Below are 144,179 nucleotides of genomic sequence, written 5' to 3' on the forward strand. Positions count from 1 at the left end.
GCCCCTCCACACCTGTGAGATATGGGAACTCAGGTGGAGAAAAAACACCCCGACCGATACAAATCTAATGGGAAAGAATCTGGAGATAAAATGTGGCCAGTATTTTATTAAACTCTTGACACCATGAATAGTAAAAGCATGTGGCGCTCTTCTTCTGCAGCTTCCTGGCTGAGTGTGTGAGCCTGAAAGAGAGGAAGACCACCGGCTTTCATTACCGGGGGAAACTAACCAGTCAGCGAAAGAGAGACAACGCTCCCCGGACAAAAGAAAGAAGAATCCTAGGCTCGTATCAGAAACACGAGAGGCTGCATAACGTATCCAGACTTATCTCTGCACAGCCGGCTGAAACCGAGGTGAAATGTGTCTGAGTAATCAGGCGGTTTGAGTGTTCACAGTAAAACAGAAGAAGAAGAAGCAGCTGGTGTTTATAGATTCCTCTCAGATCAGCAGGTACACGTTCAGTCTGGAGCATCGATCATAAACAGTGTTTGCAACCAACGGTCAGAACACCAGCTGCTGTTTACACTGAAAACTGCTGTTAAAGCTGCTCTGTGGTGCTCAGCAGAAACTCGGAATACAACGGCTCCATCACACCTCAATAATGTGTTAAAATAATGTTTAATAAGGCAGAGCCTTCACTTATCAGGCCCCTCTCTGTGGAACCAGCTGCCAGTTTGGGAGGCAGAGCCTTCACTTATCAGGCCCCTCTCTGTGGAACCAGCTGCCAGTTTGGGAGGCAGAGCCTTCAGTTATCAGGCCCCTCTCTGTGGAACCAGCTGCCAGTTTGGGAGGCAAAGCCTTCAGTTATCAGGCCCCTCTCTGTGGAACCAGCTGCCAGTTTGGGAGGCAGAGCCTTCAGTTATCAGGCCCCTCTCTGTGAAACCAGCTGCCAGTTTGGGAGGCAAAGCCTTCAGTTATCAGGCCCCCAGTTTGGGAGGCAGAGCCTTCAGTTATCAGGCCCCTCTCTATGGAACCAGCTGCCAGTTTGGGAGGCAGAGCCTTCAGTTATCAGGCCCCTCTCTGTGGAACCAGCTGCCAGTTTGGGAGGCAGAGCCTTCAGTTATCAGGCCCCTCTCTGTGGAACCAGCTGCCAGTTTGGGAGGCAGAGCCTTCAGTTATCAGGCCCCTCTCTGTGGGACCAGCTGCCAGTTTGGGAGGCAGAGCCTTCAGTTATCAGGCCCCTCTCTCTGTGGGACCAGCTGCCAGTTTGGGAGGCAGAGCCTTCAGTTATCAGGCCCCTCTCTCTGTGGAACCAGCTGCCAGTTTGGGAGGCAGAGCCTTCAGTTATCAGGCCCCTCTCTGTGGAACCAGCTGCCACTTTGGGAGGCAGAGCCTTCAGTTATCAGGCCCCTCTCTGTGGAACCAGCTGCCAGTTTGGGAGGCAGAGCCTTCAGTTATCAGGCCCCTCTCTGTGGAACCAGCTGCCAGTTTGGGAGGCAGAGCCTTCAGTTATCAGGCCCCTCTCTGTGGAACCAGCTGCCACTTTGGGAGGCAGAGCCTTCAGTTATCAGGCCCCTCTCTGTGGAACCAGCTGCCAGTTTGGGAGGCAGATCCTTCAGTTATCAGGCCCCTCTCTGTGGAACCAGCTGCCAGTTTGGGAGGCAGAGCCTTCAGTTATCAGGCCCCTCTCTGGGGAACCAGCTGCCAGTTTGGGAGGCAGAGCCTTCAGTTATCAGGCCCCTCTCTGTGGAACCAGCTGCCAGTTTGGGAGGCAGAGCCTTCAGTTATCAGGCCCCTCTCTGTGGAACCAGCTGCCAGTTTGGGAGGCAGAGCCTTCAGTTATCAGGCCCCTCTCTGTGGAACCAGCTGCCAGTTTGGGAGGCAGAGCCTTGGAAGCATTGGTCTGAGAATTATGGGCGTACTCTACCCAAGCCAGCTTAGAACTCCAGTAAGGTAGAGCTTCCTCTAGCTCTTGATTGAGGCGCTCAGTCTGGCCATTAGTCTGGGGATGGTAACCAGAGGAGAGACTGATATTAGCCCCGAGAGCCCCACAAAAAGCCTTCCATACGTGAGAGGTAAACGGAGGGCCTCGGTCAGAGACTATATCCAAAGGAATACCATGTTAGCAATTTCTATGGCAGTGGGTAACTCTTCCAGTGCGACAAAATGGGCAGCTTTGGAGAAGCGGTCAACTATCGTGAGGATTTCGGTGTCACCTTGAGAAGGAGGGAGGCCAGTGATGAAATCCAGTGCCATGTGGGACCAGGGTCTCCCAGGTAAAAGCAAAGGCTGGAAGAAGCATGCTGGACTGGGCTGGGGTTTGAGTGGTGGTCGGGCTAATGCAGACGGAGAGAGAATTAAGGAAACAATTAAAAAACAGACAGATGTCGGATGTAGCAGCCAACTGGTGTTACCACAGTGGGTGAACGGACGAACTGGCGAGGAGAGGAGATCCGAACCAGGCTTTATTGCAGCAGGAGAGGTGGCTTTATTGGAAATGAGAACCAGGTGAGGTATAGAGATTGCAGGCCCAGCTCCAGACTCCCGGGGACACACCAGACAACAAGGAAGTGGGAAGACGGCCTAGCACCCTGACACAATGACTTGGGCTGTGTTCCAAACCGCATACTTCTCCTACTACTCATACTTACTTTCTGAGTTAGTAAGCGAGTTTGAGTAAGCGAGAAGTTCCCGGATGCATACTAGATTCTCCTAAATGTTGGGTATGCATCATGAGGTTACTACTCATACTCAAACTACCCAAGATGCAACGTAACGTGACGTCGCTGATCGTCATTTCCTGTCAAAACGGCAGTTTCAAGCTAGCTACAACGAGGGTAGGTTCACTTCCTGTTTTCAAAACAAAAGCACCAATTGTATGGTAATGGCTTTCCCTATGATAAAAGGCAACGGGTATTTTATTTTGTGAAAATAACCGGAAGTGCGTTGCTCACTGCGGCTAGCTTTAGTAGCGCCGAATTCGTGGGAACAAAATTGTAAACAGCCGGTATTTTGTCAGGTTTTCAACACGTTGGGGATCTAAACGACTACTTTCTCTCCTGAAAATGTTTCAAATGTTGCTAAAGTTTACAGAGTTTAGAGCTTAAGCGAAATCAGCTTCAGGCCGGCTGATTTCGGCTCGGGCAGGAGCGAAATGCATTGTGGGTAAACGCTCTGCATACTGTCTGATCGATGAGTATGTAGTAGGCGGTTTCGAACACAGTCCTGGAGAACATTTTACCTTTGGAGGGAAGAATGGACTGACCTTTTACAGGACAGATATCCACAGAGAGGTGGAAGCTGAAGGTTCCTGCAGACCTAAACCTCATCAAAAACCCGAGGACAGCCTCAGCAGAGCAGGTTCTAACGCTGACCCGGTTCTGAACCGGTTCTACAACCAGCACTGGAGGAGCAGCAGGATCTCTGAGTCTCTCCCAGGTTTCCAAACTTCTCACTGGATCTCTGAGATTAATCCCAGACACTCTGCAGATAAAAGGTAAGATCAGCTGTTTGATTCTAGTTTAACACCACCCAAGACAGGGCCAGACTAACACTTCGCTGTACCCTGGGCAACAATATTCAAGGGCCCCAGGATCACCATAATCTGGTAAAATACAGAACTATGTCCTCTTATCAAGGCCACTCACTCACATGTGATGTTATGAAAACAAAACACAGCATCAGTACAATCTGGCAAAATTGACCCACTACATACAGAGGGAAGGTTAAAAACAGTCTCAGTGCAACATAAACATTTGGAAATGTTGTCTTGAGTCCACGTCTCTCAAGAGCTGGCAGCAGCTGTACAGGTGAAGAACCATGGAAGAACAACACCCTCCGCTCCAGATCTCCAAGCCTTCTTCACCTAGAAATTCTGACACTCACACCGACCAGATCTAACTGAAACCTGAGCTGCAGAACACCTCTCGGAAACCTTTTCTGACCCATGAAACAAGCTTCCGGCTCCTCGGTAATCCTCTGAATATGTTGGACAAATCTCAGGAATACACGTTTCTGGGTATTTGCACAGCGAGATGTTAATGGTCACGCTTAAAAGTGGGTTTCTAACAGCGTCCTCCCCGGTGATCGGCCTGCCACAGTGTGAAAAGTTCAGGGCTGCTGAGGGAAATAATGTCCTGTGGCTGTTGGCCAACATATTAACTGACCTTTTCAAGTTCACGGCCCAGCCACTTTGGCTGTTTTCCTGCAGGAAGCACAAACTCAGCAGACGGCAGGAGGGAATGAAGAAGAAGAAGGCTGAGCAGGAGAACTCATTAACAGAATTGATGCAGTCTGGATGCAGCCTGCACCGACGCCAATACTCCTCTGAGGCTGATTTCTTTGTTAGAAGCAGAGCGAGTTATCAGCAGCAGCCCACCATCGATTCTGCTCACAGACACACTCATATTAATTATCATACACTCACTCCTAAAGAGGAAAAAACTCTTCAATGAATCCCAATTAAATTAGTCAGTGAGTCAATTAAAGTGATGTTCATTCCAACAGGGACGGCGTGTTTCCTGAATCCTGACAACAGAGAAGGTGAGAGCAGAGTCAACATGACCCGCGGGCAGAATTACTGTTCCGAGGAACACGCAGAGGAACTGAGATGTGAAATAAGACTGAATAAAAGTCTGTTTTCACCCTTTTATTAACAGAAACAACATGTTTTCTACGCTGCACCATCAGCCCAGTTTTCACTCTTCATAAAACAAACCTGATTATTTCCTCTCCTTCTTCTCTCAGAATTCACATTTCCAGAATGTTTCAGGACTTTTCAGAAGAAGTTTCCTTCCTCTCCCTCATCTCAGCTCTGAACCGTGAACGTGTGAAGAAAACACGTGTCTGAAGCATCCATTATATCACTGATGTTATAATAACTGAAGACAGAGAGAAACACAACCAGCAGGCGGATTCATTTGGTCAGATTAGCACGCATCATGCTCTAATTTACAGAGAAGCTTTGGAGAAAGTTCAATAAGGGAGATCTTCCCTCACTCTTGGGCTTTTCCCTCCTTTCCCACGCTGTCAAACCTTCCACATTAATTCAAATCAAAATCAAATCAAGTTTATTTGTAGCACATTTCCCGTACAGAACAATTCAAAGTGCTTTACATAAAATAAAAGCATTGCAGCAGGGTGTGGAAGAAGCATTAAAAATACATAAAAGAACATAAAGAGAAGCAAATAAAATTGTTTAAATGATTAAAAACAAGCAACAGTCCAGATAAGTTCAAAGATAGCGTGCAGATTTCATGCATAGACGCATGAGAACAGAAATGTTTTTAACCTGGATTTAAAAAAGTCTCCATTTGGTGAAAGTTTAATCTCCACTGGCAGTTTGTTCCACTTGTTTGCAGCATAACAGCTAAATGCTGCTTCTCCATGTTTAGTCTGGACTCTGGACTGGACCAGCTGACCTGAGTCCTTGGATCTAAGAGCTCTGCTGGCTTTATATTCTCTGAACAGATCACAGATTGTAAACCATCAGCAGGCTTTTAAAATCTATCCTGTGACTGATTAATTATGACATCCCCACTGGTCCAATGGTCTTCCTGCTTCCTTTCTCACCAGGTAATCAGACTCTTTCTTGTTCTTTTTAAATCTAAAGGAAATGACCTCCTGTTCTCCTCTCCTGAGCTTCCTTAACCTCATGAAAAAGGAAAGATGGTCAGACTGACACTGAAACTGCTAATGTTCGTGCTTTAGATGATCTATTACAATCTTATCACATCGTCACATGAAAATCAATTTACATCAGAAGTTATGTGGAATGTTCCGTGTAAAACAGCCACGACAAAGCAAGTGAAGGCAAACCAGACATTTCCAAGTCGAGCTGAAGACGTGACTGATCAGGACCTCGAGTGAGCTGTGAAACCACATCCTCCAACTTATTTAAAATGTGCTGAAAGGTTTTGGATTCAGTTACATTAATGTGATTAATGTGTGTTGGTTTGCAGGAATAACGGGAGAAAATAACTAGTTCTGGGCGAGTTAACTCGTTAATTATTTAACGCCGATAAATATTTTAACACGCGTTACCGCAGGTTTTATTATTTATTTTATTTTGTAAAAGTCTGTCGGTCACAGGCTTTTATTTTGTAAAAGTCTGTTGCTTACAGGCTTTTATTTGGTAAAAGTCTGTTGCTCACAGGCTTTTATTTTGTAAAAGTCTGTTGCTTACAGGCTTTTATTTTGTAAAAGTCTGTCGGTCACAGGCTTTTATTTTGTAAAAGTCTGTTGCTCACAGGCTTTTATTTTGTAAAAGTCTGTTGCTCACAGGCTTTTATTTTGTAAAAGTCTGTTGCTCACAGGCTTTTATTTTGTAAAAGTCTGTCGGTCACAGGCTTTTATTTTGTAAAAGTCTGTTGCTCACAGGCTTTTATTTTGTAAAAGTCTGCTGCTGTCTGCTGTGGAACAGGAAAAGAAAGTAATCGGCGGATCCACCAAACATGGAGAAGGGTACGGAACTTTTACTCGGCCATTTTCATGTTAAAGTTCTTCCAGACGGCGGAGTCGACAGAACCAAAGTCATCTGTAAACACTGCCAAGTTGAATTGTCTTCTCAGCGTAGTAGTTCCAGTCTAAAATATCACTTAAAGGCAAAACACACAACTGATAGCAGCAAGTCATTCAAGGAAACAGACAGTGGAGCGAGGCTTCTACATAAAAACTACAGAAAGATGCTGATGTTAAAAGTGTGTTTGCACAACAAATGTTATGGCACTTTCATTCATATGGCAGCACATTTAAAATAAAGCTAAATGCTAAAAGCTATACGCTACTTTTGGATTCATTTTTGGATTTTGCGTACAAATGCGATTAATCGCGATTAATCAGGGAAATCATGTGATTAATCAGATTAAACATTTTAATCGTTGCCCAGCCCTACTTTTAAGATTTTTGGTGTCTTTTTATGATGTTCAACAACGTGCCAAAAGGTTAGGGTTCGGGCTTAACTGCAGGGCAGGGCGTCATTTCCTCAGGATGTAGCACAAAGTTACACACAAAAGGAAAACATACCGTTTGTAATAACGCGTCAGAAGGCTTGGCGTGCAGTGACGGCGCCGGGCCGTGTAGGCTCCGCCCCTCTGACTGTCGCTGCTCTGCAGCAGCACAAACACAGCCGACATGTGGACTCAGATCATCTGTTCATCCTGTGAGTTTCACTCTCTCAGTCCACAGAATCCAGAGCAAACATGAAGAAGAATGACTTCTGGTCACCTTCTGACAAATAAAGCTCAGAGCTTCGCTTTATTACTGACATCACGGTGTTATTCCACCAAATCCCTTTACTTTTATTACAGCTCGGGTCGTCTTTGGAGCAGAATTAATGGCTTCACATTTCACATTTCTCACATCTCTCATGATCTTTTAGTCAATTTTTCCTCTGTTGAAAGAAATCTTGGTGAATAAAACCGCTGAAGGAAGGTTATTGATCTACGATCCATAGAGAGGGTTTCACTGTACGGGCCCGGCCTGCGGTGACGGAGGGACGGGTGGAGCTGCTGCTATAACTCTCTAAAGAGATTTAAAAACTCACACAAAGACTCGTCTGCAGCTCGAGGGCGAATATAGATAATTTCTTAACAGTTTTACTCCCTTTTGTAGCACCCCAATCAGGCTGGAACGCTGTGAGGAATAAAGATAATGAAACTCAGTGATTCTCACATGAACTTTGACCTCCATTTCACTGCAGACTGTTTGAATCCAGGAATCCGGCCTCATTCATCCGGGTTTACGTCCATTTTTACATGTTAGGCCTGCAACACCTTCCAAAAACAGCGGGAAAATAAAGCTGTCACCACATTGAGGTGTTATTTTTAGGGCCGGGCAACGATTAACATGTTTAATCTAATTAATCACAAGATTTCCCTGATTAATCATGATTAATCGTATTTGTACGCAGTAGTGTTGCGCGGGTAAGGTTTTTTTAACACCCGCCCCAACCCGACCCGCAAAAAATGACCCGCAAAAGAAAAAGCCAGGGCCTGTAGAGAGGGTTAATTTAACACGAACCTAAACGAGAAGGATTTGCGCTAGACTCGCATTATTGTGAAACTTCAACGGTAGGCTACATCAAACAACAACAAAGAAAGCAAAATTCAATTTTACACCATTCTTTATTGAAGAACTGTTATGAACGACTCAGCGCAGCGCAGTTTTCTCTAAAACAAAAGTGGAGCAGCCACTAACAAGTAGCCTACTCAATGTGCACCTGTCCAAACCGTGCGCCTATATTTACCAGCCCCTGTGCCACCTGCATAAAGCCCTTCCCAGAGACAATGTCAAATCTTGGCTGAACATCAGCTGAGTTACTGAGTTATCCCGAATAGCTTCGTAGAAGCGCTAACGGACACTGGCAGTATCTCCAAAATTACCACACTAAAATCACATGCCATGACACCAAACTTCTACAGTAGTACAAATATGGTCTGTACTCACCAAACGATGCATTTGGAAGTTTGTACATAGTCCAGGAGTTTATTATTATCAACACAAGCCTGATAGCTTTTCTGCTGCTAAAGCTGCATCGACGTCACTTCCTTGATCTGGGAGCTTCAAAGTAAGATGAGGGTTGATCTGCTACTGTAGACAACAAAGCAAGGCTGCTCAATTTCTCCATTGATGAAATAAATTCACAACTCTACAACATAAAAATTCATTAAAAAACATGTAGAATATAGCATATACTTTGTTGTCTACAGTAATAGATCAGCCCTCATCTTACTTTGAAGCTCCCAGATCAAGGAAGTGACGTTGACGCAGCTTTAGCAGCAGAGAAGCTATTAGGAACTTCTGCAACTCAAAATTGTGATTTCATCCTATATTTCCAAACTTCCGGGTTGCGGGTTTTGACTATTTTGACCCGCCCCGCCCGCACCCGCAATACTTAGAAAAAACTGCTACCCAACCCACCCGCGCGCGGGTACCCGCGGGTCAATGGGTGACCCGCGCATCACTAGTACGCAGAATCCAAAAATGAATCCATAAGTAGTGTATAGCTTTTAGCATTTAGCTTTATTTTAAATGTGCTGCCACATGAATGAAAGTGCCATAACATTTGTTGTGCAAACACACTTTTAACATCAGCATCTTTCTGTAGTTTTTATGTAGAAGCCTCGCTCCACTGTCTGTTTCCAGGGAGCTTCCAGGGACTGATGGATGAATTATGCAGCAACAACTGGATAAATCAGGAAACCTCTGAAGTTCAAGTCCAGAAAACAGCATGTCAGAGTGAAAAACAGGGATAGCCCACAGAGGCAGAAAAACATGAGTTAGTGTTCAAAAGGACGGATGGACGTGAGGAATGATCAAAGCTGGAACAGGAAGGGGACGTGTTAGTGGTGGCAGAGTAACAGATGAAAATGTCTCCTGGCTCCAGGCGGCTTCCAGCAGCTTCCAGCAGCCACAGTGTCACATTACTCCTCGTGCACTTTCCCAGCTGCTGCAGGCCGAATGTTGTGAGTCTGTCAGCGGCTGCCTCAGCAGTCAATCTGTTTCAGAAACCCCGAAGCTCACCGAGTACAAGGCCGAGCGCTCACCAGCTCCATCAGTCCACCGTGTTGTTGATGTGCTCACAAGTCAAGGCTGCTGCTCAGCTACAGACCCAAGGCCCACACTGGAAAAAATCTAAGTCTTACCAAGTATATTTGTCTCATTTCTAGTCCAAATATCTCATTACACTTAATATAAGACACAACTGCCTAACAAGCACCATTTCAGCCAGATATAGGGACTTGTTTGAAGACAATACATCTGGAATATCTTGTTAAGTGAAAAAGTCTTGAAAACAAATGGTTTTGAGTCGGATTTCATATGAAACAAGCTTTTTTTTTTTATTTGAAGAGGTTTTTAAGCTAATTTCATGATCACTTTTATCTCAAAAGTCCTAAATATCACATCTTATTTCAAGAAATCTGGACAAGCCGATTTTCACTAGTTCCATTGGCAGATTTATTTGCTTATTTCAAGCAAAAACGTCTTTAATTTGCTGTTTTTTAACTTATTTTTGGAGGGGCATTTTTTCCAGTGCACTGAGGCTTTAACAGCAGCCTTCTCAGGTAAAAGGTTGGAGACATTTCACCTTCAGAGGTGGCTGAGCACCGGGCCGGCCTCATGCAACACCAGGCACCAAAATACGATGGCTCCATGATGCAAAGCTGCATTTCACCCATATTTATATCAACACAAAACAGGAGCCACTGCATGGATACTGCAACAAATGCACATGTGAATTAAGCGAGATGGAACAGTAAACAGGCCGTTCCTGGCCTGTAACTTAGATCATAATCTAACAGCCTATGGTGACAAATGGTTATGACCTCTACATATGGAATTAAACTGACTAAATTATTATGAATATTTACAAAAAGCACAGTTCAGTAAAAAACCAGTAAAACCCCCAGTGTCACCAGTGTGTGTCCAGTGTGTGTCCAGTGTGTCACCAGTGTGTGTCCAGTGTGTCACCAGTGTGTGTCCAGTGTGTCACCAGTGTGTCACCAGTGTGTCACCAGTGTGTCACCAGTGTGTGTCCAGTGTGTCACCAGTGTGTCACCAGTGTGTGTCCAGTGTGTCACCAGTGTGTGTCCAGTGTGTCACCAGTGTGTCACCAGTGTGTCACCAGTGTGTCACCAGTGTGTGTCCAGTGTGTCACCAGTGTGTGTCCAGTGTGTCACCAGTGTGTCACCAGTGTGTCACCAGTGTGTCACCAGTGTGTGTCCAGTGTGTCACCAGTGTGTCACCAGTGTGTCACCAGTGTGTGTCCAGTGTGTCACCAGTGTGTCCTGTGTGTCACCAGTGTGTCACCAGTGTGTCACCAGTGTGTGTCCAGTGTGTCACCAGTGTGTCACCAGTGTGTCCTGTGTGTCACCAGTGTGTCACCAGTGTGTCCTGTGTGTCACCAGTGTGTCACCAGTGTGTGTCCAGTGTGTGTCCAGTGTGTGTCCAGTGTGTCACCAGTGTGTCACCAGTGTGTCACCAGTGTGTGTCCAGTGTGTCACCAGTGTGTGTCCAGTGTGTCACCAGTGTGTCACCAGTGTGTGTCCAGTGTGCCACCAGTGTGTGTCCAGTGTGTCACCAGTGTGTCACCAGTGTGTCACCAGTGTGTGTCCAGTGTGTCACCAGTGTGTCACCAGTGTGTCACCAGTGTGTCCTGTGTGTCACCAGTGTGTCACCAGTGTGTCACCAGTGTGTCACCAGTGTGTCACCAGTGTGTGTCCAGTGTGTCACCAGTGTGTCACCAGTGTGTCACCAGTGTGTCACCAGTGTGTGTCCAGTGTGTGTCCAGTGTGTCACCAGTGTGTGTCCAGTGTGTCACCAGTGTGTCACCAGTGTGTCACCAGTGTGTGTCCAGCGGTGATCAATAAATTCCACCGTTTTTACGGTTTAATTTACTCAGTTTTAAGACCTGATGACGACCAGAAGATTTTTCTCAGTTGCTTTGATATCTAAAACCTCAGAACTTAAAGTGGGTGTACTTTCTTCACACGTCTATAGACTTTGTTCTGTAATGTGAAACCATTAACAGCCTCAGAGTAGTTAATAAGGAAATGTAAAAGTTCCTGCAAAGTGCTTGTTTCTGCATTATCCTGCCTTTCTTCTGAATGTACTGATGTCAGGTCAATATACTGTCAGCTAACACGGTTACCTGCAGCTCTCTCCACTCAGAGCAGCATTTTCCTTCAGCAAAAGATGCTGTGATGTTGAATTTCAGAGGGTTCAGTTACATGTTAAACACACCTTTATCTCTGCATAACATCCATTATCATGTCTGACATGATCCTGTAAAACAGGGCAGCGAAGCTGAAAGGGTCTCAGGGTCGTCCCTCACAAGAAATAAGTAAATAAAAATCTAATTTGGATTTGCTGACCCACCGACCTCTTGGATTCAGTGAGAAACAGACACCCGCAGCAGTCTGGATAAAATAGATTGAGGGTGTTATTAAAAACCTGAAATACATGAAGAACAGTCAATAAGTGGATGGATCAGGGACAGGAATGAATAAAGGGAGGAAAAGCTGCTTTATGTTCACTGGCTGTGTTCCAAACCGCATACTTCTCCTACTTCTCCTATACTCCTACTAACTTTAACTTTTTTTAAGTTCCCGGATGCATACTAGATTCTCTGAAATGTTGGGTATGCATCATGAGGTTACTACTCATACTCAAACTACCCAAGATGCAACGTAACATGACGTCGCTGATCGTCATTTCCTGCCAAAACGGCAGTTTCAAGCTAGCTACAACGAGGGTAGGTTCACTTCCTGTTTTCAAAACAAAAGCACCAATTGTATGGTAATGGCTTTCCCTGTGATAAAAGGCAACAGGTATTTTATTTTGTGAAAATAACCGGAAGTGCGTTGCTCACTGCGGCTAGCTTTAGTTAGCTTGGTGCCAGCCGAACTTAGCCCCGCCCATAAAAGTTTTGGTCGGGAAGTTGGGTCTGGCTCTGCTCAGTTGGGAAATATCTATGCTCGACATCGCGACAGTCGACCCAATCAGATTGCCAGGGCGGGCTTTATACGATGATGGACAGATGATCAACAGGGACATTATCGACTACGTCACTAAAGAGCGCTTGGTTTGACTTCGTTTGAAACAAACATGGCTGCCGCTGGAGAGCTAGGGTGTGTAGATTCTGCCATCGAGTCTGTTCTACAGGATCTCCACATTGCATTCATTTTGAAAGACGAACAGAGGAACGCGATAAAGGCTTTTATCGATAGAAAAGATGTTTTTGCCGTCCTTCCTACAACAAGTGTGTGTTGCTTAATCTACGTCACATACTACGTTGCTCTGATTGGTTGTAGGTCTATCCAATTGAGCGAAGAGGCATTTTTTCTCCTGGTTCGGTTAAACACGCCCCATACTCAAATCTCTATCCAGCGGTATCAGACTCACATTCTGACTAGAATCGTGAGTATGACATAGTCAGGCTAAGCTTTAGTAGCGCCGAATTCGTGGGAACAAAATTGTAAACAGCCGGTATTTTGTCAGGTTTTCAACACGTTGGGGATCTAAACGACTACTTTCTCACCTGAAAATGTTTCAAATGTTGCTAAAGTTTACAGAGTTTAGAGCTTAAGAGAAATCAGCTTCAGGCCGGCTGATTTCAGCTCGGGCAGGAGCGAAGTGCATTGTGGGTAAATGCTCTGCATACTGTCTGATCGATCAGTATGTAGTATGTAGTATGTAGTATGCAGTATGTAGTATGCAGTATGTAGTATGTAGTATGCAGTATGTAGTATGCAGTATGCAGTATGTAGTATGCAGTATGCAGTATGTAGTATGCAGTATGTAGTATGTAGTATGCAGTATGTAGTATGCAGTATATAGTATGTAGTATGTAGTATGCAGTATGCAGTATGTAGTATGCAGTATGTAGTATGCAGTATGCAAGTATGCAGTATGTAGTATGCAGTATGTAGTATGCAGTATGCAGTATGTAGTATGTAGTATGCAGTATGCAGCATGTAGTATGCAGTATGTAGTATGCAAGTATGTAGTATGCAGTATGTAGTATGCAGTATGTAGTATGCAGTATGTAGTATGCAGTATGTAGTATGCAGTATGCAGTATGCAAGTATGCAGTATGTAGTATGTAGTATGCAGTATGTAGTATGCAGTATGTAGTATGCAGTATGTAGTATGCAGTATGTAGTATGCAGTATGCAGTATGTAGTATGCAGTATGTAGTATGCAGTATGCAGTATGTAGTATGTAGTATGTAGTATGCAGTATGTAGTATGTAGTATGCGGTTTCAAACACAGCCCTTGTTGTTTATATGAGAGCATTTTGGGATGTGGGTTAAAGAGTTAAAAGAAGTTAAACCTCAGGGTCTGTAAACAGCGTGTCTTGTATGATCGTCATGTCACTCAGTGATAAATAATCCCGGCTTTAATAGCTGATAATTTGACCTAAACCATAGCATGACTGATGGGGCACATTTGATCCATCTGTTTCCATCGCTCAGGCACATGTGATGTCAGACATTTATTATCATCCGAGCACGTCAAAGACGAGCACCCTCACTTCGATGTGGACGATTGCCTCTCAGATTGCACCGCAGCTGTTTCTGTGATGGTGTGGAGTGGAGTGATGGAGGACTCAGGCACAGGCAGAGGCCCGTACAGCCCAAAATACAAAGTTTACCCAGCGGCTGAGTGGAGGCAGTCAGAAAAAGTGCATGAACTCCAGGAAAAAGGTGCAACGGTGTACGGCTCAGACCAAGGGCGGACTGGCCATCGGGAGTACCGGAAAAAAAAAATAGAGAGTTTTAATGTAGTTGGGCTGGCCTTTAATGTGATAACCAATGTTAACAGTTCCTCTAGTGCATACGTGTCAAACTCAAGGCCCGCGGGCCAAATGTGGCCTGCCACGTCATTTCATGCGAGAGCTTAAAAGGTCTGATTGTCTAAAAATAAATAAGTCAAATACATGCAGTGACCAAAAACTACATTTCCCACAATGCATGCCGATTATGTCACGCGCGAAGTGACGGCATGTCGCCACTGGACTGCAATGTTTCCAAATCGATGCGATTTTCCCAACAAGTGGAATTGAGAAATACAAATAATGATCCGAAAATGTCCAGGAAGAGAGAAACTGATGCAGATGCTCTTCCATCTGCATCAATTTTTCTTTTTCAAGAAAGATCGGAAGGCGAATACATGTTTGTGCTTCAAGGAGAAAAAACGGTACGTCTTTTGTGTTGTGAGGCGGTGGCGGTTGTCAAAGAGTACGATCTACGTCCGCATTCTGAGACCAAACTCAGTTGAGTTTGCCAACATTAGGCATCAAGAAAAACGACAAACTGCCCAAAAATTAAAAGGCAAACTGCGATCGCAGCAGAATGTGTTCGCGAAAGCCACAACCGGAAACAATTCAGCAGTAAAAGCTAGCTTTGTTTGATATTTCTTTTTTAATCACTGTCTTTTTATTAAGTTTTTTTCCTTTTATGCATACAGTTTATAAATACAAAGTGTTTATCTGGCACAGACATAAAATAATATACAAAATAAATAATTAATCCCTACAAAGTAATCCCATTTAGCCCACCCAGGTCACTGCCCAATAGGTCCACGTACTACATTCTTATCCCAGACAGAAACAGAGCACACTTTAATAAAATACATTGATCTAGAAGATTATTGTATATTTTGAAATGAGTTAAGAAAGGGCCCCCATATTTTTTAAAATTTACCAGTTGAGTGTTGAAGAGAGCATCTAATTCTTTCCAATTTCAAACAGGACATGAGGTCACATAACCACTGCTTGTGAGTTGGAGGGACAGCACCCTTCCACCTGGTCAGAACTGTACGCCTCGCTAACAATGAGCAGAATGCCAGTGCCTGTCTTTTAGAGGCTGGTAAAGGCGACCCCTCATAACTGAGGCCAAAAAGAGCCAAAAGAGGGCCAGGTGTTACTAAGAGTCCGGCCAACCCGGACATCGTACGGAAAACATCTGTCCAGAACTGACCAAGAGCGGGGCAGGACCAGTACATATGAACCAATGTGGCTATGGCAGTTTTGCATTTGTCACAGTATGGGGTGATTTCTGGATAGAAACAAGATCATTTGCTTTTGGAGAGATGGGCTCTATGTACTATTTTAAACTGAATGAGACAATGGCGCGCACACAGAGATGATGTATTCACCAGTTTAAGTATAGAGGCCCATGTCTCATCCAGTATAGTCATATGCAGGTCTTCTTCCCATGAAGTTTTGAGTTTATGTGAGGAGGTCTCCTTCATGGTCAGCATTTTATTATAAAGCCACGAAACCATCCCTTTACGAGTCGGGTTCAATAATAGGATAGTTTCCAACAATGTACACTCTGATAGGGAAACTGAGCCTGAAAAGTGAGACCGAATAAAGTTTCTGGCTTGCAAATATCTAAAAAAATGTGATTTAGGTAAACCATATTTGTTGCTAAGTTCCTCAAAGGATGCCAAATTCTTCCCTATGAAAAGGTCCTTAAAATGAATAAGCCCCCTCCGGTGCCACTCTAGGAACACCCCATCCTGAACAGATGGTTTAAAAAAATGGTTAAGTGCGATTGGACTTAAGAGGGAAAAATCATGGAGTTCAAAGTGTTTCCTAAACTGGCCCCATATTTTCAGCGAGTGTTTCACCACAGGGTTTGAAATAAGGTTAAGTGTAGTAAGTGAAAGTGGGGAACAGAGCACTGCCGGGATGGATATATTGCTGCCGCTGCGCAGCTCCATATCCACCCAGTCGGGGCAGCCGTCCAGGTTATGGTAGAAATACCAATACACTACACATCTAAGGTTGGCGGCCCAGTAATAAGACCGGAAGTTGGGGAATGCAAACCCCCCCTGATGTTTAGGTTTTTGAAGTTGTAATTTATTAAGCCTTGGGCGTTTACCCTGCCAAATGAAGGATGAAAAAATGGAGTCCAGCTCATTAAAAAAAGTGTTAGGAATAAAAATAGGCAATCCCTGAAAGAGGTATAAAAATTTGGGTAGTATATTCATCTTAATTGAATTGATACGTCCCACAAGGGACATGGAAAGGGGCGTCCACTTTTTGAGGGATCCCTTCACTTGGTTCAACAGTTGAATCAGATTCTCTTTGAAGAGGTTTTTATGTTTTTTTGTCACTGTAATACCCAGGTATGTGAATATTTGTCTTTCAATTCTGAACGGTAAATTAGCTAAATCTGACACATCAACTTTATTACCTATGGGGAAAAGCTCACTTTTGGTAAGGTTCAGCTTATACCCAGAAACCTGACCAAATTGGCTAAGTATATCGAGAGCAAAAGGCAGTGAGGTTGATGGTTTGGAAATAAAAAGTAAAAGGTCATCTGCATAAAGCGACACCTTATGTTCCATGCCATTCCTCCAACTGCCGGATATTTCCTCACTGGTTTTAAGTGCAATGGCGAGGGGCTCTATGGCCAGATCAAAAAGCAGGGGGCTAAGAGGACAGCCCTGACGGGTGCCTCTTTGTAATTTAAATGGTTTTGAGGTCTGAAAATTGGTACGAACTGTGGCGGACGGTTGCTGGTATAATAGTTTAATCCATGAAATGAATTTTTCTCCAAAGCCAAATCTACTAAGGACCGCAAAAAGATAATCAAACTCAACCCGGTCAAAGGCTTTTTCAGCGTCCAAAGAGACAACACACTCATCCGAATCTGTGGCGCTGGAATAAACAATATTGAGCAGCCTTCTAATATTAAAATATGAATACCGACCTTTAATGAAACCGGTTTGGTCTTTTGAAATGACTGATGGTAGAACAGTTTCGAGTCTACGGGCAAGAATTTTGGCTAAAATTTTGGCATCTGTGTTTAGGAGAGAAATAGGTCTATATGAAGTGCATTCCTCTGGATCTTTGCCCTTTTTTGCAATAAGTGTGATACAAGCTTCGTAAAATGACTGAGGGAGGGATCCGTGTTTAAAACAATCGGTAAGGGTAGAGCTGAGCTGCACAGAGAGCAATTCTGAAAATTGTTTGAAGAATTCTGAGGGGAGACCTTCCGGACCCGGGCATTTGCCAGATTGCATTGAGGCTATTGCTAGGGAGATTTCTGACTGAATATATATTTCAAGTTATGAACAAAGTAAATGTCATAACTTGTGTTTGATGTTATTTTTCTTTATTCTCCTGGATAGTTTGATGGTTGATTGATGGAGTTGATGTGGGTTTCATAACCTGACAAATTAAAAGGATTTATATATATATATATATATATATATATATATATATATATATATGTATATATATATGTAATATTTGTAACTTGAATAAGTAATAAAGAGTTATTTAACATTAAAGGAGTAGTACTTTTATTTTACATTGCATTCAGTTACATTTGTTACATCTGGCCCTTTGAGGACAACAATTATGCTGATGTGGCCCTCGGTGAAAATGAGTTTGACACCCCTGCTCTAGTGTCTGGCTCATCAACATTGGAGGGCCCAGGGTATAGGCCCCTCCTCCTCTTCATCTGTCAGTTCATCAATCAATCAGCAGCGCAAAAATTGAGAGAAAATGACAAATATATTTTCTGCTGGTGCATCATCCTCAGCAGCGCCTGCTGGAGGAGAACGTGACCGGGAGGAGGATGCTGGTCAGTTAGGTGGCTGTAATGTGATGACATTATTTTCTAGCTTGCTAACTTTTAGCACAACGCATTTAGGATAGTTTGGCTGTAAAAACGTCATTATCGTGCGTGGACGAGGCCCAGGCGTGAAACATAGATATCAAACAACATGATGTAGGAGAATGTTCAATACATTTAAAGGCATGGTTGGTAATGCTGGAGAGCTAGCAAGATTTGAAAGTAGCAGCTATGCTAAGCGGGATGGATCAGTGCTCCACGGAAAGCCACGCCCCCACAAACTTGAATGCGCATCTGACGGTGGTACTCATGTCTCATTTACATATTTCATGAAAATAAAAACAATAATTACCAGTCCAACAGGTTTTCTGTCCTTTGGATCGGTCCAAAGGTCAGCTTTTTGTCTTCACACTATTAGGGCAACTATTCCAGACTATTCTAAGTAACTATGAAAACTATTATATATTAATTCTAATCAAGTTATGTGTCATTATCTCTTCAATAATGTTTACATGCATATTTTTTTTGTCTCCCACAATCAACATGTTTGCTCCACCTTCCATCATCCACCTCCAGTATTCGCCACCATCCTCTGCCGCCCTCACCGCCCCCTGAGTGGGCCAGTCGGGGAGTAAATTCCCGGGCCACTTTTTTGCCCCAGTCTGCCCCTGGACTCAGACTGGAGACAACTGGAGACGTAAGAAGCACAAAGAGGAGTGTGTGCATGGGAGGGATGCCCAACTGAACACAGCTGTGAGGTAACAGGTGGGACGCTCCACTTGTTCCGCTCCACAAAGCAGTGACTCAGTCATCTGGTTGAGCTGTTCACAAGTTCAATCAGAACTCCTAATTCTGAATTCTGGACGCAGTTTGTGGGGCGTTATGCTCATTAACTGTCGGCATATTAAAGGTTCTCATGCAGTTCCAGCTGCAGCCTGTTGGTGAAGTCAGTGCAACTAAAGGATGAGATTTATGACCAACAGCAGCTGTCCATCACCACAGATCATTCAGCATAAATATATATATAGCACGTCACTCAGAGTTATGATGAGACCATCTGAACATGGCGCTCATCAATCTGACAGAAACAGAAACCTTGATAGTTTTGGCCAACACTTGACTGAATACAGACTTCTTGTCCACATGAATAATTTATACCCCGAAGGAAAACCATTACCCAGTTGTGTTTACATGCAAACATCATCCTGACTCCGACCTGTTTAAACAGTGTTTCTGATCAGCTGAACATAAATAAGGAGCAAACAGGAACTGCATTAAGCTGTGTGCAGAATTCTGATCCCAATCACATCATGTCAGCTTCCAAACAGCTTTATCAGAGTATTACAGAGTTTTCAGAGACTCTGTAAACACAGAGGTTCTGCTGACCCGTTGGGTCTGAAAGAACATGTTGAATTTAAGAAAACCTGAGTTCATGTGTGTTATGTTAAAGTAGAAATGTTTTCTATTACTTTTTCTAGGGTCAGCTGGGATCAGTTTGATCTGGATTGTTTTATAATGAACTAAATACTGTTATAATGCATTCCCAACTTTCCCAACGTTCCAAACGTTCCCGACATTCCCAACATTCACCAACGTTCCCAACGTTCAGCAACGTTCAACGTTCCCAACATTCACCAACGTTCCCCACATTCACCAACGTTCCCAACATTCACCAACGTTCCCAACATTCACCAACGTTCAACGTTCCCAACGTTCCCAACGATCAGCAACGTTCAACGTTCCCAACATTCACCAACGTTCCCAACATTCACCAACGTTCCCAACATTCACCAACTTTCAACGTTCCCAACATTCACCAACGTTCACCAACGTTCAACGTTCCCAACATTTACCAACGTTCCCAATGTTCCCAACATTCCTAACGTTCACAACATTCACCAACATTCCCAACGTTCCTAACATTCACCAATGTTCCCAACATTCACCAACATTCACAAACATTCCCAACATTCCTAACGTTCCCAACATTCACCGACGTTCCCAACGTTCCCAACATTCACAAACGTTCCCAACATTCCTAACGTTCCCAACATTCACCAATGTTCCCAACGTTCAGCAACGTTCCCAACATTCACCAACGTTCCCAACATTCCTAATGTTCCCAACATTCACCAACGTTCCCAAAGTTCCCAACATTCCTAACGTTCACAACATTCACAAACGTTCCCAACGTTCCCAACGGTCAGTTTAAAGTCCGTCTGGAAGGCTCTTTGCTGATTTCAGATTAAATGACAGCAACGTTAACAAACGTTAAACAAATGGAAATTATAGACAGTTCTGCTGATACTTTTGATGACTTTTGCTTTGGTTGTTTCCTCAAAGAGCAGCACTGACGGGGTCTCCGGGTGAGGTGATGATTCACATACTGCGGGGGTCTTTAACCTGTAACTGCATCACACTGCGGGGGTCTTTAACCTGTAACTGCATCATACTGCGGGGGTCTTTAACCTGTAACTGCATCACACTGCGGGGGTCTTTAACCTGTAACTACACACTGCGGGGGTCTTTAACCTTTAACTACACACTGCAGGGGTCTTTAACCTGTAACTATATCACACTGCGGGGGTCTTTAACCTGTAACTACACACTGCGGGGGTCTTTAACCTTTAACTACACACTGCAGGGGTCTTTAACCTGTAACTGCATCACACTGCGGGGGTCTTTAACCTGTAACTGCATCACACTGCGGGGGTCTTTAACCTGTAACTGCATCACACTGCGAGGGTCTTTAACGTGTAACTGCATCACACTGCGGGGGTCTTTAACCTGTAACTGCATCACACTGCGGGGGTCTTTAACCTGTAACTGCATCATACTGCGGGGGTCTTTAACCTGTAACTGCATCACACTGCGGGGGTCTTTAACCTGTAACTGCATCACACTGTGGGGGTCTTTAACCTGTAACTGCATCACACTGCGGGGGTCTTTAACCTGTAACTGCATCACACTGCAGGGGTCTTTAACCTGTAACTGCATCATACTGCGGGGGTCTTTAACCTGTAACTGCATCACACTGCGGGGGTCTTTAACCTGTAACTACACACTGCGGGGGTCTTTAACCTTTAACTACACACTGCAGGGGTCTTTAACCTGTAACTGCATCACACTGCGGGGGTCTTTAACCTGTAACTATATCACACTGCGGGGGTCTTTAACCTGTAACTACACACTGCGGGGGTCTTTAACCTTTAACTACACACTGCAGGGGTCTTTAACCTGTAACTGCATCACACTGCGGGGGTCTTTAACCTGTAACTGCATCACACTGCGGGGGTCTTTAACCTATGCATCATACTGCGGGGGTCTTTAAACTGTAACTACATCACACTGCGGGGGTCTTTAACAGGTAACTGCATCACACTGCGGGGGTCTTTAACCTGTAACTGCATCACACTGCGGGGGTCTTTAAACTGTAACTGCATCATACTGCGGGGGTCTTTAACCTGTAACTATATCATACTGTGGGGGTCTTTAACCTGTAACTGCATCATACTGCGGGGTCTTTAAACTGTAACTGCATCACACTGCGGGGGTCTTTAACCTGTAACTACATCATACTGCGGGGTCTTTAACCTGTAACTACATCATACTGCGGGGTCTTTAACCTGTAACTACAACATACTGCGGGGTCTTTAACCTGTAACTACAACATACTGCGGGGGTCTTTAACCTGTAACCTCATCATACTGCGGGGGTCTTTAACCTGTAACTACATCATACTGCGGGGTCTTTAACCTGTAACTACAACATACTGCGGGGGTCTTTAACCTGTAACTGCATCATACTGTGGGGGTCTTTAACCTGTAACTGCATCATACTGCGGGGGTCCTTAACCTGTAACTGCATCACACTGCGGGGGTCTTTAACCTGTAACTGCATCACACTCCAGGGGTCTTTAACCTGTAACTGCATCATACTGCGGGGGTCTTTAACCTGTAACTGCATCATACTGCGGGGGTCTTTAACCTGTAACTATATCATACTGTGGGGGTCTTTAACCTGTAACTGCATCATACTGCGGGGGTCTTTAAACTGTAACTGCATCACACTGCGGGGGTCTTTAACCTGTAACTGCATCATACTGCGGGGGTCTTTAACCTGTAACTACATCATACTGCGGGGTCTTTAACCTGTAACTACAACATACTGCGGGGGTCTTTAACCTGTAACTGCATCATACTGCGGGGGTCTTTAACCTGTAACTACATCATACTGCGGGGTCTTTAACCTGTAACTACAACATACAGCGGGGTCTTTAACCTGTAACTGCATCATACTGCGGGGGTCTTTAACCTGTAACTGCATCATACTGCGGGGGTCTTTAACCTGTAACTACATCATACTGCGGGGGTCTTTAACCTGTAACTGCATCACACTGCGGGGGTCTTTAACCTGTAACTATATCATACTGTGGGGGTCTTTAACCTGTAACTGCATCACACTGCGGGGGTCTTTAACCTGTAACTGCATCACACTGCGGGGGTCTTTAACCTGTAACTGCATCACACTGCGGGGGTCTTTAACCTGAGACTGCATCATACTGCGGGGGTCTTTAACCTGTAACTGCATCATACTGCGAGGGTCTTTAACCTGTAACTGCATCACACTGCGGGGGTCTTTAACCTGTAACTGCATCATACTGCGGGGGTCTTTAACCTGAGACTGCACCACACTGCGGGGGTCTTTAACCTGTAACTGCATCATACTGCGGAGGTCTTTAACCTGAGACTGCATCATACTGCGGGGGTCTTTAACCTGTAACTGCATCATACTGCGAGGGTCTTTAACCTGTAACTATATCATACTGTGGGGGTCTTTAACCTGTAACTGCATCACACTGCGGGGGTCTTTAACCTGTAACTGCATCACACTGCGGGGGTCTTTAACCTGTAACTGCATCACACTGCGGGGGTCTTTAACCTGAGACTGCATCATACTGCGGGGGTCTTTAACCTGTAACTGCATCATACTGCGAGGGTCTTTAACCTGTAACTGCATCACACTGCGGGGGTCTTTAACCTGTAACTGCATCATACTGCGGGGGTCTTTAACCTGAGACTGCACCACACTGCGGGGGTCTTTAACCTGTAACTGCATCATACTGCGGGGGTCTTTAACCTGTAACTGCATCACACTGCGGGGGTCTTTAACCTGTAACTGCATCACACTGCGGGGGTCTTTAACCTGTAACTGCATCATACTGCGGGGGTCTTTAACCTGTAACTATATCATACTGCGGGGGTCTTTAACCTGTAACTACATCATACTGCGGGGGTCTTTAACCTGTAACTGCATCATACTGCGGGGGTCTTTAACCTGTAACTATATCATACTGTGGGGGTTTTTAACCTGTAACTACATCACACTGCGGGGGTCTTTAACCTGTAACTGCATCACACTGCGGGGGTCTTTAACCTGTAACTGCATCACACTGCGGGGGTCTTTAACCTGTAACTGCATCATACTGCGGGGGTCTTGAACCTGTAACTATATCATACTGTGGGGGTCTTTAACCTGTAACTGCATCACACTGCGGGGGTCTTTAACCTGTAACTACATCACATACTGCTGGGGTCTTTAACCTGTAACTACATCACACTGCGGGGGTCTTTAACCTGTAACTGCATCACACTGCGGGGGTCTTTAACCTGTAACTGCATCACACTGCGGGGGTCTTTAACCTGTAACTGCATCACACTGCGGGGGTCTTTAACCTGTAACTGCATCATACTGCGGGGGTCTTTAACCTGTAACTACATCACACTGCGGGGGTCTTTAACCTGTAACTGCATCATACTGCGGGGGTCTTTAACCTGTAACTACATCACACTGCGGGGGTCTCTAACCTGTAACTACATCACACTGCGGGGGTCTTTAACCTGTAACTGCATCATACTGCGGGGGTCTTTAACCTGTAACTGCATCACACTGCGGGGGTCTTTAACCTGTAACTGCATCACACTGCGGGGGTCTTTAACCTGTAACTACACACTGCAGGGGTCTTTAACCTGTAACTGCATCATACTGCGGGGGTCTTTAACCTGTAACTGCATCACACTGCGGGGGTCTTTAACCTGTAACTACACACTGCAGGGGTCTTTAACCTGTAACTGCATCATACTGCAGGGGTCTTTAACCTGTAACTACACACTGCAGGGGTCTTTAACCTGTAACTGCATCATACTGCGGGGGTCTTTAACCTGTAACTGCATCACACTGCGGGGGTCTTTAACCTGTAACTGCATCACACTGCGGGGGTCTTTAACCTGTAACTACATCACATACTGCGGGGGTCTTTAACCTGTAACTGCATCACACTGCAGGGGTCTTTAACCTGTAACTGCATCATACTCCGGGGGTCTTTAACATGTAACTACATCACATACTGCAGGGGTCTTTAACCTGTAACTGCATCACACTGCAGGGGTCTTTAACCTGTAACTACACACTGCAGGGGTCTTTAACCTGTAACTGCATCATACTGCGGGGGTCTTTAACCTGTAACTGCATCACACTGCGGGGGTCTTTAACCTGTAACTACATCATAATTAACCTGTGCTGGAGCTCAGTGAGCTCAGGTGTCATTACTCTGACAGGATTCAGTATTTAGTGAGGACTCGAGCTCAAGGAGAACGTGATCAGAGATCTGCTGACCAACAGGCCTGAGCTCTCTGGGCTGCTTAAAGAGCAACAAGATGGACAGAGATGGAGGAGCAGAGTTCAGCGGCTCAGAGGACCTCAGCACACAAACAGCCATAGATCACCATCATCATTATACTGAAGGGCAGCAGATAAGTGACAGGAGGGCAGTTCTATCACATCACAGCCCAGTGATAACACAGCCGCAGAGATGAGGCGCCTCCGGAGGGGAATGCTGAACACTGTCCGCTGTTTGTGTACGACTCAACATCACCATGTGTTACAGCCCACTTCTGATTTATTCACCATGTGTTACAGTCCACTTCTGATTCCACCATGTGTTACAGCCCACTTCTGATTTATTCACCATGTGTTACAGTCCACTTCTGATTTATTCACCATGTGTTACAGTCCACTTCTGATTTATCCACCATGTGTTACAGGCCACTTCTGATTTATTCACCTGAATAAAACACAGCCAAATGAAGGGCATTGGTTGCTGGAATCAAAGATATGAACCCTGATAAAGCAGCTTTATCTTCTCATTTGCACAGGTCACATTTTCCACTTATCTGCTCTGATTTAATCGGACATGGACGGCGACGCCTCACAGTATCTTTGAGGTTCCAGGTACGTCCTTATTTATCTCTGGCTAACGAGACGAGGCCCGCAGAGAGCGTCAGACAGAAGGTCGACTGCTGCCGCCGATCTGAGGAGCAGATTAACACGGAGAACCATCATGGCTGCAGGTTCCACTCATCTTACACATCAACTCCATCTTAATGTCCAACAGGAAGTCTGATTTCCTCACAGCAGCACAGGGATTAATGCGTGTGTTTATCAGCTCTAAAGTTAGTGACGGTTGGTGGACGACACAACCTTCAGAAACACGACCGACACAGAAGCAGAACTCTGGGAGACAGGCCACCCTTTAAAGAGCTGCTCTGTGAGGTTGTTCGACCTCTCAGGGATTAAAGGGCTCTTATACTCCAGTAAATATGATTTAAATGGCAACAACTCACAGCAAAAGTCATCCAGAGGCACTTTAAGGAGAAAGTAAACAAGCCGCGTTCAGTCCAGCTGTATTCTGAAACCGATGGATCACATTCAGTCTTACCTCGTCGCACCTGAACATATAATCAGCCACCAGCAGGGATGGGAATTGATAAGATTTTTATGATTCCAATTCCATTTTCGATTCTGCTTAACGATTCGGTTCTTTGTCGGTTCCCTTATCGATTCTCATTTGGAGAAAAAGGACAACAAACCGGTCGATCAGCATCAACTTTGTTTAGTGTAGAAGTAACACGAGTCATGACCTCACAAACCCAACAACGGTGAGGTCCACATTGGTCTATCCTGGCCTGGGTAATTTAGCTCTTCCTGCTCTGGTGAAAGGAGAAGCTGGAGGTAGAGGTGAACTGGGGGTAGCACCACCAGCCTCTGGCTCTGAGCCAGTCAGGCTCTGTCTCTCATGATTTCATCTAAATGTAATGCCTGAGAAGGCATTCATTTAACCTTAACCGTTACTAACAGCAGCTTTTACAATCAGGCAAATGGTGCTAACATGATAGGCAGTGTTTGTTAGTTAGTTAGTTACCTGCAGTGTTAGCCGAGGACATGCTAACGTTGCTAACGTTGCTGGGTTCAGATTCACCAACGTTAGTCTGGAGCGGATCGAAAACGCGACATTCATTCATAGTTATTGCATGTTGGTAGTATTTCCTCCCTTTGGTGAAATATTCACTTTGCAAGTTGCCCTGTTGTCGTCTTTTTTAGGGATGTGTAAACAAAGTTTCGAGCGTTTGTACCGCTTGGGCGCCATGTTTACTGTTGGCTGCTGGCTGCGCTGGACTCGCCACGCAACGCTGCGTGGTGACGTCATTCGCGCCCACTGGAATCGATAAGGGAATCGTTTGCAAAATCGCCAAAACGATTCCAAGGAATTGATACACTGGGAACCGGTTCTCAACAAGAACCGGTTTTCGATTCCCATCCCTAGCCACCAGTTAGTCTTATTCAAAATGTGTTTGGGGAAACAAATTAGAGGTAAACAAGCGGAGACAAAGTGTGAGATATGGACTCCACCAGGAGTCGGCCTAAGGCTTTAACACGGTGGGAATATTCTGATGCTTTTTAGGATTCGTATCAAGCTTTGAGTTCTTTTTCTCTGCTTGATTGGAGTCTGAAAGTGGTGATTTTTATGAAGCATCTTCTGCTGCCGGCCGACACTCGAAACGCCTCTTCAGATAAAACACATCACATGGAGAAATGTTTTCATTATTCCTGAAGAGCGCAGACTGAGATCAGACCGGGATGAGCTCAGGGAGTCGGACACGAGCTCTTCAACAAAATGGCTGCTGAGATATTCTGCAGCACGCTGCTCTAATTGCATCAGAAATAACCGACTCTGCTCCCAATCAGAACTGTGATGGAGGATCCTCTGGGCCTGAAGCAGCTCCAGCATCCAGGATGCATTTCTAACTGAGCTGGGTTTCTGTGACTCTGGATGTCTGGATTTCACCAAATGGAGACATTTTTAAATCTTCCACTCCCTGCTGCAATGCTTTTATTTTATGTAAAGCACTTTGAACTGTTTGTACATGAAATGTGCTACAGATAAATTTGATTTGATTTGATTTGATGTTAGCGTGTAAAAAGGCAGGTGCTGGCACCAGGTGACCAATCACAGTCTTTGATCTGGAGCGGCATATTTCTAACAGAAAGTGTAATCCTGATATAATCAGAGGTATAATACAGAGTGAAAGCAGACCAAACATCACTAAACTTTCTCCATTAAAGCAGCACTGGAGTCCCGGTCGCTGCACGAGACGAACGGCCAGCTGAGACGTTTCCTTCTGGCACGTAAGCCAACGTTAGCCTCATTCTTTCTGCTGGGATTCGGACTCTTGGGAGCAAATAAAGAACAAATATGACAACATAATCCAAACCGGTAAGTACCAGCAAATCTTCTGAGGTCAACAAACAGCAGCTTTAGTCCCTTAATCAGTCTCTGGTTTACGTAAGATGTTTTCTGAGGGAGAATCATCTGCCACACAATGTCTGAGGATTATCCCTCCTAATGAAGGGTGGACTGAGGGCTCTGCCTCAGACTCACCTGTTCAGGTGATCCCAGCTTTAAACTGCAGTTTCTGCACGGTTTCTGTCAGGCTTTCTCACCATTTCTTATTCTAAATTAGGGCTGAGCAACGATTAAAATGTTTAATCTAATTAATCACATGATTTCCCTGATTAATCACGATTAATCGCATTTGTACGCAGAATCCAAAAGTAGTGTATAGCTTTTAGCATTTAGCTTTATTCTAAATGTGCTGCCATATGAATGAAAGTGCCATAACATAACTTTTAACATCAGCATCTTTCGTGTTTGATATTTTTTATTGATGTGTATACAAGAGTAACAGAGGCACTTACATATAGCGGTATACAATGGTGTGGTCATTAAATATGTTTGTATACACCCTTAGATTTAGATTTTAAGAACAAACGATTGCAGAAAAAAAAATAAATAAAAAGGCCAAATAGACTATACAATGAAAAAGGATTTATGACATAGTCTGTTTAAGATGATTAAACTGTCCGCATAAACATAACAGATAAATTACATAAATAATAGAAAAATTAATAAATAAATAAATAAATAAAAGAAGAAAGAAGGGGGGAAAGTCCATAAATGGTTGCCATTTACTGTAAAAAAATTTTTTTACAGTTTCTTCTACTTGAATATCTAATTTTCTCTACTTTCAAAAATGACACAGTCTCTTTGATCCATTGTGTGCTGGAAGGAGCTGTTCTTGATTTCTGATTCAGAAGGAGGTGGCGTTTAGCAATTACAGAGGTAAGAGCTATTACTTCCACTTCTTTAGTGGAGTATAGGGTATAGTCTTCCGGAAGAGCAAAAAGTCCAGTGTGTGGTGAAGTGTGAATAGTCCTCCAGAGCACCTTGGACATGGTGTTGAAGTAAATTTGCCAAAAATTCTGGACAAGAGAAAAACACATGAGTAAGATTACAGGCTGAGCCTCCATATCTGTCACAGACATCTGCCACATCTGGGAAAATCTGTGCCAACCTTGTTTTCGAATAATGGCATCTAAATAAAACTTTAAATTGTATCAAGGTCAAACAGGGACACAAACGGAGGTTTTGTGAATGACTTTCAGTGCGGATTCCCACCAGCTTTGATCAAAAATCCCTCCCAGCTCAGCCAACTAGGGATGGGAATGGAAAACCGGTTCTTGTTGAGAACCGGTTCCCAGTGTTTCAGTTCCTTGGAATCGTTTTGGTGATTTTGCAAACGATTCCCTTATCGATTCCAGTGGGCACGAATGACGTCACCACGCAGCGTTGCGTGGCGAGTCCAGCGCAGCCAGCAGCCAACAGTAAACATGGCGCCCAAGCGGTACAAACGCTCGAAAGTTTGGTTCCACATCCCTAAAAAAGACGACAACAGGGCAACTTGCATAGTGAATATTTCACCAAAGGGAGGAAATGCTACCAACATGCAATAACTATGAATGAATGTCGCGTTTTCGATCTGCTCCGGACTAACGTTGGTGAATCTGAACCCAGCAACGTTAGCAACGTTAGCATGTCCTCGGCTAACACTGCAGGTAACTAACTAACTAACACTGCCTATCATGTTAGCACCATTTGCCTGATTGTAAAAGCTGCTGTTAGTAACGGTTAAGGCTAAATGAATGCCTTCTCAGGCATTACATTTAGATGAAATCATGAGAGAATGTGTGACAGGCTGCTGGGAACAAAGTGCCTTATGATCCAGTTTAAAATGGCTTCTTTGCTAAGTTGTCTGTTTATTGATTTTATTTAGTGTTTTTTTCTGTTTTATGTAGTGTTTTTGCTGTTTAATTTAGTTTTTTGCATTTTAATTTAGTTTTTTGCTGTTTTATTTAGTTTTTTGCTGTTTTATTTGGTGTTTTTTTGTGTTTATTACGTGTTTTTTCTGTTTTTTTTTGTGGTATTTTGTTTTTATTTTGTGTTTTTTTTGTTTTATTTTGTGTTTTTGCTGTTTTATGTAGTTTTTTCTGTTTTATTGTGTCTTTTTTCTAGTTTTTGTGTTTTTGTGTTTTATTTTGTGGTTTTTCTGGGTTTTTTTTCTGATTAATTTTGTGGGTTTTTTGTGGTTTTTTGTTTTATTTGGTGTTTTTTCTGTTTTATTTGGTGACTTTGGGTCACTAGACTAAGTTGTCTGTTCTGTGTGGACCCAACACTGGTTCATCCCTTGAGTTAGGAGTCTTTTTCCTGCCTGAATGGTTCACAGCTCAGAGTTAAGAAAAGCTGCAGAAGTGTTGCTGAAGGCCACTTTAAAGGTTACAGGAAACAGAAAGAAACGAGGCCTTTAATGCAGTTACTGTGTGCAGCTCTTCGGTTAATGGAAACCCGCTCTGAGAGGTGTTGATGTGAGGTTACGTAACAATGGATCCCAGTAAACAGCGACCCACCGTTGTTGCCCTGAGAACCCGGAGGACAAAGCCTGAAACAGCCTCCGAGCCTTCATCACACTTTCAGCCTCAGCAGATTCCAGCGGAACGAATTCATCAAACAGCGCTGCAGCCGCTGGTCACACCTTTATGATCTGAGTGCCGGTGAAGGCCTCGCCGCCCCGGCGCTCATCCGTCAGCGCCCGCCATCAGCCCGTCGCAGTAATGGGGGAGTGTTTCCATCCTGAAGGTCACTTTAAAGTGACGGGACAAAGCGCGGTGCGTCACTCCGCTTTGACACGTGCTTCCCCTGCCGCTCCAGCACTGATTTCTGTTTCCCACTCAGGGTCTGTGGTTCTGCGGGCCGGCTCGGCTCAGGCAGGTGGGACGTGATGAATGGGCCTCGGGCTCAGGCAGGTGGAACATGATGAATGGCAACAATCACGTTTGACCATCAGTGGAAGCGGCACAAAGCAGCAACACAATGGGAATGATTGCCCAAAGAATCCCACTCTCTTATGTTTCAGACTCTTTAACCGTTTGATGCTAATTTCCCCGTCTGCCTGTTGTTTCTGCAGCCGGCAGCATCATCCGCTGAGCTGAGATTTCACTCTGAACGGCTGAATTACTGGAAATTAAAGAACCTCCAGAGGACTTTTACTGGGGGGGAAATGTAAAAACAACTTTCTGAAAGCAGCAAAGACCTTTAAAGCTGCTGCTTCCTGACTGACATTTAAAAAGTACACCGAACAGACACGTGGTCACAAGCTCACAAACCAAAATGCTACAAACTCACTTTTAAAGAAATAAAACGGGTCAATAAACACGAATAAGAACAACGTTCATGTTCCAGAGAGAGAGTGATGAGTGTTATTGTTCAGCCGGTGTCTGAGGAGAAGCTCGCTGCTTTCTGTGCATCTGTGAGACTGTTAGTCTGGCTTTAAAGGGGACGCATCAGGGTCAGCAGAGGTTTCCTGCTGCTTTCTGTGCAGCTCAAACATGTTCATGTGCATCAAATCAAATTTATTTGTAGCACATTTCATGTACAAACAATTCACAGTGCTTCACATAAAATAAAAGCATTGCAGCAGGGAGTGGAAGAAGCATTAAAAATACATAAAAGAATATAAAGAGAAACAAATAAAATCATTTAAATGAATTTAAAAACCAGCAACAGTCCAGATAAGTTCAAAGATATCGTGCAGATTTCATGCATAGACACATGAGAACAGAAATGTCTTTAACCTGGATTTAAAAATGTCTCCATTTGGTGAAAGTTTAATCTCCACTGGCAGTTTGTTCCACTTGTTTGCAGCATAACAGCTAAATGCTGCTTCTCCATGTTTAGTCTGGACTCTGGACTGGACCAGCTGACCTGAGTCCTTGGATCTAACAGCTCCAAAGAGTCCAAACTCTTTGTTTCTTTTTGCACATTTACCAAACCTCCCAGCTAAAATCCGTCTTTGACAGCTCAGTCTTTGCTTCTCTGCTGCTTCCTGTTTTCCTCTTTAATCCCTGAGACGTATCTGGAACATGACTGGAGTCCACCTGTGGGTAATTGACCTGCTTATTTAGAGAAACACCCACCGGTGATCGTATAACGCCTTCAGTGCGTCCGCAGATGTCTGCGCTACAAGTGATCGCAGCCACAGAATAAAACCTGCGAAGGCTCGACTGCTCCAGGAGGTCGGCGACCTCAGTAACTGTGGAACGATAATTGGGGCAGTCGGAGAGAAGTCCTCCGCAGAGATGGACAACCTGCTTCAGACTGTGTTCAAGGCCAATTAAACCATCAGCCCACTAACCATCTCTGGGTATTGTGCTCTGGAACTACAGTGTTCCCCGAGCTCTGGGAGCGTTTCTGAATTCATTTTCCTGCAGTTTCTCAGCAGCAACATGCAAATGTGTCCTCTGAAGCTCCGAGCAGACTCTCAGATCATTTCAGATCGCGGAGCCGTCCTCCAGCAGCTCGGCAGCCTCTGGAGAAGTCCTGAAAAATGAAGTTTTAAGATTCCACAGCGGAGTCTCAGAGCTGCTCGTGTTTGTTTGGGACGCAGAAGAAAGATTTACGTGACTGCGTCTGAACTCCCTCCTGAGTGAACGTTTAACATCCAGCAAAGGGAAGCACGGCGAGCCGCTCCTTCCTTCCTTCCTCTAAGCAAAGTTTCCCCAGCGCTGACGCATAAAACAATCCACTTTGTGGAAAATCTACAGCCGATGGATTCAGTCCACGGCCTCCGAGAATCACGGCGAGGCTTTTTAAGGAAAGCGCAGAAAGCCCCCGAACATAAGTAGAGTTTATGTGACAGGGAGGAGAGGCTGAGAGTCGGAGGCACTGCATAACAGCACTTAAATTCTATTAAAAATGCCCCTTAGAATAATTCATGGGGTAAGGACGACTGGTGCAAATTGCCAATTACACAGTGAGATCCAACTGAAATCTTTCACAAATTGTGCCTTTGAGGGAGCTTAGTGTCTCATTCATGGAGGCTGAGTCCTCAGATTTAACACCGAGCCCGAGGAAGCATGCAAATATTAATCCTAACTGCCATTTATGAGTCTGGCACGGCGTAATCAGCGCTGAATAAATGACAAAATCAGGGCTCGCGCTGAATCCAAATCTCCCAACTTTTCTTCATAAATAGCACGAGTTAAAGAGCAGAAGAGACTGAAGGAAATTAAATAAATACTGTAAAGAAGACACTGAAGGAAATTAAATAAACGCTGTAAAGATGAAGCGGATTACAGGGAAAAACCGTAATTAGTTCATCAGTTTAAACCTTTAACAGAAACAAGTTCGGAGGAATGATCTTCAGCTGCTGACCAACCAAAATGTGACGAACCCGAAGGGATGGACACGCAGGGCGTTTCCGTGGCAACGTGGACCCATCCAATCAGAAAGCGGCTAGAGGGTCAGACGCAGGTTTAAAAACACCTTTCTGAACACCAAGCAGCCATATCTGATTTTATCAGAGCAACTTTAAACATTAAATCTAATTCACAGTCTGGTTCTGATTAGAACTGATGAACTTCACTCAGTCTGCGACCTCTGAATGAAAAGAAATAAATAACAGCTCTGTTTAGCCTCTTTAAAGTCATGTCCGCAGAGTTTTATTGGACCACATCTGGTTCATTTGAAGTCAGAGAAGCAGAAAGTGTGTTTGAGCTGAGGGAACAGCAGAAACATGCCCCCACAGGCTCCTCCTTCATGTCCACCAGCTTCTGTCTGACGCTTCGTCTCTGGGATGGGATTTTTAGTTCAGAGCACAGCTGCAGTGCAGGAGGAGGTGACACTTTTCTCATTACTGAAGTATTCCCACTGACCTGAAAAGGTGTGGACTGTGGAGAAGGATCCCAAGCGTGGGTTTACAGCCGTCTGCTGCAGAAAAATGAGCCCAGACAGAGAAGATCTTCACACATCAGCCGGCCCGAGGAGAGGCTGAATGTTTCCAGCGTCCAACACAGAGCTTTAATCAGAGTCTCGAACACAGAGCTTTAATCAGAGCGTCCAACACAAAGCTTTAATCAGAGCATCCAACACAGAGCTTTAATCAGAGCGTCAAACACAGAGCTTTAATCAGAGCGTGGAACACAGAGCTTTAATCAGAGCGTCGAACACAAAGCTTTAATCAGAGCGTGGAACACAGAGCTTTAATCAGAGCGTCCAACACAGAGCTTTAATCAGAGCGTCCAACACAGAGCTTTAATCAGAGCGTCCAACACAGAGCTTTAATCAGAGCGTCAAACACAGAGCTTTAATCAGAGCGTCGAACACAAAGCTTTAATCAGAGCGTCCAACACAGAGCTTTAATCAGAGCGTCGAACACAGAGCTTTAATCAGAGCGTCCAACACAGAGCTTTAATCAGAGCGTGGAACACAGAGCTTTAATCAGAGCGTCCAACACAGAGCTTTAATCAGAGCGTGGAACACAGAGCTTTAATCAGAGCGTGGAACACAGAGCTTTAATCAGAGCGTGGAACACAGAGCTTTAATCAGAGCGTCCAACACAGAGCTTTAATCAGAGCGTCAAACACAGAGCTTTAGTCAGAGCGTCCAACACAGAGCTTTAATCAGAGCGTCAAACACAGAGCTTTAATCAGAGCGTCCAACACAAAGCTTTAATCAGAGCGTCCAACACAGAGCTTTAATCAGAGCGTCCAACACAAAGCTTTAATCAGAGCGTCCAACACAAAGCTTTAATCAGAGCGTCCAACACAGAGCTTTAATCAGAGCGTGGAACACAGAGCTTTAATCAGAGCATCGAACACAGAGCTTTAATCAGAGCGTGGAACACAGAGCTTTAATCAGAGCATCGAACACAGAGCTTTAATCAGAGCGTGGAACACAGAGCTTTAATAAGAGCGTCAAACACAGAGCTTTAATCAGAGCGTGGAACACAGAGCTTTAATCAGAGCGTCAAACACAGAGCTTTAATCAGAGCGTCGAACACAGAGCTTTAATCAGAGCGTCAAACACAGAGCTTTAATAAGAGCGTCAAACACAGAGCTTTAATCAGAGCGTCCAACACAGAGCTTTAATCAGAGCGTGGATCACAGAGCTTTAATCAGAGCGTGGAACACAGAGCTTTAATCAGAGCATCGAACACAGAGCTTTAATCAGAGCGTGGAACACAGAGCTTTAATCAGAGCATCGAACACAGAGCTTTAATCAGAGCGTGGAACACAGAGCTTTAATAAGAGCGTCAAACACAGAGCTTTAATCAGAGCGTGGAACACAGAGCTTTAATCAGAGCGTCAAACACAGAGCTTTAATCAGAGCGTCGAACACAGAGCTTTAATCAGAGCGTCAAACACAGAGCTTTAATAAGAGCGTCAAACACAGAGCTTTAATCAGAGCGTCGAACACAGAGCTTTAATAAGAGCGTCAAACACAGAGCTTTAATCAGAGCGTCCAACACAGAGCTTTAATCAGAGCGTGGAACACAGAGCTTTAATCAGAGCATCGAACACAGAGCTTTAATCAGAGCGTGGAACACAGAGCTTTAATCAGAGCATCGAACACAGAGCTTTAATCAGAGCGTGGAACACAGAGCTTTAATAAGAGCGTCAAACACAGAGCTTTAATCAGAGCGTGGAACACAGAGCTTTAATCAGAGCGTCAAACACAGAGCTTTAATCAGAGCGTCGAACACAGAGCTTTAATCAGAGCGTCAAACACAGAGCTTTAATAAGAGCGTCAAACACAGAGCTTTAATCAGAGCGTCCAACACAGAGCTTTAATCAGAGCGTGGATCACAGAGCTTTAATCAGAGCGTGGAACACAGAGCTTTAATCAGAGCATCGAACACAGAGCTTTAATCAGAGCGTGGAACACAGAGCTTTAATCAGAGCATCGAACACAGAGCTTTAATCAGAGCGTGGAACACAGAGCTTTAATAAGAGCGTCAAACACAGAGCTTTAATCAGAGCGTGGAACACAGAGCTTTAATCAGAGCGTCAAACACAGAGCTTTAATCAGAGCGTCGAACACAGAGCTTTAATCAGAGCGTCAAACACAGAGCTTTAATAAGAGCGTCAAACACAGAGCTTTAATCAGAGCGTGGAACACAGAGCTTTAATAAGAGCGTCAAACACAGAGCTTTAATCAGAGCGTCGAACACAGAGCTTTAATAAGAGCGTCAAACACAGAGCTTTAATCAGAGCGTCCAACACAGAGCTTTAATCAGAGCGTGGAACACAGAGCTTTAATCAGAGCGTGGAACACAGAGCTTTAATCAGAGCGTGGAATACAGAGCTTTAATCAGAGCGTCCAACACAGAGCTTTAATCAGAGCGTGGAACACAGAGCTTTAATCAGAGCGTCCAACACAGAGCTTTAATCAGAGCGTCCAACACAGAGCTTTAATCAGAGCGTGGAACACAGAGCTTTAATCAGAGCGTCCAACACAGAGCTTTAATCAGAGCGTCCAACACAGAGCTTTAATCAGAGCGTCCAACACAAAGCTTTAATCAGAGCGTCCAACACAGAGCTTTAATCAGAGCGTCCAACACAGAGCTTTAATCAGAGCGTGGAACACAGAGCTTTAATCAGAGCATCGAACACAGAGCTTTAATCAGAGAGTGGAACACAGAGCTTTAATCAGAGCATCGAACACAGAGCTTTAATCAGAGCGTGGAACACAGAGCTTTAATAAGAGCGTCAAACACAGAGCTTTAATCAGAGCGTCCAACACAGAGCTTTAATCAGAGCGTGGAACACAGAGCTTTAATCAGAGCGTGGAACACAGAGCTTTAATCAGAGCGTGGAACACAGAGCTTTAATCAGAGCGTGGAACACAGAGCTTTAATCAGAGCGTCCAACACAGAGCTTTAATCAGAGCGTCCAACACAGAGCTTTAATCAGAGCGTGGAACACAGAGCTTTAATCAGAGCGTCCAACACAGAGCTTTAATCAGAGCGTCCAACACAGAGCTTTAATCAGAGCGTGGAACACAGAGCTTTAATCAGAGCGTCCAACACAGAGCTTTAATCAGAGCGTCCAACACAGAGCTTTAATCAGAGCGTCCAACACAGAGCTTTAATCAGAGCGTCCAACACAGAGCTTTAATCAGAGCGTCCAACACAGAGCTTTAATCAGAGCGTCCAACACAAAGCTTTAATCAGAGCGTCCAACACAGAGCTTTAATCAGAGCATCCAACACAGAGCTTTAATCAGAGCGTCCAACACAGAGCTTTAATCAGAGCGTCCAACACAGAGCTTTAATCAGAGCGTCCAACACAGAGCTTTAATCAGAGCGTCCAACACAGAGCTTTAATCAGAGCGTCCAACACAGAGCTTTAATCATTCGTATTCACGGTGTTTGTGTGAGCTTCTGATTTAACCGAGGCGGGTCAGGTCCCCCCTCACCATGAAGGATTCCTGATGTTTCTCCACCTGTGTCATCAGGACCAGGTGAAACACTCCTCAGCTCAGCAATAAGAGCCAAATTCACCTGCCTGCGTTCCAGGGGGATTCGGGGTTATTGTTTTTTGCTAATATGTTATTACGCTGTGAGCTGGGGTCATTTAACTTTCAGAGCGCTCGGGGTTGGGCGTGCTGTGTGATATGTATGATGTATGAGCCTCCGACTCGGCTGCTTCTGGAGGTTATTGGAGTTTTAGCTTTGATGATACACCTTTCTCATTGTGCTCTGAGATATGCATTCCTCAAAGATTGAAACCGAGCTCCTCTTAGCGACTCGCACGATATACCAGCTTCGCAGCTTTTTTTTAATAACATTTCCTTCTCTGCAAGATGTGCACTATTGGATAATGTAGCAGTAGCTTTATCCATAAGAGGATGATTAAACCTGCTGCCAGCAGCTGATAGCATTACACAGGCGCCGCAGTGATAAACGACCTCCTCATCTATCAGCCTTATTGTCGAGAAAAGGGGAAATATTTGGGGAATGTGATTAGCCGGGCCGAGGAGGGGCTGAGACAATGGAGCCCATCAGAGGGCTTTATTAGCCTCATTAGCTCAGATTACTGCTGAAGGTCAGCGTCTAAGGCTCAGAGTCGCCTCATTTCCTCATGTTGACCATCTCTGCAGTTACCCACCGATCAGAGCTCAGAGGCAGGTGGAGCTGATGCTGAAGGAAACATTTACAACACTGAGCTGCAGTTTCTTTATGGTGTGATGAGGGATCATCGCTGAGGAAACTCTAAGTGAATCCAGAGCACATGCACAACACGCACCAACATTCAGTGTGCAGACCGAATCCCGTTTATTTTCTGAGTCTGAGTTCAGTGATGCAGTTTGTTCACAGGATGCTGAACCGGCAGCTGAAGCCTCGGCTGAGCGTCCTCACATCTGAGCTGCAGACGTAACCAACCGGTCAACCTTGGGGATCAAAGTTTATCTCACGCTCCACTGCTCTCCATCCGAAGCTGGAATAAAAGTCACTCTGAGCTGAAGGGTTTCAGGTGGAAGCAGGAACCAGGAGGACTCTCCTGCTGGTTCACGTACAGAACAGCAAAGATTACAGAAGGGTTGAACACCTCTACAGAAGGGTTGAACACCTTTACAGAAGGGTTGATCACCTCTACAGAAGGGTTGATCACCTCTACAGAAGGGTTGATCACCTTTACAGAAGGGTTGAACACCTCTACAGAAGGGTTGAACACCTTTACAGAAGGGTTGAACACCTCTACAGAAGGGTTGATCACCTTTACAGAAGGGTTGAACCCCTTTACAGAAGGGTTGATCACCTTTACAGAAGGGTTGAACACCTCTACAGAAGGGTTGAACACCTTTACAGAAGGGTTGATCACCTTTACAGAAGGGTTGAACAACTTTACAGAAGGGTTGATCACCTTTACAGAAGGGTTGAACACCTTTACAGAAGGGTTGATCACCTCTACAGAAGGGTTGATCACCTTTACAGAAGGGTTGAACAACTTTACAGAAGGGTTGATCACCTTTACAGAAGGGTTGATCACCTCTACAGAAGGGTTGAACACCTCTACAGAAGGGTTGAACACCTTTACAGAAGGGTTGATCACCTTTACAGAAGGGTTGATCACCTTTACAGAAGGGTTGAACACCTTTACAGAAGGGTTGATCACCTTTACAGAAGGGTTGAACACCTTTACAGAAGGGTTGATCACCTTTACAGAAGGGTTGATCACCTCTACAGAAGGGTTGAACACCTCTACAGAAGGGTTGAACACCTTTACAGAAGGGTTGATCACCTTTACAGAAGGGTTGAACACCTCTACAGAAGGGTTGAACACCTTTACAGAAGGGTTGATCCCCTTTACAGAAGGGTTGAACACCTTTACAGAAGGGTTGATCACCTTTACAGAAGGGTTGAACACCTCTACAGAAGGGTTGAACACCTCTACAGAAGGGTTGAAGACCTTTACAGAAGGGTTGATCACCTTTACAGAAGGGTTGATCACCTTTACAGAAGGGTTGAACACCTCTACAGAAGGGTTGAACACCTCTACAGAAGGGTTGATCACCTTTACAGAAGGGTTGAACACCTCTACAGAAGGGTTGATCACCTTTACAGAAGGGTTGAACCCCTTTACAGAAGGGTTGAACACCTTTACAGAAGGGTTGATCACCTTTACAGAAGGGTTGAACACCTCTACAGAAGGGTTGAACACCTCTACAGAAGGGTTGAACACCTTTACACAAGGGTTGATCACCTTTACAGAAGGGTTGATCACCTCTACAGAAGGGTTGATCACCTTTACAGAAGGGTTGAACACCTTTACAGAAGGGTTGATCACCTTTACAGAAGGGTTGAAAACTTTACAGAAGGGTTGATCACCTTTACAGAAGGGTTGAACACCTTTACAGAAGGGTTGATCACCTTTACAGAAGGGTTGATCACCTTTACAGAAGGGTTGAACACCTCTACAGAAGGGTTGAACACCTCTACAGAAGGGTTGATCACCTTTACAGAAGGGTTGATCACCTTTACAGAAGGGTTGAACACCTCTACAGAAGGGTTGATCACCTTTACAGAAGGGTTGAACCCCTTTACAGAAGGGTTGAACACCTTTACAGAAGGGTTGAACACCTCTACAGAAGGGTTGAACACCTCTACAGAAGGGTTGAACACCTTTACAGAAGGGTTGAACACCTCTACAGAAGGGTTGAACACCTCTACAGAAGGGCTGGACACCTTTACAGAAGGGTTGAACACCTTTACAGAAGGGTTGAACACCTTTACAGAAGGGTTGAACACCTTTACAGAAGGGTTGAACCCCTTTACAGAAGGGTTGAACACCTCTACAGAAGGGTTGAACACCTCTACAGAAGGGTTGATCACCTTTACAGAAGGGTTGAACACCTTTACAGAAGGGTTGAACACCTTTACAGAAGGGTTGAACACCTTTACAGAAGGGTTGAACCCCTTTACAGAAGGGTTGAACACCTCTACAGAAGGGTTGAACACCTCTACAGAAGGGTTGATCACCTTTACAGAAGGGTTGAACACCTTTACAGAAGGGTTGAACACCTCTACAGAAGGGTTGAACACCTCTACAGAAGGGTAAAGGTGAGAAGGTAAACCTCTTGGTGAGAGTCTTCAGAGGAATTTAATTCAGTTTAGCTTTATCTTTAAAACGCCAAATCACAACAAACGTTCTCTGAAGGCACTTCAAAGATACAGTCCAGTTCAAACCAATCACAATCCAGTTCATTCAATTCCAAATGAGTCCAGTTCATCCAGAGCGAGTTAGAACAAAGTGTCCCAGCTAAGGAAACCAACAGACTGCTCTGAAGCTTCTCTCTGATTAAATCCCCCGTCCTGAGCTGCACGAGGCGACTGTGGAGAGAAAAAACTCCCTTTGAACAGGAAGAAACCTCCATCAGAACCAGAACCATCTGCCTGGACCAGCTGGGGCTGAGAGGACAGGAAAGAGGGGACAACAAACACCGTAACACCAGGCCAGAGATACCTGCTGAGAGAGAGAAACACAAGTTAATGGCTGTGTTCCAAACCGCATACTTCTCCTACTACTCCTACTAACTTTCTGAGTTAGTATGCGAGTTTGAGTAAGTGAGAAGTTCCCGGATGCATACTAGATTCTCTGAAATGTTGGGTATGCATCATGAGGTTACTACTCATACTCAAACTACCCAAGATGCAACGTAACGTGACGTCGCCGATCGTCATTTCCTGTCAAAACGGCAGTTTCAAGCTAGCTACAACGAGGGTAGGTTCACTTCCTGTTTTCAAAACAAAAGCACCAATTGTATCGTAATGGCTTTCCCTATGATAAAAGGCAACGGGTATTTTATTTTGGTGAAAATAACCGGAAGTGCGTTGCTCACTGCGGCTAGCTTTAGTAGCGCCGAATTCGTGGGAACAAAATTGTAAACAGCCGGTATTTTGTCAGGTTTTCAACACCTTGGGGATCTAAACGACTACTTTCTCACCTGAAAATGTTTCAAATGTTGCTAAAGTTTACAGAGTTTAGAGCTTAAGAGAAATCAGCTTCAGGCCGGCTGATTTCGGCTCGGGCAGGAGCCAAATGCATTGTGGGTAAATGCTCTGCATACTGTCTGATCGATGAGTATGCAGTATGCAGTATGTAGTATGCAGTATGCAGTATGTAGTATGCAGTATGTAGTATGCAGTATGCAGTATGTAGTATGCAGTATGTAGTATGTATTATGTAGTATGCAGTATGTAGTATGCAGTATGCAGTATGTAAGTATGCAGCATGTAGTATGTAGTATGCAGTATGCAGTATGCAGTATGTAGTATGTAGTATGCAGTATGTAGTATGTAAGTATGCAGTATGCAGTATTTAGTATGTAGTATGTAGTATGCAGTATGCAGTATGTAAGTATGCAGTATGTAGTATGTAGTATGCAGTATGCAGTATGTAGTATGTAGTATGCAGTATGTAGTATGCAGTATGTAGTATGCAGTATGCAGTATGTAAGTATGCAGTATGTAGTATGTAGTATGCAGTATGCAGTATGCAGTATGTAGTATGCAGTATGCAGTATGTAGTATGTAGTATGCAGTATGTAGTATGTAAGTATGCAGTATGCAGTATGTAGTATGCAGTATGTAGTATGTAGTATTTAGTATGCAGTATGTAGTATGTAGTATGTAGTATGCAGTATGCAGTATGTAGTATGTAGTATGCAGTATGTAGTATGTAGTATGTAGTATGCAGTATGTAGTATGCAGTATGTAGTATGCAGTATGTAGTATGCGGTTTCGAACACAGCCCATGACAAAAATGATGTCACATGTACATGGAGAGGTGCATCATGGGAGCTCCCAGTGTAAGCACGAGCAAAGATCACTGCGGTATTTCCAGGTGTTCAGCTCTTCTTTGATATCCATCCATCCATCAGCTCCAGGTTAAACAAAGTTTCAAAGGTTATAAAGACTGAAATGAGTTCTGCTCTCCTGGAGGTGCGACTGGCTTCTTCTGTCCTTGATAAGTTTACATAAACCTGCAGCTGTGTGACTCAGAATCCAACCTCCTCGCCTCTTTGAGTGGAAGGAATCTGGAGCACCCTGAGGACAAACCCAGCCGCTCACTGGAGGATCTGAATCCAGGACTTTGAGGTGACGGCAGCACCCGCGGAGTCCCCGGGATGTGCAGCAGAAACCTGACCCAACGAGCTCAGAAAGCTCTCCTTCAAAGGGACGTTTACTGGAGAAATCCAGCCGACAGCTTGTCAGCATGTGCACTAATCTGCAGTGAAACGATGAAGCATGAAACTGATGTGAAACACTTTGTTTACGCCCTAAAACAAACTGATTTCAGCCGGATGACTGACGCTGACGGGCAAAGGTCTTTCCTCTGCTGTAATGAAGGGTTTCACTCAGTTTCACTCGTCTCTTTATTAGGGCTGGGCAACGATTAAAATGTTTAATCTAATTAATCACATGATTTCCCTGATTAATCACGATTAATCTCATTTGTACGCAGAATCCAAAAATGAATCCAAAAGTAGCGTATAGCTTTTAGCATTTAGCTTTATTTTAAATGTGCTGCCATATGAATGAAAGTGCCATAACATTTGTTGTGCAAACACACTTTTAACATCAGCATCTTTCTGTAGTTTTTATGTAGAAGCCTCGCTCCACTGTCTGTTTCCTTGAATGACTTGCTGCTATCAGTTGTGTGTTTTGCCTTTAAGTGATATTTTAGACTGGAACTACTACGCTGAGAAGACAATTCAACTTGGCAGTGTTTACAGATGACTTTGGTTCTGTCGACTCCGCCGTCTGGAAGAACTTTAACATGAAAATGGCCGAGTAAAAGTTCCGTACCCTTCTCCATGTTTGGTGGATCCGCCGATTACTTTCTTTTCCTGTTCCACAGTAGACAGCAGCAGACTTTTACAAAATAAAAGCCTGTGAGCGACAGACTTTTACAAAATAAAAGCCTGTGAGCTGCAGACTTTTACAAAATAAAAGCCTGTGAGCGACAGACTTTTACAAAATAAAAGCCTGTGAGCGACAGACTTTTACAAAATAAAAGCCTGTGAGCAACAGACTTTTACAAAATAAAAGCCTGTGAGCGACAGACTTTTACAAAATAAAAGCCTGTGAGCAGCAGACTTTTACAAAATAAAAGCCTGTGAGCAACAGACTTTTACAAAATAAAAGCCTGTGAGCGACAGACTTTTACAAAATAAAAGCCTGTGAGCAACAGACTTTTACAAAATAAAAGCCTGTGAGCAACAGACTTTTACAAAATAAAAGCCTGTGAGCGACAGACTTTTACAAAATAAAAGCCTGTGAGCAACAGACTTTTACAAAATAAAAGCCTGTGAGCGACAGACTTTTACAATAATAAAATAAATAATAAAACCTGCGTTAATGCGCGATAAAATATTTATTAAATAATTAACAAGTTAACGCGGTAATAACGAGTTAACTCGCCCAGCCCCAGTCTTTATGAGAGATGTGAATGTTTCTGAAGCCTAAAACTGATTCCTCTGAAGCTTCTTCATGCTGACTTCTGTAGATTTAGGACTTCATTAATCAAAATGAACCATAAAAGATTTCCTGAGTGTGCAGTGTGTCAAATTCACAAAATTACATCGACTTATGTCTGCATGTTCATATTCAAAAGTGTTTTAGATATGAATAAATAAATTTTCCAAGCTAAAAGCCTTTTGTTCAGACTTTCTGAATAATAAATTCCCTGTTCTGAGTCTCTGTTTGTTCTGTTTGTTCTGTGCAGAGATCATTTAGAAAAGACTAGGGCTGGGCGAGTTAACTCGTTAATTATTTAACGGCAATAAATATTTTTTTGAATTCCCCCATTGGGGGATGAATAATCGATTAATCAGGGAAATCGTGTGATTAATTAGATTAAACATTTTAATCGTTGCCCAGCCCTAGAAAAGACTTCCTCACACAGTTGAAATGGAACCCGATACGAACTACTGTGGCTCCTACATTTCCCTGGATGCACCGATCCCCCCCCCTGATGGTGTAAAGCGGGACAAAGACAGCGGGGGAGTGAGAGGAGGCGAGCTGGAACCGAGGCTCCACCGACAGGCCGGGCATCAGCAGTTTGTCCGGGAGAACCATGAGTCAGCAGTTTGTCCAGGAGAACCATGAGTCAGCACCTCATTTCTTTCCCAGGCGGGCACACAAAGGCCTTTTCCCTGTAATGACCGTCTCTGTTTGCACATAATGGACGGACAGAGCGAGTGTGCCGCCACCTTATTTTGACAAAGAGAAGAAGAGTGCTGCGGTGGATGATGGGAGAAGGCAGACACCGGCCTGATGTTGTGTGAAGACGTTTTCAGCTTCCTGTCTGGAACAATGATACTCTGCTGAGTTATTTACTGAAGCTGAAGAGGGTTCACGCTGTATCTGGGCCTATTATCGGCTCCTTTAGCTTCTGTGAACACCAGCTTTTTGCCCCAGTTGTCCTCACTCCACAGTGCAGTCGTGTATGGAAGTTTTTCTGTGCCATCAGAGTTTGAATACGAATTTCTAATATTGAATTTTTACAGCATCAAAATCAGACTTTGAATTGGAAAAACCAACAGTGTAAAAAATTTTTTCTAAAAACAAAAATTCAGTGTTAAAAAAATTCTAAAAACAAAAATCAGTGTAAAAAAATTCAGTGTAAATTTTTTTTTCTAAAAACAAAAATTCAGTGGAAAAAAAATTCAATGAAAAAAATTCAACAAAAAAAAATTCAACTTAAAAAAAGTAAAAAAATTAAACTTCAAAAAATTCAGTGGAAAAAAATTTAGTGGAAAAAAATTCAACTTCAAAAAATCATCTGGAAAAAAATTCAACTTCAAAAAATTCAACCTAAAAAAAAAAAAAAAATCAGTGGAAAAAGAACCAGACTCAACAAGGAGAAGCAATCGATCCCTGTCTCAATTCATCCAACGGCAGCCAATCAAGTTACGCTCCATTTTTTGAAGTTGAATTTTTTTTTAACGTTTAATTTTTTTTACACTGATTTTTGTTTTTACAAATTGATTTTTTTTTACTCTGTTGGTTTTTCAAATTCAAAGTCTGATTTTGATGCTTTAAAAAAACTTCCACAGTCATGCAACAGTGACGCCGGCAGCCGATGTAAATCAGGCTCCCTCTTCGGGGGCAGAAACTATGCATTTAAAAAGCAGGTCTTTACCTTTGGAGACATACAGACTATATTTCACCACGGCCCACGTCAGCGCTCCTATCAGGACGGTCCCCGCTCTGAGGCAGCGGGCCTCAGTAATGGCTTCCTGAGGGGCAGATTTAGTCCGCAGAGGGGGATCGTCCCACTCTCACTGGTCCCATCTTCCTGTAAATTTGCTGCAGTGTCACAGGAGCCATAAAACAGATGCAGAATTTTACAAGCTGCGAGACAGAAACAACACACAGTTGAGTTATAACACCAAACACGGAAATGAGGCAGGAGTCAGATGCCGGCGGCTGAGATATTCCTCTTCACCACCGGCATCATTAATGTTGGCCCATCGTAAGCTGCTTTATTGTTTCAGAGCGCAATAATGAAAGTCTAAAGCCCATTACGTTGACTGAAGTAGTCTAAATAAGGACGTGCTATTGATTTCAAAGCCTACCTGCAGTTAAGAGCTGGGAATCTGAGCCACATTATATCCTGAGGGCGGCGAGAGAGGGAAGGTAATGGGCTCATTAAGATAAAAAAGTCACCGGCAGAGGATAAACGTGCCGATCACTCCTCCACCTCCGTCCAGCAGCTTTTAACTCGCTCTGTGAGCAGTCTGTCTTTTTCAATTATAAAAGTGTTTTTCATATGAAAAGGAGCTTCTGGCAGATCAGTCAGAGACCACAGAGAACAGCTTTAAATCAGCTGTGGTGAGGAGGAAACGGCGGCAGAACAGAGGAGGGACGCTTTCAGAAGCTCTCAGAAACGCTGCAGTCAGAGGGTCAACATGCTGAGATTCATTAGATTACAGCTACAGTTGGGTTATTATCTGAGCGAGGGTAATTCTCCTTGGATATGTGGCGGTGAATGAATGGGATCAGAGGCACAAAGCGTGTCATACCCCGGTATGATAGGGGGCGCTGTACCCATTCCAACTGTTGCTAATAGAGCCACTTCCTGTTGACCTCTTCACCACCAACAACAACAAACTCAGGCATTGGAGAAAGATGGAGAACGCAGAGCCAGATGAAGCTACGTTCCTCTACATTTGGTCTGTGATGAGCTGCTTGTTGCACAAACTCGATGCCCAACGGAGCATTCTCCATCGCGTTGTTTGTTTCTTTCTGACGGCGACAACAACAGGAATATCGTCTCCTTTGACTTCCGGGTCACGACCCCGGGAAAACATCTGGAGCATGCGCAGAACGCAAAGTCTGATTCACCACGTGCTTCAGCGTCTACAAGCAGGTTTAGAGTGACTTTCAACCCAGTTATCAGTCATCAGATCCAAGACCTCAGACGTCCTGATATATGCTCCCAGGAACAGGAAGAAGGAGTTTTACACCTGCTGGTGACCTCAGACGCCCTGATATATGCTCCCAGGAACAGGAAGAAGGAGTTTTACACCTGCTGGTGACCTCAGACGCCCTGATATATGCTCCCAGGAACAGGAAGAAGGAGTTTTACACCTGCTGGTGACCTCAGACGCCCTGATATATGCTGCCAGGAACAGGAAGAAGATGATATGACAGTTGTTTCTGTTATGAACAGTTGTTGTCCCCCTCTCTCAAACATTTGTCCTCCTCTTGGAGCTCCGTCAGCTCTTTCTTTCAGGACTCTTGTTGTTTCAGGGGGGATTGATTATCATTAACTCGATGCGGAGAACAGACTGCCACCACCTCTTCAGCATGTACTTGTTTGTGGATGTTATCGGCGCTCTGACGGTGAGATGAGGTGACTGATTGGAAGCTGCTGCCTGTGTTTCCACATTAAACAGCGAGCAGGGACTGTTCAGCGTGCGGCGAGGTGTCGGTGATGGGGCACCATGTGGTAAAAGCACACTTCCATAAATCACCCAGTCAATCACAGGCTCTTGTTCTCTGCAGCCTGAGGATGATGAACGGAGACAAGCGGTCTTTAGTGGAGCTGGTTGCCTGCAGTATGTAATGTTTGAAGTAATCTCCCAAAGCTTCATGAATGGCACATGATTAATAGACTGAGGGGGGGCAGGCAGAGTACACTGCTGTGGAACCCCCACTCAGGCTTTTCTGCTGATTATACATTAGATGTTATTGAAAGTCTGAAAGTTTAATTCTGGGTCTGAGCTGTGGACTCCTGATAGCAGCCCTCCGCCATCAGAAACCTACTTTAGAAACTCTCCCATGTGAGTCGTGTTGATAAGCTTCATGTTTCTTCTTGTTTTTACATCTGGAACTCTCTCCCTGAAGGGGGGATTTGTTCCACATGTTCAGATCTTTAAGAGCAACTGACTGCTGTTGGAGAGCATTGAGAGTGTGGATTGTTCCGGTAATTATGTCTGGGTGTTGTGTGCCTCTGCAGCTGCCTGCAGTGAGCTGGAAAAAATCAAAGTCTTACCAAGTATATTTGTCTCATTTCTAGTCCAAATATCTCATTACACTTAATATAAGACACAACTGCCTAACAGGTACCATTTCAGCCAGATATAGGGACTTGTTTGAAGACAATACATCTGGAATATCTTGTTAAATGAAAAAGTCTTGAAAACAAATTGTTTTGAGACTTTTTTTTTACATTTGAAGAGGTTTTTAAGCTAATTTCAAGATCACTTTTTTCTCAAAAGACCCATATATCACATTTTATTTCAAGAAATCTGGACAAGCCGATTTTCACTTGTTCCATTGGCAGATTTATTTGCTTATTTCAAGCAAAAACGTCTTTTATTTGTTGTTTTTTAACTTATTTTTGGAGGGGCATTTTTTCCAGTGGAAAAAATCTAAGTCTTACCAAGTATATTTGTCTCATTGAGTATCTCATTACACTTAATATCAGACACAACTGCCTAACAAGTACTATTTCAGCCAGATATAGGGACTTGTTTGAAGACAATACATCTGGAATATCTTGTTAAATGAAAAAGTCTTGAAAACAAATTGTTTTGAGTCACATATCATATGAAACAAGCTTTTTTTACATTTGAAGAGGTTTTTAAGTTAATTTCAAGCAAAAACGTCTTTTTGGAGGGGCATTTTTTCCAGTGTGCTCTGCCCCGTTGAAGCAGGATCTGCTGTAATCGACTTCCTGCGAGTTCACTCCCTGCAGCTGCTGAACATGTGCTTTGTCTGATTGCCTCCATTAGCGAGCAGATCCGTTTGTACCTGCGATGTGTCGAGGTGAGCACGAACAAGGTTAATGGAACAAACTATTTCTGGCCTTGTTTCTGCCTCTGCGCCGGGACCTCACAGCGCTCCTGTGTGGAGGAGGCTGGCCTAGAAAGGCATCCAGTTCGCTGCAAAGCAGCGGTCACTGCCCTTGTAGGTTTTACACATGAGAGTGTATTTTCTGCAGTAAACTACAGGAAGCCAAGGATCCGCTCTTATTCAGAGACTCAAAGAGATCAGACGGCTTTCTGTGTCATTAGCTGCACGTCAGCCGAAGGTTTCAGAAAGTCCAGCAGCTTTTCAGGAGCTTCAGTTTCCTCTGAAAAACAAAGACTCGACACATAAGAGCCCCCAGATGTTTCCTTTAGCCCAAAGCAACAGTACAAAGACAACATTAAAGATATTTACAGAAGCTCCTCATCATTTAAAGCTTCTGCTGAGTGGCCAAACTGCCGTTTTTACTTTCTGAGGAAGCTTAAAGGGAAATATCTGAGGCGCAGAGATGATAAGAGCAGAATCGTCTGACATTGAAACACATCGAGGGGTTAAAGAAAGGCGACGGCTCAGCTGCGATGAAGGTCTGAAACTACAGGTGTTCAATAAATATTCCACAAAAAGTTCTTCAGATCCTTCATCTAAGTCAGAGATACTCTCTATTTATTTCACCAGAGCCACATTAGCAGCAGAATCAAGGGAAGAGCCACTTTTACCACAACATACTAAAGTCCCCTTTTTGCAAATATGCATTTCTACATATAAAACATCCCACAGAAACAGAATCAACACAGCCAATACATTTTCAATTCAGACCACATTTACCTTAATACTGGGATGAGCAGAAGCTGGCGTGCATGTCCTCGACTTTCTTCTTGTTGTATTTGTAGTTTGTTGTTGTAATCATAGTGAGACATTCAGGATGAGCATGGTTTTTGTGCTGGTTTTTGTGCTGTTGCCCTTTTTAAATTAAAAACCGATCCATTGTGCCTGCATCTCGCGCTGGCTTAAAGGAGCTAGAGTGCGCTGGCTAAAGGAGCTAGAGTGCGCTGGCTTAAAGGAGCTAGAGTGCGCTGGCTTAAAGGAGCTAGAGTGCGCTGGCTTGAAGGAGCTAGAGTGCGCTGGCTTGAAGGAGCTAGAGTGCGCTGGCTTGAAGGAGCTAGAGTGCGCTGGCTTGAAGGAGCTAGAGTGCGCTGGCTTGAAGGAGCTAGAGTGCGCTGGCTAAAAGGAGCTAGAGTGCGCTGGCTAAAGGAGCTAGAGTGCGCTGGCTTAAAGGAGCTAGAGTGCGCTGGCTTAAAGGAGCTAGAGTGCGCTGGCTTAAAGGAGCTAGCGTGCTCTGGCTAAAGGAGCTAGAGTGCGCTGGCTTAAAGGAGCTAGAGTGCGCTGGCTTAAAGGAGCTAGAGTGCGCTGGCTTAAAGGAGCTAGAGTGCGCTGGGTAAAGGAGCTAGAGTGCGCTGGCTTAAAGGAGCTAGAGTGCGCTGGCTAAAGGAGCTAGAGTGCGCTGGCTAAAGGAGCTAGAGTGCGCTGGCTTAAAGGAGCTAGAGTGCGCTGGCTTAAAGGAGCTAGAGTGCGCTGGCTTAAAGGAGCTAGAGTGCGCTGGCTTAAAGGAGCTAGAGTGCGCTGGCTTAAAGGAGCTAGAGTGCGCTGGCTTAAAGGAGCTAGAGTGCGCTGGCTAAAGGAGCTAGAGTGCGCTGGCTTAAAGGAGCTAGAGTGCGCTGGCTTAAAGGAGCTAGAGTGCGCTGGCTAAAGGAGCTAGAGTGCGCTGGCTTAAAGGAGCTAGCGTGCGCTGGCTAAAGGAGCTAGAGTGCGCTGGCTTAAAGGAGCTAGAGTGCGCTGGCTTAAAGGAGCTAGAGTGCGCTGGCTAAAAGGAGCTAGAGTGCGCTGGCTTAAAGGAGCTAGAGTGCGCTGGCTAAAAGGAGCTAGAGTGCGCTGGCTAAAGGAGCTAGAGTGCGCTGGCTTAAAGGAGCTAGAGTGCGCTGGCTTAAAGGAGCTAGAGTACGCTGGCTTAAAGGAGCTAGCGTGCTCTGGCTAAAGGAGCTAGAGTGCGCTGGCTTAAAGGAGCTAGAGTGCTCTGGCTAAAAGGAGCTAGCGTGCTCTAGCTAAAGGAGCTAGAGTGCGCTGGCTAAAGGAGCTAGCGTGCGCTGGCTAAAGGAGCTAGAGTGCGCTGGCTTAAAGGAGCTAGCGTGCGCTGGCTTAAAGGAGCTAGCGTGCGCTGGCTTGAAGGAGCTAGAGTGCGCTGGCTTGAAGGAGCTAGAGTGCGCTGGCTTGAAGGAGCTAGAGTGCGCTGGCTTAAAGGAGCTAGAGTGCGCTGGCTTAAAGGAGCTAGAGTGCGCTGGCTTAAAGGAGCTAGAGTGCGCTGGCTAAAAGGAGCTAGAGTGCGCTGGCTAAAGGAGCTAGAGTGCGCTGGCTTAAAGGAGCTAGCGTGCTCTGGCTAAAGGAGCTAGAGTGCGCTGGCTTAAAGGAGCTAGAGTGCTCTGGCTAAAAGGAGCTAGCGTGCTCTGGCTAAAGGAGCTAGAGTGCGCTGGCTAAAGGAGCTAGAGTGCGCTGGCTAAAGGAGCTAGCGTGCGCTGGCTAAAGGAGCTAGCGTGCGCTGGCTATTGCTCACTGCAGCTAGCTTTAGCAGTGCCGAATTCATGGTAACAAAATTGTAAATAGCCGGTATTTTGTCAGGTTTTCACGTTGGGGATCTAAACGTCTAAACAACATTTGAAACGCCTGAAAATGTTTCAAATGTTGCTAAAGTTTACAGAGTTTAGAGCTTAAAGGAGAATTCCGGCCATTTAACAAACATATCCCATCTGTTGCAGACCCAGGGAAGTTTGCCAAAGGGAAAACCGCGAGAAATTTTCATGCACGCTGCGCAAAGTTGTCCAATTGCGCTGATTTCCATGAAAGCGGGCTCTATCGGGCAAGCGTTTAACCTTTTCTGAGGCTCCTAACGTGTATCAAAATACTTTTGACAGAATTAGCTGTGGTGTCAGTAGCAATACAATTCAACCAGGGGGCTTCCCAGATAGCAAGCTGACATTGAAATGATATTGTTTTTCCATCTGAATCATCAGAATGGTTGACATTGAAATCTTGATGCAAAATAAATGTTGAATCAATATTGGCAAACTGATGAAAACCCGACACAACATAATGTTGACCGCAGTGATATTGAAACAACATTGATACATAGTTATCCTTAGTATGATTGATGCATCATTGATATTTGGTTTCCCAGGTGATAATAGTAATGTTGAAAAGTCATTGATTTTGAGTTGACCGGGAAAGATGATTGAAAAGTCATGGATTTATAGTTGACCGGGAGACCATCATGTGGTAGACCGGCGGTACTGCACCCCATCCCATTCATTTCGGAATCAATTTCAGGTAAGAAAGCACTTTGATTTAATCTTTTGAATGCTGAACTGCACTACACAGTTAAATGTATAGTTTACATGGTGCATAAGCTAGATACTGTCATTGCATTCTGTTATAAATCAAGCAGAATTCCCCCGATCAACAACACTGCAAGTTGTCAAAAGCAAGTTAACTGCGGGCTTCATAAACACCCTGACGAAATCGTCAGTTAGCTAGCAATGCTTTATTCACCGGTTTATTTCCCAGCAAGGGGTGTTACAGTATATCTGCATATCCTTGCCCTACCTTTAGCTAGGATCAGCGATCGAAGAGGCAAGGTGTCTAATAAAACGATTGAATAGGCTACACAACTATCAGAAGATTGACGTGAATTCAACGTTGTCTGGATGAATAAGTTAGCATGCGCTAGCAACACGTCAGCTTGCGTGATGCCTGGATAGTGGCCGTCACTATCTTCTCGTCGTTTTTTTTAATTAGTGGTTTATTGATTCAGAATTAAATTGCTGTTTACTGACATTGGGCCTCATGCAAGAAGCGTTCGTACGCACAGATTTGTTCTTAAATCGTCCGTACGAGTGATTTAAGAGAATTTGCGCATTCACCAATCTTTTCGTATTTTACGTTTTCTTTCAGGTACGAACAGAATTTACGAGTGATCCAGAGCTGTCGTAGGAGTTTCGTAAAATAGTCCGCTGTTATTCAAATCACGTTTGCTTGACTAATGGATTGTATATTTAATTACTTTGAAGAAAACATAAATAAATATATACATTATACCCAACAATGATGCTGACATTATTCTGTTTGACTTCAAATATGCACTAATCGAAGGTTAATTTGAATCTGTATATAACGGGAAGCGTAACCAGCGGCTGACTTGCGACTTTTGGATGCCTCAGCGCGTCAGGCTCTTGGAAGAGAGCGTGTGGAGACAGACGAATGGCTGAGATCGCGATTCAGATTGCCAAGGACTGTGCTGCTGCAAATATGCAGCTTAATTGCTAGAGCCACAACTCCAGAGAGAAACACGCCGATCAAACCCAATTCCACCACACGTCCAGGACCTCACCACCCTTGGATTTTTGGCCACGGGAACCTTTCAGAGGGAGATTGGAGACAGATCGGGGGTGTCCCAGTCCTCTGTGAGTCGTGCGCTCCCCTTGGTCATCAAAGCTCTCATCAGTTTATCAACCATGGTACATCAAATTCCCATACGCCGCTGTCCAACAAGTGCAAATTAAGAGGGACTTTCATGCCGTGGCTGGACTGCCAATCATAATTGGAGCACGAGACATATACGCATCAAAACACCCGTGCCGTTGTGGAGCGCACTGCTGAAGGCCAGGTGGGTGTGTCTCGATACAGCTGGGGGGCAAAATAGCCCAGAGGAGGCATGCCAGATTTGCGCAATATTGCCATGAACGAGGGTCTCCTACAACCTGAACCAGCCCAGGCAGACAAGAAGCTGTGGTGCCAGAAGACCCCCCTCATGGACCACCCCATCAAAGTGCCATCATGATGAGGCAACAACTGATTGCACGGCTTTAGTTGCAGTCATCGATCGCCTGCCCATGGCGAGACGTTTTTTTTTAAGCCATTTTCATATCAAACCATTTATTTTTTTATTTCGCTGACATGGTATTAACAGCACTCGTAATTGCTTCCAATTTCTTCACTTTAGCAGGTCCCGTCCACTGCTGACACTGCTAAAAATGACAGATTTTCCTTTTTGGATCTCTGAAAGCAGAACTTTAATCTCAGAGCCCGTATTCTCAGCACTCAACACTTCCTGGCACAGCAGCGAGGAAGCACAGCCTTATATGGTATCATTTAGGGCGTGGAGTATGCAAATCTACTATCCTCGTGCACGTGAACTTAAGATACGCACAGGTGTGATTCATCATTTACGCAGGTCGTTTACACACTTTTTCCGAAGTTAAGAGCGCTTGTTGAATCTGACGTGGCGTGTTCGTACGAGACCTTCTTACGAAAAAAGTAAGAGAAATTTAGAATAAAAATACGAAAATGTTCTTGCATGAGGCCCATTGTGATTTACTTTTTCTCTTTTTTCAGATCATTAATCCACATCGTCAAGTAAGTCCTCAGTTTAATAAGCTTCGTCTTAAAATATGGATAGGATTCTATGTCTATGTTTGAGAGGGAAAGATATACCACACACACACACACACACACACACACACACACACACACACACACACACACACACACACAGTGTTTCTGTCACAGGCAGAAATCTGCTATGCTAAACTGAAATGTATTTTTTGCTTGTTTTTTTTATTTTAGATGCCCTGACTCAACGACTGAGTACTGCAAATACATGAATTCGCACAAGCTGTGCAGAAGTGGCTGCGCTACGCTCCAGGCCGGGCAGGGGGATCTGGACGACGGCCACTGCAGGAGATAGCCTCGCGCATTAAAAGAAAAAAAAGAAAAATGCAATAAAAACGATGTTTGATTTAAAAAAAAAAAATGCATGGGGTGTTATTTGTGCTAGGCGATATAGCCTACAGGCTTAGTCTGCTATAGTTTCTATATTTTGCTCATAGCCCATCCTGGCTGTAGATAGCAGGATTAATAATAATAAATTTATTTTATATAGCGCCTTTCATGGTACTCAAGGTCGCTTTACAAGATATTAATGTTAATAGTCTAATAATAATGTTTTTAAAATATTAATTTAGACCTTTTTAGATTAAACCTGTGGTATAGGCATAAATACCATTGAAGTTTCGTTGATGATTTCAACATTGTTTCAATATCCATTGTAATCGAAATATCATTGAAATCTTGTTGATTTCTAGGTACGATTTCAACGTTGTTTCAATGATAATAGAGGGTGCAAAATGTGATTGAATCAACGTCAGAGTTTATCGTTGACAGCGGGATGTTGATTTAACATCGTTTCAATGACTATCTGCTATCTGGGTTGAGTATGCAGTATGGAAGTATGGAAGTATGGAAGTATGTAGTATGTAGTATGTAGTATGTTGTTTCGAACACAGCCATGTCACGGTGGTTTAAGCGGGCTGCGTTGCCAGGTTTAACAGAGCCCCCTTTAGGAAACACCATTAAGCCTTAATTAATACTTAAAAAAATACTTAATACTTTGCAGTATTCGCTGTATGTTATTTGAAAAAAATGTATTGTTATTGTTATCATATTGTTATAAGCTGCTATGCGAGCACCAATTAGAGCTTGAGGAGCCGCATAATGAGCGTCTCTGATCTAATGCAACAGTTACACTGAGGCTGCATCATACACAGTATCATCCTTAGATGCAGGACTTTAACATGCAGGTGTGTGACGAACAAAGGAAAGAAAAAGGATACATTTGTCCCTGAAAGACGGCCTCCCGTCCTCTTATTCATGCACATGAATCCCAGTTGGACCGGATGGCAGTAATCAGGAGGAAGAGTTTGAATTTTGTTCCGTAATTAACTCCTTTTATTGAGGACGGTTCAGTTTTTCCTAAAGGAGATAATTAAGCATTGGGCTGCTCTCCTCAGCAGTTAGAGGATACTTCTGGGTCATTTCACTCAGTTACAAACCTTACTGATAAAAAGCTGTTCCACCAGGCTCCGACTGTCTGAATGCTCAGAGAGGAGCTGCAGCTTCCCCCTTTATCTCCTCTAATGAACACCGGAGCTTTACAACAGAAACAAGCTCCTTCTTCAGCTGCACAGATTTGGATTGTAAATGTATAAGAACACTGTTTTGTGGCTTTCTTTCCTTTTTAATGACCAACCTTTATAACGGAGATGTGGGGTCGCTCTCTCTGGGCCGCCACCACCTCTACAGTACCAGGTTCCTGACTACGAGGGCGAGCAGCACTTAATAACCGGAACACAAATAGAATGCAACAATAATTTATTACAAGATGATGTAAAAAAAAAAGAATAAAAGAATAAAAAGAGTTTGAGAATGTCTGTTCTTAACCCATTTAGGCCGGGAAAGCGTACACATCTTTTTTCGTGTATAAGGGTTGTTTTGCACCAATTTTCTTCAGATACTTTTATTTTCTTACATTTCTCCATACTTGGCCTACCTGGGGTTGAAAGTCTCGATAAATGCGCAGCGTTTTAGCCGACATATACCGACTTTCAGCGAGTGTGACTCATATTTTGAGCGACATTATATATATATATATATATACATAGATATATATATACATATATACATATATATATATATATATATATATACACACACACACATATATATATATATATACACACATACACACATATATATATATATATATATATATATATATATATACAATTTGCATATTAAGATCTCAGGATGGAAGCAGCAGAGAAAACTGAGACGCCCAGTGAAGCGGAGAAAAAGAAAATGAGTTTTATTTGGTGATCCCAGCTTTGTAATTAGGAACAGAACAAAAACTACTGAACTAAAACAAGTAGCACGCTCTGTAAGTTCAGAGCAAAGGCCTTCAGTTATCAGGCCCCTCTCTGTGGAACCAGCTGCCAGTTTGGGAGGCAGAGCCTTCAGTTATCAGGCCCCTCTCTGTGGAACCAGCTGCCAGTTTGGGAGGCAGAGCCTTCAGTTATCAGGCCCCTCTCTGAGGAACCAGCTGCCAGTTTGGGAGGCAGAGCCTTCAGTTATCAGGCCCCTCTCTGTGGAACCAGCTGCCAGTTTGGGAAGCAGAGCCTTCAGTTATCAGGCCCCTCTCTGATGGAACCAGCTGCCAGTTTGGGAGGCAGAGCCTTCAGTTATCAGGCCCCTCTCTGAGGAACCAGCTGCCAGTTTGGGAGGCAGAGCCTTCAGTTATCAGGCCCCTCTCTGATGGAACCAGCTGCCAGTTTGGGAGGCAGAGCCTTCAGTTATCAGGCCCCTCTCTGAGGAACCAGCTGCCAGTTTGGGAGGCAGAGCCTTCAGTTATCAGGCCCCTCTCTGAGGAACCAGCTGCCAGTTTGGGAGGCAGATCCTTCAGTTATCAGGCCCCTCTCTGAGGAACCAGCTGCCAGTTTGGGAGGCAGATCCTTCAGTTATCAGGCCCCTCTCTGAGGAACCAGCTGCCAGTTTGGGAGGCAGAGCCTTCAGGTATCAGGCCCCTCTCTGAGGAACCAGCTGCCAGTTTGGGAGGCAGAGCCTTCAGTTATCAGGCCCCTCTCTGTGGAACCAGCTGCCAGTTTGGGAGGCAGAGCCTTCAGTTATCAGGCTCCTCTCTGTGGAACCAGCTGCCAGTTTGGGAGGCAGAGCCTTCAGTTATCAGGCTCCTCTCTGTGGAACCAGCTGCCAGTTTGGGAGGCAGAGCCTTCAGTTATCAGGCTCCTCTCTGTGGAACCAGCTGCCAGTTTGGGAGGCAGAGCCTTCAGTTATCAGGCTCCTCTCTGTGGAACCAGCTGCCAGTTTGGGAGGCAGAGCCTTCAGTTATCAGGCCCCCAGTTTGGGAGGCAGAGCCTTCAGTTATCAGGCCCCTCTCTGTGGAACCAGCTGCCAGTTTGGGAGGCAGAGCCTTCAGTTATCAGGCCCCTCTCTGTGGAACCAGCTGCCAGTTTGGGAGGCAGAGCCTTCAGTTATCAGGCCCCTCTCTGTGGAACCAGCTGCCAGTTTGGGAGGCAGAGCCTTCAGTTATCAGGCCCCTCTCTGTGGAACCAGCTGCCAGTTTGGGAGGCAGAGCCTTCAGTTATCAGGCCCCTCTCTGTGGAACCAGCTGCCAGTTTGGGAGGCAGAGCCTTCAGTTATCAGGCCTCTCTCTGTGGAACCAGCTGCCAGTTTGGGAGGCAGAGCCTTCAGTTATCAGGCCTCTCTCTGTGGAACCAGCTGCCAGTTTGGGAGGCAGAGCCTTCAGTTATCAGGCCCCTCTCTGTGGAACCAGCTGCCAGTTTGGGAGGCAGAGCCTTCAGTTATCAGGCCCCTCTCTGAGGAACCAGCTCCCAGTTTGGGAGGCAGAGCCTTCAGTTATCAGGCCCCTCTCTGTGGAACCAGCTGCCAGTTTGGGAGGCAGAGCCTTCAGGTATCAGGCCCCTCTCTGAGGAACCAGCTGCCAGTTTGGGAGGCAGAGCCTTCAGTTATCAGGCCCCTCTCTGTGGAACCAGCTGCCAGTTTGGGAGGCAGAGCCTTCAGTTATCAGGCCCCTCTGAGGAACCAGCTGCCAGTTTGGGAGACAGAGCCTTCAGTTATCAGGCCCCTCTCTGTGGAACCAGCTGCCAGTTAATCCCATAGGTAAACTGCTATAGGCCCAGCCAGCTGGGGGAGCTCCCATGATGCAGTAGGTCTTAACTTGGACTCAGTCGGTTAGGATTAAACACGATGGAAACAGCAACATGGTGGATGCTCGACTAACTTTCTGTTTGCCACTTGATGTCCAAAGTTTTCCTCTGGAAACATGATTGTGTTTCAGATCTGTGATTTAAAAGAAGCATTGATGTTTCCCTCATATCATCTGCAGCTCACTAAAGAAACGTAATGAAGCAGTTACTTCCAGATCAAATTGGCTGATTGATTGATTTAATGCTGTCATTGTTGATTCTGAATTAGCATTTTCTCCACATTGTTTAAGAACAAACAGACAGGATGAAGATGTCTTCCTCTGCGACACACAGCCGAGGAGACCATTAAAATCTGATTAATTTCATCTTCTTAGACTTAATGAAACACTTCCAGCCAGCAGAATATAAATCTGCAGCTAAACGGATTCCGATCTGAAATAAAACGCCCGTTTGTATTGAAACTCCAGTTATTCCAATGAATCATGTTGAGAAGATGAAGGAGAACAAATCTCACTAAACAAACTCAACTGAAATCAGAAGGATGACGGCGGGTGGAGATAAAGGCGGAGCTGGAAATGATATCGTTGTTTTACTTTAGTTAGAGACAGATGATAAAATGTTTGAGATTTAAGTTGATTTTCCTTCACAGAAACAAAATGATAAAATATTTTCAAGTGGAAAAATTTTTACAGGAAAAGACAAAAAAACAAAAGAAAAAAAAACAGGAGAGACACTCTAAGTGTTTGTCTGATCATCTTTTCTAGGTTTAAATGATTCCAAACAGCCTGAACCCGAGGAAGGTGCGAGGTCGACCAATGCAACAAAAGCCAAACACCACAGAGGTCTGGACTGTCCCGACACATCTGGACTGTCCCGACACATCTGGACTGTCCCAACACATCTGGACTGTCCCAACACATCTGGACTGTCCCAAAACATCTGCACATCAGCTGACTCAGACAGGGTTTGCGTCTGTGAACACTTCAGACGGATACTTTCTGGTCCAGGGAACTCTATGAATAACTCTACTCTGAATAATGCTGTGATAAGCACAAACAGGTGAGATGTGTAAAAAATTAGAAGCTGAAGCGCAGCAGAGAGGAAGGTGAGGTAGATATCCTCAGAGGGGGGGTGTTTCTGTAGCCTAGCAACAACTCAGCTGATGATGTCACACACAGCGTCAGCAGGTAACTCAGGTGAACATGGGCTGTGTTCCAAACTGCATACTTCTCCTACTAACTTTAGTGTTAGTAAGCGAGTTTGAGTAAAGCAGAAGTTCCCGGATGCATACTAGATTCTCTGAAATGTTGGGTATGCATCATGAGGTTACTACTCATACTCAAACTACCCAAGATGCAACGTAACGTGACGTCGCCGATGGTCATTTCCTGTCAAAACGGCAGTTTCAAGCTAGCTACGACGAGGGTAGGTTCACTTCCTGTTTTCAAAACAAAAGCACCAATTGTATGGTAATGGCTTTCCCTGTGATAAAAGGCAAGGGATATTTTACATTTTGTGAAAATAACAGGAAGTGCGTTGCTCACTGCGGCTAGCTTTAGTAGCGCCGAATTCGTGGGAACAAAATTGTAAACAGCCGGTATTTTGTCAGGTTTTCAACACGTTGGGGATCTAAACGACTACTTTCTCACCTGAAAATGTTTCAAATGTTGCTAAAGTTTACAGAGTTTAGAGCTTAAGGGAAATCAGCTTCAGGCTGGCTGATTTCAGCTCGGGCAGGAGCCAAATGCTGCTGTGCAGACCGAAGTAGAAGCAGACCGAGCAGCAAACAGCGTGACAGGCGCGGCTGTCGGCAGGCGGCAGCAGGCAGTGATACGAAGGGAGAGAAAATAGGGCCAAGAGATTGTGAGGTCTGACTTTTTCCTGGAGAACCATTTTGTGATGCAAATGTATTACTCTGTTGAACGCATATTGTTTTGAGAAGCAAAACGCTTTATTTTTTAAACCCCAGCCAACTAGCCGGACTACCTTCATCAACACCAAAACGAGGCTGGAACTCTGCTCACAGGACGCAGCAGGGGGTAAGAAGATGTTCATAAATGATGCTGCTGATATGGGATGTCATACAGCTTCATGTCAAAAGAAGCGAACTGTCCCTTTAACCTTTATTTTGTCATTTTTCTCCTTGTTTCTAATTAATGCTTTTAACGTGGTTCCCGAACTTGTTTGAGAAACTTTGTGCTTGTGATGCAGCTCTTACTGCAGCTTCAGGTAAATCGTTTGGCCAAATTAAAGCGACTGTTCTCCAGTTCTTCTGCTTGTCACAATAACAGCGTCTGCAATCAAATGAGTTCCACACTGTCGCTCTGTCAGTTCCTCCTTTAATTGTCTATTTGCATCTTAATAGAAAGCAGCCGAAGAATCCAAAGAAATGCAGTTTAATAAATGCCTGCTGCAACTATCGGAGTCTACATGCACAGAATGAATGCGCTCTGTACAGATGGCAGCATTTCTTCCACTGTTTCTGAGTGTATTTGAGTGTATTTAGCTGTTTTATTTAATCATGTTTCCTTCTGCTGTGTAAAGAGGGAGCGGATCATCGTGCAGGTAACAGAGACAACAGAATAACTTTAACTTAAAGACTCCATGTTGGTGTTGGTTGTTTGAGTTCTTTGAGGCTCTTTTCAGTTTCCAGCTGCTGACAAACCTGAGGTGTTTAACAACTTTAAAAGCCTTTGTTTTGCCTTCATAAACAGATATATTTAAATTATAATTCATGTACAAAATGAAATCTTAGAGGGCAGAACTCTGACATCCAGCTGTTCATCACACAAACAGCTGGATCTTTGTCTTTTTAAACCAAAGCCAGGCAGCTGTAATGTTACTAAAGCCACAGACAAAGCAACGCACGTATACTTTTATGAGCTTTTTATTTAGCAGCGCATCAGATTTCACATTAAAAACGATGAGACGGTGCTTCTGACACCCTGAGAGTGAATCCTACGATGGCTCAGAGTCCAACACGGCAGTTAGAGACGCACAAAGACATGAAAGATGAGCCAATTAAAAGAATATCTTCAGCAATACATGAACTGCAAATACAGAACTGACATTTTTAAATCCAGTTTAAAAACATTTCTGTTCTCATGTGTCTATGCATGAAATCTGCACGATATCTTTGAACTTATCTGGACTGTTGCTGGTTTTTAAATTCATTTAAATTATTTTGTTTCTCTTTATATTCTTTTATGTATTTTAATGCTTCTTCCACTCCCTGCTGCAATGCTTTTATTTTATGTGAAGCACTTTGAACTGTTTGTACATGAAATGTGCTACAAATAAATTTGATTTGATTTATGAAAACTCAGTAAACGTGCATTTAAATCAGAGCTGTAAGAAATACTCGGCTTTGCTTTAATGGTGTTTAATCTGTGAACACGTGTGGATGTACAGCGAGATTATTTTATCTCTCCAGGGGATGGAGGTGATGTTTCAGCCATTTTACACGTTTACAGTAAAGATGGAAAAGATTCTGTATCAGGAAAACAATAAAACCCGATTTATCTGAAGATTTTTTGTGTTTATATTTGATATAAATAATGTGTCGTGCAGCAGATCTAAGATCAGTTAAGATGGATTTATTTACGGAGGCAAAGGGATGTTAGAAAGTGTCCAAAGGTGCATGAGTTTCAGGTTCTGTGATATATACAGAGGTGGGTAAAGCAGCCAAAAACTGTACTCAAGTAAAAGTACTGTTACTTTAGAATAATATGACTCAAGTGAAAGTAAAAAGTAGTCATCCAAATAATTACTTGAGTAAGAGATGAAAAACCTTTTCGAGTACTGAGTAACTGTTGAGTAACGTCTGATTTATTTGTTAACACAAGCATTCAATCAGACAGACAAAAATACTAAATAATCATCTTTAGGCAAATTAGAGTTCATCCAATTGATCAAATAAATAAATTAATTACAAAATAGCTTAAATTAACCCTTTGTGCGGTCTTAACATTGTGTTTACTCCCTTTGCCCTACCAAAGCCCCAAAATAAAGCAACTTAATTGAATCTTAAATCCAAAATCTATTTTGTATGATGAACCCACCTGTTATTTATCTATTCAACTCAATTCAATACATGTTTTATCATGTATTTTTTGTTACACAATACAGAAAGACAATCACCAGTTTTCAGGATTACACTTTTTTTTTTTTAAACCACAAACCAACTGTCAGTTGGACCAACAGTTTTCTTGTTTTCTCAGTTTTCTTTGACATAATAAAGGTTTATTATTGCTATTATATAAATGTGAAGTAATTACTTCTGAATTAATTATATTGAAAGGGAAAAAACAGTGAACTTTTTTCTGGTGTTTAAATGTTTTTATAATTCACGAGTCAAAAATGAGCCATAAGACAATCTTTGTGCCCTAGTGGTGTACAGCCCACATGGAAACATAAACAAACATAAAGTGTGACTTTTTCTAATGATGGGGTCGCTTTAGGAAAAGTCATAACATTTCAAGTTGGAAAAAGATAGTTTAAGGTATTTTTTCTACAGCTAAACATGGTGGTGGCTCACTTTGGACCCGCAAGACAACAGGAGGGTTAAGATAATCCAGGTAAATTCAAGAACTTCAATAAAAAATAAAAGAGACTTAGGAAATGTTTAAAACATATGTAACCCATATGTAACCTAAAAAACAAACATTCACCTATCCATGGGGGGAAAAACGAGTTTAGGAAACTTAGCGCTACATGTTTCCTCAAGTTAGATGTTGAGTTTCTGCTGAAATGTGCGTTTGTTTTGGTTGCCACAGAAGACACATAATGTAGCTGCTGTTTCTCACTCTTTGTAAGGTAAACATGCTTTCAGTATGAGGCCTCGTCTGCGTCTTCATTTCCCACCGTTGCTTCTGACATTTTTCATCTGTTTCTTTCTTTGTTTGCTACGACTGCTAATGCTAAAGCTAACCCGTCCCGCCGCTGAGATCGAGTACGGTCACGTGACCAGACTGCACGGCTGCGTCTGATTGGTGGAACACAGTCAGGTGGTAGAGCCTTTGGCGGAAGTCTCTGGCTGTGTTCGAAACCACATACTGCATACTACATACTTCCATACTGCATACTACTCGATCAGACAGTATGCAGAGCGTTTACCCACAATGCATTTCGCTCCTGCCTGAGCCGAAATCAGCCGGCCTGAAGCTGATTTCCCTTAAGCTCTAAACTCTGTAAACTTTAGCAACATTTGAAACATTTTCAGGTGAGAAAGTAGTCGTTTAGATCCCCAACGTGTTGAAAACCTGACAAAATACCGGCTATTTACTATTTTGTTCCCACGAATTCGGCGCTACTAAAGCTAGCCGCAGTGAGCTAACGCACTTCCTGTTATTTTCACAAAATAAAATACCCGTTGCCTTTTATCATAGGAAAAGCCATTACGATACAATTGGTGCTTTTGTTTTGAAAACAGGAAGTGAACCTACCCTCGTTGTAGCTAGCTTGAAACTGCCGTTTTGACAGGAAATGACGAACGGCGACGTCACGTTACGTTGCATCTTGGGTAGTTTGAGTATGAGTAGTAACCTCATGATGCATACCCAACATTTAGGAGAATCTATGATGCATCTGGGAACTTTAAAAAAGTTAAAGTTAGTATGAGTAGTAGGAGAAGTATGCGGTTTCGAACACAGCCTCTCTCTCTCTCTGTCAGAATAAAACATTAAAATGAGGCGTGCGCGGGGGGAAAAAAATAATGAGGCGTAGAATACCAAAGAGGTAAGAAGAAAAGTAACCAGCTCATTGTAGCCTAATGTAGCGGAGTAAGAGGACAGTTTCTGCTGCACACATCTACTCAAGGAAAAGTAAAAAGTATAGAGATTTAAAACTACTCCTAGAAGTATAATGTTTTCAAAAACTTGCTCAAGTAAATGTAACTGGTTACTGCCCACCTCTGGTTATATATATGGAGTTGCCTTGGTTCCCAGGGCAGCTCAGGAATGTGTTCAGGCTGCTTCAGCTCCGGCTAAAAGCAGAAAAACTGAGGCTGACTGGCTGTGAACACAGAGAAAGGTCTGGGGAGTCAGGTATCTATTGAGAGCGCTGATAATGAGCTGAGGCTGCACCTGCCTCTCACACCTGGAACTGCCTCTGCAATCATGCTCAGAAACGGGGGAGAGAGGCCGATAAGATGCCAGCTGAGGTGAAGCCATTTTACTCAGGTCACTGACTCCTATCTCTGTTAGCTCTGACAAGAGAAGCATGACACAGCAGAAACTGCTCTCCTGAACAAAGCACCAACATCTGTGTCCACGAGAACTCTGACGCTGGATTAAAATGTCTTAAAGTATTTTAAGGCGAGACTCAGCAGGCGAAAACAGGGATTTTTCATGCCGTGGTTCAATTTTTAGATTTTGGGCCAGTTTACTCCTTCAACATGTGTTCTTTCAACCTGCTATAAAGAAATCGTTGAAAACATAAATTAAAATGTTTATTTCATCACATTTTGTTTAATCGCGGCAGTACGTTTCGCCCAAATTTACCAAAATGAATTCCCCTATTTAAATCTCTAAATGCCGTTTTCTCAAAATCTGTTTTTTGTATTTTTCCAGTATCAATATCTCAGCCTATGGAGCACCTATTAACACCAAACTTTCCAGTTATACACTTAGCAGTATTCTGAAGATATTTACAGAAGGATTTGTTGATAAATCATTCCTGGCCTGATTTATGCGAAATTATAATAAAAAAATATGGCGAAAATTGATGTTTTTTAGGCTATGGACAGTATATTTTGATTTCCTAGGAAATGAAAGCAGATATCCTGAAATCCCTCTGTAATGTTCTTTTCATTTTGTGTGTAAACAAAATGAAAAAAGAATTTTGCACCTGGCTTTATCATATGTTCAGATCTAGCTTCCGGAAATATATGCAAATGTACGCATTTTTAATGAGAGAATGCCTAATTTGCATAATTAAATATACGGATTTCTAAAACTTGTAATACATTCTTTTTCATACTTGTATAAGTAATCAACTGAGGACGTTTCATGGTGATATCTATTATTTTAAAATATTACCCTATTCACCTGTAGTGTCTCGCCTTAAAGTTAGTCCAGCATCATGTAAATGTGCTTATTTATAATAAATGAGTTGGAGTTAAGAGGAGGTTGAACTTTTACAACAAACAGGTGAGTCGGAAGGCTTTTATCTTCCATCACGTTGGATTCAGCGCCTGTTAGCTGGTTAACTGATCCGGTTTGTCTGTCTGCTCACTGAAAAATCTGTTTGTTCCTTTAGCATTTCATATGTTGCCAAATAAAACCCAATCCAACATGTGTGATAAATCAAATATTTAGGAGTTAACACAGAAAAGCAGCAACTTAATGAACCATTAAAACTAAGTGAACAGCAGTTTGCTCAGGAACTAAACGCTGCATTGAACATTGAACTAAATCTACAACATGTTTTGTCTCATATTCCATCACTGGGGCTGTGTTCGAAACCGCCTACTACATACTACATACTACATACTACATACTACATACTGCATACTACGTACTACATACTGCATACTACATACTACATACTGCATACTGCATACTACATACTGCATACTGCATACTGCATACTGCATACTGCATACTGCATACTGCATACTACACACTGCATACTGCATACTGCATACTACATACTGCATACTGCATACTATATACTGCATACTACATACTACATACTGCATACTGCATACTACATACTGCATACTGCATACTACATACTGCATACTACTTACTACATACTGCATACTGCATACTACATACTGCATACTGCATACTGCATACTACATACTGCATACTACATACTGCATACTGCATACTACATACTACATACTGCATACTACATACTGCATACTGATCGATCAGACAGTATGCAGAGCGTTTACCCACAATGCATTTCGCTCCTGCCCGAGCTGAAATCAGCCGGCCTGAAGCTGATTTCTCTTAAGCTCTAAACTCTGTAAACTTTAGCAACATTTGAAACATTTTCAGGAGAGAAAGTAGTCGTTTAGACCCCCAACGTGTTGAAAACCTGACAAAATACCGGCTGTTTACTATTTTGTTCCCATGAATTCGGCGCTACTAAAGCTAGCCGTAGTGAGCAACGCACTTCCTGTTATTTTCACAAAATAAAACACCCATTGCCTTTTATCATAGGGAAAGCCATTACCATACAATTGGTGCTTTTGTTTTGAAAACAGGAAGTGAACCTACCCTCGTTGTAGCTAGCTTGAAACTGCCGTTTTGACAGGAAATGACGAACGGTGACGTCACGTTACGTTGCATCTTGGGTAGTTTGAGTATGAGTAGTAACCTCATGATGCATACCCAACATTTCAGAGAATCTAGTATAAAAAAGTTAAAGTTAGTAGGAGTAGTAGGAGTAGTAGGAGAAGTATGCGGTTTCGAACACAGCCTGGGATCACAAACACGTCACAACTGCTGAGAAATTAGACTGGTGACCGGTAAAAGGCAGCTTTAGTGGAAACAAATGTGGCATTCAGGCAGACGATGAGTCTGTGTGAGCTCTGCTGACAACAAGTGACGGAAATGTCAGCAGCAGCTTTCTGTAAAGTTTTCAACTGGAAGTACTTTGAATGAGACGCAGCTTCTTTCATCTGGGAACAACAGGAAAGAAACTGGAGCTCAGAGGGAGGAAAACATTAAGTGAACAGAGAGCAGCAGGCTTGGTTTGATGGAGGACACAACTGCAAAATCAGAGAAAAAGAAAAAATGTATGAAGTTTGGGAGCATTTCAAAGAAAAGAAAGGAGAAAATACTGAATAGTGTGTCTATTGTAAAAGCCAGTTAGCTGCAGCATCTCAGCAGAAAGCAGCCAGTTCACATATCGAGTCCACTGAGAGGAACAAACACAAGGGAACATTTCACATTAGCATTTTAATGGAAATCAGTCGGTTTGTTAGCTGAGAAGGAAGATAGCAGAGAACAGAAGGAAGCTAGCGGAGAACAGATGGAAGCTAGCAGAGAACAGAAGGAAGCTAGCGGAGAACAGATGGAAGCTAGCTGAGAACAGAAGGAAGATAGCAGAGAACAGAAGGAAGATAGCAGAGAACAGAAGGAAGATAGCAGAGAACAGAAGAAAGATAGCAGAGAACAGAAGGAAGATAGCAGAGAACAGAAGAAAGATAGCAGAGAACAGAAGGAAGCTAGCTGAGAACAGAAGGAAGCTAGCAGAGAACAGAAGAAAGGAAGCGGAGAGCAGAAGGAAGCTAGCGGAGAGCAGAAGGAAGCTAGCGGAGAGCAGAAGGAAGCTAGCGGAGAACAGAAGGAAGCTAGCAGAGAACAGAAGGATGCTAGCGGAGAACAGAAGGAAGACAGCGGAGAACAGAAGGACGCTAGCGGAGAGCAGAAGGAAGCTAGCGGAGAACAGAAGGACGCTAGCAGAGAGCAGAAGGAAGCTAGCAGAGAACAGAAGGAAGATAGCAGAGAACACAAGGAAGATAGCAGAGAACAGAAGGAAGATAGCAGAGAACAGAAGGGAGATAGCAGAGAACAGAAGGAAGCTAGCTGAGAACAGAAGGAAGATAGCAGAGAACAGAAGGAAGATAGCAGAGAACAGAAGGAAGATAGCTGAGAACAGAAGGACGCTAGCGGAGAGCAGGAAGCTAGCGGAGAGCAGAAGGAAGCTAACAGAAAACAGAAGGAAGCTAGCAGAGAACAGAAGGACGCTATTGGAGAGCAGAAGGAAGCTAGCGGAGAGCAGAAGGAAGCTAGCAGAGAACAGAAGGAAGCTAGCAGAGAACAGAAGGACGCTAGCGGAGAACAGAAGGAAGATAGCGGAGAACAGAAGGACGCTAGCGGAGAACAGAAGGACGCTAGCGGAGAGCAGAAGGAAGCTAGCAGAGAACAGAAGGAAGATAGCGGAGAACAGAAGAAAGCTAGCGGAGAACAGAAGGAAGCTAGCAGAGATCAGAAGGAAGCTAGCGGAGAGCAAAAGGAAGCAAGCAGAGAACATCTCTCTAGTAATTAATAGAATACCTAAATAATAGTTTTCTGCAGCCTTAATTTGACTCAACAAACAACAGCAAGATTAACTTCGGTGAGCTGACGGACGAGTACAGACCTGCAGATATCATGAACATTATCATACTTCTAGTATAAGAAATAGATCAGGACACAAACCACCTGCTACATTTAATACACATAACAACATGGCACACAAAGAGTGAGTGAGTGCAGGTTTTGTTGTGGCTCATCAAACTGCTGTGGTGGAGGGTAATATGTATTTTGCACAGGAGTAGAAGTCACCAGGAACAGAGTCATCGGGGAGAGATCTCCGCCTCATACTGGAAGTGCTGCTCACTAATGGATGAGGCTCTCATGTGGAGGTCCAGCATTACACCGCCGGTCATTGTGGACTCATTAATCCAGGATGTGGTGGTGTGTTCTCCCTGCTCAGAGAAACCCAGGCTGGACCAGAGATCAGAGAGGAAAAAGAGAGGTGGAGTGGGTGTGGGCTAGGGTAAGGAAAGAGAGGAAATATGGAAAAGAACCGCCATAATCTGAAATAAATACAAAAATACATAAATGGCTGAATGAAAGAAAACTGGGTGGAAAAGCAAAGAAATAATGACATTAACATAAGCTTAAATAAATGCATGACTGTAAAATCAAAGCAGAAAAATGGAAATTTTTCACATTTTATGCAATTATTTTTGCATAAATTAATATTTTGTTCATTTTAGTAGCATCTATCACCATATAAACTTATATATGCACCCATGTAGATACCATTGCATCTATTTTGGATTATTTCAGTTTGAGTCCTCCATAAAGAACGTCTGGAGACAAGTTTCAAGTCATTTCCTGAAACCTGAAACATTAATTTGGTTGTTGCTCTGTTACTTATTGCAATCAATCAGAGCTGCTTGGGAGGGTCATATTGGGCCGTGTTTTTAGGCCTGAACCATTACTGCAGCAGTAATCCAGTGGAGGGATCTCAGAACTCATAAGATCTACTTTTTTAATCTTCCTGAACAGTGATCACTGGCTGTGGCACAGAACTCATTTTCCAATTCATGGGATTATAGCAACGTATAAAAAGAGCACATTAATATAAAAATGAAGCAGTTACCAACATCTGAGAGCAGTTGTTATGTATTGAATCTTTTATTTGGTTCTGCTTGAGAGCAGCAACTTAATATTATAAATTACCGCGGTGGAATTCAGGCTCCATGTGTGGGAGCTGGTGGAAACGTGGAGGACTTGACTCACAGAGAAAACAACTCATGCATCACAGCAGTAACTGCAGCCTAATGGGATTAAACTGTAAAGTTGGGCCTTAGCTTAATGCAGTTGGAGGATTCTGTAATAAATCAGCACACTAACACACACCTGTGACACCTGGACATGTGTAGAGCAGAGAAAGTGATCCCAACATCACAGCGTTTGGATTTCAGCTGTAAAGTCGTTACATTTTAGCGTGAAAATGACAGCTGTGTTCAGTTAAACTCGCCCGTTTATATCAGATGGTTTGATCTTCATGTGGCTGCCATCAGAGAGGTGAATCCCTTCAGTCCTCTGGTGGATCAAAGTCCAACTTCCAAGTGTTCCCCTCTGCAACGGTTCTGAACACGATCCAGACGCTTCACCTGGACATCAGCGCGATCAAATGAAAAACAAAAAGGTCTTTTTTGTTTTCAGTAGGGATGGGAATCGAGAACCGGTTCTTGTTGAGAACCGGTTCCCAGTGTTTCAGTTCCTTGGAATCGTTTTGGCGATTTTGCAAACGATTCCCTTATCGATTCCAGTGGGCGCGAATGACGTCACCACACAACGTTGCATGGCGAGTCCGGCGCAGCCAGCAGCCAGCAGTAAACATGGCGCCCAAGCGGTACAAACGCTGGAAAGTTTGGTTCCACATCCCTAAAAAAGACGACAACAGGGCAACTTGCAAAGTGAATATTTCACCAAAGGGAGGAAATACTACCAACATGCAATAACTATGAATGAATGATTAACGTCGGTGAATCTGAACCCAGCAGCGTTAGCAACGTTAGCATGTCCTCGGCTAACACTGCAGGTAACTAACTAACTAACAAACACTGCCTATCATGTTAGCACCATTTGCCTGATTGTAAAAGCTGCTGTTAGTAACGGTTAAGGTTAAATGAATGCCTTCTCAGGCATTACATTTAGATGAAATCATGAGAGACAGAGCCTGACTGGCTCAGAGCCAGAGGCTGGTGGTACTACCCCCAGTTCACCTCTACCTCCAGCTTCTCCTTTCACCAGAGCAGGAAGAGTTAAATTACCCAGGCCAGGATAGACCAATGTGGACCTCACCGTTGTTGGGTTTGTGAGGTCATGACTCGTGTTACTTCTAAACTAAACAAAGTTGATGCTAATCGACCGGTTTGTTGTCCTTTTTCTCCAAAAGAGAATCGATAAGGGAACCGACAAAGAACCGAATCGTTAAGCAGAATCGAAAATGGAATTGGAATCGTAAAAATCTTATCAATTCCCATCCCTACTCCAGAGTGTTAGCACCATTTGCCTGATTGTAAAAGCTGCTGTTAGTAACGGTTAAGGTTAAATGAATGCCTTCTCAGGCATTACATTTAGATGAAATCATGAGAGGCAGAGCCTGACTGGCTCAGAGCCAGAGGCTGGTGGTACTACCCAGTGTTCGAATTACAGGGGGTACCGGGGGGGTCTGACCCCCCCAAATGGGACTAAATTACACTTTTGGGGGGTACTGAAAAAATTGATCAATTATTAAAATCAGGTGTTGAAAATGTCTTGTTACTTAGTATTTTTCAACGTGTACTATGAATAACCAAATAAAATGCGTTTTGGAACACCCCTTCAATGGACTGTACCACCAGCGGGCGTTTCGCATGTTCGCAGGCAGCTCGCGCAAAGTCAAAAACATCGGCAGCACTGAGATGCAGGGTTTTGATGCCCGTTAAAATGATGTTTGAGATGCGAGCGCGTGGAATTAAGGTGTCAAGGTGGAGGTTTCCCGTGATTTGTTAAATGAAACTAACAAATCAGACTAATATTATTTCAACTTTAAAGCACTGAACTTACAAACACTCAAGACAGGTGACCGCCCTTCCCTTTCTCCCATGAGAAAAAAGTTAGCCTAGGACTACATCAGAAGAATTCCATCGAGTCAACATGCACAAGTAGTCTCAGTTCAAAGACAGAGGCGGACTGCTCTAATCCAGAATACACCAACCAACATACTTGATGTCAGAAAATAAAGTACAAGGCTTATCATGTGTTTAAAGCACAATTGGAATAATAACATTTAACTAAGTTAGAAGAAGGCAAATGGATAGTGTGACTCCACCAAGCAAGAAGCAAGGATAGCTGTGTCTAGCAAGGAGGCAAAAAGGATAGCTGCAGCTGCAGATGTTGATGCTGGAGCAGCATCTGTAGCTGCTGCTCCAGCATCAACATCTGCAGCTGCTGCTCCAGCATCAACATCTGCAGCTGCTGCTCCAGCATCAACATCTGCAGCTGCTGCTCCAGCATCAACATCTGCAGCTGCTGCTCCAGCATCAACATCTGCAGCTGCTGCTCCAGCATCAACATCTGCAGCTGCTGCTCCAGCATCAACATCTGCAGCTGCTGCTCCAGCATCAACATCTGCAGCTGCTGCTCCAGCATCAACATTTGTTTTGTGTTTGACTTTCTCTTTGGCTTCAGAGATCAGAGTCGTTTCTTCTTCCTGTTTTGGACTTTGGGCAGAAAAACATTTGGCACTGCCTGGAACAGAGAGCATTAACTGTTTATGAAATTAAATGACTGAGGATACTGCCTTGATAAGGAGAAACAAAGATGTCGGGAGAGATTTCAACACACGCTTCAGTCCTCTCAGCATGCATGAATACTGTGTGTGGTTATGGTAACCATGGACATCATGTCATAGATGGTAAAATAACGGCCTGTGGGTGCTGTGTTATGGTCGGATGCCTGTTGAGTCTCTCCACAGACTCGGCTTGCTTTTAAAGCCGGCAATAAATTTGAATTTCTCAGGACCGTCTGCCTTTATTTTCATAGAGATGAAAGGCTCCTAAATAACAGCTGTTATGAACTGTTGCAGATGCAGCAGACAGTAGAACAGTATGAGTGCGACATTAAATGTCATTCTGAAGTAAAACACATGTCAGAGAAAAGAAGTGGCTCTTTAATAGGCTTCAGTTTCCTGGGAGCAGCCACTTCTGAGCCCTGATCTGAATACTAAGAGGAGTCTCTGCAGAACTTCACTCACCTCACTCTTCAGGATTTTACATATTTACTCACATATCATGGAGGGTATAACCTGTCTGAAGCTTGTGCTGCTGCACTGTGGGTGTAGAAGTGAGGCTGAGTTTCTCTGGACGAGCATCTTCAGGACACGAAGAAAATACTTTGCGGTTCAACTGGAGGTGAATCATGGCCTCAGCTGTGGTCTGTTGTACAGAGTAATAAAAACTCACTGTGAGGAACAGCATGAATCAGCCGCTTTAATAAAAACTATTTACTCCAGGCTCCATCTTCTTTTAGGAGCCATCGTTTCACATGTACACGCACAGCAATATTCTGATTTTAATCGTACTCTAAATTAAATAATAACCAAAGAAAGATTTACGGCCTTCCTGGGAAACAGCGAAGCTTGTGGAAACGACTGAATCTGAAATCTGAGTACCTCAGAACCACACGTCTGGATGTCACAGCGTTCAGCTGCCACTTGGGGCAGTCTCATAAATAACTGGATCAGTCTGAGCTGTGGGCTGCCCTTGGTTGTGTTGGTTCTGTTGTTGGTCCTTTAGCTTAGAGACAGAAGTCAACGTGGAAAAAAGATCTGTTTTGTGATGGAGTGAAACTAAGTGTTGAATAATGAAGATTGTCAAGTCAAGTCAAGTCGAGTCTTTTACCGTCAGATACACAGAACAACAGAGTCGGACTGGGCACTGAAATTCTTAGGACAGGACACCGTGCAGCAGCTACCATAACAAGATGTAACATGCCGTAACATGTCATGACATAAGTACTCTAACAAAGACAGTAACAATAAAAAGCCAATGTGGATACTACAAAATACATTTTACGCTAATTACAAGAGCTGTACTGAACATTTAATACAAATAATAGCCTATGCTAGTCTAAGACCTATACTAACCTATAACATAAGGTAAAATAAAAAATACAATATTGTGCAATATTGCAAGTTGCAGTGCAAACATCAGTGGAGGTAGGCATGTGTAAAGTATAAAGTGTGTGAAGTATAAGTGTAAGTGATGCGAGTGCATTATAGTCCATTTAGGAGCCTGATGGCCTTAGGATAGAAACTGTCCTCCATTCTGCGGGTGCGAGACCGGATGCTTCTGTACCGCCTACCAGAACAGTCTGAAGGATGGGTGGTGGCAGTCTTTTAGGATTCTGCCAGCTCTACGAAGACATCTTGTGTGATAGATGAAGGGTTGGGAGTTTCCTACCGATGATGCACTCAGCAGATCGGACCACACTGCGTAGGGCCTTACGGTCCCGAATTGTCCGGTGCAGCTGCTGTCTGAGCTTTTCATCTGTGATCCGTCCACTTTTCTGCTGCTTGTCCAGCTTCCAGTTGTGGAGGGCAACACTCTAAAGGCTGATTTATGCTCGCCTACGGAGACGCTCTCCGTCTCTTGCGTGCGTCGGCCAACATTCCTATCTATCTATCTGTCGAGGAGACGGAGACTCGCGGAGACCGCAAGGGCTGTGATTGGTTGGCTAACGACATCATTTCCTGAATCACTTTTCCGGTTTAGCTCCTTCCTCTCAGAACAACAACAACACCGCCATTTCTGAAAGAGTTTACTGTGTGCTGGTCCACATTTGGTCAGAATGATTTGCATTTCAACATCAACAAGCTCCAACTCCAACAACAGTCTTTCTCTCTCGGTCGCCATCGTTCACTGTGAGGAGTGGACGACCACTTGCACCATAGACGTTGCCAGATTGGGTCGTTTAACGCAGTGGTTCCCAAACTTTTTGTGCCCAAGGCACACCAAAGGACAGGTAAAAATCTCAAGGCACACCTATTGTGCAAAATAGCCCTTATAACACGTATTATCACTCATATCATGTAAAATATCTGTAAATGTGCATTATTATTTATTAATGCCAAATAAAATGTGACAAAGACAACTATATTACTCATGAAATATTTATTAACGAATTATTTAAAAAATTAATTTGAAACTTTATCAAATTAGGCTTCATCAAAGCAGCAACAGTCATTTAAACCAGACAGGTCACTAAATTAAAAATGAGGCAAAGGAAACTCAGCACGCAGAAATTCAGCACAGAGAACTGTCAATGCAAGGAAGCTGCACTGTCCATGATCCTAAACTAAAAATGATCAATGCAACATTTCAGCAATCAGCATTGAAACGTGTGTTACTGTTAATATTTTGCCTACTCATAAAATTAGTGAGATACATGTGCCTGTCAGATTTCTTTAATCCTCGGTGGCACTGAGCAGAGGGCCACTCACAAGTCCTGTTCAACAGAGAGCCGCGACCTCCATGTGAACCAGAGCAGAGAACGCCAACTCACACAGGCAGGCTGTGAGCCGCGGCACACAGTTTGGGAACAACTGGTCTAACGCAGCGCCGCCTGCTGATCGGGAGGTGAACATACTTTATTCATCCCCCAATGGGGGAAATTCAAATTAATCAAGTAGCTCAAAAAACTATTAATATTTACAATGGTTGTATATTAACAACAATAATAATACCAATTCTAATAAAAATACTAACACTAACTAATAATAATAAATGACTAAATTAATTAATTAATTAATTTGAATAAATAAATAAAGTAGCGTATAGTGTATAGCTTTTAGCATTTAGCTTTATTTTAAATGTGCTGCCATATGAATGAAAGTGCCATAACATTTGTTGTGCAAACACACTTTTAACATCAGCATCTTTCTGTAGTTTTTATGTAGAAGCCTCGCTCCACTGTCTGTTTCCTTGAATGACTTGCTGCTATCAGTTGTGTGTTTTGCCTTTAAGTGATATTTTAGACTGGAACTACTACGCTGAGAAGACAATTCAACTTGGCAGAGTTTACAGATGACTTTGGTTCTGTCGACTCCGCCGTCTGGAAGAACTTTAACATGAAAATGGCCGAGTAAAAGTTCCGTACCCTTCTCCATGTTTGGTGGATCCGCCGATTACTTTCTTTTCCTGTTCCACAGCAGACAGCAGCAGACTTTTACAGAATAAAAGCCTGTGAGCAACAGACTTTTACAAAATAAAAGCCTGTGAGCAACAGACTTTTACAAAATAAAAGCCTGTGAGCAGCAGACTTTTACAAAATAAAAGCCTGTGAGCGACAGACTTTTACAAAATAATAATCAGACTTTGCGTTCTGCGCATGCTCCAGATGTTTTCCCGGGGTCGTGACCCGGAAGTCAAAGGAGACGATATTCCTGTTGTTGTCGCCGTCAGAAAGAAACAAACAACGCGATGGAGAATGCTCCGTTGGGCATCGAGTTTGTGCAACAAGCAGCTCATCACAGACCAAATGTAGAGGGACGTAGCTTCATCTGGCTCTGCGTTCTCCATCTTTCTCCAACGCCTGAGTTTGTTGTTGTTGTTGGTGGTGAAGAGGTCAACAGGAAGTGGCTCTATTAGCAACAGCTGGAATGGGTACAGCGCCACCTATCATACCGGGGTATGACACGCTTTGTGCCTCTGATCCCATTCATTCACCGCCAGATATCCAAGGAGAATTACCCTTTAATAACTCATTCTGATTGTAATTTAGCCAATAATCTGATCCTTTCAGTGCCATGTGACCCACTGAGTGATGTTTTCTGTGGAACATCTGCAGACTGAATGACCGACTTTCACTTGATGGGGTTTTAGTGAGCGTGTTGTGCTGTACGAGTGCAGACTTGTGAAACAGTGGCAGATCCTGCTGCCTGCCCTTGAGGTTTGTGGGGTCAGGGAGGCGATGGAGTGTCTCCTCTGATGCTGGACGGCAGCTCGCCGCAGGGAGGTGGCAGCCTGACCTGCCTGGCAGCTATGATAGATACTCTGGGACTGCTGTGACCTCTCTGGCTGACATCCACCAGCTCACTACCGGCCCGGGTCATCATCTCTGCGCTGAGGAGCAGCTTCGGGAATTAGTGAGGCTGCTGCAGGAGGCTACGTCCCATTTCTGAGTCTGACTCCACAGCCTGGAAACTATGAGAGGATATCTGAGAGATGGGAATCTGTGGCCCACAGCCGTAAAAGAGGCAACGCTCCTTTAAAAAAAAAAAATGGTTGAATCGCCTGGTGTGTGGAGCCTGGTGATGAATAACGTGCAGAGAAAAGGTTGACAAACAGGCGGGAGTGACAGCAGTAAATCCTCCATCTATAAACAGCACAGCGTGCCACCATCAATCAGCAGGAAACAGTCCTGCCTGTAAACCTGAGAAGCTCAACAGAAACCTGCAGGAAACAGCCCGGCCTTCAGGAGCGGCAGATAAAATCCACCCAAAGAAGAGCGTTACAGTTAGTTCCTGCCAGCAGGAGTAAAAAGACATGGCTGTGTTCCAAACCACATACTTCTCCTACTACTCATACTAACTTTTTGAGTTAGTATGCGAGTTTGAGTAAGCGAGAAGTTCCCGGATGCATACTAGATTCTCCGAAATGTTGGGTATGCATCATGAGGTTACTACTCATACTCAAACTACCCAAGATACAACGTAACGTGACGTCGCCGATCGTCATTTCCTGTCAAAACGACAGTTTCAAGCTAGCTACAACGAGGGTAGGTTCACTTCCTGTTTTCAAAACAAAAGCACCAATTGTATGGTAATGGCTTTCCCTATGATAAAAGGCAACGGGTATTTTATTTTGTGAAAATAACAGGAAGTGCGTTAGCTCACTGCGGCTAGCTTTAGTAGCGCCGAATTCGTGGGAACAAAATTGTAAACAGCCGGTATTTTGTCAGGTTTTCAACACGTTGGGGATCTAAACGACTACTTTCTCTCCTGAAAATGTTTCAAATGTTGCTAAAGTTTACAGAGTTTAGAGCTTAAGGGAAATCAGCTTCAGGCCGGCTGAATTCTGCTCGGGCAGGAGCGAAATGCATTGTGGGTAAACGCTCTGCATACTGTCTGATCGATGAGTATGCAGAATGTAAGTATGTAAGTAAGTATGTAGTATGCAGTATGTAAGTATGTTCAGGGCAGAACTGTTTTGTTCCTTTATCATCAGGAGCTGGTTGTTTGGTTGGCCTCTGAGGATCGGACCCCCAGAGGCTCATGGAGCCGTCGGTCCGGCTGCAGCATGTTCCAGCCCCGTCTCGTAGCCGTGCTGATGGACACACGGTGCTGGTTCTGTGTGTCAGAGGCTCTGCTTTAATGTCTCCTGACCCTCAGCGAGTGGTTTTAATGCCCGAGAGAAGAAGAAGCTGAGTTTAGTTCAGTTTAGTTCAGTCCCGGGAGGCAGACTCTGGTCTGTAACTGACTCACTCAGCCTCCCCACTGCTCTGATTACACTTTAAAACTCACGCTGAGCCACATCCTTTATTCTCTGCCACATGTTCTGCCTCTTCAGGCCCAGAAATCTGGAGGTCTGATTGTTTTCGGTGAAAAAGATTTAAAAATGAAAAGCAGCTGGGTCACAGGGTTGGGGGGACATTTCACAGTCAGATACATATCGCTGAAGGCCGAAAACAATCCATTTCCAGCTGCTCGGCCGTATTATTCATTCATGGACTCAGACAGAAACAGCAGCCGGTCCGACTCCAGTTCTGACCAAACTTTTCTGCCTTCCACTTTCTTTAAGGAGCGATTCTAAAGTTCCACCCAAACACAGAATGAAGGCTGTGATGGAGGACTGATCATATTTCAGATGCTTTATGCTTCAGACCGTCTCTGACAGAACGCTCATCATCCTCAGGGCTGCCAAACCCGCCCGGACCTCCGGACCCTCAGACCAGCTCCTTTCTGCTTTAAGGAGACATTTATTCACAGGTTTATGAAGCAGTCCGGGCTGTTAAAGAAGCACAGCTGGGAACATCTGGCAGGTTAATATCAGCCCTCCGTCCTCTGGCCAACATTAAGACACGTTAACACGTCCCACTGATGCTCTGATGTGGTGTTACCTTCATTTCCATCTCAGACTGGAACATTTTAAAATCAAAGCCTCAGATTCCATTTTCGGGAAATAAAAGTACTGGTGGCGTCATAAACTGATTTAATCCGATTAAATAAACTGATTTATCTCTTCGGTTAACTGGTTTTAATCCGAGGCTTCTAAGCCAGAACACTGAGTTTTCAGAAATTAGAAACATTAACATTAATGACTTAAAATCTTTCCTCTGCCATGAAAATGTTACTGAAACTCTAAAGTATTCGATCAGTTTCGTCTGAATTCAGTCCAACAGTTGAAAATATGTTTTTTTAGGAATAAATAATATCTCAGCTTCCACCTTTCTCCTCCTCCTTTTGTCTCCGTCACCATGACAACCACTCTCTGCTCTGTAGGGCGGCGTGAACATGAGTGAAAAACAAACAGCGACTTTTTCTCTCAGGCACACTCAACACCCGGCGGTCAGTTCTGCCTCCTGCCGTCAGGGAAGCAACAAATAAGAATAAAAAGGGTCCGAACTCCAGAGCAGCGTCTGGTCCGTGGGCCCAGAAACCCAGGACCAATAGGAGCCCAGGGCCAATAGGAGCCCAGGGCAAATAGGAGCCCAGAGCCAATAGGAGCCCAGAGCCAATAGGGGCCCAGAGCCAATAGGGGCCCAGGGCCAATAGGGGCCCAGGGCCAATAGGGGCCCAGGGCCAATAGGGGCCCAGGGCCAATAGGGTCAATAGGGGCCAAGTCAAGTCACCTTATTATTGCAATTTTACCTGCAGAATCTGATCTTGATAAAGTGAAAACACAAAGATATAAGTAACTGTCAGTAAACATCATTGGCCAATCGACTGTTGCCTGTTTTTAAATTCATTTAAATTATTTTATTTGTTTCTCTTTATATTCTTTTATGTATTTTTAATGCTTCTTCCACTCCCTGCTGCAATGCTTTTATTTTATGTAAAGCACTTTGAACTGTTTGTACATGAAATGTGCTATATAAATAAATATGATTTGATTTGATTTGAATGTGTCCAACCTGTCCACCCCGTATCATATCAAGCTAACGTTAGCTAACTACCGGCTAGGCTAACAGGATAATATTAGCTAATTTGACGAGCACTTACTGGTCAGAATGGATCTTCAGATGACGAACAAAGTTGGAAGTTGTCGTCTGGCTGTCTGAGATGTTGATGCCGCATGTCTTGCACTGAGCTGTTCGTCTTTTACCGTCAAAATGGTGATTATGAAAGCCGAAGACAACGACTCTCGGTCCCGCTGAGATGTTGATGCATATCTGATATGAGTTTATTCTCTCCAATAAACACTAAGGTATGCAGAGAGGGCATGGCTGACTGACAGGGAAGGGATCCAATCAGGACGCCATTCTCAGCCTGCGCTCCTACCGGGTAATCCATGTTATTTTTTTTATTATTAATTTTATATTCAAACTGAAAACATGAACTGAATAACTCTCAAGTCATTCAAGTCATCGTGTCTCAAGTCAAGTCAAGTGCCGAGTCTTTAACTTCCAAGTCCGAGTCGAGTCTCAAAGTCTTTTATTTTTTGTCAAGTCAAGTCACAAGTCATCAAAACAGCGACTCGAGTCCCCATCTCTGACTTCTGACACCCTGATACGTGCTCACAAGAACAGAAAAAATAGATTTCTCTATAATAGGTCACTTTTAAATGAATCTTAACCCTCTGATTTCCCGTTTCCGCCCCTGCTGCTCACCTGACCTGCGTCTGCTCATGCAGCAGGGCGAACACGCTGCTGAGGTTCTTTACTTCCCGCTTCTGCTCCCTGAGCTTTGTTTGTCTGCTCGCAGCTTTAACCTTGTACCTGAAGCTCCTTGTTTTTACTTTACGGTCTCTAGGGGTCGTGCTATTTGGTCCGCCTCACCTCCACTCCGTATAAGTGCGACTGCTTGCGTAACGCAGACGATCAATAAAAATGTAGCAGCTTGAACCAGAGTGTGAAGGTCTTTCTGCTCGGCTGCAGCTCTCAGCCTCAGATAACATCATCCTGCTGCCTCCTCTCTCACTCTGGAGTAGGGATGGGAATTGATAAGATTTTTACGATTCCAATTCCATTTTCGATTCTGCTTAACGATTCGGTTCTTTGTCGGTTCCCTTATCGATTCTCATTTAAAGAAAAAGGACAACAAACCGGTCGATCAGCATCAACTTTGTTTAGTTTAGAAGTAACACGAGTCATGACCTCACAAACCCAACAACGGTGAGGTCCACATTGGTCTATCCTGGCCTGGGTAATTTAACTCTTCCTGCTCTGGTGAAAGGAGAAGCTGGAGGTAGAGGTGAACTGGGGGTAGTACCACCAGCCTCTGGCTCTGAGCCAGTCAGGCTCTGTCTCTCATGATTTCATCTAAATGTAATGCCTGAGAAGGCATTCATTTAACCTTAACCGTTACTAACAGCAGCTTTTACAATGAGGCAAATGCTGCTAACATGATAGGCAGTGTTTGTTAGTTAGTTAGTTACCTGCAGTGTTAGCCGAGGACATGCTAACATTGCTAACGTTGCTGCTGGGTTCAGATTCACCAACGTTAGTCCGGAGCGGATCGAAAACGCGACATTCATTCATAGTTATTGCATGTTGGTAGTATTTCCTCCCTTTGGTGAAATATTCACTTTGCAAGTTGCCCTGTTGTCGTCTTTTTTAGGGATGTGGAACCAAACTTTCGAGCGTTTGTACCGCTTGGGCGCCATGTTTACTGCTGGCTGCTGGCTGCGCTGGACTCGCCACGCAACGCTGCGTGGTGACGTCATTCGCGCCCACTGGAATCGATAAGGGAATCGTTTGCAAAATCACCAAACGATTCCAAGGAACTGAAACACTGGGAACCGGTTCTCAAAGAGAACCGGTTTTCGATTCCCATCCCTACTCTGGAAGGCACAGCATCATCCTGCAGATATTAATCTGACACAGAACCGCATCACTAATTAATATCAGCTTATCAATCACAGCTCCGCAGTAAACCTGAGTTTGAAGTGTGCAAACCTTCCAGGGAGTATTATTGGTATCAGCCGGATCGGTTCATTGGGATGTGGAAGGTTCCTCTGGGCCGACACCTGAACATCTGATGGAACCGGAGCTCCAGGTGCTCCAGGTGCTTCAGGCCTGCAGGGATGGCTGCTGTTAGCATGCTGCTGTTAGCATGGGTGGACTCCTTCCTAATGAACTGGAGAAAGACCAGATTAGTCCATTGACATGCCTCAGCTGCCCTCTTAAATCCAATTATCCTCTCCCTTGAATTAAACAATCACCTGCCTGTCAGGACAGATGTGTCCTGGACGGGGAAGCCATCAGATGCTGAGCTCAGTGACTCACAGCTCCACAACTAAAATGGACTTTTTTTTTTTCACCCTTTTTTAACCACTTCCAGACCTGCAAATCAAAGATGTTTTCATCAGATCCGGTTCAGACAATGTTTTCTTAAGCTTTGACATTCCCTCCAGAATGAATCTAACACCGTGCAGTCTGTCACACAGATGACATTTGCATTTTGTCATTTCCTGCCACCAGGCCCTATAAAGATTGACATTTTGCGCAGCTGTGGTTCCAGGGGCAGTGATGGAGTGGAGCCATTTGTCTCCCACTGCAGACAATTTGCTGCCTCAGGCTCCACTGCTGCTCGCATGCTGGATCCTCCAGAAAATGCTTCATATTCTGTACATTTGTATAATAGAGCCGATGCTGCTGAATCACTTCTGCCCCAGAACAACAGACAGAGCCCTGCAACAGGCACGCTTCTGTTTTTAAAACGTTATTCATCATTCAGTCCCAGTTAGACTTCCTTTAGATCCAAACAGGAACACAACCGGCATCCTCTAAAAGATCAAGAATCCCACTGAAACCTGTAGAGCTTTCAGATCTCACAGGAAGAATGTCGGCCTCACGTCTGCAGAGGATCTGCGACCATCTGACCTGCAGCCTGTTGAATTCTTCAGGTACCATGTGCAGTTTGTTCAGAGTGACATCAGACAGATCCATCACACCTGCTCATAGGTGGACTCATGGAGGAGATGAAACACTAAGAAGTTAACTCGCTGGACTCGTTACAGTTTTTACCTTCAGTGGGGCAGTTTTTAAATGAGTCATCAAAGTGTAGCGCCATCTCTGTTCACTTTGGGGGTACTGCACGGGTTCATAGGAGTTAGCGAGGTAGATACTTACAGCAGGTAGTAGTTAAGCTAAAGAAAGGCCAGATAACCCAACATGCATGCTTTCATGCAGCCGGAAAACAGCCAGAGAACATCAAATCAAATACATCTGCAGCACATTTCATATATAAACAATTCAAAGTGCTTCACATAAAATAAAAGCATTGCAGCAGGGAGTGGAAGAAGCATTAAAAATACATAAAAGAATATAAAGAGAAACAAATAAAATAATTTAAATGAATTTAAAAACCAGCAACAGTCCAGATAAGTTCAAAGATATCGTGCAGATTTAATGCATAGACACATGAGAACAGAAATGTTTTTAACCTGGATTTAAAAATGACTGTATCTGCGGTAAAGGAGTGAAGAGGCGCAACATCAGGAAAGAAGCTCAGGCAGAAAGAAAAAGAGTTATAATTCAGACTGAAGGAGGCTGGAGTTCAGCAGGAGCCAAAAGGCCAAAACAAGTTTCTACCTCCTGACAGAGCAGAACACAAACTGAAGACTGACCCTGACTCTCTGGTCTGTAACCCAACAGGAGGAAACAGAGAGAAAACAGAGAGAAAACAGAGAGAAAACAGGGAGAAAACAGAGAGGAAACAGAGAGAAAACAGTTATTCAGTCCTGCTGCCTCACTCAGCTGGAGCTGCAGCCGCTAACAAAGTGCACAGAGATGAGATAACAAGACGAGGATTACTAAAGCACAATAATCCAAACTCCTGAGCTCCACAAATCGATCTCAGGAAAATATCTTAAAGGACGTCTCGAATCCCACAATGCACCTGGAGGACTGGGGATATCAATCCTGAACAGGCTGCAGGAGGAGGCAGGAACAAGGACAGAGCTCTGAAGGAGGAGGCAGGAACAAGGACAGAGCTCTGAAGGAGGAGGCAGGAACAAGGACAGAGCTCTGAAGGAGGAGGAAGGAACAAGGACAGAGCTCTGAAGGAGGCAGGAACAAGGAAAAAGATCTGAAGGAGGACGCAGAAACAAGGACAGAGCTCTGAAGGAGGAGGCAGGAACAAGGACAGAGCTCTGAAGGAGGCAGAAACAAGGACAGAGCTCTGAAGGAGGAGGCAGGAACAAGGACAGAGCTCTTAAGGAGGCAGAAACAAGGACAGAGCTCTGAAGGAGGCAGAAACAAGGACAGAGCTCTGAAGGAGGAGGCAGGAACAAGGACAGAGCTCTGAAGGAGGCAGAAACAAGGACAGAGCTCTGAAGGAGGAGGCAGAAACAAGGACAGAGCTCTGAAGGAGGAGGCAGAAACAAGGACAGAGCTCTGAAGGAGGCAGAAACAAGGATAGAGCTCTGAAGGAGGCAGAAACAAGGATAGAGCTCTGAAGGAAGCAGAAACAAGGACAGAGCTCTGAAGGAGGAGGCAGGAACAAGGACAGAGCTCTGAAGGAGGCAGGAACAAGGACAGAGCTCTGAAGGAGGAGGCAGGAACAAGGACAGAGCTCTGAAGGAGGCAGGAACAAGGACAGAGCTCTGAAGGAGGCAGAAACAAGGACAGAGCTCTGAAGGAGGAGGCAGAAACAAGGACAGAGCTCTGAAGGAGGCAGGAACAAGGACAGAGCTCTGAAGGAGGAGGCAGGAACAAGGACAGAGCTCTGAAGGAGGAGGCAGGAACAAGGACAGAGCTCTGAAGGAGGCAGAAACAAGGACAGAGCTCTGAAGGAGGAGGCAGAAACAAGGACAGAGCTCTGGAGGAGGCAGAAACAAGGACAGAGCTCTGAAGGAGGAGGCAGAAACAAGGACAGAGCTCTGAAGGAGGAGGCAGGAACAAGGACAGAGCTCTGAAGGAGGAGGCAGAAACAAGGACAGAGCTCTGAAGGAGGAGAAAGAAACAAGGACAGAGCTCTGAAGGAGGAGGCAGGAACAAGGACAGAGCTCTGAAGGAGGAGACAGGAACAAGGACAGAGCTCTGAAGAAGGAGGCAGAAACAAGGACAGAGCTCTGAAGGAGGAGGCAGAAACAAGGACAGAGCTCTGAAGGAGGAGAAAGAAACAAGGACAGAGCTCTGAAGGAGGAGGCAGAAACAAGGACAGAGCTCTGAAGGAGGAGGCAAAAACAAGGACAGAGCTCTGCAGGAGGAGGCAGGAACAAGGACAGAGCTCTGAAGGAGGAGGCAGAAACAAGGACAGAGCTCTGAAGGAGGAGGCAGAAACAAGGACAGAGCTCTGCAGGAGGAGGCAGGAACAAGGACAGAGCTCTGAAGGAGGCAGGAACAAGGACAGAGCTCTGAAGGAGGAGGCAGAAACAAGGACAGAGCTCTGAAGGAGGAGGCAGAAACAAGGACAGAGCTCTGAAGGAGGAGAAAGAAACAAGGACAGAGCTCTGAAGGAGGAGGCAGAAACAAGGACAGAGCTCTGAAGGAGGAGGCAGGAACAAGGACAGAGCTCTGAAGGAGGCAGAAACAAGGACAGAGCTCTGAAGGAGGCAGAAACAAGGACAGAGCTCTGAAGGAGGAGGCAGGAACAAGGATAGAGCTCTGAAGGAGGCAGAAACAAGGACAGAGCTCTGAAGGAGGAGGCAGGAACAAGGACAGAGCTCTGAAGGAGGAGGCAGGAACAAGGATAGAGCTCTGAAGGAGGCAGAAACAAGGACAGAGCTCTGAAGGAGGAGGCAGGAACAAGGACAGAGCTCTGAAGGAGGAGGCAGGAACAAGGACAGAGCTCTGAAGGAGGAGGCAGAAACAAGGACAGAGCTCTGAAGGAGGAGGCAAAAACAAGGACAGAGCTCTGAAGGAGGAGGCAGAAACAAGGACAGAGCTCTGAAGGAGGCAGAAACAAGGACAGAGCTCTGAAGGAGGAGGCAGAAACAAGGACAGAGCTCTGAAGGAGGAGGCAGAAACAAGGACAGAGCTCTGAAGGAGGCAGAAACAAGGACAGAGCTCTGAAGGAGGAGGCAGGAACAAGGACAGAGCTCTGAAGGAGGAGGCAGGAACAAGGACAGAGCTCTGAAGGAGGAGGCAGGAACAAGGACAGAGCTCTGAAGGAGGAGGAAGGAACAAGGACAGAGCTCTGAAGGAGGCAGGAACAAGGAAAAAGATCTGAAGGAGGACGCAGAAACAAGGACAGAGCTCTGAAGGAGGAGGCAGGAACAAGGACAGAGCTCTGAAGGAGGCAGAAACAAGGACAGAGCTCTGAAGGAGGAGGCAGGAACAAGGACAGAGCTCTTAAGGAGGCAGAAACAAGGACAGAGCTCTGAAGGAGGCAGAAACAAGGACAGAGCTCTGAAGGAGGAGGCAGGAACAAGGACAGAGCTCTGAAGGAGGCAGAAACAAGGACAGAGCTCTGAAGGAGGAGGCAGAAACAAGGACAGAGCTCTGAAGGAGGAGGCAGAAACAAGGACAGAGCTCTGAAGGAGGCAGAAACAAGGATAGAGCTCTGAAGGAGGCAGAAACAAGGATAGAGCTCTGAAGGAAGCAGAAACAAGGACAGAGCTCTGAAGGAGGAGGCAGAAACAAGGACAGAGCTCTGAAGGAGGCGGCAGAAACAAGGACAGAGCTCTGAAGGAGGCAGAAACAAGGACAGAGCTCTGAAGGAGGAGGCAGAAACAAGGACAGAGCTCTGAAGGAGGCAGGAACAAGGACAGAGCTCTGAAGGAGGAGGCAGGAACAAGGACAGAGCTCTGAAGGAGGAGGCAGGAACAAGGACAGAGCTCTGAAGGAGGCAGAAACAAGGACAGAGCTCTGAAGGAGGAGGCAGAAACAAGGACAGAGCTCTGGAGGAGGCAGAAACAAGGACAGAGCTCTGAAGGAGGAGGCAGAAACAAGGACAGAGCTCTGAAGGAGGAGGCAGGAACAAGGACAGAGCTCTGAAGGAGGAGGCAGAAACAAGGACAGAGCTCTGAAGGAGGAGAAAGAAACAAGGACAGAGCTCTGAAGGAGGAGGCAGAAACAAGGACAGAGCTCTGAAGGAGGAGAAAGAAACAAGGACAGAGCTCTGAAGGAGGAGGCAGGAACAAGGACAGAGCTCTGAAGGAGGAGGCAGGAACAAGGACAGAGCTCTGAAGAAGGAGGCAGAAACAAGGACAGAGCTCTGAAGGAGGAGGCAGAAACAAGGACAGAGCTCTGAAGGAGGAGAAAGAAACAAGGACAGAGCTCTGAAGGAGGAGGCAGAAACAAGGACAGAGCTCTGAAGGAGGAGGCAAAAACAAGGACAGAGCTCTGCAGGAGGAGGCAGGAACAAGGACAGAGCTCTGAAGGAGGAGGCAGAAACAAGGACAGAGCTCTGAAGGAGGAGGCAGAAACAAGGACAGAGCTCTGCAGGAGGAGGCAGGAACAAGGACAGAGCTCTGAAGGAGGCAGGAACAAGGACAGAGCTCTGAAGGAGGAGGCAGAAACAAGGACAGAGCTCTGAAGGAGGAGGCAGAAACAAGGACAGAGCTCTGAAGGAGGAGAAAGAAACAAGGACAGAGCTCTGAAGGAGGAGGCAGAAACAAGGACAGAGCTCTGAAGGAGGAGGCAGGAACAAGGACAGAGCTCTGAAGGAGGCAGAAACAAGGACAGAGCTCTGAAGGAGGCAGAAACAAGGACAGAGCTCTGAAGGAGGAGGCAGGAACAAGGATAGAGCTCTGAAGGAGGCAGAAACAAGGACAGAGCTCTGAAGGAGGAGGCAGGAACAAGGACAGAGCTCTGAAGGAGGAGGCAGAAACAAGGACAGAGCTCTGAAGGAGGAGGCAAAAACAAGGACAGAGCTCTGAAGGAGGAGGCAGAAACAAGGACAGAGCTCTGAAGGAGGCAGAAACAAGGACAGAGCTCTGAAGGAGGAGGCAGAAACAAGGACAGAGCTCTGAAGGAGGAGGCAGAAACAAGGACAGAGCTCTGAAGGAGGCAGAAACAAGGACAGAGCTCTGAAGGAGGAGGCAGAAACAAGGACAGAGCTCTGAAGGAGGAGGCAGGAACAAGGACAGAGCTCTGAAGGAGGAGGCAGGAACAAGGACAGAGCTCTGAAGGAGGAGGCAGGAACAAGGACAGAGCTCTGAAGGAGGCAGGAACAAGGAAAAAGATCTGAAGGAGGACGCAGAAACAAGGACAGAGCTCTGAAGGAGGAGGCAGGAACAAGGACAGAGCTCTGAAGGAGGCAGAAACAAGGACAGAGCTCTGAAGGAGGAGGCAGGAACAAGGACAGAGCTCTTAAGGAGGCAGAAACAAGGACAGAGCTCTGAAGGAGGCAGAAACAAGGACAGAGCTCTGAAGGAGGAGGCAGGAACAAGGACAGAGCTCTGAAGGAGGCAGAAACAAGGACAGAGCTCTGAAGGAGGAGGCAGAAACAAGGACAGAGCTCTGAAGGAGGAGGCAGAAACAAGGACAGAGCTCTGAAGGAGGCAGAAACAAGGATAGAGCTCTGAAGGAGGCAGAAACAAGGATAGAGCTCTGAAGGAAGCAGAAACAAGGACAGAGCTCTGAAGGAGGAGGCAGAAACAAGGACAGAGCTCTGAAGGAGGCGGCAGAAACAAGGACAGAGCTCTGAAGGAGGCAGAAACAAGGACAGAGCTCTGAAGGAGGAGGCAGAAACAAGGACAGAGCTCTGAAGGAGGCAGGAACAAGGACAGAGCTCTGAAGGAGGAGGCAGGAACAAGGACAGAGCTCTGAAGGAGGAGGCAGGAACAAGGACAGAGCTCTGAAGGAGGCAGAAACAAGGACAGAGCTCTGAAGGAGGAGGCAGAAACAAGGACAGAGCTCTGGAGGAGGCAGAAACAAGGACAGAGCTCTGAAGGAGGAGGCAGAAACAAGGACAGAGCTCTGAAGGAGGAGGCAGGAACAAGGACAGAGCTCTGAAGGAGGAGGCAGAAACAAGGACAGAGCTCTGAAGGAGGAGAAAGAAACAAGGACAGAGCTCTGAAGGAGGAGGCAGAAACAAGGACAGAGCTCTGAAGGAGGAGAAAGAAACAAGGACAGAGCTCTGAAGGAGGAGGCAGGAACAAGGACAGAGCTCTGAAGGAGGAGGCAGGAACAAGGACAGAGCTCTGAAGGAGGAGGCAGGAACAAGGACAGAGCTCTGAAGAAGGAGGCAGAAACAAGGACAGAGCTCTGAAGGAGGAGGCAGAAACAAGGACAGAGCTCTGAAGGAGGAGGCAGAAACAAGGACAGAGCTCTGAAGGAGGAGAAAGAAACAAGGACAGAGCTCTGAAGGAGGAGGCAGAAACAAGGACAGAGCTCTGAAGGAGGAGGCAAAAACAAGGACAGAGCTCTGCAGGAGGAGGCAGGAACAAGGACAGAGCTCTGAAGGAGGAGGCAGAAACAAGGACAGAGCTCTGAAGGAGGAGGCAGAAACAAGGACAGAGCTCTGCAGGAGGAGGCAGGAACAAGGACAGAGCTCTGAAGGAGGCAGGAACAAGGACAGAGCTCTGAAGGAGGAGGCAGAAACAAGGACAGAGCTCTGAAGGAGGAGGCAGAAACAAGGACAGAGCTCTGAAGGAGGAGAAAGAAACAAGGACAGAGCTCTGAAGGAGGAGGCAGAAACAAGGACAGAGCTCTGAAGGAGGAGGCAGGAACAAGGACAGAGCTCTGAAGGAGGCAGAAACAAGGACAGAGCTCTGAAGGAGGCAGAAACAAGGACAGAGCTCTGAAGGAGGAGGCAGGAACAAGGATAGAGCTCTGAAGGAGGCAGAAACAAGGACAGAGCTCTGAAGGAGGAGGCAGGAACAAGGACAGAGCTCTGAAGGAGGAGGCAGGAACAAGGATAGAGCTCTGAAGGAGGCAGAAACAAGGACAGAGCTCTGAAGGAGGAGGCAGGAACAAGGACAGAGCTCTGAAGGAGGAGGCAGAAACAAGGACAGAGCTCTGAAGGAGGCAGAAACAAGGACAGAGCTCTGAAGGAGGAGGCAAAAACAAGGACAGAGCTCTGAAGGAGGAGGCAGAAACAAGGACAGAGCTCTGAAGGAGGCAGAAACAAGGACAGAGCTCTGAAGGAGGAGGCAGAAACAAGGACAGAGCTCTGAAGGAGGCAGAAACAAGGACAGAGCTCTGAAGGAGGAGGCAGAAACAAGGACAGAGCTCTGAAGGAGGAGGCAGGAACAAGGATAGAGCTCTGAAGGAGGCAGAAACAAGGACAGAGCTCTGAAGGAGGAGGCAGGAACAAGGACAGAGCTCTGAAGGAGGAGGCAGGAACAAGGATAGAGCTCTGAAGGAGGCAGAAACAAGGACAGAGCTCTGAAGGAGGAGGCAGGAACAAGGACAGAGCTCTGAAGGAGGAGGCAGAAACAAGGACAGAGCTCTGAAGGAGGCAGAAACAAGGACAGAGCTCTGAAGGAGGAGGCAAAAACAAGGACAGAGCTCTGAAGGAGGAGGCAGAAACAAGGACAGAGCTCTGAAGGAGGCAGAAACAAGGACAGAGCTCTGAAGGAGGAGGCAGAAACAAGGACAGAGCTCTGAAGGAGGCAGAAACAAGGACAGAGCTCTGAAGGAGGAGGCAGAAACAAGGACAGAGCTCTGAAGGAGGCAGAAACAAGGACAGAGCTCTGAAGGAGGAGGCAGGAACAAGGACAGAGCTCTGAAGGAGGAGGCAGGAACAAGGACAGAGCTCTGAAGGAGGAGGCAGGAACAAGGACAGAGCTCTGAAGGAGGAGGCAGAAACAAGGACAGAGCTCTGAAGGAGGAGGAAACAAGGACAGAGCTCTGAAGGAGGCAGAAACAAGGACAGAGCTCTGAAGGAGGAGGCAGAAACAAGGACAGAGCTCTGAAGGAGGCAGAAACAAGGACAGAGCTCTGAAGGAGGCAGAAACAAGGACAGAGCTCTGAAGGAGGCAGAAACAAGGACAGAGCTCTGAAGGAGGAGGCAGGAACAAGGACAGAGCTCTGAAGGAGGCAGAAACAAGGACAGAGCTCTGAACCCTGGCGAGTAAAAGTTCCGTACCCTTCTCCATGTTTGGTGGATCCGCCGATTACTTTCTTTTCCGGTTCCACAGCAGACAGCAGCAGACGTTTACAATAATAAAAGCCTGTGAGCAACAGACTTTTAATTACAAAAAAAATTAAAAATTAAATTTTAGAAAAAAAAAAATAAAACCTGCGTTAATGCGCGATTAAATATTTATCGTTATAATCGCGTTAACTTATCGCCGATAAATATTTAATTGCGCATTAACGCAGGTTTTATTTATTTAATTTAAAATTAAAAAAATAGGCCCAGCCCTAATTATTATCAACCTCAAACCGCTCAGATCAGGTTTGAACGGTCACATCACTGAATGCACGGTGCAGTGGGTGTTTCTGTTCATGGAGCAGAGTGAGTCTGCAGCAGCGTTTCTGAGGTTTATTACGCTTCATGAGGGAGAGTAACGGCGCCAGGCTGCAACTCTGAAGAATCATAAGACTCATACATTCAGAAAGGTGGGAAATGTGCACGGGACAGATAAGATTCTTACCTGCTGACTCAGCGGCGCCAGCAGCCGATGCAACCTGGAAACTTCACTCAGAAAAGCATGTAAATCATGTAAAAAACACAGGATGGGAAACACAGGTTTGTGAGACAGAGAAACAACGCAGAGCACATTCTTAAGGAGGAGCCATACGTTTTCCATTTACCACATGATTTTGAAACATAATTACAAAGTAAGTGAGTGAAATAATGAGTTAAAGAAACTGTCATCCACCCTAAAGCAATCCCACGGAGCCCGTGTTCACGCAGGCTTATAATTACGTTTGACCTCCAGAGATGGTGGGAATGTAAAATGGTGTCCCTGAAGGTAACAGGCCAAGGCGAGTCTAAAAAATAATTAATTTTAGTTCTTTGTTGGTAACGTTGGTCATGAACTCGTGTTCTGAACACATGAAGGACTTCTGCTCTGATGCTGATATGCTATGCAGAATGAGTCGTTTCTAAGGGTTCAAACACAGCCAGAGATCCTCTGGACACTGTCCAATCAGCCGATCTGCAGCAGCCACATCACTAAAGGTCATTTCCTCACAGAGAAGAGCTCCCACTCCCAACCAAAAACAGATTCTGGGCCACTGCCATGACCAAGCAACACCTGTAGCAAACCCGTGTGCAACATTTTCAGGTGAGAAAGTAGTCGTTTAGATCCCCAACGTGTTGAAAACCTGACAAAATACCGGCTGTTTACAATTTTGTTCCCACGAGATTCTCCGAAATGTTGGGTATGCATCATGAGGTTACTACTCATACTCAAACTACCCAAGATGCAACGTAACATGACGTCGCCGATCGTCATTTCCTGTCAAAACGGCAGTTTCAAGCTAGCTACAACGAGGGTAGGTTCACTTCCTGTTTTCAAAACAAAAGCACCAATTGTATGGTAATGGCTTTCCCTATGATAAAAGGCAACGGGTATTTTATTTTGTGAAAATAACAGGAAGTGCGTTGCTCACTGCAGCTAGCTTTAGTAGCGCCGAATTCGTGGGAACAAAATGGTAAACAGCCGGTATTTTGTCAGGTTTTCAACACGTTGGGGATCTAAACGACTACTTTCTCTCCTGAAAATGTTTCAAATGTTGCTAAAGTTTACAGAGTTTAGAGCTTAAGAGAAATCAGCTTCAGGCCGGCTGATTTCGGCTCGGGCAGGAGCGAAATGCATTGTGGGTAAACGCTCTGCATACTGTCTGATCGATGAGTATGGAAGTATGCAAGTATGCAGTATGGAAGTACGTAGTACGTAGTATGTAGTATGGAAGTATGCAAGTATTCAGTTTCGAACACAGCCCTGGAATAGAAAACTAAAACCAAACTTGAGCCTGAAAACCAAAACATGAAACATAAAACTAAAAACATGGGCGTGACACTGAGGAGTTTGATATTCACCCACTTCAGCGTTAAACGTGCGATATGCCGATGACGCCTCTGAAGAAGATTAAAAGCCCAGAATAAAACAGAGCTTCTGAATGTTCTCACAGAGCCTGAACCCTCTCCTGAAAGACGACGGGTTGTTGTTAAACTGATGTGGATTCCCTCTGCTGTGTGGAAACCGCCTCTCTGTGATGCTGCCTCTTCATTTAAGGAACCCTGTGGGAGCTGTCGTGTGTTTTTATCTGAACCCGCTAACAGGCTGCTGGCAGAAAGGTTGATATGAAAACATTAAACTGGAGAAGAAAAGGAAATGACTGGCCTCTGCAGCGCCCTGCGATGGTGATTTATGTCCCAGGACGTGACCGAATCCTCCTGACGGAGGCCCCGCGGCTCCCTGCTGCTTTACATGGACACCACAGCATGCTGAGTGGTGTGCACTGACCAAAAGAGTCCGTTCATTACAGGAACATCTGGCTGTGAGCGTTCAGAAGCCTGTTTAAGGGATGCTGAGGAGAAGAAAGACTGTTCAGTTCACCTCACATCAGAGCTTCATTAAGTCGGCTGAGTTGGGCCTTGTCCTCGCTGGTTTCCGTCTCCATCAGGACACAGAGCGGCGCCCGTCAGACGCGAGCATCAGTGATTCCACGCTGCATCGAGTCTGAGGAAGCAGCCGTCACTTAGAGAGGAGAGTCAGCATCCATAAAAACTGCTTCCATCCTCAGAGAGAGTTCAGACACAGTGATGCCTGCAGCTCCTTTTCAGACTTATTCCAGAAAATGTTCGCTTGTTTACGGCTCCTGATGAAGTAAAAACTCATTTCAAACAGATGATTCTAAGTGTTGGAGGAGCAGAGATAATGTAGAATAATTTATTTATACAACACCTTTCATACACAAAACGTAGCTCAAAGTGCTTTACAAATAAGATCAATATACAAAGTAAATAAAGTAAAATAACTACAAGAATAACAAAATAGAGCACAATAGAACATGTTACTCGGGGGGGAATAGATATAAATTAAAGATAAAGTACTAAAAATAGAAAAATGAATTTACCAATAAAACAGAGAAACAATAAATGTAATATATAAATAGTAATAATAATAGAATCCATAAAACTAGTAGAAGGCGAGGGTGTATAGATGTGTTTTTAGCTGCTTTTTAAAGTTTGTAATATCTGTTTACTGACGAATATACGCTGGTAGAGAGTTCCAGATTTTTGGTGCATAAAAACAGAAAGCAGCTCCACCCGTCTTTTTATATTTCATTTTAGGAATATTTAATAAAGGAGCACCTGATGATCTCAGAGCTCGATTTGGAACATATTCTGTGAGCAGTTCTGAAATGTACGGAGGTGCTAATCTATTCAGAGATTTAAATGGAGATGCTCAGAGGATCTCCGGTTTGTCCACAGATGGGTTTAAAACGATGTTCCTCAGAGAAAGACTGGAAGGGATCTGCATATTTCTGTCAGCTGGGGTGGAAGGCAGGACACGGATGCATACTTCAAAAGGCGTAAAAAAGAAAAACTGGGTTTATTCACAAAAAAGGTTTAACAAAAAACTAAGCTGTGGAATCAAAACAGGAATATAACTGTGGCATGAAAACAAAGACTTGGCATGACCAGAAAAATACGTGGCGTGGCGTGGCGTGGCGTGGCGTGGCGTGGCGTGGCGTGGCGTGGCGTGGCGTGGCGTGGCGTGGCGTGGCGTGGCGTGGCGTGGCGTGGCGTGGCGTGGCGTGGCGTGTGAAGAGAGAGAAAGACAGGAAACTAAATAGTGAACTGAGTGATTGCCAAATGAGTGCAGCTGGGGAAATGACAAACAGGTGACGTGAGTGAAACTAATAACCTGGCATGGGAAGTGAGAAAAAAGGCAAACTTAACTAATCATGTACTTAAACCAAGCATGATAAACACAAAACCAAAAACATGGGGAAAACCCCATGAACGGGACAACTTCTGCCTCTGCAGAGCAGAATATCATGAAAGGCAAGGCATCTTTATTTATACAGCGCATTTCATACCACAGGCAACTCAGTGTGCTTTACATAAAGACATTTAAAAGAACAGCATAAACAGCATAAAAACAAGCAATTTAAAGAGAAAAAAAATAGAATAAAAATCAAAACACCATCCCTCCCTCCCCCTCCCGCTGCCAGGCTCTGGGTTGGGATGGGATCACCCCCTCCTCCTGCTGCCAGGCTCTGGGTTGGGATGGGATCACCCCCTCCTGCTGCCAGGCTCTGGGTTGGGATGGGATCACCCCCTCCTCCTGCTGCCAGGCTCTGGGTTGGGATGGGATCACCCCCTCCTGCTGCCAGGCTCTGGGTTGGGATGGGATCACCCCCTCCTGCTGCCAGGCTCTGGGTCGGGATGGGATCACCCCCTCCCGCTGCCAGGCTCTGGGTTGGGATGGGATCACCCCCTCCTCCTGCTGCCAGGCTCTGGGTTGGGATGGGATCACCCCCTCCTCCTGCTGCCAGGCTCTGGGTCGGGATGGGATCACCCCCTCCCGCTGCCAGGCTCTGGGTCGGGATGGGATCACCCCCTCCCGCTGCCAGGCTCTGGGTTGGGATGGGATCACCCCCTCCTGCTGCCAGGCTCTGGGTTGGGATGGGATCACCCCCTCCTCCTGCTGCCAGGCTCTGGGTCGGGATGGGATCACCCCCTCCCGCTGCCAGGCTCTGGGTCGGGATGGGATCACCCCCTCCTCCTGCTGCCAGGCTCTGGGTCGGGATGGGATCACCCCCTCCCGCTGCCAGGCTCTGGGTCGGGATGGGATCACCCCCTCCCGCTGCCAGGCTCTGGGTTGGGATGGGATCACCCCCTCCCGCTGCCAGGCTCTGGGTTGGGATGGGATCAGGGCCCAAAGGTAAAGCTCGTTTCCACTTCTCTGGGCTCGGAGGCGTCTGGGATGGAGCCGGTTGGGAGTTGTTGCTCAGACGGCGTTCTGTAAACACCACAGCTGTGCGTGAGAGCGCCGCTCCATCTGAAAAGTAAAGCAGCAGCAAAGTCTCCTGAAATAAAAGTAAACAATCAAAGCTTTTTAAGATCAAGACGTTTCTTTACTTCTCATCTATATATTTATATCTGCTTCATTTATTTAGTTCAGGATTTATTTCCCGGCCATATTTGTTAGAGTTTTTATTTATTCATCCATTTGTCCAACAGTTAAATGTCCCTCCATCATGCATACTGCATGCTGAGAGCAGCTGAAATAGTAACAGCTGAGCATCTGAGAGAAATATATAGGATTGTGAAATGGAAAGCCAACAGTGGAATGTGCTCGTTCAAATTACAGAGACGTTTCAAAGAGTTGGATCGGACGTAGTGATGAAAAATTCACCGGCGTGCAGCCGGCGGCTCGGCCGGCTCTTTGTGTGTTAATGCTGCAGCTGCTCTCCGACTGCAGCCCGGCCGAGCCAACAAGGAAGCCCCTGCTCTCTGAAAGCTTTGCTTCAGCTTCGGAATCCGACTGTCGGAAAGCTTTCAGCACAACATTATTTCTTAAAATAGGAAAAAAATACACTCCCAAACAATCCCATCTGAAAGCTGCAGCAGCAGTTTACCTTTCAGAAAGCTCAGAGGGGGAAATGAAAGGGACCGGGATGGTGTGCACAGGAACTTTATGAGGCAGAAGATGCTGAGACGGATGTCTGGTGTTATCATCATCATGTGGAGCTTTGTGTTCCTGAGTGCAGACCTGCAGAACATCACTGTCTGCTGGGTGAAAAGCACAACTCTTTCCACAGTCTTCTTCTTTATTGTGAGGACGTGGCACTATTCATGCCATCCATCACAGCCTTTCAGCTGCAGCTTTCAGATGGCACCGAACAATGGAGGATCTCTGGCAGAGAGGACGGGACCGAAGAGCCGGAGATTTATCAAGCCGGAGAATAACTCGGACGGACAAAGACGTATAGAAATATCTCCTGTGCAGCAGAACAGTGACGCAGCAGAATTTCAGTTGTGTAAGCAGAAAGAATCCAGTCTGATGCAGCCGTGCACACCGTGCACGGTGGGCTGTGCACGGCGGGCTGGGCATCACTGCATGAAATGCAGAAGGGACCCAAAGCCTCTTGAGATCCGCGAAACTTGTTTCAATTATCGGTCTCGTTTCTCCACAATGAGTTCCTGCTTCACAAGATTAATTCACATCCGGCGCCGACATTCAGCTCGGCTCCAGGAGAGTGTGTGGCCTTAAAAGTGAGAGGCAGGGGGTAACAGACACGACCGGGGCCCGTCTCCCATCTCAGACCAGCATTAAAGGGACATTTCGCCTCTTCTGACATGAAGCTGTATGACATCCCATATCAGCAACATCATTTCTGAACATCTTCTTACCCCCTGCTGCGTCCTGTGAGCAGAGTTCCAGCCTCGTTTTGGTGCTGATGAAGGTAGTCCGGCTAGTTGGCTGGGGTTTAAAAAATAAAGCGTTTTGCTCTCAGAACAATATGCGTTCAACAGAGTAATACATTTGCATCACAAAATGGTTCTCCAGGAAAAAGTCAGACCTCACAATCTCTTGGCCCTATTTTCTCTCCCTTCGTATCACTGCCTGCTGTGCAGACCGAGCAGCAAACACCGTAACAGGCGCGGCTGTCGCTAGGTGGCTGAATGCATTGATATGAAGGGAGAGAAAATAGGGCCAAGCGATTGTGAGCTCTGACTTTTTTCTTGGGCAAGTCAAAGTCAAAGTCACCTTTTTATTGCAGTTTTACCTGCAGAATCTGATCTTAATAAAGGGAAAACACAAAGATATAAGTAACTGTCAGTAAACATCATTGGCCAATGTGTCCAACCTGTCCACCCCGTATCATATCAAGCTAACGTTAGCTAACTACCGGCTAGGCTAACAGGATAATATTAGCTAATTTAACGAGCACTTAAGCCTGATTCTTACTCGGCGCAACCCCATTCTTACTAGCTGGTCGCAAATGGCGCAAACGGTCACGTGACCCAAAATTCCGCCACGCCCCCCATCCGACCTAAAAAATCCTCGCGTGTCGCAAGGGCGCGCACACAACTTTTTGTCTGACTTCGCGCGAGCTCAACCGGAAACAGCTGACCAAGAGAAAGGAAACATGAACACTGCAGAGACCGCGGTGACTGAGAGGATGCGCCTCTACAAACATCTGTACGACACGTCTATGAAGTTAAACTGGGACAACGTTTGACAAAGTTCGTCTTGTTGCAAAGGACGAACATTCCACCTTCTCTTCTGTTTTTGCCGCAGCCGCTTAGCTCTGAGATACATATACAGTTCTACACCCAGAGTAAATTCATTCCGCATCAGATGTGCCAGCCTCTGCTGACGTGACACCACAGGTGGCATTGTGTATGCTTTCTTCGTATGCTTTTCAGCTTGTTTCCTCAACAGTGACGCCCGCTGGTCTGGAGAGAACTGCAAATGTGACGCATTCTCGGCGCAAACTGTGCTTATGAGCTGAAGGAACTGTGAAGGGGCTGGCGCTTTCGATGACGTCATTAATGGTTCTCGAGCCAGAACAGTTGCGCGTTTGCGCCGAGTAAGAATCAGGCTTAACTGGTCAGAATGGATCTTCAGATGATGAACAAAGTTGGAAGTTGTCGTCTGGCTGTCTGAGATGTTGATGCCGCATGTCTTGCACTGTGCTGTTCGTCTTTTGCCGCCAAAATGGTGATTACGAAAGCCGAAGACAACGACTCTCGGTCCCGCTGACATGTTGATGCATATCTGATGTGAGTTTATTCTCTCCAATAAACACTAAGGTATGCAGAGAGGGCATGGCTGACTGACAGGGTAGGGATCCAATCAGGACGCCATCCTCAGCCTGCGCTCCTACCGGGTAATCTATGTTATTTTTTTATTCATTTATTCATTTTATATTCAAACTGAAAACATGAACTGAATAACACTCAAGTCATTCAAGTCATCGTGTCTCAAGTCAAGTGCCGAGTCTTTAACTTCCAAGTCCGAGTCGAGTCTCAAGTCTTTTATTTTTTGCCAAGTCAAGTCACAAGTCATCAAAACAGCGACTCGAGTCGACTCGAGTCCCCATCTCTGGTAAATATGCAGCTCGCTACAACAGGAATCTTTTAGATTGGTGTGTAAATCTGCTTTAATGTGGAGAGCAGCGACTCCTCAGAGCTCGTATCTGACTTTCAGGAGCCACTCAGTCCTGTAATGAAAGCATCCGCCCGCGTTAATGTGTGAGGTGGCTTCATTCCTCAGCGGCTGTCAGGGCAGATAACAGCAGCTGCCTTTCTGTCGCTGATAGCTCTGAAGCCCTGCTGTCTTTAAATTAGCGCTCCAGGCAACAAAGGAAGGGAGAAGTGATACTGGGAGGTTCACTGTCTTTCAGAAGGCCGTCACATTTTCACACTCCAGAGGAATAATAACTTTCTGTGCATGCAGGAGATGCAGAACCAACAGATTCTGCTGTGGAAACCGTTTTTAAGCTAAACTGTCAGCATCCATTCATTGACCAGCTCTTAAAATCCCTCACAGAATATTACATGAAGGAGGGTGATGGCTCGGGGAGGGAGGCACAGGTCGACCTGATGGTAAATATAAATATAAAAAGACGGGTGGAGCTGCTTTCTGTTTTTATGCACCAAAAATCTGGAACTCTCTACCAGTGTACATTCGTCTGTCAACAGATATTACAAACTTTAAAAAGCAGCTAAAAACACATCTGTACACCCTCGCCTTCTACTAGTTTTATGGATTCTATTATTATTACTATTTATATATTACATTTATTGTTTCTCTATTTTATTGGTAAATTCATTTTTCTATTTTTAGTACTTTATCTTTAATTTATATCTATTTCCTCCTCACTCTATTCCCCCCCCCCCCCCCCCCCCCCCCCCCCCGAGTAACATGTTCTATTGTACTCTATTTTGTTATTCTTGTAATTATTTTACTTTATTTACTTTGTATATTGATCTTATTTGTAAAGCACTTTGAGCTACGTTTTGTGTATGAAAGGTGCTATATAAATAAATTATTCTATATTATTATTATTATTTTTATGTTGGTGACGGGGTAAAGGTGGGGGTAGATGGGGCTCAGGGGGGTCTGAATATAAACCAGTGCGTCAGCAGTGATGAGGCCTGGGTTCCTCTGAGTGAAGAACCAGGGGGATCAGACCCTCTGAGGAGGAGACAGATGTGCCAGATGCTGATGATGTCTGGACTCTGAGAACAGATGGAACCAGCAGAGATGAACACCAGTTCAGGATCAGGATCTGATTAAAGACGTGTTTTTATGAGGATAAAATGAGAGAAAAAACATGAAAAAGGTCAGAAGCTGGAACAGCTTTGTTCGTCGTTGTGTTCATGAGTTCAGAAAAGGATCAAAACAGGAGAAAATAAGATAAAAACGTGTGGAAATGTGTTCAGAATCCAGGCGCTGCTGCATGTCAGCACATGTAAATTAGCTGTTGAATGCTGCACCTTCATAAACTTTGGCCTTTTAGGTTTTCTTAAAAAAAATTGTCATTGTTTGGATTGTCAAGCAAATATGGAGCAAAGAGCAGGGAACGATATATATATTTATCTACATAGATATATATTTATCTATATATATATATATATATATATATATATATATATATATATATATATATATATATATATATATATATATATTTATACTAAGACAGGAACCACTGAGCGAACTGTGGAATCTCAGCCTGCAGGCGCTCCAGGTGCGTGACAACAGGAACAGTTTTAAGGTTCACAAACTTCTCTAATGTTGCTTTACAGTTTTTCTCTGTTGGTTTGGCTCATTTCTTGAAACAGAAATTACATTATCAAAATAACATGGACAAATCTCCAAACCACCTCACAATTGTTCACAACAGAATGGCATTTCTCATTGCTTTCATCAAATTGCAATTGTCTTAATACATGTGTCACTTGTTTCAGTGCATCTCTGCAAAACATTAAGTATAAGTAGCCTACAGTTTGCACAGTTTGCCTACATTTAGCACATTTTCCAAGTGAATCGACTTTGGTGATCTGAACTGATTAGTTGATTCTTGGTCTAATGGTTCTTCCACCAAAATATGTCAGCATGATTTCATTGTATAAGTCATCACATGCACAATAATCTGTTCAATTGTCAAAATGGGCCAAGAACATGATACCATCAATACCATATAGAATCTCATGTTACATTTGATAAATTCATGACAGTAATTGACAATCAGGTGAAACTAGAACTTTACTAACGAAGAAGGAGTTTCAAGCACCTCAGGTGACCAATCAAATGGCAGGCAGGTTAGTTACCTGACAGATGCTGTCCATGATTGTGAGTGCTGCCAAACATGTAGGCCTATATAAAGAGCTTGACCAGGACCAATTTCTGAACATATAGGATAGTCAAGGCAAGGCTACATTTATTTACAGTATATAGCACATTTCATGCTTAGAAGCAGTTCAGTGTGCTTTACAGAGTAAAAGAAGTAAATAAAAACAGTGTGTGAAAACAGCTAAAAAGCACAGATGGGTACATGTAATGTTTTTACTCTAACTATCTCAGATAATAATGGGATTGGAAGCAAATGAGACCCCTCACATCCTCGTGTTTGTAGATGAAGCCGGCTTCAACCCGGCCAAGGGGCGAAGACGTGGCCGCAACATTATTGGCCACCGGGCCATATAAAATGTGTTCTCATTGAGAATCATTTGTAGCGTCTTTCATATCCAATTATTGGAAGTTCGTGGTCATGTGGCCCTCCAATGATAGTGCTGAAAAAATGTTGGCCCTCTGTATCATGGAAGTTGCCCCTCCCTGGTGTAGGGGATGGTTGCGGCATGCACGGCGTTTCTTACCAAGGGAAAATATACGTTGCGAGGTTGATGAGAATCTGTGGCCAGACAGACAGCAACGTCTGGACGGCCAGGAGGGGGAGGACAGTGGTCATGAGGGAGGGGCGGGGGAGGGTGAGGGTGAGCGGGAGGGGGACGACAGCAACCAGTAAAGTGTTGCTATAGTGTTTTCTGTAAGCTGCAGATTTATGTACAGTACTGCAGGCCACATCATTTTGCTTGTGTTTATATTACAGTATATGTGTGCTATGTATATTTTTCTTTTCCTTCTACAATACCATACTATATGGAAGTTACGTTCTTCACAGTATTTGTGTGAATAAAAATGGTGGGTATGAGTGTATTGTGTGTGCTTTGTGGCTACTCTTACTGTGAAACTTTTTTCCTTCAGTTTTATACACTATTGTATTCTGTTAGGTAGTCCTATGCCATAGTGACAAAACATCTAAACATTTTGACTTGTAGTGCTCACACAATGCCAAAAGGACAATGTATTTTGGGGGCACTGACTATTTGAATGAGAAAGAAACTTCATTTTGACACATGGCTGAACTCTTTAGGGGGAGATATGAGCTTTTGCTGCTGAACCATTCAGTTTAGTTTAGCAAAAAGTACTAAAGAGTGTTGAAAACGTCCGGTCTGTTTCAAGAAATGAGCCTAGCCAATTGAGAAAGATCTTTGCAATTTGGGTGGCACTGACTCTTTACATGGGAAAGACATCAGGTCTGAAGCATGGGTGAACAGTTTTGGGAGAGATATGTGCTTTTGCAGGTTAGCTATGCTGTTGTGCTGAACTAGTGTTATGCCAAATGATCTTAGAGTTTTGAGAATGTAATTTCTGTTTCCAGAAATGAGCCAAACCAATAGAGAAAAACTGTAAAACTCAGTGAATACAGCCTCAGATGAACACATGAAATATCACACCGTCTCATTATTTACTGAACAAAAACTGATCAATGCTCCGATTCACTGATCATCAGTCAGTGTGAGCAGCAGTTCTGTTACTTTATTCAGGTGGGTGTTAACGCGATGCCAAGGAGGAAAGACACCAGCAGCTGCTGCTGTTGAAGCACCTGAGAGGACACAGAGCTGTGCGTCAGCCCTGATGAATGCTGCCACAGATTTATTCCTGCTGCCTGTCTTCTTCCTCTTTGTGATTCCTCTCATCGCCTCCTCCCCTCCCTGCTGCTGCTTCTTATTTCACACACAATTAAATGAAACATCTGTGCTTTCAGCCACTGTTTGTGTTTCCTCCGCGATGATGACTTTTTCTCCTAATTCATCAGGCAGGAAGCTTGCTTTCTGAGCAAACTTGTGTTTTAACGAGCCTGGAAGTGTGTGAATGTGGCTCCAGGTCGGACTCTCCTCACATCTGCTGCTCGCAGAGGTTATCGGCTGTTTCCAACCTCCCCGAGCGGCTGATATACGCAGGATAACGGGGCCAATGTGGCCAGCCCCGCCTGCTCTGTTTTGTTTTTCAATCAGAACAAAGTGTTTTTTCTCTTTATCCCTCTGAATCTTAATTATTTAGCTCCATTTCTTTTGACACGCTGTGCCTGGGCTTGTTACAGTAAAGCCATGAATGATTAACGGCGATAAATTAATTACAGCGTTCTACATTTAGCTTTGCAGGCCGCTGAGATGCTCGCACTCTTATCTCCGTTTCATTACATCTCCGCTGGATGTAAATGGGATCTTATCTTACACGGGGATCGCCATGGTTACGGAAACATGATTTAATCTGCTGTTCTGACTGATGAAAACACTGATGGAAGTGTAAGGAGCGTGAGCAGAGAGGACGCCGGGCTTCCGTCCTCCTCCTGTCCGAGAAAGGGTTAGCAGCGGGAAGGCTATTGATTGGGCGTGTGAGAGAGCTGCATTTACATCCCCTGTGGATAAAACTAATTGCATTTCATGGGCTGGAAACACAGAAGAGCTTCCATCCAAAGAGGAACTCACAAACATAAATCCTCTCACAACTACAAGGTCCACACTCGAGGGGAAATCAATTAGAGAGCTGACACCCACAGGGAAAAGGCTGAAGTTGTCCTTGTGCGGGCAGAGAACTCTGCGGCATTTAAATGGAAACGTTCGAGTCTTTTTCTGGACTTGATTGGGAAGAAGGACACTGGAAAAAATGCCCCTCCAAAAATAAGTAAAAAAACAACAAATAAAAGACGTTTTTGCTTGAAATAAGCAAAAAATCTGCCAATGGAACTAGTGAAAATCGGCTTGTCCAGATTTCTTGGAATAAGATGTGATATTTAGGACTTTTGAGATAAAAGTGATCTTGAAATTAGCTTAAAAACCTCTTCAAATGTAAAAAAAAAAGCTTGTTTCACATGATACGTGACTCAAAACAATTTGTTTTCAAGATTTTTTCATTTAACAAGATATTCAAGATGTGTTGTATTAAAACAAGTCCCTATATCTGGCTGAAATAGTACTTGTTAGGCAGTTGTGTCTGATATTAAGTGTAATGAGATATTTTGACTAGAAATGAGACAAATATACTTGGTAAGACTTTGATTTTTTTCCAGTGGGAAGAATGAGATCAGTGCTCTGCCATCAGCTCCACGAGCAACTGGAGAAGCAAAGCAGCGTGTTTGTTTCCTGTGTGAAGAGCAGTGAAAACGGTGAAACTGAGCATCCCGCGTGGCTCACAGCGGGTCAGACTGAAGGTGACTGCCGCTGGACACACACTAACTCAGTCTGCTGCCACCCTGCTGGAAGCTGTCCATCACAACTCTCTGATATGTGCAACCATGAAGTTCAGCATCACCCCGCCCAGCCTGCAGCAGCAGCAAAGGTTACACAGGGTTGCGTGTTCAGAAGGGGAAGCCGTGTGGTGAGCAGCCTGCCTGCCACCATTGGTGCTTAGTTTGGATAAAAAGTTGGTCAGTTAGATATGGTTTAGTTTGGATAAAGAGTTGGTCAGTTAGAGTTGGTTTAGTTTGGATAAAGAGTTGATCAGTTAGAGTTGGTTTAGTTTGGATAAAGAGTTGGTCAGTTAGTTTTGGTTTAGTTTGGATAAAGAGTTGGTCAGTTAGAGTTGGTTTAGTTTGGATAAAGAGTTGGTCAGTTAGATTTGGTTTAGTTTGGATAAAGAGTTGATCAGTTAGTTTTGGTTTAGTTTGGATAAAGAGTTGGTCAGTTAGATTTGGTTTAGTTTGGATAAAGAGTTGGTCAGTTAGATTTTGTTTAGTTTGGATAAAGAGTTGGTCAGTTAGAGTTGGTTTAGTTTGGATAAAGAGTTGATCAGTTAGTTTTGGTTTAGTTTGGATAAAGAGTTGGTCAGTTAGATTTGGTTTAGTTTGGATAAAGAGTTGGTCAGTTAGCTTTGGTTTAGTTTGGATAAAGAGTTGGTCAGTTAGATTTGGTTTAGTTTGGATAAAGAGTTGGTCAGTTAGATTTGGTTTAGTTTGGATAAAGAGTTGGTCAGTTAGAGTTGGTTTAGTTTGGATAAAGAGTTGGTCAGTTAGATTTGGTTTAGTTTGGATAAAGAGTTGGTCAGTTAGATTTGGTTTAGTTTGGATAAAGAGTTGGTCAGTTAGAGTTGGTTTAGTTTGGATAAAGAGTTGATCAGTTAGATTTGGTTTAGTTTGGATAAAGAGTTGGTCAGTTAGATTTGGTTTAGTTTGGATAAAGAGTTGGTCAGTTAGTTTTGGTTTAGTTTGGATAAAGAGTTGGTCAGTTAGATTTTGTTTAGTTTGGATAAAGAGTTGGTCAGTTAGATTTGGTTTAGTTTGGATAAAGAGTTGGTCAGTTAGATTTGGTTTAGTTTGGATAAAGAGTTGGTCAGTTAGATTTGGTTTAGTTTGGATAAAGAGTTGGTCAGTTAGATTTGGTTTAGTTTGGATAAAGAGTTGGTCAGTTAGATTTGGTTTAGTTTGGATAAAGAGTTGGTCAGTTAGATTTGGTTTAGTTTGGATAAAGAGTTGGTCAGTTAGATTTGGTTTAGTTTGGATAAAGAGTTGGTCAGTTAGATTTGGTTTAGTTTGGATAAAGAGTTGGTCAGTTAGAGTTGGTTTAGTTTGGATAAAGAGTTGGTCAGTTCGTTTTGGTTTAGTTTGGATAAAGAGTTGGTCAGTTAGAGTTGGTTTAGTTTGGATAAAGAGTTGGTCAGTTAGTTTTGGTTTAGTTTGGATAAAGAGTTGGTCAGTTAGATTTGGTTTAGTTTGGATAAAGAGTTGGTCAGTTAGATTTGGTTTAGTTTGGATAAAGAGTTGGTCAGTTAGATTTGGTTTAGTTTGGATAAAGAGTTGGTCAGTTAGATTTGGTTTAGTTTGGATAAAGAGTTGGTCAGTTAGATTTGGTTTAGTTTGGATAAAGAGTTGGTCAGTTAGATTTGGTTTAGTTTGGATAAAGAGTTGGTCAGTTAGATTTGGTTTAGTTTGGATAAAGAGTTGGTCAGTTAGAGTTGGTTTAGTTTGGATAAAGAGTTGGTCAGTTCGTTTTGGTTTAGTTTGGATAAAGAGTTGGTCAGTTAGATTTGGTTTAGTTTGGATAAAGAGTTGGTCAGTTAGATTTGGTTTAGTTTGGATAAAGAGTTGGTCAGTTAGATTTGGTTTAGTTTGGATAAAGAGTTGGTCAGTTAGATTTGGTTTAGTTTGGATAAAGAGTTGGTCAGTTAGATTTGGTTTAGTTTGGATAAAGAGTTGGTCAGTTAGATTTGGTTTAGTTTGGATAAAGAGTTGGTCAGTTAGATTTGGTTTAGTTTGGATAAAGAGTTGGTCAGTTAGAGTTGGTTTAGTTTGGATAAAGAGTTGGTCAGTTCGTTTTGGTTTAGTTTGGATAAAGAGTTGGTCAGTTAGAGTTGGTTTAGTTTGGATAAAGAGTTGGTCAGTTAGTTTTGGTTTAGTTTGGATAAAGAGTTGGTCAGTTAGATTTGGTTTAGTTTGGATAAAGAGTTGGTCAGTTAGATTTGGTTTAGTTTGGATAAAGAGTTGGTCAGTTAGATTTGGTTTAGTTTGGATAAAGAGTTGGTCAGTTAGATTTTGTTTAGTTTGGATAAAGAGTTGATCAGTTAGATTTGGTTTAGTTTGGATAAAGAGTTGGTCAGTTAGTTTTGGTTTAGTTTGGATAAAGAGTTGGTCAGTTAGTTTTGGTTTAGTTTGGATAAAGAGTTGGTCAGTTAGTTTTGGTTTAGTTTGGATAAAGAATTGATCAGTTAGAGTTTGTTTAGTTTGGATAAAGAATTGATCAGTTAGAGTTTGTTTAGTTTGGATAAAGAGTTGATCAGTTAGATTTGGTTTAGTTTGGATAAAGAGTTGGTCAGTTAGTTTTGGTTTAGTTTGGATAAAGAGTTGGTCAGTTAGTTTTGGTTTAGTTTGGATAAAGAGTTGGTCAGTTAGTTTTGGTTTAGTTTGGATAAAGAATTGATCAGTTAGAGTTTGTTTAGTTTGGATAAAGAATTGATCAGTTAGAGTTTGTTTAGTTTGGATAAAGAGTTGATCAGTTAGATTTGGTTTAGTTTGGATAAAGAGTTGGTCAGTTAGATTTGGTTTAGTTTGGATAAAGAGTTGGTCAGTTAGTTTTGGTTTAGTTTGGATAAAGAGTTGGTCAGTTAGAGTTTGTTTAGTTTGGATAAAAAGTTGGTCAGTTAGATTTGGTTTAGTTTGGATAAAGAGTTGATCAGTTAGTTTTGGTTTAGTTTGGATAAAGAGTTGGTCAGTTAGATTTGGTTTAGTTTGGATAAAGAGTTGGTCAGTTAGATTTGGTTTAGTTTGGATAAAGAGTTGGTCAGTTAGAGTTGGTTTAGTTTGGATAAAGAGTTGGTCAGTTAGATTTGGTTTAGTTTGGATAAAGAATTGATCAGTTAGAGTTGGTTTAGTTTGGATAAAGAGTTGGTCAGTTAGTTTTGGTTTAGTTTGGATAAAGAGTTGGTCAGTTAGAGTTGGTTTAGTTTGGATAAAGAGTTGGTCAGTTCGTTTTGGTTTAGTTTGGATAAAGAGTTGGTCAGTTAGAGTTGGTTTAGTTTGGATAAAGAGTTGGTCAGTTAGTTTTGGTTTAGTTTGGATAAAGAGTTGGTCAGTTAGATTTGGTTTAGTTTGGATAAAGAGTTGGTCAGTTAGATTTGGTTTAGTTTGGATAAAGAGTTGGTCAGTTAGATTTGGTTTAGTTTGGATAAAGAGTTGGTCAGTTAGATTTTGTTTAGTTTGGATAAAGAGTTGATCAGTTAGATTTGGTTTAGTTTGGATAAAGAGTTGGTCAGTTAGTTTTGGTTTAGTTTGGATAAAGAGTTGGTCAGTTAGTTTTGGTTTAGTTTGGATAAAGAATTGATCAGTTAGAGTTTGTTTAGTTTGGATAAAGAATTGATCAGTTAGAGTTTGTTTAGTTTGGATAAAGAGTTGATCAGTTAGATTTGGTTTAGTTTGGATAAAGAGTTGGTCAGTTAGATTTGGTTTAGTTTGGATAAAGAGTTGGTCAGTTAGTTTTGGTTTAGTTTGGATAAAGAGTTGGTCAGTTAGTTTTGGTTTAGTTTGGATAAAGAGTTGGTCAGTTAGTTTTGGTTTAGTTTGGATAAAGAATTGATCAGTTAGAGTTTGTTTAGTTTGGATAAAGAATTGATCAGTTAGAGTTTGTTTAGTTTGGATAAAGAGTTGATCAGTTAGATTTGGTTTAGTTTGGATAAAGAGTTGGTCAGTTAGATTTGGTTTAGTTTGGATAAAGAGTTGGTCAGTTAGTTTTGGTTTAGTTTGGATAAAGAGTTGGTCAGTTAGAGTTTGTTTAGTTTGGATAAAAAGTTGGTCAGTTAGATTTGGTTTAGTTTGGATAAAGAGTTGATCAGTTAGTTTTGGTTTAGTTTGGATAAAGAGTTGGTCAGTTAGATTTGGTTTAGTTTGGATAAAGAGTTGGTCAGTTAGATTTGGTTTAGTTTGGATAAAGAGTTGGTCAGTTAGTTTTGGTTTAGTTTGGATAAAGAGTTGGTCAGTTAGATTTGGTTTAGTTTGGATAAAGAGTTGGTCAGTTAGAGTTGGTTTAGTTTGGATAAAGAGTTGGTCAGTTAGATTTGGTTTAGTTTGGATAAAGAATTGATCAGTTAGAGTTGGTTTAGTTTGGATAAAGAGTTGGTCAGTTAGTTTTGGTTTAGTTTGGATAAAGAGTTGGTCAGTTAGTTTTGGTTTAGTTTGGATAAAGAGTTGGTCAGTTAGATTTGGTTTAGTTTGGATAAAGAGTTGGTCAGTTAGTTTTGGTTTAGTTTGGATAAAGAGTTGGTCAGTTAGATTTGGTTTAGTTTGGATAAAGAGTTGGTCAGTTAGATTTGGTTTAGTTTGGATAAAGAGTTGGTCAGTTAGATTTGGTTTAGTTTGGATAAAGAGTTGGTCAGTTAGTTTTGGTTTAGTTTGGATAAAGAGTTGGTCAGTTAGTTTTGGTTTAGTTTGGATAAAGAGTTGGTCAGTTAGCTTTGGTTTAGTTTGGATAAAGAGTTGGTCAGTTAGATTTGGTTTAGTTTGGATAAAGAGTTGGTCAGTTAGAGTTGGTTTAGTTTGGATAAAGAGTTGGTCAGTTAGTTTTGGTTTAGTTTGGATAAAGAGTTGGTCAGTTAGAGTTGGTTTAGTTTGGATAAAGAGTTGGTCAGTTAGATTTGGTTTAGTTTGGATAAAGAGTTGGTCAGTTAGATTTGGTTTAGTTTGGATAAAGAGTTGGTCAGTTAGATTTGGTTTAGTTTGGATAAAGAGTTGGTCAGTTAGAGTTTGTTTAGTTTGGATAAAGAGTTGATCAGTTAGATTTGGTTTAGTTTGGATAAAGAGTTGGTCAGTTAGATTTGGTTTAGTTTGGATAAAGAGTTGGTCAGTTAGATTTGGTTTAGTTTGGATAAAGAGTTGGTCAGTTAGATTTGGTTTAGTTTGGATAAAGAGTTGATCAGTTAGTTTTGGTTTAGTTTGGATAAAGAGTTGGTCAGTTAGAGTTGGTTTAGTTTGGATAAAAAGTTGGTCAGTTAGATTTGGTTTAGTTTGGATAAAGAGTTGATCAGTTAGTTTTGGTTTAGTTTGGATAAAGAGTTGGTCAGTTAGATTTGGTTTAGTTTGGATAAAGAGTTGGTCAGTCGGATTTGGTTTAGTTTGGATAAAGAGTTGATCAGTTTGATTTGGTTTAGTTTGGATAAAGAGTTGGTCAGTTATATTTGGTTTAGTTTGGATAAAAAGTTGGTCAGTTGGATTTGGTTTAGTTTGGATAAAGAGTTGATCAGTTTGATTTGGTTTAGTTTGGATAAAGAGTTGGTCAGTTTTTGTAACGCCAAAACGAGGCTGGATCTCGGCTCACAGGACGCAGCAGGGGGTAAGAAAATGTTCATAAATGATGTTGCTGATATGGGATGTCATACAGCTTCATGTCTCAAGAGGCGAACTATCCCTTTAAGTATTCATGTTAAAGGGACATGTCATGCTTTTAGTTGTGGTTGAGGGTTATAAGTAGAGCAGAGTTCTCTCTGTTCCCTGAAAGAAAGAAACTTGAGAATTTTCAACCATCTTCAATTCAAAATGAACACGTCAGGTAAACACGCTCATCCTGTCCGTTCTGGGAATGGGAGTCTTTGTTTCAGCCTAATCTTAATTTTTAAAAAAAGGCTCTTTTGAATGGAAAATACATCAAAACTCTTCCAGATGGTTCTCTCCACAAGATGTCCATGTGAACTGTATCATCACCAGAGCATCGAATATCCCATGTTGGCTGCAGGTTCGACACAGTTACAGAGATTATTTCCTCAAAGTGTGACGCATAAGAAAGGCTGTTACTTCCTTTATTGATCCCCTGAGATTTGAATGAAATGAAACACATGAATTCACTGACAGTCCTAATTGTAGCAATTAATGAACATAAAAAAAAGAACATTTGACTTTGTTTCAGTAACCGGTGTGTGATGATGACACTGAAGTGAATCCCGCTGCAGTTACTTCCTGGATGATTCTGAAGCCCTGGAGGCTGTTCTGCACTTTGCCCGAACACAATGTGAGAGAACAAGAGAAGAAGAAGCAGTAAATAACAGCCGAAGTGTGATCGTCAACCACTGCGATGAGCCAGTGTGACTCAAACCTTCTGATGAGTCACACTGAGATGGAGCAGCAACCTATTCATCGACATGTTGGTGGAGATTCTTAATTATCCGGGTCATGGTGATCCGAAGAGTTTGAGTTAGGGATGGGAATCAAAAACCGGTTCTTATTGAGAACCGGTTTCCAGTGTTTCAATTCCTTGGAATCCTTTGCTGATTTTGCAAACGATTCCCTTATCGATTCCAGTGGGCGCGAATGACGTCACCACGCAGCATTGCGTGGCGAGTCCAGCGCAGCCAGCAGCCAACAGTAAACATGGCGCCCAAGCGGTACAAACGCTGGAAAGTTTGGTTCCACATCCCTAAAAAAGACGACAACAGGGCAACTTGCAAAGTGAATATTTCACCAAAGGGATAAACATGCAATAACTATGAATGAATGTCGCGTTTTCGATCCGCTCCGGACTAACGTTGGTGAATCTGAACCCAGCAACGTTAGCAACGTTAGCATGTCCTCGGCTAACACTGCAGGTAACTAACTAACAAACACTGCCTATCATGTTAGCACCATTTGCCTGATTGTAAAAGCTGCTGTTAGTAACGGTTAAGGTTAAATGAATGCCTTCTCAGGCATTACATTTAGATGAAATCATGAGAGACAGAGCCTGACTGGCTCAGAGCCAGAGGCTGGTGGTACTACCCCCAGTTCACCTCTACCTCCAGCTTCTCCTTTCACCAGAGCAGGAAGAGTTAAATTACCCAGGCCAGGATAGACCAATGTGGACCTCACCGTTGTTGGGTTTGTGAGGTCATGACTCGTGTTACTTCTAAACTAAACAAAGCTGATGCTAATCGACCGGTTTGTTGTCCTTTTTCTCCAAATGAGAATCGATAAGGGAACCGACAAAGAACCGAATCGTTAAGCAGAATCGAAAATGGAATTGGAATCATAAAAATCTTATCAATTCCCATCCCTAGTTTGAGTTAAATTAAAACTAAAGAAGCCTTTTAGCTGAGAGGTGAAATGTCCAGTTGCCCTTATTCAGGCTCTCAGGATGGGTGTCTGCAGGGGTTTGGACCTGAACCTTTTCCATCCATCGTCCTGCTAACGTGTGACCAACTGACTGCTGATGGAAGGTAGCTTTAGGCTAACTCTGGTACATTTTATCTGCCTATGAATGCATTTTGTCCCATTCTAAATGATATTTTACTGCTTTATAAGCTGCAGCCAGTTTATTATCCCTGAAACGTGACACGTTCAGGTTTGACTTGGAAAGCTCGGCTCTCACAGCGTCGGATTTTCTCTCCCTTTGTCAGGCGGCGTGTTTAAAACAGGGAATAAGAGAAGAAGAGCAGACCTGGGTGTCAGGATGAAGCCATCAGTAACGCTCTGAGCAGCTGGGCAGGTGAGGATATGATGCCCTTTGGAATAATTTGGAGGCCAGAGTTTAACAAGGCGATTAAGAGCAGCTGCTCCACACAGGTGACACCGTCTCAGCCGCCGGCGTGTTGAGGATTCAGCCTTCTGGGTCTCTTCTTCTGAGGTTAAAATGTTTGCCTTTAACCAGCTCAGAATGTGATGGTTCCTGTCTGGTGAAATCCTGATTCTGACCCGTCAGGCGTGTCATTGCAGCTTCTGCTGAGGGTGAGAACTCGCTAATTAGCCTTGAGCTAACATCACATCAGAAGTGAGGGCCAGATGTTTCCCAGTGAACATGCTGCATGTGTATATTTAGCTAATGTATTTAAAATGATTCAGTTTAATTCTGATCCGAACCGTCCATCGTTCTGCAGCTCAGGGTTTGGGTTCAGTTCTGCTGCCTCTGGGACCTGAAAGTTTCTGAAATGTTTCATTTAGAGTCAGTAAGACTAATGTGAATCACCTGTACCGATGGAAGCATTTGTTTTGGATCGGTTGGCAGATTTATGGCAGATTTCTTGGTGTATTTTCTGTGTTTAGAAGCTGTCTGCAGCCCATTTACATTAAATGTGTCGGCGCCTTTTCTTGATTTGCCTGCTTAACCCTGGTTCCCAGCAGTCTCACAGAAGGTTTGTGCTGGACAGAGCTGTTACTTCCTCTCTTAAGCAGCTAAAGAAGCAGTGAAGAATAACAATGGGCCTCATGCAAGAACAGTCCTTGGCAATCTAAATCGGGATGTCAGCCATTTGTCTGTCTACACGGTCTCGGAACACACGCTCTCTTCCAAGAGCCTGACGCGCTAAGGCATCCAAAAGTAGAAAGTCAGCCGCTGGTTACGCTTCCCATTGACCTTGTTATATCCAGAGCCAAATTAACCTTCAATTAATGCACATTTTAAGTCAAACAGAATCATTTCAGCATCATTATGGGGCATAATGTATATATTTATTTATGTTTGCTTCAAAGTAATTAAATATACAATCCATTAGTCAAGCAAACTTGATTGGAATAACAGCGGACTGTTTTAGGAAACTCCTACGACAGCTCTGGATCGCTCGTAAATTCTGTTCGTACCTGAAAGAAAACGTAAAATACGAAAAGATTGGTGAATGTTCTCTTAATTCACTCGTACGCACGACTTAAGAACAAATCTGTGCGTACGGACGGTTGTTGCATGAGGCCCGATGTGTCACGGGACTCTTAGTTCGGGCTTTCTTGGTTTCACAGCATATTTGCTCATTTTCCAGCGCACCCTTTTCATTTTACTAGTTCACATGTGTTATTAATGAGCTGAATAAGTTATTTCACAGATTACTGGAGTTTAATTCTTTCATTAATCAAAAACAAAGCTGCCTGTTGGGCACTTTGCTCTCTTTCATCTTAAAGTCTGCAGCCCTGCGCGGCCTGTGTCTGTGAGAGGCTTTGCCGTGGCGGGCTGCCTGATCTAAATCACATCACTGCTCGGCTCGTTATTGTAATAAGCATCTCTCAAGTGTGAACATTACTGTTAATAAACCCGGCGGCAGAGTGCTGCTCCATCCTTAATCTGCTGGAAGACACCTCGGCTGTGACCGTGTTTGGTGTGATGACTGTTCAACCTCACCGGCGTTTCAGTCTCAGAGGACACTAATGTGCACGCGCTCCTTATTTATTATTTATTTAACAGCAGCCCAGGTGCTTTAATTCATGCATCTTTACAGGGCTTCAGGTGTGCAGGAACCTAAAGCCATGAACGGTCCAAAGAGCGGCAAGAACTGCTGCTTTAATCCGGCTTTTCTCACTGGCTGAGCAGCAGAAACAGGGAACCACATCCAAAGCTCTGCTTTCCCTCAGAGATGCATTCATACGTTCATCCAAAGCTCTGCTTTCTCTCAGAGATGCATTCATACGTTCATCCAAAGCTCTGCTTTCCCTCAGAGATGCATTCATACGTTCATCCAAAGCTCTGCTTTCTCTCAGAGATGCATTCATACATTCATCCAAAGCTCTGCTTTCCCTCAGAGATGCATTCATACGTTCATCCAAAGCTGAGACGGGTGCATTGGTGTCAGATCACATGGGTGTGCATGTTGTTTCAGGGATGCATCATCATGCTTCAGGTGTTCTCAGAGGTCAGAGCAGCAGCATCTGATCACTATTATTACAAATAGATGTAATTCAGATGTAAATTATGAACCAGCTCTTACATTTAGCTACAGTCAGGACTGGGAGATAAAAAACACGTTTATCTCCAAACATCCCTCCTGCTGATACTGATAACAGGACCACAGAACAGCAGCTATTAGCTTTCCAGCTAACATCCAGCTGTGCTAACATCTGTTAGCTTCTCTCCTGCTGTCTCTGCTTTCATAAACTGTGTTTTAATAGCAGCTGAAATCCTAATAAAGCCTCTTATTTCCTGTTTTATTGTCTGACTCAGAATAACAGCAGTTTAACCAGCAGCCTCTGATGCTACAGACACAACATGTCTGATAAAATTAGCTGTTTTTGTTCTGCTCGGACTCAGAATATTAGTTCCCATTGACAGGCTGAGGCAGCTCTGACGGGCAGAGCTCTTTTCCCAAACTTTAGACATATTTCCTCGTTGTTTTCTCCGGTTTCCTCCATCACACCGAGCTGCCATAACGCTGTGCGACAGTAATAACCGTCCGTGTGATACGGGGCGACCGCCGAGCAGCACATGTTGGGGGCAGTTAAACGACACATCCAAGCACATTCCTGATATTTATTAGTCACTTTCCAGGGTGAATGGATTGTTTCTATTCAGTGCTGCTGCACAACAAGTGGAGCCGGTAACATGATGTATCGGCCCGCGTGTCACCAAGAAAACGGGGGCACGCACATAAATCACTGCTTCCAGAGCTGAAACTCCCAGAAGGGGCTTTTAATGTTTTTCCTGAAAGTGGTCACTTTGAGCCACAGATTTCTGCAGGAACAGAAGCAGATGCAAGCCTGGTCGTGTTCTCATGCATCCAACAGTCCAAACTCCCACAGCTGCCCTCAGATAAGAGGCTCCACAGAACTTCGTGGGCAGTGTTGGGAGTAACGGCGTTACTAGCGGTTACTAACTTTGCTGGGTCACGTGTTTGTCTGGTTACGTGTCTGCTGGGTCACGTGTTTCCTTGATTACGTGTTTCCTTGGTCATGTGTTTCCTAGGTCACGTGTTTGTCTGGTTACGTGTTTCCTTGGTCACGTGTTTCCTTGGTCACATGTTTCCTTGGTCACATGTTTGCTTGGTTATGTGTTTGATGGGTTACGTGTTTGCTGGGTCACGTGTTTGCTCAGTCACATGTTTCCTCGGTCACGTGTTTGCTCTGTTACGTGTTTGATTTTTTACGTGTTTGCTGGGTTACGTGTTTGCTTTTTTACGTGTTTTTGCCCGGTTATGTGTTTGCTGGGGTACGTGTTTGCCTGGTTACGTGTTTGCTTTTTTACGTGTTTGCTCGGTCACGTGTTTGCTCGGTCACATGTTTGCTTGGTCACGTGTTTGCTCGGTTACGTGTTTGCTCGGTCACGTGTTTGCTTGGTTACGTGTTTGCTTGGTCACGTGCTTCCTCGGTTACGTGTTTGCTGGGTTACGTGTTTGCTGGGTTACATGTTTACTGGGTTACGTGTTTGTTTGGTCACTTGTTTGTTCGGTTACGTGTTTCCTTGGTTACGTGTTTGCTCGGTTACGTGTTTCCTTGGTTACGTGTTTTCTTGGTTACTTGTTTGCTCGGTCACGTGTTTCCTTGGTCAGGTGTTTGCTCGGTTACGTGTTTTCTCGCTCACGTTTTACGTGTTTGCTCGGTCACGTGTTTCCTCGGTTATGTGTTTGCTCGGTTCCGTGTTTCCTTGGTCACGTGTTTGCCTGGTTATGTGTTTGCTCGGCCACGTGTTTCCTAGGTTACGTGTTTGCTCGGTCATGTGTTTCCTTGGTTACGTGTTTGCTCGGTCACGTGTTTCCTTGGTTACGTGTTTGCTCGGTCACGTGTTTCCTTGGTTACGTGTTTGCTCGGTCACGTGTTTCCTTGGTTACGTGTTTGCTCGGTCACGTGTTTCCTTGGTTACGTGTTTGCTCGGTCACGTGTTTCCTTGGTTACGTGTTTGCTCGGTCATGTGTTTCCTTGGTTACGTGTTTGCTCGGTCATGTGTTTCCTTGGTTACGTGTTTGCTCGGTCACGTGTTTCCTCGGTTATGTGTTTGCTCGGTTCCGTGTTTCCTTGGTCACGTGTTTGCCTGGTTATGTGTTTGCTCGGTCACGTGTTTCCTTGGTTACGTGTTTGCTCGGTCACGTGTTTCCTTGGTTACGTGTTTGCTCGGTCACGTGTTTCCTTGGTTAGGTGTTTGCTCGGTCACGTGTTTGCTTGGTCACGTGCTTCCTTGGTTACGTGTTTGTTGGGTTACGTGTTTGCTGGGTTACATGTTTCCTTGGTCACGTGTTTGCTCGGTAACGTGTTTCCTCGGTTATGTGTTTGCTCGGTCACGCGTTTGCCTGGTTACCTGTTTTCTCGGTCACGTGTTACGTGTTTGCTCGGTCACGTGTTTCCTGGTTATGTGTTTGCTCAGTTCCGTGTTTCCTTGGTCACGTGTTTGCCTGGTTACGTGTTTGCTCGGTCACGTGTTTCCTAGGTTACGTGTTTGCTCGGTCACGTGTTTGTTCGGTTATGTGTTTGCTCGGTCACGTGTTTGCTCGGTCACGTGTTTCCTTGGTTACGTGTTTGCTCGGTCACGTGTTTCCTTGGTTACGTGTTTGCTCGGTCACGTGTTTCCTTGGTTAGGTGTTTGCTCGGTCACGTGTTTGCTTGGTCACGTGCTTCCTTGGTTACGTGTTTGTTGGGTTACGTGTTTGCTGGGTTACATGTTTCCTTGGTCACGTGTTTGCTCGGTAACGTGTTTCCTCGGTTATGTGTTTGCTCGGTCACGCGTTTGCCTGGTTACCTGTTTTCTCGGTCACGTGTTACGTGTTTGCTCGGTCACGTGTTTCCTGGTTATGTGTTTGCTCAGTTCCGTGTTTCCTTGGTCACGTGTTTGCCTGGTTACGTGTTTGCTCGGTCACGTGTTTCCTAGGTTACGTGTTTGCTCGGTCACGTGTTTGTTCGGTTATGTGTTTGCTCGGTCACGTGTTTGCTCGGTCACGTGTTTCCTAGGTTACGTGTTTGCTCGGTCACGTGTTTGTTCGGTTATGTGTTTGCTCGGTCACGTGTTTGCTCGGTCACGTGTTTCCTTGGTTACGTGTTTGCTCGGTCACGTGTTTGTTCGGTTACGTGTTTGCTCGGTCACGTGTTTCCTTGGTTACGTGTTTGCTCGGTTACGTGTTTTCTTGGTTACGTGTTTGCTGACCCATCTTTGCAGTGATGCTGCACTTAGCCTCAGACAGTTTTTAACAAGCTGAACGTGTCGCCTCACACGGGCGGAGACTTCGTCACTCTCCTGTCTCGGTGACAAACGGGGACGCGCACCAGCTCGCCATTTGTGCTGCAGTACGGAGCTGCAGAGGCTGTCATGATTGACAAAACTGGTAACAGCGACACCCATTCCAAGCTCCTGTCTGGCTGTGGGTCGCTGCAGATGAAGAGTGATGGCCTGTCACCCGGCTTCTTAGTGTGTGACTCGGGGATGGCTTCAGACGGGAGAAAACAAGCTCATCTCTGGTGTGGATAAGGATGACAGCGTGCCGCATGCCTGATAATAGCCCCCTCAGCTGTGGGAATAAACATGGGGATGTTTATAATGAGATTGTGCTGTAGGGCCTGTGATGGTCCCAGGCCACTGGAGTCTGCACACACCATTTAGTTTGCAGCCTTGTTCTTTTAGCAAACGGGCCTGAATCCTGTTAGAGCTGTTTGTGCTTCTGCACAGTGTGGAATTACATGCAAATGGAAGAAATTATCAGGGGGCAACATCAATGGAGCTTTGAAGGAAAATAAAGACACATATTTGCTGTTGGTGTGCATCCTTCCAAACGAAGGTAGAATGTAAACATCCGTGAAGTTTAATGAAGCAGAGCAAGAGGAGGAATTGTTGCAGCAGCAGCTGGAATTGGCAATTTAAAAAAAAATTATAGGTAACAGGAAGAGCACGAAGAATCCATCATAAGATCACAGTTGGAGGATTTCCATCTTTTCTTCTATATTGAAAATAAATACAAATGAAGAAAACATTACAATTAGGCTGCAAACTGCGCCGGCTCGGGGCCTCAGCATCTTTCAGGAGAGAAACTCTGTGCTCCAGCGACCACAGCAAACAGTCTCCAGCAGGAAAAGGGAAGATGGCAGGTCTGTAAATGAGTTCAGAGCTGCTGCAGCTACTCTGACTCCTGCAGAGATGTTTCCTCCGCTGTTTACCAGAGACGGGGATGTAATGACGGACAATCTGAAGTGGAGCCAGAACACGGCCACACATGCAGCATTTCCTTCGCCAATTACAGACAAAGCACCAGAAAACCATCAGTTAACACCTTCAACACAAAGTATTAAACACATATTTTCTTCTCCAGGCAAAACAAAAGCATTAATTTCATTCTGAAAAGTCAGGGTGTTTGATTTGAACTAGTGTTCCAAGTGAAGGATGGACCCAGGGACGTCGCTGGGCAAACAGCTGTACGGGGGCCCAGGCCCCCAGCCAGAACACCACCAACACTGCCGTACTGTAAACAGAAAATGAGCCTGTAGCCTACTGGATGCATAAGAACATTTATTCAAATTTGCATGCAAATTTGCACAGGTTTAACAGAGCTACAGGCTATCCAAGCAAATAAAAACCCCTTTGAGTTCAGCCATTTAGCTTTTCAATTCCTCCTTCTGTAGCTCATCAAACATAATTAAGTCAGCCTTTAATAAGAGGAAATATTACTAAAAAACACAGTATGCCCAGTCTTACAATTTTCAACAGATACTAAATAATGAAGGCAAGGCAGGTTTATCTGTACAGCACAATTCAACTACAAGGCGATTCAAAGTGCTTTACAGATACATTAAAACAGTAGAAATAAAAAGCATGATTTAAAATTTAAACAAAAAAGAAATTAATAAGAACAATAGATGAAATCAGATAAAATCAGTAGTTAAAATGTGATTAAGTTTGGAGCTTTATTCGAACGCAGCTGAAAATAGGTGTGTCTTCAGCCTGGACTTAAACACACATAGAAGCATAGAAGCTGAATGCAGCTTCTCCATGTCTGGTTCTGACTCTGGGAACTGATAGAAGACCTGGTCCAGATGAGCTGAGGGGTCTGGAAGGTTCATACTGGGTCAGGAGGTCCCTGATGCATTCTGGTCCTGGACCATTCAGAGTTTTATAGACCAGCATCAGAACTTTAAAGTGTATCCTGTGATGGACAGGCAGCCGGTGCAAAGACCTCAGAGGTGGACTGATGGGGTCCACTTCTTTGGTCTCAGTGAAGACTCAGTTTTTAGGTAGACCTGTAAAGATGCTGTTACAGTAATCAAGCCGACTGAAGATGGAAGCATGGACTACTTTTTCCAGGTCCTGCTGACACATCAGATCCTTTAACCTTGATATATTCTTAAGGTGATAGTAGGCTGACTTTGTTACTGCCTTAATGTGTTTTTCCAAATTTAGGTCTGAATCCATCACTACACCCAGATTTCTGGCCTGGTTGGTGGTTTCTAGGTGTATAATGAACAATATTTCAGTCCAGGAACTGAAAATGTTTTAATCTTACTGCAGCACAGTCAATAAATACTTCTACAACAGGGAATATTGCAAAATCAAAATTTAATTAAGAGAAACTGATATGGTCTGATTGAGTAGCCTTTTAAACAAGCCTACCCACATTTTACCCATTTATAATGCCTTAGATAGTTTAGTAAATAGGCTATAATAGGCAGAATAGGATATTATCATGGCCATGTATATGCCATGGAACCAGACACTGTTTAAGCCTGAATGCAAACGTTGTGTATTTGGCGGCCTATAGGTAGGCGTGGGTGTCAACACAACAGAAAACAAATCTCTCACCTCCCTCCACTTCATTCTCAGTTCTCCTTGCTGCTTCTGACTGTAAGAATTTCCTGATGTCCATGACCACGATGACGGCAATCCATCAGTGTGTAGTGGTTCATGCAGCCTACTGAGCTTTGATTGGCCCAATGTGTGGGCTACTATCTGCTGATAAATATGTGCGGGCCTAGGGATGGGAATTGATAAGATTGTCACGATTCCAATTCCATTTTCAATTCTGCTTAACGATTCGGTTCTTTGTCGGTTCCCTTATCGATTCTCATTTGGAGAAAAAGGACAACAAACCGGTCGATCAGCATCAACTTTGTTTAGTTTAGAAGTAACACGAGTCATGACCTCACAAACCCAACAACGGTGAGGTCCACATTGGTCTATCCTGGCCTGGGTAATTGAACTCTTCCTGCTCTGGTGAAAGGAGAAGCTGGAGGTAGAGGTGAACTGGGGGTAGTACCACCAGCCTCTGGCTCTGAGCCAGTCAGGCTCTGTCTCTCATGATTTCATCTAAATGTAATGCCTGAGAAGGCATTCATTTAACCTTAACCGTTACTAACAGCAGCTTTTACAATCAGGCAAATGGTGCTAACATGATAGGCAGTGTTTGTTAGTTAGTTACCTGCAGTGTTAGCCGAGGACTTGCTAACGTTGCTAACGTTGCTGGGTTCAGATTCACCAACGTTAGTCCGGAGCGGATCGAAAACGCGACATTCATTCATAGTTATTGCATGTTGGTAGTATTTCCTCCCTTTGGTGAAATATTCACTTTGCAAGTTGCCCTGTTGTCGTCTTTTTTAGGGATGTGGAACCAAACTTTCGAGCGTTTGTACCGCTTGGGCGCCATGTTTACTGTTGGCTGCTGGCTGCGCTGGACTCGCCACGCAACGTTGCGTGGTGACGTCATTCGCGCCCACTGGAAACCGGTTCTCAACAAGAACCGGTTTTCCATTCCCATCCCTATGCAGGCCGCAGTATCTTACCTTCCAACTCTGATTTTGCTCGCTACGCGTCACACTCGGTCCATTCTCTGAACATGCACAGACTCACCCAATGCCTCACTTCATTCTTTGATAAATAAAGTAGGTTATGTGGTTGAAATAGGGAAAATGGGGCCTGTGTTATTCTTCCTTGGCACATCAGTCATAGCGTAGTCTGAAGGATGAATGTGGGAATGTTTACAGGGGCACACCGCATAATTACAGGGGCAGGTGCTCCGGTAAAAAGTGTCTGGTGATGTGCCTGGATGGACCTCCCAACACGAGGCGTTTGAATGCCTCATCGTGTTCCCGATCCAACTCCGAACATTTGGGTGGATCAGACGGCTCCCGGGAACAGAGAAAGCTGTTGTTAGTTTTCCATTTTCAGTGTGTTTCTGTGCACAGGGGAGCTGCAGTTACAGCTCATCTGGACCATCCAACCAGTGAAAGGTAGAACTTTCTTTCCTGTGGTCCCACCAGTCGTTTGCAAACTGAAACACGAAGAGATCTTTGACATTTTTAGTGCTAATGATTGTACAGGATTGTTCAGTAGTAGTCATTTGTAGTAGTCAGCGCGTGCAGTGAGACAGCGTGAGCAGGGCATCCGCCCACCGAGCCAATCGTCATCGCATTTGCAATGGTGTCATCATCCCCACCCCTGCTCTCTCCAGGCAGCTGATGTGGAGCCGAAAGCCTACAACCAAACTGTAGTAACACGCCACTTTATATTCTCAGTAACGATAACGGCGTTGTAACGATGGGAAAAGTAATTAATTAGATTACTCCGTTACTGGAAAAATAACGCCGTTATACTTAAACGCCGTTACTCCCAACACTGCACCCAGGTGATGAAGCTAGACGTCAGGTTCCTCCTGCATGTGTCTGATCAGCCGCTCCAGGCGCTCTGCTCTGGCTTCGACCCGGAAGCAGCAGAAGAAGAAGCTGGAACAGAGAAAAAGATGGCAGAGATCAGCTCAAAGGGATAGTCTTCCCTGCCAGATAAATAGTTTGTCAGCTGTTTTGCTCTGTGACTCGGGAGGTCAACAGAAAAGGACACGAACCTCCCGTCCCTGCAGAGTCTGACACACGACGATCAATAAACCGATCAGCTTCCTGTGCTGCACACCAGTTCAGGGACAGTCGTCCTGTTACAGCCCAGCTGGCACTGAGCGACCCTCTGTTTCATAGTCCTGCTGTTCTGGATGAGCCACATTTGTTTTATATCATCCAGTACGGAAGCGTATTGCATTCACTTAAAGCAGGGCTCAGTAATACGGGGTTTGTTTACCATGCAATACACACCCCAAAGCTGTAGGGGGAGCTCCGTAGAAAATAGGCGACAGTCTAGCCAGACTGTCGTAAACCCACCAGAGGCAATTTACGGTTTATTTTTCAAGACACTGGCAGAGAGTTGGAGAAGACGACGGAGGTTCGCGATGTCTTCAACGGTATGTAGTAAAAGTAATTATCAAAGCAGTATAAAAGCAAAGAATGAATTGTAAACCATATGTGCATGTTTGGCTCGGCTCAGAGCCCTTTACGACCTGCCGTGAAGCAGTAGTTCTCGGCTCTCGTGTGTAGCGAGACTTCCAGAGCTAAACAAAGCACGCGGCGCCACAGGCAAAGTTGCAAGCGCTGTTTCGGGCTAGGGCCACCAGATGGAGATGGAAATATCACCGTTTTCATCAGAACGGGTCAGCCAAGCAAACTGATGATTGCCAAGCAATTTTATGACCATGAAAAAGTTGCATAGCATGAACTCTGTTTTTTCTGTCTAATTAATTTTTTTCTGTTTTTCCTGGCTATTTTTTTCTGTTTTCGGGGAAATTTTTTTCTGTTTTTTTTCTGCCTATTTTTTCAGTTTTTCTGGGTTTTTTAGTTTAGAAAGCAACAATCAACGCATTCATTCCTTTATGAGGGCTCGATTTAATGGAAGCAAACATGACTGGTTTGTTTAGTTTAATCAAGTTTTACTTTGACCTGGGTTTAAGACACTGGGAGATAGTCCTGTCTTTAACTCATGTAGATGGTATAACTATTAGTTTGTCGACTTTACGCAGGCACCTGAAGACTTTGCGGTTGTTCAGAAGGAAAGCCCGTTCAGATCTCCTAGACTTAGCAATGTTTCAAAGTGTTCACGACGGGGCATGTATGGGCGGGGGCAGGAGCCACCTTAGGTCCACCGCAGTCACTTGCAGGCTGGATAATCTCGCGGGATTTCAAAGTATCTCAATATTACCGGAAAAATTTACCCCGAAAAACAGAAAAAAATACCCCGAAAAAGAAACCCAAAAATAAATTACACAGAAAAACAGAAAAAATTACCCTGAAAAAGAAACAGAAAAACAAATAAGAAAGAAAAAACGTATTTTTTTTTTAAGTGAATGCAATACGCTTCCGTAACCCAGCAACACCCTGATAAGGGTTTTTCTATTTGCTATCTAACGTGTCACAACTGGCTGGAGAAGCAACTTTAGCATAACGTGCTCCGACTGGTGGAGGAATGAGAGAAACCACAAAGCAATTATCAGCTTCTGCTCACACTCGGGAGGCTTCTTCACGTCCTTCTTTCAGCTGGAAGAAGTGCAACATGTCGGAGTCTCAAACCTTATACCTGATGTCTGCATATGAATAATGGGAAAACATGTAATTACATCACCCGGCTCCCTGGGGATACACCCTGTACTTGTGTTTAAATTAATTTTTCATATGCCCTCTGCTTGACATTTCTGTGAGGAAGCTGGAACCCAATCAGACCCTCACTTTGGAAAAAAACCCCATGGGGCGGAAAAAGCCCAAAGCTATTTTTTTCTTTCCCCAGCAGCTCCGAGCAGCTCGCTGCTGCGCTGTACCTGTATCAGCGCAAACCCAAGGTGTCCTTCTCCCTGTTTACAGAGGGACCGCAGGACTCGTGATTAATCACTGCTGAGGCACACCAGCTCACACCAGTCACAACAGCAGCAGCTTCCAGCTCCTTCACCTCTAGCAAAGTTAATTAACATCATTCTTAATTACATTAGCAGTTTCCAAAGAGCAGATAAGAACCATCATAAAGATGTCTGACTGAGCGCATTGCTTTTATCTCATTTACAAATGAGCACTGGCTTCAGTAAACATAGGATTGACCTCGCCACGTGACCGCTGCTCGCAGTTTAGAGTGATGCGGCGCAGAGATGCAGCTTTAGAGCCCGAGTGTAACGGGTGCCAGGGTCACTGCAGAATCCTACAGCCGTTAGCTTCACTTCTGGGACTGGATTAGGACTGGATTGGGGCGGGATTGGGGCTGGATTGGGGCTGGATTGGGACTGGATTGAGGCTGGATTGGGACTGGATTGGGGCTGGATTGGGACTGGATTGGGACTGGATTGAGGCTGGATTGGGACTGGATTGGGGCTGGATTGGGACTGGATTGGGGCTGGATTGGGACTGGATTGGGACTGGATTGAGGCTGGATTGGGGCTGGATTGGGGCTGGATTGGGACTGGATTGGGATTGGATTGAGGCTGGATTGGGGCTGGATTGGGGCTGGATTGGGACTGGATTGGGACTGGATTGAGGCTGGATTGGGGCTGGATTGGGGCTGGATTGGGACTGGATTGGGACTGGATTGGGGCTGGATTGGGGCTGGATTGGGGCTGGATTGAGGCTGGATTGGGGCTGGATTGGGACTGGATTGGGACTGGATTGAGGCTGGATTGGGGCTGGATTGGGGCTGGATTGGGACTGGATTGGGGCTGGATTGGGACTAGATTGGGACTAGATTGGGACTAGATTGAGGCTGGATTAGGACTGGACTGGGACTGGATTAGGACTGGACTGGGACTGGACTGGGGTTGGATTGGGGTTGGATTGAGGCTGGATTGAGGCTGGATTGAGGTTGGATTGGGGCTGGATTGGGACTGGATTGAGGTTGGATTGGGACTGGATTGAGGTTGGATTGGGACTGGATTGGGGCTGGATTGGGGTTGGATTGGGGTTGGATTGAGGCTGGATTGGGACTGGATTGGGACTGGATTGAGGTTGGATTGGGACTGGATTGGGGCTGGATTGGGGTTGGATTGGAACTGGATTGGGGCTAGATTGGGGCTAGATTGGGACTGGATTGGGGTTGGATTGAGGCTGGATTGGGGCTGGATTGGGGCTGGATTTAGGCTGGATTTAGACTGGATTGGGACTGGATTGGGACTGAATTGGGGCTGGAAAGGAGGAGGATCACAAAGCTGGTTAATAGCAGATGCTGTAATCCTGGACCTGGCTGCAGGAACAGCTCTAAAGCCTGGTTTATAGTCGGTAACGCAAGACGCAAAGCAAGACGCAAGAAGAAACGCAAGCCCTTGCGCGGTTGCAAGCCCCCCATTGCGAGCTTGCGTGTGTCACCTCAATTTTCTAAACTTCACGCAAGAAAAGACGCAAGCCTACTACTTGAAAACGACATACTCATCGATCAGACAGCATGCAGAGCGTTTACACACAGTGCACTTCACTCCTGCCCGAGCCGAAATCAGCCGGCCTGAAAAGCTGATTTCGCTTAAGCTATACACTCTGTAAATATATAACTTTAGCAACATTTGAAACATTTTCAGGCGAGAAAGTAGTCGTTTAGACCCCCAAGGTGTTGAAAATCTGACAAAATACCAGCTATTTACAAGAAGAAGAAGCATGAATCACTCGAAGAGGTCCTGGCGGTGAATTTCCTTTCATCGTAGTAGGCTTGTCTTTGAAAAAACCCGCTACTCCACCTACTCTCCTGGCAGTGAATCGCCACGCAGCACACGCAAGCGCCGGCAAAGCTAAATGAAGTATAAACGTCTCGAGCCATTAACATACGCGCAAGAAGAAAGCGCAAGGGCAGTTAAAAGAAGCATAACTCAGCCTTAACAGCTCTCTGCTCAGCTCTAAAGCCCTATTCGGACGGGACTAGTTCAATGGGGGGGACGTATGGTAATACGTCCCCCCCAGATGACGCCAGGGAGAAGAAATGACCAATTAGGACGGGACAAGAAATCCCTGTAATATTCATCTAACATGGGAGGAGTTGTTGGTTACGCACAACCAGGGGTGGAGCAGTGATTTTAAATGTGGGGGTGTTCCATGGGGGGCACATGAGCGCCACATCAAGCCCATAGACACGACGCTGAAGTTGGCATCCGATTCGCGAATTAAATGGATGGGCATAAAGGGCCATTTCACTGCATTTGTAACTATTGTAGGTCCTGTATGGAAGCTACAATAGTTACACTGCTCAAATCTGGATGGAATTATTCTAAAGAGGTTATAGGTTCATTAAAACCTTGTTTGGGATTTGTGAAACCTTTTTCTGATTTGTGAAAATGGAGAACAGGGCCATTTTACTGCATTTTATTTTTTTGCATTCTGGTCACCCTAAACTAGGTCCTGTATGGAAACTACAATAATTAGACTGCTCAAATCTGGATAGATATTCTAAAGAGTTCTTTCTTCTTTCTTTTTTATTTTCATTTGGATCATCCCAAACCAGAACCTGTATGAAATATAATTAAATATGGGCTTAATTATTCAGCACAAATGTCCGTTCAGTTTGACCGATGCCTTTTCGTGCAGCGTAAGGGGGGCTGAGGTGCGCTCCATTTTGTATGTTGGTGCACTACGAGGGTGGGCAAACCTTAATTCATCCATGGAGCAAACGGGTTTACTTTTGGAAAATGTGAGGGGGATGAAATCGTCTTGCTGTAAAAGTGGGGGTGTCGAAACACCCCCATCCCCCACGGGTAAGACGCCCATGCGCACAACCGTCACATCCTGGATGCTATGCACGTCTTCATTTCACTTCCGTAAACCCCATCTGTAAACAGACATGGCGCCGACCATGCGTGTTTGCAAGCAGCGCTTCATCCAGAACCTCCATGTTTGCAAACACACACACCTAATTGTTTCTCTCTTTAAAAGGATGTGACGACATATTCCGTACTTATTACCGAAGGTCGCATTCGCACGGGATTAGTATTACCTATGGTCAGTGGCGATTCTAGAGTCTGTGGGGGCCCCAAGCAAAAAAATCCTAGGGGGCCCTACCGACCAGTGTTCGTCACCAAAACATCTGACACCAACGAAAAGTGTATGAAATAAAACCTCTTTTTATTCCAAACATGTTCCAAACATGAAAAACATTGTTATTTTTAAAATATACATGTAAAGAATAAATAAATAACTAAAAAAGACTACGTTGTCTACGTTGGCACTTGATTTTCGCCTGTTGCTATTTATCTACCGGGTGTAGCTGGCCATCCAATAAATATTGTGTTCATTTAAAGATTCTTTAAGTAAAGCTGTTCATGATATCGATTTCATAAGTATGGTTTTTATTTTCCACTAGCCTTGAATTTCCGGCGAACGTTGCCAACAATCGCTACACCTACAGTGGAACTCTACATGAGTTTGACAAAGTCAACAATGCAATTATGGAATTATAGAATGGCATGTTAACTAGACAACCTTTGACTAAATCATTTAAATTTAACTGTTCAAAGAAAACTGCGGCTAGCATTAGCAGCTAGGCTGCTAGGCTTGCTTAATCGGAAAGCATTAGGCTACTGAAGAAAGCTAGTCTTTTTAGCTACGTTATATTATCATCTTTCTTCTCGGCTATAAGTTAACTTTTGTTGAGGAAAGGGAACGCCCCCGCTTGTAGTTGGTGAACGCAGCCAGATGACGTGAGTCAGGTTACTAACCTGACGCGCTAGCTGTCAAATCACCGGAAGTTTTCACCGGAAGTACTGGCGCACACACAGACAGTCTCTCCAGACATATCTTTCTTTCATTCCGCCCAGATGAAATTTAATGCCACTCTTCTAAAATCGGCGAAATTTAAGACATTTTAAGACCTTAAAAAACGTATTTTTTATAGACTTTTTAATACTTTTTAAGGATCCACGGAGACCCTGGCACCTCAGCTCTCGGGGGCCCCTTAGTGGCTCGGGGCTCCAAGCAGTTGCCTGCCTTGCCTGTTGACAAGCTGCGCCTCTGCCTATGGTAGATACTCCGGACCGTTTCACAGGAGGTAGAATTCTCTGCAAAGTTTACCGACATACTCCGCTATCTTTACTGACATGGCGCGTTCGGACGGGACTAGATTTCCCGGTTATTATTACTTTACCCCAGGTCCCCCCATTAAACTAGTCCCGTCCGAATAGGGCTTAAGACTATCCGGGCAGACAGAGACTGCAGACAGAGCGGTAACAGGAAAGGAGGAGGATCACAGAGCTGGTTAACAAGAGCTGATCTTTGATAATAATTTATTCTGCAGGGATATAATTTACCTTCAGGGATTAATAAAGTTTTACTGAATTGAATCTGCCTGTCAGCCTGTTTTTCTTCTCTAAGCTCTCTCCGGCAGTAAAATCCATTCTGATCTTTATTCTTGTCCCGTGTCTTCCTCATGCACTCCATCCATTGTTTCCCTAACTTTTTTATTATGGTAAATAACTTTGCGTTCTCCGGTGTTATAGAGAGTGAACAGTGCTGGGCAGGAAAGCCTCTGGGCACTCCGGGGCAGTTTCAACCCGGGAATGTCACAAGACAAACACAACATAGGTTGGTGTTCAAAATGAGTCAGAAGAAAATAGTTTTAATGTTCAAAAATGTTTCAAATTTGATTGTTTTTCAAGGGTCTTACCTTTACTTAAAAAGGATCTATCCTGGAACTCCACTTCCTTCCATCTGTAACGGCACACATTTTTTATGTCCATGGGGTTTTCCCCATGTTTTTAGTTTTATCTACCCAGGCTCCGCCCTCGCAGTGACGCAACACCTTCGGCTCTGCTACACTTACTCAGGCAAACTGCTCATTCAGGTGGATTCAAGTTCCCGAAAAAATGGGAACTCCACCCACTTTGTCGGGAAACAATCAACTTTGAGCAGCGCCAACGGCCCAGGGTAGAGGCGTGTTCAAGGTAGTGACGTGGTTGAACTGCCACTCAACCCATGGATTGTACACGGAAGCGCTTCATTCAATATCAACATGGAGCAGCATCAAGCTTTTGACACTGCTGTAGATGCTGTAATGAAAGTGTTCGACGGGAGATTCTCGTTAAAAATCGAGCAAAGAACAGCCTTTGAATCATTTCTTGACAGGAAAGACGTTTTCGCCTTGCTCCCTACTGGCTTTGGTAAGAGTTTAATCTACCAGTTAGCCCCGCTGGTAGCTAAATCATACGTCAGAGGAAAGAGTGGTGTGATTGGCTTAAGCTTAGGCACAGCCTTTTCTGGCCACAACCAGTAGCAACCCGAGGCAGGCGGGTTGACCAGGCCATTTCGAATCGTATTCGTCATGGTCTTGGTCAGACCAGAATCTCGAAGAGATTTGAAAGTCTATGTTAATCAGGCTAAGTTTCATCATGTCTTGGTTTTTGAGTTCATGTTTTGACATTGTTTTTCCCCCTCACTTCCCATGCCAGCTCATTAGTTTCACTCACGTCCCCTGTTTGTCATTGTCCCCAGCTGCACTCATTCCACAATCACTCCCAGTTTATATCAAGTGTATTTATATCAAGGACAGCTGGTGCCAAAACTTCGCTGTGAGAGACAAAATATCCACACCTGATGTGGAACTTTTGTGCGTGACCCTACGACCACATTATCTCCCCTGAGTATTCAGCAACTTGTTTATTTGTGTTGTGTACGTCCCCCCCAGTGGGAACGCGAGCAAAGCTGCAAACTTAATCACAGATTGTGTCCATCGCCACTTACAAAGTAAGCCTGATGCCCCAATGTTCATACTGGGCGATTTCAATCACTGTAGTTTAAATAAAACACTTCCGGGCTTTGACCAATATGTTAAGTGCAACACCAGAAATGAGAGACTTCTGGACAAATGTTATGGCAATGTTAAGCAGGCATACACTGCCAAAGCCAGACCAGCACTTAAAGACTCGGATCACAACGTTATACACAGTTATGGACAAGTGAAAAATCTGAGGAATTAAAGGGCTGTTTCCACTGACTGGGACGTTTTCCTTAAAGACGCCGACATAGACATTGCGACGGAATCCATCACTGATTATATCAATTTCTGTATTGATACTGTCATACCGTCCAAAACTGTTAAACGGTATCCCAACAACAAACCGTATTTTAACAAGGATATTAACGAGTGTATCAAAAGGAAAAGAGCTGCTTTTAAGGTGGGGGATAAGGTGGAAATTCGCGCGGCCCAAAAGGATTTGAACTTTCACATAAGCACAGCGCGTCGGCAACACGAGGAGCGTGCGGAACAAGACCTGGCAGAATGCAATGGAAAGAAGCTGTAGGACTCAATCAGACAAATGACAAACATGACTGCAAAAAGGAAGCCCTTGTCTGCTCTGAATGAAAGTGTTAGGGCAAATGAACTGAATAATTTGGGACCGAGCAGTGAAACTGCAAGGACCCTATTGTATCTGTAAGGTTTATTATTATTCCGTTCTTTCTTCTTATTCTTTGCAAAAGGTATGCGAAATCTCATGAAATTTTGCCAGCACCACCTGCCAGTCGACAACATGAAAGAATCTAAACTTTATATTTTTGGGAGTCGCTCATTGACTCTGTAGCGCCCCCTACAATGCTTAAAAATGGTCTTTTCCACGCCTTGCATAAGATCGAACTCGTCCTACAGATTTAATGCTACAGACTTCAAACTTGGCCAGGTTACTCTTAAGACATGGGGGGAAAGATTCATGGAGAAACTTAATCGTGTGATGGCGTTTGTGATTTCAAAGCCTTATCATCATCGCAAGGTCATGAAACTTGGCACACACATCCACCCTGACGACCTCGTAAATATTTAAAGGGTATCGTGTGTGGGTGGAGAAAAATGGCTCAGTGGCGCCCCCTAGGATACTTAAAAATGGTCCCCGCATTGGGGTTAGTTTCATGTGGGACAACGAAATTCGGTACACTCATTCATCATGCCCAGACGCACAAAAAAGTCTCATGCCGCCATGGTGCCACGTCCACAGGAAGGCGGCCATTTTGGATGGAATGTGAGTTTTCGTACCATTTTTGACCGATTCCACGCCTTACATAAGATCGAACTCGTCCTACAGATTTAATTCTACAAGCTTCAAATGTAGCCTGGTTACTCTTAAGACATGGGGGGAAAGAAACCTTTCTAAACTCTGAACGGTGTGGGCGTGGCCAGGCGGTGAAAATCGTGTGATGGCGTTTGTGGTTTGAAAGCCTTATCATCATCGCAAGGTCATGAAACTTGGCACACACGTCCACCGTGTCGATCTTGTACGTATGTAAAGGGTATCGTGTGTGGGTGGAGCAAAATGGCTCAGTGGCGCCCCCTAGAAATTTTCAATAACCCCTTCGCATTGGGGTTATTATGTGCTCGTACATACGCAGAGGGTATCGTGCGTGTGGGCAGAGCTGCAGCTCCAGCGTCCAGCGCATGCCCCAACGTACGCACATCCCACATACGCACACCTCGGTCCCGCATACAGCTGCTTGCAGCTTTCTAGTTTTTATATGCGTTTTAATGTGGATAATAGTGCAGAATGTGCAGAGGTTTTGGAAAATGTAATATGTGATATGAATGCGCACAGGATTGAAATTAAGCTGGATACTGTAGTTAAAACTTTTAAAGGTATAAACACTAAAAAAGGCAACAGGGCCAGATGGTCTGTCTGCCTTTATCCTGAAGTCGTTTGCGGACGAATTATCTCCAGTTTGGCAAAAATTATTTCAACTATCTATTGACTCCCACATTATTCCAAAGTTATGGAAGACTTCCATCATTTTACCGATTCCTAAAAAGGCTAGTCCTCAAGAGGATAATGACTACCGGCCCGTGGCCATCACCTCAAACGTTTTTAAATCCTTTGAGAAAATAATGATGGGAAAACTTCGCACAGACGTGCAACCAGCTCTTGATACATATCAGTTTGCCTACACTGAGAACCGCAGCACAGGAGATGCCATAGCAACAATAATGCATCTGGTGCTTAAACATCTTGAAAACCCCGCAGGTTATGCCAGACTTCTTTTTGTTGATTTTAGTTCCGCTTTTAATCTTATCCAGCCACACATTCTTCTTGAAAAATTAACTCAACTGAATGTTAACCCGTTTTTAATTAGGTGGAATTATTCTTTTTTTATCAAATAGGCCACAACAGGTCAAGTTCAATTCTACTTTGTCTGATATAACCTCCTGCAGTATTGGCGTGCCCAAGGTTGCGTCAGCTCACCATTTTTGTTTACGCTATACACTAATGACTGTGTCAGTTCTGGGCCAAATCAATACATTGTCAAATTCTCAGATGATACTGTTATTCTTAGCCTGCTCATTAAACATGATGATTTAAACATTCACCAAACAGCAATAGATACGTTTGTTAATTGGTGTGATTCACACTTCTTACATATTAAAGACATGCTATGCAACTTTTTCATGGTCATAAAATTGCTTGGCAATCATCAGATTGCTTGGCTGACCCGTTCCGATGAAAACGGTGGCATTTCCATCTCCATCTGGTGGCCCTAGCCCGAAACAGGGCTTGCAACTTTGCCTGTGGCGCCGCGTGCTTTGTTTAGCTCTGGAAGTCTCGCAACACACGAGAGCTGAGAACTACTGCTTCACGGCAGGTCGTAAAGGGCTCTGAGCCGAGCCAGGTAGGATATAGTACAAGACAAACATGCACACATGGTTTACAATTCATTCTCTAAACTAAATATTTTCATTCTGAGGAGGAAAAGCAAAAGCAATCTTTAACCAAAATCTTTACAGAAAATCTGGTCTCTTATGTGCCACTAAGTACAGCCAAATCATCCAGTCATCATTAAACTTATCTTGTTGGTTTTTCATTGCATAGGTAATCCTTTCCATTTTAAACATTTCATACATCACCACGTGGGTCTCTCTGAAGCTATTTTCTTGTTATGGCCTTCTTAGCCGCCACCAGCAAAACCCTCAGCAGGTATTTCACCACTTTACCACAGTCCAGTTCCTCAAGATAACATAAGTACATGGTTTTAAAGTCCAGGTTGATTTCCATGCGTAGCGCCTCCTGCAGGTCACCATGGACACCTTGCCAGAAGGGGGCCATGGAGGGACAGTCCCAAAAAATGTGGTAATGATCTGCACGATCACAACCACAGCATCCCCAACAGTTTGTTTGTGTGGAGAAACTAGCTTTCTGGGCCGGTGTGCAAAAGAATCTGATAATATTTTTCCAACTATAGAATCTCCATTGGGGGGAGCTTGATGTTTTCCATTGATAAGAACATATCCTCTCCCATTCCTCCTGAGTTAATACTAAGTTAGTCTCCTTTTCCCATCTTGACTTAATTAACATTGTGTTGTTTCTTGTCATAGGTATAATAGAAGCATAAAGTCTGGAGATAATCTTTTTACATTTGAAACCCTTTACTGCTTCCAAAAACATATCTATCATTTTGTTACCTGGTTCTCTCTCTTTTTGGGGGAATTTTTTGCATATATAGTCCCTGATTCGCAAATACCTGAAAAAAATCCTGATTCTCTAGCCCATATGTATCTTTCAAATGCTTGAAGCTATACACCTGTCCTTGGTCACTGACCAGTGAACTGTATGTTGTAAGGCCTTTATCAGTCCAAACAAGGAACTGCTTGTCATAAACACTAGGTGTAAAGCTTGAGTCATATGCAAACCATTTAAGGATACCCATCTTTTGTCTCATGTTATGTTTTTGGGTCACATTATTCCAAATCTCCAGTGAACAAGTGATCCAGGGGTTCCCCAAATCTGTGATTTGGTAAACCAGAGAACAATCGCCTATTAGCATACTGAGAGGGTATTTCTTACTCAAGGAGCATTCAATTTCCTTCCATCTTGACTCATAGCTAGGAGTGCACCATCCTACCAGAAATCTAAGTTGGGCAGCCTTATAACAATCACAAAGACTGGGGAGGGCAAGTCCTCCCCTATCCTTGGGTAGCTGGAGCGTTTTAAGTCTCACTCTGGGTTTTTTCCCTGCCCAAATAAATCTTGCAAGAAGTTTATCCCATTCTATGAAGTAGTGGTTGGGTTTCTCTATGGGTATAGATTGGAATACATACAGAAATCGTGGCAATATGTTCATTTTGATTATATCTATGCGTGAATAGGTATTTAGATAAGGAATCCGGCTCCATCGATTTATCTCATCTATAATGATTGCCCTGAGGGGACCATAGTTAGTATCTTGTAATTTGGATAGGTCTGAGGGTATGGTGATACCAAGATATTTAATGGACTCCTTGTCCCAGTCAAGCTGATATCTTGAACAGAGGGAGTATGGAGGCGCATAATGGAATTTTAACACCTGGGTTTTCTGTGTATTTATACTGTAACCTGAGAAGGACCCATATTCATCTAAGACCAACATTAAACTTGGTAGGGAGTTTGTGGGATCAGTAAGGTAAATGAGGACATCGTCCGCAAAAAGGGCCAATTTCTGTTCCTTTAAACCCAGTTGAACACCTGTGATTGAGTTATTTTGTCTCATCCATTGCGCTAAAGGTTCTATAAAAAGGGCAAATAACAGGGGGCTCAATGGGCATCCTTGCCTAGTGGATCTCTCCAGTTGAAATGTGTCACTAAGCACCCCATTGATTTTTAGTCTGGCTCTGGGTTTGGTATAGAGAGCCTCTAGGGTCTGAATTAATTGAGAATTAAAACCAAATTTCTTCATAACTGCGAACAGAAATTTCCAACGGACAGAATCGAATGCTTTACGAGCATCTATGCTAATGAGCATGGCCGCTATTTTATTTTGGTTTATGTGTCTGATAATTTGCAGTGAACGTCTAATGTTATCATGGGTCTGACGTGTCGTCACAAAGCCTGTTTGGTCTAGATTTATTACACTCGGTAAGATTGTCTCCAATCTTTTGGTAATAATAGAAGCAAATAGTTTATAATCAATATTGAGTACACTAATTGGTCTGTAATTAGAACAGTTGAGCTTGTCTTTCCCCGCCTTGGGCATAACCGAAATTATGGCCTCCATCCAAGACGGGGGGGATTTCACCCTTCTCTATAACCCAGTTAAATAGTCTTTAATAAGATGGGTGTCAATGACCCTTTAAGATTTTTATACCATTCTGATGTAAATCCATCAGCGCCTGGGGATTTAGTAGCCTTTAATCTACCAATAGCTGATTTGATTTCCTCTGTTGAGATAGGTAGCTTCAAGTTTGAATTTTGGTCTTCCGACACGGACGGTATCTCAAGTACGTGGAGCATAGAGATTAATCTGTCATCATTATCGACTTGTGGTTGAGAATACAATTTTGCATAATAATCCTTACAGCAGCTTCTAATTTCTGTTGGCTCTTGTAGAATATGTTTTGTTTTGGGGTCCCTAATTTTAAAAATGGAAGATTCTGCCTCTTGTTTTTTAAGTTTATAAGCCAGTAGTTTGGCATATTTGCCTCCACCTTCATAGTATTTTTGTTTAGTGAACATTAATTTCTTTTGAATCTCTGTTTCAATTATATTATTTATTTCATTCCTAATCTTTTTTATTTCCCCTTCTACACCAGGGTTCTGGTTGAGTTTGTGTCCCAACTCTAGCTTTTTAAGTTTTATTTGGAGGTCATTAAGGCGTTTGTTCCTTTCCTTCTTTAGAGCTGAAGAAACAGCTATCACCTTACCTCTCATTACTGCTTTACAGGCATCCCAAAGAATTGGAGGAGAGACTGAATCATTATCATTATCTTTTAAATAATTTAGAATGTCGTAGTTAAATTACTCAATTGTGACTATATTTGATATGGAGGAATTAAGTTTCCATATTTGCTGGCTACTTCGTACTGCCCCTGTCACTGTCATATAAACTGGACAGTGATCAGAGAGGTCCATATGGCAGCTACTTACTTTACTAGAGTCCTTACCAAACATAAAGAAATAGTCGATTCTAGAATAAGAAGAATGGGGAGATGAGTAGTGGGTATAGTCTCTGACTGAGGGGTTGTGAAATCTCCAAATGTCTATCAGCCCCACATCTGAGGTGATGTCAAGAACCTTTTTAGTTAGCCTCTTAGATTGAGAGTTCCGTCTGCTAGAGGAGTCAAGAGTTGGATTAAAAGTAATGTTAAAATCACCCGCACAAATTAAAATTCCCTGAGTTTGAATCACTGCCTTATCTACTATTTGTTGGTAGAAGTGTGATTTTGTACCTGGAGGAATATACACATTGTATAAAATAAAAAGAAACCCATTTACTTTCCCCTTAATTAGAATAAACCTCCCTTCTTCATCTTTAATCGCTGATAAATGTTCATACACCACAGAGCCTGAAATCAGTATAGCCACCCCCCTGTTATGTTTTGAACCATTAGACGCTGAATAAACATGCCTAAAGCCATATCTTTTGAGATTCAGATGTTCTGTGTCGGACATATGTGTTTCCTGCAATAAGGCTATGTCAATGCCTTTTTTCTTGAGCTTTGAGAGAATTTTTGTACGTTTAACAGGACTGAGAAGGCCATTGACATTAAAGGAAATTACCTTAACCATACTTTAAATTGCTGATATATTCTAGAGCACCATGACCAGATCTTAGCACTGCAATAATACCTCCTATTATAATGTTCACTTCCCCTATCAACATGAGAAAAAGAAAAAAAAGGACAGACAAGAAAAAACATTGCTACTGTACAGTAACCAAAAAGGACTTCCATTAGTGAGGGAAAAAGTAAACTCCCTCTTTCTCCTGCTGGAAGGGGAGGAGAGGTTAACCCAAGTGGGGATGGGGCTCCCTTCAGTGGTAAAAACCCACCAATGTCCAGCAATGTCCAAGGTTTCCTCACTACTCTGCCTGGTTTATGAAAAAATACTAAGGTATTGTATTCAAAAAGGAGAGAAAGAAAAAAATAAAAAATATGAAGGGAGGTAAGGGCTCGGGCAACTGTAAACAGACTATTCAGGGCTAACCCTTTCAGATGCTCACTTTACCTCCTAGTCTGATATTCTTCTGTATCGCTGCAGTTTCTCCCTTGCGCTCGCCGCGGTGTCCTTGCCCGCACGTCGCCACCCTGAGCTGTCAATCATCTTCGTCAGTCGTGCGCCTGGATCTTCCTCGACTGGCACCGACACCGCGGTGCCTCTCGTGTTCAGTGCCGCCGCTGCCTCTCTCGCGCTGCCGTAGACCTCAGCTCCGGTGCCCCAGTGAACTCGGATCTTGGTGTTTGGCATTTGGAAGCGGATACCTTTATCCTTGAGAGCTTTCTTGATATCCTTGTAGGCTTTACGTTTCTCGACATCCTCGAATGCATAATCGTTGTCAAAAAAGATTTGGGTTTCCTCGATAAAAACCTTCTTTTTCCACGCTGACGACAGCACCTTTTCCTTCACTCCAAATTGTTGGAAACATGCGACTATGGAGCGCGGGGGCTTTCCCACATCGGGTTTCTGCTTCGCTGCTCTGTGTGCGCGTTGAATTTGAAGAGGCTCGTTCTCTGACCATGCTAACCGTCAGTGAGGAACTGATCCAAAAATTCGATCATCGATTCGCCTTCTGAGTCTTCGGGTATACCATATATCCGAATGTTGCATCTCCGCGACCTACGCTCCAGATCTGTGGCTTTGTCACGCAGCCGGATCCTATCGGCTAACAGTAGACGTATAGCTTCGCTAGCCACCATGTGGAATTCCTCGACCTGGATCACTCTTTCTTGTAGCTCTGAAATGTCCTTACGAAACGTCTGCAGAGTTGAATTGAGCGCTCTGATTTCCAATTTCAGCTCAAATTTCAGCTCAGAGAGCATACACCGCATCATTTCTCTTGTTTCGGTCGTAATTGCATGACTGCTCTCACCATGTGGGGCTTGTTCGCCATCACTTGTTGTTTGGTGCGCGGGTGATCCTGCCGCAGCTGCTCCCTTGCCCTTCGTCTTTACCATCTTTCTCCACCTTTCTCCACCTTTCCCCTCCTTGTGCAAAGTTCCCCGCTTTAGTTTGCAACTTTCACGTATGTAAATGTATATTCTAACCGCGGGAGAACTTAATAAACCAGGTCGAGCCGAGAGCTGACTTTACTCGCTGCCACTTTCCATGGCCGGAAACCGGAAGTCTACAATTCATTCTTTGCTTTTATACTGCTTTGATAATTACTTTTACTACATACCTTTGAAGACATCGCGAACCTCCGTCGTCTTCTCCAACTCTCTGCCAGTGTCTTGAAAAATAAACCGTAAATTGCCTCTGGTGGGTTTACGACAGTCTGGCTAGACTGTCGCCTATTTTCTACGAAGCTCCCCCTACAGCTTTGGGGTGTGTATTGCATGGTAAACAAACCCCGTATTACTGAGCCCTGCTTTAACACAAAAAAAACAGTAGAGATGGTGTTGATCCTAAATCCCTCTGTGGCCAGGGTACAGTGGCTGTACATGGCCAGGCTATTGATCAGGTGAACACTTTTAAGTACATGGGGGTGCATGTAGACAGCGATCTCAGCTGGCGTACCCAGGTGACCAATGTCTGTGCCAGAATACACCAGCGTCTACATTTTCTGCGCAGACTTCGAGTCTTTGGAGTATGTAAAAACATCATGTTAATCTTCTACAGAGCCACGATAGAGTCTGCTCTCCTTCCGTTATGGGATTACCTGCTGGTTTGGCAATCTCACGGTAAAACACAGGGCAGAAATCTCAAACCTCATTAAAACAGCAGGCAGGATTATGGGGGTGATGCCCCCCCTTAACCCACAGGAGCTCTTTGAGCAGGCCACTATCAGTCAGGCGAATGTCATTGCATCAGATGGTGATCTGGGAGTGATCTCCTCTGGGAGGAGGTTTAGACTCCCTCTGTGTAAACACAATCGCTACAAACATTCCTTCATACCTCAGTCTATTAAGTCGTCTGCAATGTTTTAGAACCCCCCTCACCGCTTTTTTGATGTTTACTGCTGTCTCCGGTATTTGCCTAATTTTGATTCTTCTCAACCTGCTTCAGAACGGCAAGTCATGCGCATGTCCAAAAAGGTCCATAAAAGCACCATAAACGTCCGTTTTCAAATCATCAACTCACCGGAGTGGTTACTGGTGTGCACTGGTAATCCATATCAAATTTCGTGGCGAAAAGTTGCTTCTGTCGTGTTTTATTTGACATTTTGTCCTGGATGTTGGTTGATATTACTCCGCCACCGCTAAGAAAATAGTGCGAGCATGAACGAGCTGCCAAATAAAACACGACAGAAGCAACTTTTCACAACGAAATTTGATCTGGATTACCAGCGCACACCAGTGACCACTCCGGTGAGTTGATGATTTTGAAAACGGACGTTTATGGTGCTTTTACGGACCTTTTTGGACATGCGCATGACTTGCCGTTCTGAAGCAGGTTGAGAAGAATCAAAATTAGGCAAATACCGGAGACAGCAGTAAACATCAAAAAAGCGGTGAGGGGGGTTCTAAAACATTGCAGACGACTCAGAAAAGAGGCTTAATGTTGAAAATACCGCAGTTCCCCTTTAAGATACTGAATAAACTTGGGAAAAAATGGGATTGAGTGGGACAAAAAGGGACCTCTGCAGTTAGTGTTTGTACTGCAGGTGGTGATGGAATGGCGTAATGACCATGAGGGTACTAGCTGAGAGGGGGGTATACATGGATGAATGTATCCTTGTTTTTACTACTTTTCTTAAATTATGGAATGAAGGAATTCTAGATATTTTTGGTTCTGGAGGATGGGTTGGTAATGGGTGTGTGTGTGTGTGTGTGTTGGGGGGGGGGTATGGACTGGATGGGACGGGGGCAGTGGGTTAGGACATCCAATGTTTCTGAGCCTGTACCTTACATTTTATTGTTGTCTGTTTTGTCTGTTGGTGTTGTCCTCTTATGTGTTTAATGGTGCTGTAACCTCCCTGTCTCCGAGCCAAATTTCTCCTTTGTGGAGACTAATAAAGAAACCTAACCTAAGTTCCTATTTAGTTTCCAGGCTCCCCTTTCAGTTTGTGATTATTTTTTTTACACGATCTCACCATTCCCTTGCCACACCACACCACGTCCTAAGATCAGTGTTTTTTCATGTTATGCCAAGTCTTTTTGTTTTTCTTTTCCCAGTTATATTCATGTATATTCACCTCTGAGTCTGCGTCCTGCCATCCCACCTCCACATGGCAACACTTTTTACCTGCAGCTTTTCAGCTTTTATTTAACTGCTGCATGAATGTTAAAGAGTTCGTTTCCTTCAGCCACCGACTCGTTTGGTGTGAGGTTGAACTACTTTGGTTTACACCATTAGCCGCATTCGGACAGAGCCGTTCTAAGAATGGTCCTCCTTGAATTCCGTTCTAATATCTGTCCTTCCCCAGGGGAACTGTTTCAGTCTGCATTCCCACATGAGTCGGACCTGATAGGGACTGATGCGGCGCAGCCGTCTGCGACAGCGACGTGTTACTTTAGCGACACATTCAACAACAAAACAGAACAAAACAAAACCCGGTAAAAGTAAGGAGAGAAGAAGAAAACACCACCAAGAAGCTAAGATGGAGAGCGGGGAGGCCACCGTGTTCATGGTCTGCATGACGGTGATATTAATCATGGACGATCACATGGGGCGTCTAACAGGGAGGCTGGAAGAGCTCACAGAGAGAGTCAGGAGACGCAGGATGGAGCGCAGGCCGTACTTCTTGGTTTCATGAAGGAAGGAGAGCAGAGCGCCGCAGACAAAGGAGACCACGTGGAGGTTTAACTTATTAAACACGCCAAGGTTGTGTCCGTGTCGTATGAGGAAACATTTCAGCCTGACAACATGACGAGGGGCGGAGCTAACTACCACCAAGGGGCGGAGCTACCAACCACCAAGGGGCGGAGCTACCAACCACCAAACACCGTCAGATGTGTTCCTATGGAAACCAGAACAGACCCAGCTGAGGAGAAGGAGCTGAAATGGTTCCAGGAACTGAGGGCCGTGGTCCCCAGTTCCCGTATGTGCGAATGCGGGAGAAAACGGCCCCGTGGATTAAAAGGTAACAGGAACTACAGAAGGTTCCTACAGTGGGGATGCTCCTCATGACAACAACCCGATGGGTCCCTGTTTGGTGCGCACCTTGGTGGAGGACGAATCTTCCCGCCCGCGGTGGTCTGATGACCTTCCTCCTGGCTGAGACCGTGTGGGTCAGCACCAACCAATGGATGGATGACTGTGCCGCTCGGTGCTGGCGTTTATCATCCACACGCACCGCCATGATTCCAGCGTTTCGTTCTGCGCCATCACAGGTCAAACTTTCAGCATCACCAGTGTCCAGCGGTCCGGTTCTCTTTATGGTTTCACAGAGCGATGGCGTGCTGCCAGGGCCTTAAAACACAAGGACGAGCCCAAGGTCCTGCCGGCCGTGGGCTCCTCTGATCACCTGCAACACAGTGAGAGATAAATCAGAGGCTGGCTACCAAACATGCTCATATTCCTGCTCATTACCCTGAAACAGCTGAGCCCAACACGGTGACGTCCGACCTCACCGGCTGCACGGATGCAGGTCAGTTCGATTCAGAAAACTTTATTCACCCGGAAGGGAAGCCGAGGCGAACAGGAAGGTGATGCATGAAGACCAACGGAGCCGTGTGACGGCCGTGACTCCGGCAGCGACCTTGTCGCAGAGTAAAAGGTCAAACATCCCGCAACAATGATAAATCTCTCAGTCGGAGATGGTTGTTTCTGGCACATGTGACCGGTAGGTGTGTGTGTGTGTGGTGGGGGGGGGGGGGTCAGTTAGTGCTGGTGGAGGGAGGAGGCTGTGGTGGTCCAGGGGGCTCAGAGGACCTCCTTTAGTTTATAGTTCACACAAACATTATACCTAAAGACGTGCATCAGCACCTTGTACCTGAGCATCTTCAGAGGAATTTTCTTTGTTTTTTCCACTTAACTCTGAGCTGTGAAACATTCAGGCAGGAAAAAAGCTCCTAACTCAAGGGGTGAACCAGTGTTGTGTCCAACTTAGCAAAGAAGCCGTTTTAAACTGGATCTTTAGGCACTTTGTTCCCAGCAGCCTGTCACAGAGACACATCATTTGTTCCCGTTTCTTTAGCTGCATCTGTGAAAAACAGCAAAATGTACAGATTAGTGAAAAACAGCCAAAAATTAGCAACAAATAGATTATTTAATTTTTTTAAAGGAAAAAAGGTTAAATTTGTACATTTGGAAGGAAAAAAGAACAAATTTATATATTATTACAGGAAAAACGAGGATATTGATTGAGATTAAAAACATCTGCAGATATTCACTTTAAAGCTGCTCAGAACTGAACTAACTCTGGTTCTGCCTCAGATTCTGGGTTTATGTTCATGTTGGAACATGTTTCAGTGAATCTCTGCAGCTGTTACCATGGAAACATCTGCAGATATTCACTTTAAAGCTGCTCAGAACTGAACTAACTCTGGTTCTGCCTCAGATTCTGGGTTTATGTTCATGTTGGAACATGTTTCAGTGAATCTCTGAAGCCGTTACCATGGAAACATCTGCAGATATTCACTCTAAAGCTGCTCAGAACTGAACTAACTCTGGTTCTGCCTCAGATTCTGGGTTTATGTTCATGTTGGAACATGTTTCAGTGAATCTCTGCAGCCGTTACCATGGAAACATCTGCAGATATTCACTTTAAAGCTGCTCAGAACTGAACTAACTCTGGTTCTGCCTCAGATTCTGGGTTTATGTTCATGTTGGAACATGTTTCAGTGAATCTCTGCAGCTGTTACCATGGAAACATCTGCAGATATTCACTTTAAAGCTGCTCAGAACTGAACTAACTCTGGTTCTGCCTCAGATTCTGGGTTTATGTTCATGTTGGAACATGTTTCAGTGAAATATCTAAAGCTGGGTAAAAACATAGATCTCTAGAAACCAGCCTTATAAATAACAGCTGAGTGGGCCAACCATCCAGTTTCAGAATATAAGAAGCTGCAATTATATATAAATTCATGTTAAGGTGTCAGGATGCATTTATATAAGTTTGTACTCAGTGTGAGATGTAAAACTTCTGCACTTTTCTCTGAGACACAGAGTGACGTTCAGCGGCTCAGATTCTGTGTCTGCAGTTTGTGTTCACACACAGGGGGGCAGCTTTGGTTCTGATAAGGCTTCTCATGTGATTAAACCATAGTCAGTTTGTCTCATTATTTCTGTATCTGAAGGTTTGAATGGTGACATCACAGCGCCCGCCGTGGACAGGCTGCACCGTCTCTGACTTTGAGCAGAGAGAGGCAGCAACGCAGGACTGATGAGCTGCTCTGGGCGGACGTTTCCCACACAAACAGCAGCACGCAGCCCGATAAGGCAGCAGCCTGGTGTGTGGACTATTGATTGGGGTTACTTTGTAGCAGCCTGGTGTCATTTGCACATGATTTAATGAAGGTAAACACAGTGGGCGGCTGTGTGTAATGGCAGTGCGCTCTGACGCCTCACTTTTCAATTCACAGGGTGCAGATTTATCAGCATCTGGGCCTGTTGCCCTCAGACGGCTGCAGGGATTTAATGAAGCTCCTCACACTTTATGAAGCAGCTGCGTACAACACATGCACTGAGACTCACTTCTGTGGAGGCACGGATCAATGCAGACGCTTTCACAAAGTCCCACACAGATGTTCAGGGTCGTCTGGCCATTTTCACTGTAAAATAGGCCTTCAAGGAATTCTAAAGACGCCCACTGAGGAGCGGCGAGAAAAGAGAGACTGTTCAAAACATCAGTGAGAGCCTCAATGTGAGCAGCAACACCGTCTGCCTGTGCTCACAAGACCACCGAGTGCAGTCAAACTGCAATAAATGCCAGGACAGAGGCAGTCTGAGCCTGCAAAGCTCCATGTTTCTCATGAATAACATGAAGTTGTTCACTTTTACTCCAACAGAACAGGCATTTAAGTCAAAAGACAAAGCAATTCTGCTGACACAACTGAACAAAGACCCTCACTTTGATGAGAATCAGCCCGGTCAGGCAGGATGTCTGCCCTTTAGTTGGGTGTATGTGCCCTCCTTTATCAGATAATCTGAACCCACCTGTTGTAAACCATCAAACGTGCCCGTTTATGGTCGTTTGCATTCAGAAACGCCCTCATTCAGAGAAAAAAGCCAAAATGAATGAAGACAATGAGCAGGTGATGGTAACAGATTCTGAACCGATCCAGAAAAGTACAGACACTCAGAACAAGTGATTGTCACGGCAGGTGGGTTGGCAGGACATGGATGTGTAAGGCAAAAAAACTGGTTTTTATTCACAAACAAAGTTAAACAAAAGGCGCGGCTGAGCCGGATGACAAAAAAACTAAACTGTGGAACAAAAAACATGAACATGACTAAAGGAAACAAAAGACTTGGCATGATATTGAAAAATACTTAACTTTAGGGACGTGGCTTCGTGGCACGAGGGGTGAAAATCAGAAAAAAAGATCTCACAAAATGACAGGGGAGCCTGGGAACTAAATACTAAACTGGGTGATTGTGAATGAGTGCAGCAGCTGGGGACAATGAACAGGTGATGTGAGTGAAACTAATGAGCAAACAGAAACTGGGGGGAAGAAAATGGCAAACTAAATACAAGACATGAACTCAAAAACCAAGACATGACATCCTAAAACATAATAAAACATCAAACTAAAAACATGGCCGTGACAGTGATGAAGCAGAGATGTGGAGCAGGTTCACGATCGATTTGGGCCACAAACTCTGTTCTGGTGTTAAACTCGGTCACTTTGAATATTCACTATCAGTGGTTATTTACCAGTTTCTGGCCTTGATCCCCTCTCAGAGCCCAAAGTTTAGGGGTGTTTAAATGGTTAAATGAGTCAGAGGGATTTCACTCAGCTCCATGCAAAGGAACTGCAGTTTGTGCCATCTGTCACATTTGGTAGAGGTGGACGGAGGCTTTCTGTCAGGACGTAGAAGTTTGATGAACTTAAAAGTTTTATTTGATTTAAAAACTGCAAAACAGGAAATCCAGAAACAGTCCAAAACAGAGAAACTGAGCAGAACTGGAACAAGAACAAGAATACTGCACCCAGGGGGTCTAAATA

Source organism: Odontesthes bonariensis, chromosome 12, assembly GCF_027942865.1.
Source record: "Odontesthes bonariensis isolate fOdoBon6 chromosome 12, fOdoBon6.hap1, whole genome shotgun sequence".
NCBI classification, from domain to species: Eukaryota; Metazoa; Chordata; class Actinopteri; order Atheriniformes; family Atherinopsidae; genus Odontesthes; species Odontesthes bonariensis.